The sequence below is a fragment of the Oncorhynchus tshawytscha genome, linkage group LG19, assembly GCF_018296145.1.
Source record: "Oncorhynchus tshawytscha isolate Ot180627B linkage group LG19, Otsh_v2.0, whole genome shotgun sequence".
NCBI classification, from domain to species: Eukaryota; Metazoa; Chordata; class Actinopteri; order Salmoniformes; family Salmonidae; genus Oncorhynchus; species Oncorhynchus tshawytscha.
This window is the reverse complement of record NC_056447.1, coordinates 45,659,700-45,803,878: the sequence shown is the minus strand read 5'-3', so window position 1 is coordinate 45,803,878 and position 144,179 is coordinate 45,659,700. Positions and strand designations below refer to the sequence as shown.

The following is a 144,179-nucleotide window of genomic DNA, read 5'->3' as shown; positions in this document are numbered from 1 at the left end:
GAGCCGTCTTTGCATCTGCAGGGATTGTGATGGAAGAACGCCTCAGAGAGTTCTCTACGCTCCTCTAGCTTTAATACCCCAACACCCCTGCAAAGCTGCACTGAACCCTCTCGACCACATATAATTCAATAAGGGCCACGGTAACTCAGAGCTCAGATAAGGGGAGATATAGCCTCCCACTGCTATGGCTACAACTGCAGGGTGCTGTATGAATGGCCCTCCAGTAAAGGGTTATAGAAGTCACCTAGGCTTCAACCAGTGGTGGGAAAAGTGCACAACTGTCATACTTATCATACACAATTGCAAGTAAAGTACTACTTGAGTAAAAGTCGAAAAGTATTTGTTTTTAAATATACTTGAGTATCAAAAGTAAAAGTATAAATCATGTAAAATTCCAGACGGCACAATTCTTTTGCTTTTCTAATTTACAGATGGCCAGGGGCACACTCCAACTCAAACATCATTTACAGATGGCCAGGTGCACACTCCAACTCAAACATCATTTACAGATGGCCAGGGGCACACTCCAACTCAAACATCATTTACAGATGGCCAGGGGCACACTCCAACTCAAACATCATTTACAGATGGCCAGGGGCACACTCCAACTCAAACATCATTTACAGATGGCCAGGGGCACACTCCAACTCAAACATCATTTACAGATGGCCAGGGGCACACTCCAACTCAAACATCATTTACAGATGGCCAGGGGACACTCCAACTCAAACATCATTTACAGATGGCCAGGGGCACACTCCAACTCAAACATCATTTACAGATGGCCAGGGGCACACTCCAACTCAAACATCATTTACAGATGGCCAGGGGCACACTCCAACTCAAACATCATTTACAGATGGCCAGGGGCACACTCCAACTCAAACATAATTTACAGACGGCCAGGGCACACTCCAACTCAAACATCATTTACAGATGGCCAGGGGCACACTCCAACTCAAACATCATTTACAGATGGCCAGGGGCACACTCCAACTCAAACATCATTTACAGACGGCCAGGGGCACACTCCAACTCAAACATAATTTACAGACGGCCAGGGGCACACTCCAATTCAAACATAATTTACAGACGGCCAGGGGCACACTCCAATTCAAACATAATTTACAGACGGCCAGGGGCACACTCCAACTCAAACATCATTTACAGATGGCCAGGGCACACTCCAACTCAAACATAATTTACAGACGGCCAGGGGCACACTCCAACTCAAACATAATTTACAGACGGCCAGGGGCACACTCCAACTCAAACATAATTTACAGACGGCCAGGGGCACACTCCAACTCAAACATAATTTACAGACGGCCAGGGGCACACTCCAACTCAAACATCATTTACAGATGGCCAGGGGCACACTCCAACTCAAACATCATTTACAGACGGCCAGGGGCACACTCCAACTCAAACATAATTTACAGACGGCCAGGGGCGCACACTCCAACTCAAACATCATTTACAGACGGCCAGGGGCACACTCCAACTCAAACATAATTTACAGATGGCCAGGGGCACACTCCAACTCAAACATCATTTACAGATGGCCAGAGGCACACTCCAACTCAAACATAATTTACAGACGGCCAGGGGCACACTCCAACTCAAACATCATTTACAGATGGCTGTAAATGATTTGGTTGTTGCTTATTTGACATCATATTTATTCTTCTTCATACAGGACACTTTGGCTGTGTGTTCCACGGTACCTTGTTGGAGGCTGACGGACAGAAGCAGCACTGTGCCATCAAGTCTCTCAACCGTGAGTACTGCATGACCACAAAGGCACAGTTCACCCCGTCAGTGTTCATTCAAATCTCATTGCTCTGATATGTCACCACACAACGCAACGCCGCAACAACGTTAGAGGGCTTATCTCATCTCTTGAATGTGCTACGGCAGTGTGTCCTGTGGAAGGATGATTGAGATGGATTGGCTCCTGGTGGTGAGGATGACATTAGGGTCCCCCACTCTCTAATTGTGTAACCTGTCACTTTATCCTGAGAGATGAATGTCCTAGATAATTCTTCCACAAGGCTTCTGGAAGCTCTGCCGCTGGGCTGGTGGTAACCCATAGCGATAGAGGGTTACCACTGCCTTGTTCTCTAAGCCTTGGCCTTCTCATTGTGTTTACAGTGACCTAAAGTTCCCCAGGGAGCTTTAAAGAAAATAAAGAAGTTCCCCCGGGAGCTTTAAAGAAAATAAAGAAGTTCCCCCGGGAGCTTTAAAGAAAATAAAGAAGTTCCCCAGGGAGCTTTAAAGAAAATAAAGAAGTTCCCCAGGGAGCTTTAAAGCAAATAAAGAAGTTCCCCAGGGAGCTTTAAAGAAAATAAAGAAGTTCCCCAGGGAGCTTTGTCACTGCCATGGAAAAGGCACATGGTTTGGAGGATATTGTAGATGATGTCAACATGTTGTTTCTGCAGTAGGCAGATAGTTCTAAACATCGAGCTTCACAGCCTCGTTTTCTTAGATATTCTGTGATCTTTCTTTTACTCAACTCTAAATGGCGAGTCGTCTTTCTTTGCTTGTGTGTGTGTCGTCATCTGGTAGTTACAGTGAAAGGGCAGTTTTATCAGACGTTTTATCTTAGCTAAATGAGATTCTGTTTCAAACGAGATTAGAAGAGAAGGGGAGAAAGAGAAAGAGCAGTGACACCAGGAGCACTGATTCGATTGGATAATGGGAGTGTTGTGTAGCGGTAACCTATAGGTTTGGGGTAGGGTCACAGTCCCTATGCTCAGACAGCCTGGAGACTGGCTCCTCTTCTAACAGTGGTATATAACTAAGGTTTAGATGACACAACGGTAAAGAGATAGAGGTTTATGGCTTGATGGCCTGTTTTTGTTAGCGTTTTTGTTGGTGGTCCATCTAACAGCACATGATTAAGCTTTAATGTCAGGTTGCTGTAAAACAGAATGTGTTCTCTTCTCAACAACTTGGTTAAATAAAGGTAATAAATAAATAAACAATCCTGTAATATCTTGCTGTGTTTCAGGGATTACTGACCTGGAGGAGGTGTCTCAGTTCCTGAAGGAGGGGATCATCATGAAGGACTTCAGCCACCCCAACGTGTTGTCTCTCCTGGGGATCTGTCTGCCCCCTGAGGGCTCTCCTCTGGTGGTGCTGCCATACATGAAGCACGGAGACCTCAGGAACTTTATCAGGGACGAGACACACGTAAGATTTTTATTTGGATTTATTTCACCTTTATTTAACCAGGTAGGCAAGTTGAGAAAAAGTTCTCATTTACAATTGCGACCTGGCCAAGATAAAGCAAAGCAGTTCGACACATAAAACAACACAGAGTTACACATGAAGTAAAGCAAACATACAGTCAATTATACAGTAGAAAAATAAGTCTATATACGATGTGAGCAAATGAGGTGAGATAAGGGAGGTAAGGCAAAAAAAGGCCATGGTGGTGAAGTAAATACAATATAGCAAGTTAAACACTGGAATGGTAGATTTGCAGTGGAAGAATGTGCAAAGTAGAAATAAAAATAATGGGGTGCAAAGGAGCAAGATAAATAAATAAATAAATACTGTAGGGGAAGCGGTAGTTGTTTGGGCTAAATTATAGATGGGCTATGTACAGGTGCAGTAATCTGTGAGCTGCTCTGACAGCTGGTGCTTAAAGCTAGTGAGGGATATAAGTGTTTCCAGTTTCAGAGATTTTTGTAGTTCGTTCCAGTCATTGGCAGCAGAGAACTGTAAGGAGAGGCGGCCAAAGGAAGAATTGGTTTTGGGGGTGACCAGAGAGATATACCTGCTGGAGCACGTGCAACAGGTGGGTGCTGCTATGGTGACCAGCGAGCTGAGATAAGGGGGACTTTACCTAGCAGGGTCTTGTAGATGATAGATGACCTGAAACCAGTGGGCTTGGCAACGAGTATGAAGCGAGGCCCAGCCAACGAGAACGTACAGGTTGCAGTGGTGGGTAGTAATATGGAACTTTGGTGACAAAACGGATGGCACTGTGATAGACTGCATCCAATTTGCTGAGTAGGGTATTGGAGGCTATTTTGTAAATGACATCGCCGAAGTCGAGGATCGGTCGGATGGTCAGTTTTACGAGTATGATTGGCAGCATGAGTGAGGGATGCTTTGTTGCGAAATAGGAAGCCAATTCTAGATTTAACTTTGGATTGGAGATGTTTGATGTGAGCCTGGAAGGAGCGTTTACAGTCTAACCAGACACCTAGTTATTTGTAGTTGTCCATAAGTCAGAACCGTCCAGAGTAGTGATGCTGGACGGGCGGGCAGGTGCAGGCAGTGATCGGTTGAAGAGCATGAATTTAGTTTTACTTGCATTTAAGAGCAGCTGGAGGCCACGGAAGGAGATGTATGGCATTGAAGCTAGTCTGGAGGGTTGTTAAGACAGTGTCCAAAGAAGGGCCAGAAATATACAGAATGGTGTCGTCTGCGTAGAGATGGATCAGAGACTCACCAGCAGCAAGAGCGAAATCATTGATGTATACAGAGAAGAGAGTCGGCCCAAGAATTGAACCCTGTGGCACCCACATAGAGACTGCCAGAGGTCCGGACAACAGGCCCTCCGATTTGACACACTGAACTCTATCAGATAAGTAGTTGGTGAACCAGGCGAGGCAATCATTTGAGAAACCAAGGCTATCGAGTCTGCCGATGAGGATGTGCTGATTGACTGGGTCGAAAGCCTTGGCCAGGTCAATGAATACGGCTGCACAGTATTGTTTCTTATAGATGGCGGTTAAGATATTGTTTAGTACCTTGAGCGTGGTTGAGGTGCACCCATGACCATCTCTGAAACCAGATTGCATAGCGGAGAAGGTGCGGTGGGATTCGAAATGGTCGGTAATCTGTTTGTTGACTTGGCTTTCGAAGACCTTAGAAAGGCAGGGTAGGATAGATATAGGACTGTAGCAGTTTGGGTCTAGAGTGTCCCCACCTTTGAAGAGCGGGATGACCGCAGCTGCTTTCCAATCTTTGGGAATCTCAGACGACACGAAAGAGAGGTTGAACAGGCTAGTAATAGGGGTTGCAACAATTTTGGCAGATAATTTTAGAAAGAGAGGGTTCAGATTGTCTAGCCTGGCTGATTTGTAGAGGTACAGATTTTGCAGCTCTTTCAGAACATAAGCTGACTGGATTTGGGAGAAGGAGAAATGGGGAAGGCTTGGGCGAGTTGCTGTGGGGGGTGCAGTGCTGTTGACCGGGGTAGGGGTAGCCAGGTGGAAAGCATGGCCAGCCGTAGAAAAATGCTTATTGAAATTTTCAATTTATCGGTGGTGACAGAGTTTTCTATCCTCAGTGCAGTGGGCAGCTGGGAGGTGTTCTTATTCTCCATGGACTTTGCAGTGTCCCAGAACCTTTTGGAGTTTGTGTTGCAATAAACTGCCAGTGTATATTGGTTTCTAACTTCCCTGAAAAGTTGTTTTTGTGTTGGTTAAGGGCAGTCAGGTCTGGAGAGAACCAAGGGCTATATCTATTCCTGGTTCTACATTTCTTGAATGGGGCATGCTTATTTAAGATGGTGAGGAAGGCATTTAAAAAAAAAAACAGGCATCCTCTACTGACAGGATGAGGTCAATATCCTTCCAGGATACCTGGGCCAGGTTGATTAGAAAGGCCTGCTCGCTGAAGTGTTTCAGGGAGCATTTGACAGTGATGAGTGGAGGTTGCTTGACCGCTGACCCATTACGGATGCAGGCAATGAGGAAGTGATCGCTGAGATATTGGTTGAAAACAGCAGAGGTTTATTTAGAGGGCAAGTTGGTTAGGATGATATCTATGAGGGTGCCTGTGTTAACGGCTTTGGGGTGGTACCTGGTAGGTTCATTGATAATTTGTGCGAGATTGAGAGCATCAAGCCTATATTGTAGGATGGCTGGGGTGTTAAGCATGTTCCAGTTTAGGTCACCTAGCAGCACGAGCTCTGAAGATAGATGGGGGGCACACACACACACACAAACTCTAGTCATACAATCACCTTTATAAGTCATAGTGTTTTGGCTGGAATAATGACTGATTTAGGCCATTGCAGCTGAAACATTGTATATTTAAGTACAGGAATAAAGCATGGGAGCAGCATATACTGTAGAGATGTAGGGTCTTCATTTGATCACCCTGTTGTTGCAGGAAATGTCATGCACAGCAGACATGCAAACTTGTAGTGTATTCAAGGTTTAAATGGCTTGTAAAGTTTAATTTCCACTTAAAATGTTCAGACTTAATTTGCCCTACCAAAAATGTATCAACCCCTACAAAAATTACATTTAGTTATAATCCACACAATACTTCACACTTACTGTTGCTGTAGGATTATTTTCCTGCTGTGAGAAACTGGTCAAATTAAAGTCCTACATCTGTATCGCATGCAGGCCATTCAGTCTTTTATGGCCTAGCACCAGTGGATACATTTGGGATGTGCATATCACCTAAACACATCCTTCCTTGTTTTCCCAGAACCCAACAGTGAAGGACCTGATGGGCTTTGGTGTGCAGGTGGCCAGGGGCATGGAGTATCTGGCCAGCAAGAAGTTTGTCCACAGAGACCTAGCTGCCAGGAACTGCATGTAAGATCTGGAACCAACTGTCAAATGCAATCTCAGACAGTCAGTGTGTGGAAGTGTAGTCACCATTGTAGGAGAGCTAACGCATTGAGAGCTAATGCATTGTCATGCCATACAATCATGCATACTTTGAGATGTTTTGTTTTAATGGGTGCCATTTTGCTCCAACCATTACAGGTTAATAACACTCTAGTAAGAATGTGTGAATCCAACATGGCTGCCAGTTTCCCCTAGCTCTGTAAATCTCCAGTAAGGCTGTGGTTGAAGCCGTCTCTCTCTCCTCTGCTAGGCTGGATGAGAGCTACACAGTGAAGGTGGCAGACTTTGGCCTGGCCAGGGATGTGTATGAAAAGGAGTACTACAGCATCCACAGCAAGAGTGGAGTCAAACTACCGGTCAAGTGGATGGCCCTGGAGAGCCTGCAGACACACAAGTTCACCCCCAAGTCAGATGTGGTGAGAGCCTACACACACACACACACACACACACACACACACACACACACACACACACACACACACACACACACACACACACAGACATGCATGTACACACACCATTATCCACTCATTAATTCACTTACAGTTAAGTGATAATGCCCGAGAAGCCCGTGTTTGGAGGATATATTGTCTTGGACCGGCAAATCGTGCCAACATATCCTCAAACACCGGCTTAGAGGGCATTATTGTCACGATCGTCGTAGTGAGGAGACCAAAGTGCAGCGTGGTGTGAATACTGTACATTCTTTTAATGTAGATGAAAGAACATGACGAACACTAAACAAACAAAATAATAAGACGAACGTGACTGCTATCAATACTGTGTGCAAACATGCAACATCACATAGACAATAACCCACAAACCACAATACAAAACAGGCTATCTAAATATGGTTCCGAATCAGAGACAACGACAAACACCTGCCACTGATTGAGAACCATATCAGGCCAAACACATAGAATCAGACTAACTAGACATGCAACATAGAATACCCACTCATATCACACCCTGACCAAACAAAACATAGAAACAAACAACTCAAATAATGGTCAGAGTGTGACAATTATCACTTTTATACAACGCGTTACCAACATATTCAAATAATGACTGACATATTTTCATATTTTCATTCATTTTCATGAATGTATATATACCATTTCATCCTTCCATGTGATATAGTCCTGACACAAATCAAGGGTGGCTACCCAAGCCAGTTGGTCGTTCATTCTATAGGTTGCCAGAGACACAAACCGGTTGTGAAGTCCTTTGGTTCTATACCAATGGCCGCGACCCAGTCGTTCGTTCTAAATGTTCCCCCTTGCTTGCTAGCTAGCCAACTACGGATAACACAGTCACTTCAAACAATGAAGAAAAAATAACAGAAAAGTAGCTGCATTTGCATTTGTTTAAGATGTTTGCTAGTGACATTTATTTGGATACATCCACAACAATGAGCTGATGATGCACGATTTTGCCTGGCATAGAAAATGTGCTCTCTCATCAGGACATTGTTCAGAGGAGTTAGCCAACGACATGGCTAACACAATCACTTCAAACAAACTGGAAAGACAGCAAACTAGCTCCATTTAGTTTCGTTTGACCTGTTTTTCTAGTCTAACCAAATGCTAGTCTAAAAGAAATGAGACATTATATCTCAATGCCTTTTTCCAGTGTAGATCAAGTTTATAAATTGCCTGGTTGGGCTGATGAGACAGTGGAACAGTGAATAGGCATTTCAACGTCATAGCCTTAGCCGGTGGTTACTTGTGGAATTGACACCGGCTGGAATGCGGTTTTAACCAATCAGCATCCAAGATTAGACCATTCTCTTATCTATTCAAACTCACACACACTATTACTCTACTACCTATACACACACGGACACAACAACACACACACACACACAGAAACGCACACAGTATCGATGAGAACCTATGATAATCAGCATCAACCTTAATCTTGCCTGCTACCCTCTCAGCCCCACTCCTTCTTAACAAACCACCACGCTTACTGTTTAATCTCTGGTTAATGTACAGTTTCTGTTTATAAGGTTAGCCTGTATATGCTACAGTTTCTGTTTATAGGGTTAACCTGTCTATACTACAGTTTCTGTTTATAGGGTTAGCCTGTCTATGCTACAGTTTCTGTTTATAGGGTTAGCCTGTCTATGCTACAGTTTCTGTTTATAGGGTTAGCTTGTTTCTGCTACAGTTTCTGTTTATAGGGTTAGCTTGTCTATGCTACAGTTTCTAGGACTCATAGGGCTCATAGGACTCATAGGACTCATAGGACTCATAGGACTCATAGGGATCATAGGACTCATAGGACTCATAGGACTCATAGGACTCATAGGGATCATAGGACTCATAGGGATCATAGGACTCATAGGACTCATAGGGATCATAGGACTCATAGGACTCATAGGGATCATAGGACTCATAGGACTCATAGGGCTCACAGGACTCAGGGATCATAGGACTCATAGGACTCATAGGGCTCACAGGACTCATAGGGATCATAGGACTCATAGGACTCATAGGTATCATAGGACTCATAGGGCTCATAGGTATCATAGGACTCATAGGTATCATAGGACTCATAGGGCTCATAGGTATCATAGGACTCATAGGTATCATAGGTATCATAGGACTCATAGGACTCATAGGGATCATAGGACTCACAGGTATCATAGGGCTCTGGTCAAAAGTAGGTCATATTATAGGAAATAGGGTGCCATTTCAGACACAGCCTGTAAAGTACTGTGATGTGATCTGATGTGTTATTGGTCCATTTGGTGTTCCGTGTTTCAGTGGTCGTTTGGCGTGTTGCTATGGGAACTGATGACCCGGGGAGCCCCGCCCTACTCGGACGTCAACTCTTTCGACATCACAGTGTTCCTACTGCAGGGGAGACGCCTGCTGCAGCCAGAGTTCTGCCCCGACGCACTGTGAGTAGTGCAAACACATGACACACACACAGACACACAGACAGACAGGACACACACAATCTTGCACACACACAAACACACATACATGTACACTCTTCAAGCTTATACCCCACCACTCCCAGACATAAGACTATTTTATTTTATTAAGAAAAGTGCACACACACACACACACACACACACACACTCCCCTGTCTTTCACCTTGACCAATGTACATAGAGGCATGGCTCAGTGCTTCTCATTGGCAGAGACATTGAGATGAACAGAGGCCCATTGTTAACTTAGGTACTGCATGGAGAGAAAGAAAGATATGCAGACAGGGAGAGAGAGAGAGAGAGAGAGACAGACAGACAGACAGACAGACAGACAGACAGACAGACAGGAAGAGGGAGGGAGGGAGGGAGGGAGGGAGGGAGGGAGGGAGGGAGGGAGGGAGGGAGGGAGGGAGGGAGGGAGGGAGGGGGAGGGAGGGAGGGAGGGAGGGAGGGAGGGAGGGAGGGAGGGAGGGAGGGAGGGAGGGAGGGGCAGGTAGTGGACAGGGGAGAGACCAACAGAGAGGGAATAGAGAGAGACAGAGAGAGACACCGACAGGGAGAGGTGGGCAGATATGCAGACAGAGGAAGGGGGAGAGACAGACATAGAGGAAAAAAAATATATATATATATATATATATATATAGAGAGAGAGAGAGAGAGAGGGAGAGAGAGAGGCTATAAAGCATGTACAACTACTGAAGTTGAATGTTTAGAAAGGGCACTATAGAGTGAAATCCTCCCTATCTTACCTAGTCTTTGGACAACATTAGGTTTTTAATGGAGGACGTAGATCATAATACAGATTCAACCAAGCGGAGCACGAAACAGAACAATCCATAACAATTCATCTATTCATGAACATTGACTGACAGAGAGTATTTCCAGAATTAATGGGGCCTTGTAACATAACTGTCAAACTTAATATGGCTAGTGGCTACTAGACACCTAAGTAAGCCAAATATAAATACCTAAAAACTATATTTCATGTGCATTTAATCTTAACCCCCTCCTCTAAATCCCACCCCTCAGGTATAACGTGATGGTTGAGTGCTGGCACCCTAGACCGGAGCGAAGGCCTACCTTCTCAGAGCTGGTGTCTCGTATCAAGTCCATCTTCTCCAGCTTCAGTGGAGAGCACTACATACTTCTCAACACCACCTATGTCAACATCGACAAGATGACCCCCTATCCCTCACTCATTTCCTACTCCTCATCCTCGTCCTCTTCCTCCACCCGTCAGGGCCACCCCCTGGAGCGAGACTGTTGCACCTGATGGGGGATGGGGGTGGAGAGAGAGAGAGAGAGAGAAGAAAAGAAAAGAGTGATGGAAGAAAGGAGAGGAAATGAGATGAAAGGAGGAGAGGAAAAATAATGAGCTTGACAGAGAGAAAGAAAGAGGGAGTAAATAGTGGGCTTGAGGTGGTGAAGACTTTGAGTCACTGGAGAACGAGTGTATGTGACTAACAGACAGACACTGGACAAACTCGCTGACTGAGAAAAGACAGTTTGAGGATACTGACCTGTGCAGTGCGTTCAGTACGTATGTAATGTGTATATATACTGACCGATGAGTGTACGCTTGAGGCCTTTATGAACTGTGAGGATGACCTTGGTCTGCCTAGAACATAGAACATGCTCTAGAATATCTAATGACCTTTGACCCTGGTATGACCCTGGAGCCTGAGTTCAGGAGGTCAGGCCTCTTGTCTCTATCGCAGACAATTTGGAGACATGAGAGAACCTTTTCAAAGAACAAAGCCTCAAGAAGCACATTGTGTGTATGAAGTACAAGTGAAGCACCCATGATTTGAACAATTCCCTTCCCCAACGAGGGGACCAGTGGATTTTGGAGACATTTCTGCTTGTTACTGGGTGGCATGTGCTTAGAGATATGGCAAAGTGCCAGGCTCCAGCTCTTCTTTTTCTCTATGTCAATGAAAGGTGGTGTATTGTAAAGAAACATGTTACACCTTCCTACTGTCACTGAATGCCCCTCTCCTCCCACTTCTCCTCGCATTCCTCCCTCCAAGCTCCCTGCGCACCGGGACTGAAGGAAGACAAATGATGCCTGCTTTGCCATTACAATGTGTGCTCCAGCCTCCAGGTGATGTTCTCAATAACTGAGGTGGTGAAGAGTAGCTGGCAAGAGGACCAATCTGCCACCCGGCCCGTGCGGTGTGTAGCAGCTACACTGGATACTTCTTATAGTGTAATAATCTTTGATGATTCCCTTTTGATGTGCTTCGTTTTAAATGTCTCGCTGCTTTGTTGCCGTGAGTGACTCACCTATTAGTAATCTGCAGATGTTTCCCAGTTGAAAAGTGTTTATTTTTTTGTATTTTGGTAGGTAACACTGACTTGAAACGGCCTGTCATAATGTCTACATAGCATGTGTCATAACGGTTTGTGAAAGCTCAGCCTGAAAACGGACATCATCTTTTTGACTTCAGACAGTCAAATGGGGGAAATTGGAGACACGTTTGAACGTTTGATGCGTTTGGGCATCATAATAATAGTGTTATGTCAGTTGAGAAAAGTACTTTTACTGTCAATCATGATAGTATTCGTACAATAGCTATGTCAGCATTTTGAAAGACCACTTCAATGTTAAAATGTTACCATTTTGTCTTTCCTTTGTGAAGCGTTTGGCTTTTTACTATGACTGCTGTGATGTAATTAATGATAAGGCCAGCAATGGACAGATATGAATGTTTGTTCAAATAAATGTTTAAAATGCTGTACTATATTTTTTAGAATGCCTTTATGATGAAAATGAGCCTCAATCAATATTGGTCCAATGGAATGCAATAACTGAGCAGTGGTGCCACAACAATGAACAAGTCCACTAAACTAACTAGAACAACCACTGCCTTTTGTACAAAATGATATTAAAAGGATAGCACCTTTGTGGAGGTGTCTTCTATATGTAGGATTTAACTGGTAAACGTGTGTGTATATACTTTATGACAGGTGACCGTTGTAGGTACAGCACAGTACAAACAAACTAAAGATACTGTACAGTCATTGAACAACTGGAGCTAGCAGGTTCACTTCCTTCACTATAGACTTCTATGTTTTCTATTGGTAACTAAATGGCTTGTAAATTCATAAATTGGTCCATGTTTCTCACTGTCTGTGCAGTGTGAGTGTCTGTATGAGCACTGTTACGGGTTCGTCTATGAAAATAATGATGGTACATATGTTGTTAAGTCGTTATGCCGTCTGACGGTCTCAGTGTAATAAAGCTATATTATCAGTGTGAAATATCTTATCATTGTCTGTATGTACATCCTTTAGTTTACCAGGAAAAGTACATCTCTATTTACAAGGGTGACCTGACGGTGAAATAGTAATAGAATGGTGTCATTATAATGACTACTTTACATCATCTACCTATAGGGTGCATTTCGTAATATCTGTCAACTAAGGAGTCAATGGGTTTCAGTTTCATTTATGCAACAACAAAAAATACCATTATTTAAGCAGGGAGTCATGCTGAGACCAGGGTCTCTTTTGCAGATGAGCCCTGCATGAACACATCAAAACCAGGGCATCTCTTGAGGTTGAGAACTGAGATAGAGAACAACCTGGAGGTTCTTGCTAAGAGCTGGAGAAAAATAATGTTTTATACGTGCCCAGAATACTGAACATTTTGTTGGGGTGAATGACCCTGTCAGTGGACTGGGCATTGGACTGGGCATTGAGGTTGATTGGAAGTCCTGTTTGGATAACATACAGAAAGTACAACAGCCTTATAGGCTGTACATTTTGTGTCTACCCTATTTTTGTGAAGTGGTGAGGTGACCCAGGAGCATAGAAGAGAACCAGACGAGGAACCAGTGGTTTAGAATAAACTGAAATACTTTCCTGGGAAAAAGTTCAACAGTAGGTACAAAGTAAAACTTGGGAAAACAACAAACAGTATGACCTGATAACTCCGTGAGGAGACAGATGCACACAGCAAACAAATCTAGCTTCTGCAAAGGGTCAAGAAAATCATAATTAGTAACTGAAAACACCTGTGTCATTATCATCTCTAGGGCGGTCTCTGCCGCCCTCTGGTGACAGGTGGAAACATGACAATTTTAGCTTTGTCTTCACTCCTTCAGCCTTCTCTGCTGTCATTGGCTTGTTGTAATCTCTGACCTCTCACCTTTCTTTACCCTCTCCTCTTTGTATTGTTGTCTAGGCGAGCCTGACATCTTCCTCTGTCTAGCCTGGCCCAGTGATCGAAGCATTCATTGCAAGGCTTCCTCTCAGTTACTTGGAGACCTCGGGTCGTGTTCATTAAACCCTGAGCAATATATCTTTACTCTCTATCTGTCTATACAGTAGTGACCCACTTGTCTTAGCTAAAATGTCATCATATGAAGATAAATAGAGGAGGGAGCCTCTCAGTGCTAAAGCTCTTCAACTATGTACTTATCAGTTACTCTGGAATGACTGGAGCCTGCACAATGTTTCCCTCACCCTCTCACCCCTCCCTCTCTCTCTCTCTCTCTCTCTCTCTCTCTCCCCCTCTCTCTCTCTCTCTCTCTCTCTCCCCTCTCTCTCTCTCTCTCTCTCTCTCTCTCCCCTCTCTCTATATCTCTCTCTCTCTCTCTCTCTCTCTCCTCTCTCTCTCTCTCTCTCTCTCTCTCTCTCTCTCTCTCTCTCTCTCTCCCCTCTCTCTCTCTCTCTCTCTCTCTCTCCCTCTCTCTCTCTCTCTCTCTCTCTCTCTCTCTCTCTCTCTATCTTTCTCTCTCTCTCTCTCTCTATCTTTCTCTCTCTCTCTCACCTCTCTCTCTCTCTCTCTCTCTCTCCTCTCTCTCTCTCTCTCTCTCTCTCCTCCCCTCTCTCTCTCTCTCTCTCTCTCTCTCTCTCCCCTCTCTCTCTATCTCTCTCTCTCTCTCTCCCCCTCTCTCTCTCTCTCTCTCTCTCTCTCTCTATCTTTCTCTCTATCTCTCTCTCTCTCTCTCTCTCTCTGTCTCTGTGTTTCTTCCTCCTTCTCATTTCCCCTCTATTTGACACACACGCCAAAAGAAAGAACAGGTGGGCAAAGCTCAGGTATGTGACTGTGTGTCATGGGATTAGTCAGCCCGTTTGGAATGCAAGTCGACTTGACTGCTGCTAGACACACTACACCTTTCTTCCCCTCTTCTGCCCCATGCCAACTGATAATGAACCTATTCCACACTCTCAGCACACATTCTGACCTGAGTCAACACACACACACTCATTAATCCACTAATGAGCTTTGGAAATATGCATTGGCAAGAGAGTGAGTTGGGACAACTCCTCATTCCTATTCTTTATCAAACAAACTCTCATAGTTTGAATATGCTGTTTTTCTTTTAGAGGAATATACATTATTCTGATCATTGAATCTGTTAAGTCAGTAGAGAACTGTATCCTCAAGCTGTGTTTTTTGAGGGATGTGTATGCCCCCTATTGGTACTCTGCAGCTCTTGCAGCTAAGTACAATCTAATGTTTTCGTCTGATTTGCCAACTTAGTATACATTACAGTAAACAACACATAAGACCATTTCACACAGAGAGAAAGGCCTCCTCTAGTCTATATAACAATTACAATTCTGCCCAAATATTTCACAATTCCTAGGTTCTACATTTGGATGAGATTAGGTACTTCAGAACCTTTATCTATCCATAATTCAGAATTTGGCCGTAGACCTTTGGATGCACACATCTCACATACCTACAAGCGGTTGGATCTTGGCCTGAATCACACATTCCTCCCTACCCACACTCTGCTCTAAGCCAAGGTCATCCAACACAACCACAGACATGAGCTGAATATTATGTCATTGTTGTCTGCCATGGCTACAGGATTCTGGCTGCCATTTTAGATAATCAGTTAGGATGCGTCCCAAATGGCACCCCATTCTCTTTATAGTGCACTACTTTTGACCAAGACCCATAGGGCTTGGGGAAAAGGGTGCCATTTGGGGCGTAACTTTAGACTGCCCCTGGTGGAAAGTGAAGAAGACTGCCGGGTTGGGGTTGCAGTTCATCTGGATATATCACTCTTGGTACCCATGTTAGATGGAATATTCCAGGCTTTGATCTGCCAGACTTATGGATGTCAACCATTTTAATTATATGATATATTGCCACTACTCCTAAAAAAATACAGATTTTGTCATGTAAAATAATTTTATTTTAAACAAATGAAAAAGAAACATGTAAAATGAAAAGGAATGCCCAGGGAGTATTGGCACAAGGCACATCCAGACTGTTCCACTGCCTCCTCCCTCTACCAGCTTTCAACACAAAGGCTATCATCTGGGCCGGCAAGAATAGAGGTCTAGAGGTGTGGACACATAATCTCAGTTCCCTGATGGCACTGTCTCTGACTACACTTTGATGCCGGGCCAAAAACAGTTCTCACAGTGATACTCAGAAAGGAGGAGCAACAAAAAAGCACACAATTGTTAAGAATTGTAATATTGCAATGATACTGTATCCAAAAGTTCAGCAAATCCTGTCAACTCATCCCGATACTGCCTACCTCTTTAATATCTTCTCTGATTAACCATCTGTTGAGTTTCTCCACTGATGATTATCTAAAGCGGGGTGGTTGTAATGGGTATCTGGAGTGACTAATGAGTGACTTGAGGGTGAGTCACAGAGGCAAGGAAGAAACACATGGTACTGTAGAAAGACTACAACAATGTACTGCAGAAAGACTACAACATGGTACTGTAGAAAGACTACAACATGGTACTGTAGAAAGACTACAACATGTTACTGTAGAAAGACTACAACATGGTACTATAGAAAGACTACAACATGTTACTGTAGAAAGAATACAACATGGTACTGTAGAAAGACTACAACATGGTACTGTAGAAAGAATACAACATGGTACTGTAGAAAGACTACAACATGGTACTGCAGAAAGACTACAACATGGTACTGTAGAAAGACTACAACATGGTACTGTAGAAAGACTACAACATGGTACTGCAGAAAGACTACAACATGGTACTGCAGAAAGAATACAACATGGTACTGTAGAAAGACTACAACATGGTACTGTAGAAAGACTACAACATGTTACTGTAGAAAGACTACAACATGGTACTGCAGAAAGAATACAACATGGTACGGTAGAAAGACTATAACATGGTACTGCAGAAAGAATACAACATGGTATGGTAGAAAGACTATAACATGGTACGGTAGAAAGACTATAACATGGTATGTTAGAAAGACTAGAGAATCATAAGACTAGTATCATTATCGCCCCTTTCACTGTCAGCAGCTCAGTAATCAGAGATTAGTAGTAACACTGCCTCTCAAAGTGCACATTAACAAATATACAGGAGTTTTAGTGTCGGCTCCTTCCTTCACACGAGCTGGCTGCACTCTGAGTCACTTTAAAGAAATAAAGAAATGACGATCTATGAGAGAGACTGAAAGGGTTAGGGTTAGGCTACTGTCGGTCTTTACTATCATTAAATGAAGACTTTTAGTTTTTATCAAAGATTCTCTGTAATTAGTATTACGCATTAAACTGATTAATCATGTAACTGTAATTAACTAGGAAGTCGCGGCACCAAGGAAAATATTCAGATTACAAAGTTATCATTTCCTAAAATAACTTTTCAGATATTTTCATATCTGATCCATAGTCTTCTGATTAATGAATTATTTACTTTACCTCACGTTAGTCTCATTCCAAACATCGTAAATTGTTGGTTATCTGCACGAACCCAGTCTTCACTATGAGTCATCCATACATCAATTGTCTTAAATAATTTATTTATTACTAACTAAGTAATTCACAGAAATGCATAAACAAACAGATAGGGGAATGTGCCCTAGTGGGCTAAACCGGCATGGCGGCTTGTTAGACAAAAGGGAAGTGGGGGTCGACTGAGAAGTCACGACAGAGTAAATAATTATAACAAATTAAATGCTAATCCTTTGCACATGAACGCTCACTCATTCGGGAACAATTGCAATCGATATATATATTTACGCTCAGTGTGTCATCTTGATCGCTGTTGAAAAGTTTGTTTCTTTTGTAGAATTGTCCGTCTCTCTCTCTCTCTCTCTCTCTCTCTCTCTCTCTCTGTTGTGGTTATAGTGGATAGTTCAGAGTGACATTCATTCATGTTATTGTAGAATGGATGTTTTGGCGGTTGTCGTTCTTCGCGTTTAATGATACCGAATTCCTAGCTGCAGACTAGTAATTAATATCAAAGACTTGTTCTTATTCTGTCGGTATCTATAGTCTAAGAGTTTAACCACGTGGTATGGTTAAAAGATTCAGCAATGGTCTGCAACCTTTGTACGCCCGTGATTGAGAGAAACATGGTCTGGTGATGATTTCTCAAAGTTGGGTTTCGGGAATTGCAGAAAAGGGCTGTCCCAGGATGCCTGACTAACTGGGCTCAGGGGCGGTCCTCTGATTTAGTTAAACTCAAAAGGGAATTGGAGTTTCCTTCATTAAACAGTCCAAAATCACATCACACAATTTTACAAACAGTATCATACTCACTCATTCATATTATACAACAATTAGATGTAAACCTCATTTCTGAGGCTATTATATAAACAGCGTTATGGCAATGTGGCCATACCGTGTCCCATGAGCTTCCCCAAAATGTAACAAATGGACCAGTTCGTAGCTGGATTCTTCACCGATACCTTGTCCGGACATGAAATTTGTTCGGACCTCAAGTTCTGTGAGGTGGAAGAAATTCCTTTGTTCTCTATGAAAATTCACTCTGTCTCTTATACTGTGTGGACATGAGGCAGGGTCTTCTCAGGAATTTACAACCTCTCTCTGACCACAGCAGCTAGTTGAAGGAGGCAGGGGGAGGCAGGGAGAGGGGGATGGGCTTGCTGTACCCAAAGAGGGCAACGTCATGACACTACTGTAAGTCTTTTTCTTTTTTTTACAAAAAAAACTTAAGTTAGGAGTGTTCTCCTTGCATGGTATTAATTCTAAAACCTGTAAACAGGTGTGTGTGTGTGTGTGTGCACGTGTGTGTTCTAGACAATCTGATAATTCCATGTTCCCAAACTTTAACAGCACATGACCGCATATTGACACTAGAAAATGCAGAAGTTCCCACATGGAAAAAGTATATTCCCTAGTTAACGCTGGGTGTTCATATTCATTTTTCAGTCGCAACACATAACGACATGCAAGTGCATTCTAATAGTCTAAGGTTTTTAGTTGACACTAAAAGGTTGTCTTCTGTAACCATTTCAATAGAGAAAAATCGTACTTTGTTTGATAAGATTACAGATTTTGTCAAGAGACCCCATTTCAGCTGACCCCACATGGGGTCCCTACCCCAAATTTGGGAACTGCATATTCACTATTGGTGCATACTGTATACCCTACTCAATAAATGTCAAATCTATAATTTTACCCATTTGGCCCTTTGGTCTAGCACTGTGTGAAGCATTAATATGGGTCTTGTGTGAAGATACTGTATCAGTGGAGGCACATTATGGAGTCCTATGTACTGGCCAGGGTTGGGTAGGTTACTTTCTAAATGTAATCCGTTAGTTACTAATTACCCGTCCAAAATTGTAATCACTTAACGTAACTTTTGGATTACCCAAACGTAGTATTGTATTGGATGACAACTTGTTTTTCACCAGTACAGAATCAATTATAACTGTCACGTTCTGACCTTAGTTCCTTTATTATGTCTTTGTGTTAGTTTGGTCAGGGCGTGAGTTGGGGTGGGTAGTCTATGTTCTTTTTTTCTATGTAGTATTTATGTGTTTGGCCTGGTATGGTTCTCAATCAGATGCAGGTGTCGTTCGTTGTCTCTGATTGAGAATCATACTTAGGTCGCCTGTTTCCCCCATTTTATTTGTGGGTGATTGTTTTCTGTGTCTGTGTTTCCTCCATACAGAACTGTTTTGTTTTTGTTTCTGTCTTTCACTTTGTTTTTTTGTTTTTTCGTGATCAGTGACTTTTCATTAAAAATGACGAACACTTACCACGCTGCACATTGGTCCGATCTCTCATACTCCTCGTCAGAGGAGGACGAATTGTGTTACAATAACTGACTTTTTCCAACGTGATATAGGCAGAGCAGATCCCCTTATTGTATGGGACACGTTTAAATGTGCCCCTAGAGGCTATGCAATTCAATACTCTTCCTTAAAACAAAAGAAATGTAGGACAAAATAATTAATATTAACAAAGGAAATAGAGGGACTAACTGTACAGACAGATAGCAACAAAAACTGTACTATAGAGGCGCACAATACGTTAGAGGAAAAACAAAAAGTAATGGACTAACTTATTCAAGAAAGATCAAGTGTAAAATATTATAAAAACAAAGCAAACTGGATGGAATATGGGGGAAAATGCACCAAATCATTTTTTAATCTTCAACATACAAATGCTACCAAAATGAATTTACTGAAACTTGTTACAAATGGAGTCAGCCATGATTCACCAAACAATCTTTTGAAAGAGGAAGCAAAGCACTTTAAGCATATGTCTTAGTTTCAGTCTCCTCCATCTCCATTAACCAAAGTTAATTCGAATCCCACCGTACCTTCTCTGCTGTGCAATCCGGTTTCCAAGCTGTTCATGGGTGCACCTCAGCCACGCTCAAGGTAGTAAACGATATCATAACCACTATTGATAAAAGACAGTACTGTGCAGCCATCTTCATCGACCTGGCCAAGGCTTTCGACTCTGTCAATCACCGTATTCTTATCGGCAGACTCAATAGCCTTGGTTTCTCAAATGACTGCCTCACCTGTTTCACCGACTACTTTGCAGACAGAGTTCAGTGTCAAATCGGAGGGCCTGTTGTCCGGACCTCTGGCAGTCTCTATGGGGGTACCACAGGGTTCAATTCTCAGGCCGACTCTCTTCTCTGTATATATCAACGATGTCGCTCTTGCTGCGGGTGATTCCCTGATCCACCTCTACGCAGACGACACCATTCTGTATACATCTGGCCCTTCTTTGGACACTGTGTTTACTAACCTCCAAATGAGCTTCAATGCCATACAACACTCCTTCCATGGCCTCCAACTGCTCTTAAATGCTAGTAAAACCATATGCATGGTTTTCAGCCATTCCCTGCCCGCACCCGCCCGCCCGACCAGGACGGTTCTGACCTAGAATATGTGGACAACTACAAATACCTAGGTGTCTGACTAGACTGTAAACTCTCCTTCCAGACTCATATCAAACATCTCCAATCCAAAATCAAATCTAGAATTGGCTTTCTATTTCGCAACAAAGCCTCCTTCACTCACGCCGCAAAACTTACCCATGTAAAACGGACTATCCTACCAATCCTCGACTTCGGCGATGTCTTCTACAAAATAGCTTCCAATATTCTACTCAGCAAACTGGATGGAGTCTATCACAGTGCCATCCGTTTTGTTACCAAAGCCCCTTATACCACCCACCACTACAACCTATATGCTCTAGTCGGCTGGCCCTCGCTACATATTCGTCGCCAGACCCACTGGCTCCAGGTCATCTATAAGTCTATGCTAGGTAAAGCTCCGCCTTACCTCAGCTCACTGGTCACAATAACAACACCCACCCGTACCACGCACTCCAGCAGGTATATCTCATTGGTCATCCCCAAAGCCAGCACCTGTTTTGGCCGCATTTCCTTCCAGTTCTCTGATGCCAGTGACTGGAACGAATTGCAAAAATCGCTGAAGCAGGAGACTTACATTTCCCTCACCAGCTTTAAACATCAGCTATCTGAGCAGCTAACCAATCGCTGCAGCTGTACATAGTCCATCTGTAATTAGCCCACCCAATCTACCTACTTCATCCCCATATTGTTTTTATTTACTTTTCTGCTCTTTTGCACTCCAGTATCACTACTTGCACATCACCATCTGCTGCATTATCACTCCAGTGTTAATCTGCTGAATTGTAATTACTTCGCTACTATGGCCTATTTATTGCCTTACCTCCTCACGCCATTTATAGACACTGTATATAGACTTTCTTTTTTTTCTATTGTGTTATTAACTGTACACTTGTTATTTCCATGTGTAACTTTGTGTTGTTGTTTGTCGCACTGCTTTGCTTTATCTTGGCAGGTCGCAGTTGTAAATGAGAACTTGTTCTTCAACTAGCTTACCTGGTTAAATAAAGGTGAAAAATAAATAAATACAGTGCCTTGCGAAAGTATTCGGCCCCCTTGAACTTTGCGACCTTTTGCCACATTTCAGGCTTCAAACATAAAGATATAAAACTGTATTTTTTTGTGAAGAATCAACAACAAGTGGGACACAATCATGAAGTGGAACGATATTTATTGGATATTTCAAACTTTTTTAACAAATCAAAAACTGAAAAATTGGGCGTGCAAAATTATTCAGCCCCTTTACTTTCAGTGCAGCAAACTCTCTCCAGAAGTTCAGTGAGGATCTCTGAATGATCCAATGTTGACCTAAATGACTAATGATGATAAATACAATCCACCTGTGTGTAATCAAGTCTCCGTATAAATGCACCTGCACTGTGATAGTCTCAGAGTCTCAGAAGCGCAGAGAGCATCATGAAGAACAAGGAACACTATGAAAAATCTGGGAAACCAGGCCTGTTATTGTCACGTTCTGACCTTTATTTCCTTTGTTTTGTCATTATTTAGTATGGTCAGGGCGTGAGTTGGGTGGGCAGTCTGTTTGTTTTTCTATGATTTGGGTATTTCTATGTTTCGGCCTAGTATGGTTCTCAATCAGAGGCAGGTGTCATTAGTTGTCTCTGATTGAGAATCATACTTAGGTAGCCTGGGTGTCACTGTGTGTGTAACGGCGTTCGTCTGTTGAAGGAGAGTCGGACCAAAATGCAGCGTGGAGGTTACTCATGTTCTTTAATGAAAAAATAGCGATACATGAAATAACTAAATAAATACAAAAACAACAAACGAAACGTGAAAACCTAATTACAGCCTATCTGGTGAACACTACACAGAGACAGGAACAATCACCCACAAAATACACAGTAAAACCCAGGCTACCTAAATATGGTTCCCAATCAGAGACAACGAGAATCACCTGACTCTGATTGAGAACCGCCTCAGGCAGCCAAGCCTATGCTAGACACACCCCTAATCAGCCACAATCCCAATGCCTACAAAAACCCCAATACGACAACACAATAAACCCATGTCACACCCTGGCCTGAACAAATAATTAAAGAAAACACAAAATACTAAGACCAAGGCGTGACAGAACCCCCCCCAAGGTGCGGACTCCCGGATGCACCTCAAAACCATAGGGAGGGTCCGGGTGGGCGTCGGTCCATGGTGGCGGCTCCGGCTCGGGACGTGGACCCCACTCCATAAATGTCTTAGTTCCTCCCCCTTGCGTCCTGGGATAGTCCACCCTCGCCGCCGACCATGACCTCGTAGTCCTCACCCAGAACCCCACTGGACTGAGGGGCAGCTCGTGACTGAGGCAGCTCGGGACTGAGGGGAAGCTCGGGACTGAGGGGAAGCTCGGGACTGAGGGGAGGCTCGGGACTGAGGGGAAGCTCGGGACTGAGGGGCAGCTCGGGACTGAGGGGCAGCTCGGGACTGAGGGGCAGCTTGGGACTGAGGGGCAGCTCGGGACTGAGGGGCAGCCCGGGACTGAGGGGAAGCCCGGGACTGAGGGGCAGCCCGGGACTGAGGGGAAGCCCGGGACTGAGAGGAAGCCCAGTACTGAGAGGAATCCCAGTACTGAGAGGAAGCCCAGTACTGAGATGAAGCTCAGGCAGGTAGTTGGCTCCGGCAGATCCTGGCTCGCTGGCGGATCTGGAAGGGTGTCTGGTTGACTGGCAGATCTGGAAGAGTCTGGTTGACTGGCAGATCTGGAAGAGTCTGGTTGACTGGCAGATCTGGAAGATCATGGCTGACTGGCGGATCTAGCTGCTCTGGCTGCTCCATGCAGACTGACAGCTCTGGCTGCTCCATGCAGACTGGTAGCTTTGTGCAGACTGACATCTCTGGCTGCTCCATGCAAACTGGCAGCTCAGGCTGCTCCATGCAGACTGACAGCTCAGGCTGCTCCATGCAGACTGGCAGCTCTGGCTGCTCCATGTAGACTGGCAGCTCTGGCTGCTCCATGCAGACTGACAGCTCAGGCTGCTCCATGCAGACTGACAGCTCAGGCTGCTCTATGCGGACTGGCAGCTCTGGCTGCGTTGAACAGGCAGGAGGCCCCGACAGCGCTGTAGAGGAGGAAGGCTCTGGAAGCGCTGAACAGGCGGGAGACTCCGACAGCGCAGGAGAGGAGGAAAACACTGGCTGCGCTGAACAGGCGGGAGGCTCCGACAGCGCTAGAGAGAAGGATGGCTCTGGCTGTGCTGAACAGGCGGGAGGCTCCGGCAGCGCTAGAGGAAAGGAAGGCTCTGGCTGTGCTGAACAGGCGAGGCGCACTGAAGGCCTGGTGCGTGGTGCTGGAACTGGTGGTACTGGATCGAGAACACGCACAGGAAGCCTGGTGCGGGGAGCTGCTACCGGAGGACTGGTGTGTGGAGGTGGCTCTGGATAGACCGGACCGTGCAGGCGCACTGGAGCTCTTGAGCACCGAGCCTGCCCAACCTTACTTGGCTCGATGCCCACTCTAGCCCGGCTAATACGAAGAGCTGGTATGTACCATACCGGGCTATGCACCTGCACTGGAGACACCGTGCGCTCACTAGCATAACACGGTATCTGCCCGGTCTCTTTAGCCCCCCGGTAAGCACAGAGAGTTTGCGCAGGTCTCCTACCTGGTATCGCTATACTCCCTGTGAGCCCCCCCCCAATACATTTTTGGGGGTGACTCTCAGGCTTCCATCCGCGTCGCCGTGCTGCCTCTTCATACCAGCGCCTCTCCGCTCTCGCCGCCTCCAGTTCTTCTTTGGGGCGTCGATATTCACCAGGCTGTGCCCAGGGTCCTTTTCCGTCCAATATCTCTTCCCAAGTCCAGAAGCCCTTTGATCTCTGCTCCTCACGATTAACAGGGAGAGTTGGCTCAGGTCTGACTCCTGACTCTGCCACTCTCTCCCTGAGCCCCCCCCAATAAATTTTTGGGGCTGCTTTTCGGGTTTCTTTCTGCGCCGCCGTGTCTTTCTCTTCGACTCCATTCTCCTATAGCCCTCTTCGCACTGCTCCAGCGAATCCCAGGCGGGCTCCGGCACTCTCTCTGGGTCGACCGCCCACCTGTCTATTTCCTCCCAAGTCGTATACTCCATACTCCTGCTGTCCATAACGTCCTCCCATGTCCATTCCTCCTTTCACTGCTCCTGCTGTCGCTGCCTGTTACCACGCCGCTCGGTCCGGGTGTGGTGGGTGATTCTGTAACGGCGTTCGTCTGTTGAAGGAGAGTCGGACCAAAATGCAGCGTGGTGGTTACTCATGTTCTTTAATGAAAAAATAGCGATACATTAAATAACTAAATAAATACAAAAACAACAAACGAAACGTGAAAACCTAATTACAGCCTATCTGGTGAACACTACACAGAGACAGGAACAATCACCCACAAAATACACAGTAAAACCCAGGCTACCTAAATATGGTTCCCAATCAGAGACAACGAGAATCACCTGACTCTGATTGAGAACCGCCTCAGGCAGCCAAGCCTATGCTAGACACACCCCTAATCAGCCACAATCCCAATGCCTACAAAACCCCCAATACGACAACACAATAAACCCATGTCACACCCTGGCCTGAACAAATAATTAAAGAAAACACAAAATACTAAGACCAAGGTGTGACAGTGTGTTTGTGGGTGATTGTTCCTGTCTCTGTGTTTTGCACCAGATAGGGCTGTTTTGGGTTTTCACGGTTCTTGTTTTTTGTTAGTTTGTTCATGTGAAGTGATTTATTAAAACATGAATCAAAATAACCACGCAGCGCTTTGGTCCGCCTCTCCGTCAATGGAAGAAATCCCTTACAGGTATTCATAGCTGACTTTGAAAAGACTTTTGATAAAGTATGACTGGAATTTATTTATAAATGCATAGAATATTTATATTTTGGAGAATATCTTATGCAATGGGTTAAAGATATGTAAAGTAACCCTAGGTGTAAACTAGTAAATACTGGCTACTTCTCAGAAAGTATTAAACTGTCAAGAAGAGTAAAACAAGGTTGTCCACTATCGGCATACATGTCACGTTCTGACCTTAGTTCTTTTGTGTTTTCTTTGTTTTAGTGTTGGTCAGGACGTGAGCTGAGTGGGCATTCTATGTTTTGTGTTTCTATGTTGGGTTTGTTGTTTGACCTGATATGGTTCTCAGAGGCAGGTGTTTATCATTATCTCTGATTGGGAACCATATTTAGGTAGCCTGTTTTGTGGGTGGTTGTCTTCTGTCTATGCACCAGATAGGACTGTTTCGGTTTTTCACATTTGAATTTTGTAGTGTTCACGTTTATCGTCTTTATTAAACATGTTGAACACTAACCACGCTGCGCTTTGGTCCGATCCTTGGCCCATTCCTCCTTACAGAGCAGGTGTAACTGAGTCAGGTTTGTAGGTCTCCCTGCTCGCACACGCTTTTTCAGTTCTGCCCACAAATTTTCTATAGGATTGAGGTCAGGGCTTTATGATGGCCACTCCAATACCTTGACTTTGTTGTCCTTAAGCCATTTTTCCACAACTTTGGAAGTATGCTTGGGGTCATTGTCCATTTGGAAGACCCATTTGCGACCAAGCTTTAACTTCCTGACTGATGTCTTGAGATGTTGCTTCAATTTATCCACACAATTTTCCTCCCTCATGATGCCATCTATTTTGCGAAGTGCACCAGTCCTTCCTGCAGCAAAGCACCCCTACAACATGATGCTGCCACACCCGTGCTTCACGGTTAGGATGGTGTTCTTCGGCTTCCAAGCCTCCTTTTTCCTTAAAAAATAATGATGGTCACTATGGCCAAACAGTTCTATTTTTGTTTCATCAGACCAGAGGACTTTTCTCAAAAAAGTATGATCTTTGTCCCCATGTGCAGTTGCAAACCGTAGTCTGGCTTTTTTAGGTCCTTTGCTGTTCTGGGATTGATTCTTACTTTTTGCACCAAAGTACGTTTATCTCTAGGAGACAGAAAGCGTCTCCTCCTTGAGCAGTATGACGGCTGCGTGGTCCCATGGTGTTTATACTTGCGTACTATTGTTTGTACAGACAACCGTGGTACCTTCAGGCATTTGGAAATTGCTGTCACGGTTGTCGTAAGAACGGGACCAAGGCGCAGTGGATGTTGAGTTCCACATATTTAATTCTAAGTGAAACTTTAATCAAAAACAATAAACAAACAACGAAACGTGACTACGTGGTGCTACATGCACAATACTATATCCCACAAACACAGGTGGGAAAAATAGCTACTTAAATATGATCCCCAATTAGAGGCAACGATTACCAGCTACCCCTAATTGGGAACCATACAAAACACCAACATAGAAAATTTAAACGAGAACACCTCCTAGTCACGCCCTGACCTACTACACCATAGAGAAACCAGGGCTCTCTATGGTCAGGGCGTGACAGTACCCCCCCACCTTAAGGTGCGGACTCCGGCCGCAAAACCTGAAACCAAATGGGGAGGGGTTGAGGGGGTGACTAGTGTCGGTGGCGGCTCCAGTGCAGGTCATAGCCCCCCCCAGACCCCGGATCCGACCATGGCATCGGGCTGAACGCTGTGCCTGGACTGGGCACCGGCGCAGAAGAAGGCTTTGGCCATGGAGCTGGGCTGACCGCTGTGCTTGGACTGGGCATCAGCGCAGAGGAAGGCTCCGGCCTTGGATCGGGACTGGACGCCATGTCTGGACTGGACACCGGCACAGAGGAGGGCTCCTGCCATGGAGTGGGACTGGACGCCGTGCCTGGATTGGGCACCGGCGCAGAGGAAGGCTCCTGCCAGGGAGCGGGACTGGACACCGGCGCAGAGGGAGGCTCCTGCCAAGGAGCGGGACTGGACACCGTGCCTGGAATGGGCACCGGCGCAGAGAGAGGCTCCTGCCATGGAGTGGGAATGGACGCCGTGCCTGGACTTTGGTGCAAAATGTATGCAGAGGAACTTAACTTTCCACCTTCTCCACTACTATCCCTTTGATGTGGATAGAGGGGTGCTCCCTCTGTTGTTTCCTGAAGTCCACGATCATCTCCTTTGTTTTGTTGACTTCAACTCATTCCAACGGAGTGGTCTCACATCAGGGTGTCATCGGGCCAGGGTGTCCTCAAGCCAGGCACATCAGGTAAAGCTTGTGGTGGTGGGCCAAAATCCAAGCAGTAATGTCTGCCAGACACAGAAATAACAATAAGCATAACAGTGATGACAGACCAGGTGAGGATGTGACAGAATCAAGTGATTTTGTGTACAGAGAGAACCAAAGGGGACCTGGCACTTAGGCCTCTTAACTTGGACACCAGCAGTGAGGAGGTAAGGTGCAGATACTGACCCGTTCCATGTCACATGGTAGGAGCCAGCTACATGTCAGGTGCAGACCCTGAGTATACATTAATATAAAATGCAGGTAGAATGTCTGTAAATCAGCATGAGTTGCAGCAGGAGTAGTCCTTGCATTGTAACACCATCAGTAAGGCTCTGAACTTCACATAAACTTGACAAACCGCCATGCAACATGGCAAACGTTGAGGCCAACTGAACACACCACTAATGTACATCATTGGCATCAGCTGATGGAGGCTGGAGCCTGGTGCCAAAAAAGTGCATTCATTTTGATCAACTAGTTGGACAAAATACTAAATCAGCAATTTGAGTGTGTATTGTCAGAGTAGACTAATAGTTTGTCTATCAGGGATTTCAGTTCTTGCCACTGTGTGCCTTTCTCACGTAAGATTCACACGTAAAATGAGCATGGGTGATGGAGATTTATGCTTTTTACAGCTAATACACAATGCTGGATTACAGTACCATCTAGTGGGAAGAATTAAAGCATGCATGGTTCTGTAGGAAATATACCACATACTGCACATGTGGTCAAATATAGGATTCATATGCTCAGTGGCGATTTTAGCATGTTAAATGTTGTTGGGGCAAAAAAAAAAAAAATTGTTGATGCATGCCAGCAAAGCCACTATACAAAACACTAAACATTACATTAATTCCACTATAACAGTGACAAACACTGCCAAGAAACTGTTAGTGCCTACATAAAGCTGTCATAATAGCAGAGCTTTCTTTTCAGCACCATGGAGTGAATCCTTACCACCGCTACACCTGCCTATCAGCAGAGCCTTGTCTGGCAGCGAAACAGTTAATTCAGCCTCATTTACTGCCTTAAAAAAAACATAGCTGATATGGCTGACTTGCTTAAACAAATGTGGTTTGTACTGACAATTGAAATGTACAAACTATGGCATAAGGGAACGATGAGCGGATAATTAATCTGTAATTTCGATAATGACATTAATGAGTGAGCTAGAACGGATGTAGTCAATATTACTATTTGTTCAGAACTTTTGAAATGTACAGCGATAGAATTCAGAACATTGGCCGTTCTTACAATATTTTCCCTGTACACCAAGTTAGAACCGTAGGATAAATAAAGGGGGCATATAAGCAGACAATGAAAGCTCTTACAATATTAGATGATGACATTTCTCTAAAACAGGCTATGTACACCACCAAGTCAGAACAGTAGGCTAAGTTATGAGGGGAAAGGGACCAATTATTAGGGTGAGGCACATGGGCTTCTAACGACTTGCTACACAACATACACTTAGTATTACTTTCTTAGCTACAGTATACATGTCTCCATGGCATATTACATATTACATCATTTATGGACTCACTTGAAAAGGAAGGTGACACAGCAGTCCTTCTTGTGGGCATACAAGTTTTACATTCTCTGGATTTATGGTGCTTTCAAGACAACTGGAAAATCAGAAAAAAACAAGATTGAATCATGATGTCAGTGATCTTCAGGTCGGAGATCTAGAAAGACGCCTTCCCGACATGGAATTCCGAGTTGGATGACCGTTCAAAACATATTTTCCCAGTCGGAGCTAGTTTTTTTCTGAGTTCCCAGTTGTCTTGAACTCACTGAAGTCTGAGATTTCCCAGTTCTGAGATTCCAGGTGTTTTGAACGTGGCAGAAGTCATGCTGGATTGACAGCATTGCCAATGTATTCAACCTTTTCTGGCCCATGGTGTTGCATTTGAATGTTTATTTTTTAAGCTTGGAAAAGAGACCCTTAAACCCGGACCACACACCCTCTCCACTGAAAATCAGGCTATTGATTGCTTTGTAACTCTTGCAGATAGCCACTGATTCCTTCCAAATCACTCATGGTTGAATTTGCGATTTCCAAATTGTTATGTCCAATTTCTTATGTCCAATGAGCCCTGATACGTTTGATCAATATTTTCTCTTCATATGACAAGGATTGAAAAAATTTGCTGGTAGATTGTCAACTTGATTCATGATGACTACTAGCTAAGATTTAGAAAGTACTGTAATTTCTCTTCATTATTTCTCTTCACATATGACAAGGATTAAAAAGGATTTGCCAGTAGATTGTCGACTTGATTCATGATGACTGCTAGCTAAGATTTTGAAAGTATCTAGTCAAAGCTACTGTAGATATAACGTGACTTGACGTAATTTGATCTGTGGCCAATGACCTTGATCCTTCTTGGATTGTCACTTCTATTGTAAATCTATCGCAGCACCCAAGGGGCTTGCATTTTCAAGCTCTCCCTGTAGATTTTGTGGTGATGTAGTGTCCCCATGAGTGACAGAACACTGAGCCAATCACAGCGCTCTGTATTTTCCGCTTGCTGCCCCAGCACCACAGAAAGCGCTGATCTAGGCTGATACACCTGCATTTTTGGAGGCTTCTTACTCAAGAAGGCAAAAAATAAACAATGTTTGTATGTGGCTTTATTAACTAAAATTTTATAAAATTACATTGTTTGTAAACTGATATGTGACATGTATTAATGCCAAAATATCTAGATGTTTTTATTATATATATTTTTTGCTAAACTGGTGGGGCTCAAAATAAAGGGTCGCCACTGAATATACTGTACAAAAATATAAACGCAAAATGTAGTGTTGGTCCCATGTTTCATGAGCTGAAATAAAAGATCCCAGAAATGTTCCATATGCACAAAAAGCATATTTCTCTCATATTTTGTGCACAAATTTGTTTACATCCCTGTTAGTGAGCATTTCTCCTTTGCTAAGATAATCCACCCACCTGACAGGTGTGGCATATCAAGAAGCAGATTAAACAGCACGATCATTACACAAATGCACCCTGTGTTGGGGACAATAAAAGGCCACTAAAATAACCCGACTTCAGTGGGCAAATGCTCACGTTCGATGGCCACCGGCACACTGGAGAAGTGTGCTCTTGGGATGCGCTGGATGAATGTGTAAAACAGCTCTTCCCGTTCCCGCCAATATCCAGCAACATCGCACAGCCATTGAAGAGGAGTGGGACAACATTCCACAGGTCACAATCAACAGCCTGATCAACTCCATGCGAAGGAGCTGTGTCGTGATGCATGAGGTTTTCTGATCCACTCCTCTACTTAAAAAAAAAAAAGTTTTTAAAGGTGTCTGTGACCAACAGATGCATATCTGTATTACCAATCATGTGAAATCCATAATTTATGGCCTAATGCGTTTATTTAAATTGACAGATTTTCTTATAAGAACTGTATCTCAGTATAATCGTGGCAATTGTTTGCATTCATATTTTTGTTCAGTGTCCATAGCTAAATATATAGCAATACACAACAACAACACTTCTAAAAGTACAACACAATTTACAGCTGTTATTTGAATGCCATTTAGGTTCTCCAAACCTTTCAAAGCCATGGGCTGTGTGTTCAAAACACTTAACAAAGGAGGACCACACTGCTTATGAATAACAATTCATCCCTGATTGGTGAAGCAACATACAGTTTTTAATTGGCCTGCACACCAATCAAAAGCAACTAATATTGTCGCGTTCATTTACTAGTCGGAATTAAGAAACTCTGATATTTCCGAATTGCAAACTGGTTGTAGATATACCCGTGCCGCGTTCAAAAATCGATCAGTCGGAAATGTCCGAGTTTCCTAGTTCTGACTAGGATATGAATGGGGCATTTGTTGCCGAATCCTCCCATTTGATGACGTCAGATGTGGCTTCTACAAGCTGGTGGTGCCGGAAGAAAAGATGGCGGATCATGAAGAGCAGTTATCTGATGAGGAGAAGGTAAGATGTCATTTTTAGCATCTCTTGATTGGATGACATATGATATCGTGTAGGTATGTGTGCGTTTATTAAAAATATTAATCTACTGTGCATAAACAGACCGCGATTTCTCACTCTGCTAGTCTATATTTTTAGCTCGACAGCCTCTGCCCAACTTCCGCTCCTTTGCGAATCTCAAATGGAGACTCCTTGTACGGTCCTATCTCTGAAATAGGAACCATGCAGTGTATAACAAATAAACTAACGCTAACATCTCACCCCCCCCCCTAATCGTGAATCCTGTAACCAACGCCGTGCTGTAATTTGTGTTTCTTTATCGCTTTGTGTGATCATGTCTCAACTTCTCACGAATGAGCAGATAACGTTTAAGCAAGTCACCACCTCGAGCTCTACACGCCCTGTTCGTGTTCTGTATTTGTTGCACAATATACTGATCATGTGCAATTTACTGCTGTTTGTCTGTGACGGATATGACTAGTGTTGAATCTCGGATTTAAATATTGCTAAGCCAAGCTGGCTAGCATGATATCATTGTCACTAGAAAGCTAGCTAAACTGAGAAGACAACAGTATCGCGGGTTGGCTGTACATTCTCATTTCCTTAAAAGGAATAGCAGTAAATTAACCACTGCACAAGAAATGACTTCAGATCAATGTTCAACATTATTCATCTTCAACTAGTTTGTCCACAACATCTTAACGTCAGAAGTTTATTAGGATTTTGACAGGGCATCGTCCAATGGGTGTGGCTCCCTCTTCCCCATCAGTCACCGACATTCGCTAATCATGCTAGCACGTTAACTATTGTGGGTTGAGTGTAAGGACTGAGCCACCATATGTCGCCGAGATGTAACATAACATTCCCCCACCCCCACCCGGCCCAGTAAACCACAACTTCAAGTCTAGCTGGCTTCACTCATGATATCCCCACACATATTTTAGCTAGCTAACGTTAGCTACAGTGCATCACTGTTGTCAGGTAGTACGAATACAACACAAGTAATGCTATTTAGGCCATGTATTTTGCATTCAAGTCTTCTCATGCTAGGGAAACTCTTTCAGCAGCCTACAGCTGTTCTAGTGTCTCAATTGAATTTATCTAAAGACCGTGCCTTCAGAAAGTATTCATACCGCTTGACATATTCCACATTTTGTTGTTACAGCCTGAATTCAAAATGGGTTAAATAGATGTTCTTTCACCCTTCTACACACAATACCCCATAATGACAAAGTTGAGACATGTAGTTAATTTTCCATACATTTCAAAAAAACATAAATATCTAATTTATGTATTCACACCCCTGAGTCAATTTTTGTAGAAGGACCTTTTGCAGCGATTACAGCTGTGAGTCTTTCTTTAAACACTGTCAAATTGGTTGTTGATCATTGCTTGATTGCTTTTCAGGTCTTGCCATATATTTTCAAGTAGGTTTATGTCAAAACTGTAACTCGGCCACTCAGAAACATTCACTGTCTTGATAAGCGACTCCAGTGTAGACTTCCAGTGTAGGGCGGCAAGTAGCCTAGTGGTTAGAGCGTTGGGCCATTAACCGAAAGGTTGCTGGATCGAATCCCCGAGCTGACAAGGTAAAAATCTGTTACTCTACAAGGCAGTGTTCCCCGGTAGGCCTTCATTGTAAATAAGAATTTGTTCTTAACTGACTTGCCTATTAAAATAAAGGTTACTTAAAGAATGTGGCCTTAGGTTATTTTCCTGCTGAAAGGTGAATTAATCTCAGTGTCTGGTGGAAAGACTGAACCAGGGTTTCCTCTAAGATACCTTTAGCTCAATTCTGTTTGTTTTTTTAAATCCTGAAAACTCCCCAGTCCTTAATGATTTATAAGCATACCTATAACAGGATGCCACCACTATGCTTGAAGATATGGCGAGTGATACTTAGTGGTGTATCGGATTTTCCCCAAACATAACACTTTGTATTTAGAACAAGAATACCACTTTTTTTTGCAGTATTTAGAGCCTTGTTCCTAACATGATGCATGTTTTGGAATATTTGTATTCTGTACAGGCATTCTGTCAATTATGTTAGTATTGTGGAGTAATTACAATGTTGTAGATCCATCCTCAGTTTTCTCCTATCACAGCCATTGAACTCTGTAACTGTTTTAAAGTCACCCTTGCCTCATGGTGAAATCCCTGAGCGGTTTTCATACTCTTCCGGCAACTGAGTTAGGAAGGACGCCTGCATCTTTGTAATGACTGGGTGTATTGATACACCATCCAAACTGTAATTAATAACTTCAGCATGCTCAAATGGATATTCAATATCTCCATTACTTTTTACCTCTCTACCAATAGGTGTCCTTCTTTGGGAGGCATTGTAAAACCTCCCTGGTATTTGTGGTTGAATCTGTGTTTTAATTTTGCTGCTCTACTGAGGGACCTTACAGATAATTGGGTGTTTGGAGTACAGAGATGAGGTAGTCATTCATGTTAAACACTATTGCACACAGGGTCCATGCAACGTATGTGATTTGTAAAGCACTTTTTAATTTTTTTTAGGCTTGCCATAAAAGGGGATGAATACTTATTGTCTCAAGACAATTCAGTCTTAAATTTTTTTTTTTTAAACAACTTTAAAAAAAATCTAGTTCTACTTTGACATTATGTGGTATTGTGTATAGACCAGTGAAAAATGTAAATGAATCCATTTAAATTCAGGCTGTAATGCAACAAAATGTGTAAATAGTGAAGGTGTGTGAATACTTTCTAAAGGTACTGTGTCTGTGGAGCTAATGATGCATTAATGTGATGCAGCCAGCTAGCTGTCAGGAAACAGCTGCCATGGGTGTAGATGATAAACGAGTCCCTTTTTTAAATAACCAAATGGACCAACAAGTTATTTGTGAGACCTTATATTTGCTGCTAGGGACTGATCTTTATCTCTTGGGGTGGATTACTTTCCTAACCATTAACTGTGATATTTAGGGAAGACAGAGTTGCCCCTCTGGGTTTTAGTGAACATTTGAAAAAACAAAGTCTACATTTTTAAATGATTTAGGAAGGAAGAGTCAACACCACATGCCCTTACGGTGCAGGCCTGCCAGCCTCCTTGTTACGCAGGGCTGCGCATCAGGAGATTGGCATTAATCTGTTTGCGCTCCACTTAAGAGATGCTGCTGAACGTATCGTATCCTACCGCTGTTTCTTAGCACTGCCAGATGTGAAGTTGAGTACATGTCATCTTTTAAAATGCCAGTCTGTGTTGATATACCCAAGTGAGGGTTGAACTTGCTCAAAGTGCCAGAGCGTACCATGGAAAAGTCTTAGCTAGAGACAATGCAGTGGTTTGTCTTTCAGAGCCCAGCAATTGTAACAATGTGGCCTAGCCTAATGGCATAGAAGGCTTTCCAGAGTAGCCTACTGAATGTAGTAGACCTATGTACGCCTAGCTCATTGAGTTGGCTCGAAGATTGCTTATAGATGGGTTCATATGGGAAGGTTAAGTGCAGTCTCGGAGCCAGTAGCAATCGAGCTTGCAAACTACAGATATAACTGCCCAGCCCCAGCGCTGTCTCTCTGGTGTCGCCCTCAAACACCTACTTGACCACTGTATCACTGTCTGCAAGTGTCTGCTCTACTCTGACTTTTAGTGACTATTTTAAACCTCAGCCATTTTAACATGGCTTACTTTGAAACTGAGAACAATGTTTGGGTGTTAGGCTAAATGACAAAGTAATCTGAGACTTTTTACAGGAGATTGTTGTCAAGTAGCCTACTCTAATAAACAAACCATGGGTTATCATGGCTGGACTTACAGCCTCACAGTAAACATCATGATTTCTGTAGTATTGGTCTGCTTCTCCTGTGTGTGTTTGTGAAGAATGTCTAAGGAACACTTCTCTTGTCTGTACGTGTCTTCCCTGCTATGATAGATTTGGATGTGCAGGAGAAACAACCCTGGTGGTGCTATTCAGTGTGCAAACAGCTCCAACTATAGCCTGGGCCTGCTACAGTATGACTCTGGAATAAACAGATCTTCTGTATTCCACCCCAAAGTGTTAACAATCTATTTGCTGTGTTCTCATCTTGGCAGCAGGGTGCTTTATCCCCCCCAGCCCAAAGCAACATTCAGGCCTGCAGTACAAACAGTAGGGCCCTATAACATCTGCATTGCGGAGAACGCGGTTGGAATCACGGAATCCAGACATTAAAACCGAATTCAACAAATATTCAAAAATGTGAACTTTGTATGAAATCAACTAAATATATTGAACTTTTTGAAAATCCATTAATTTGCCCAAGTTAATCATAAGACATGAACAAAATGAACCAGTGATATTTTGCTGCAACTTTCTGAAAGAGCACAGGAATGCCCCTGTCTTGTGTAGCCGTTAACGACAATGCTAATGATAACTCTCTGCTGGTAGATGGAAAGGCTTCCCAAAAACCTTCCAAATTTAAATGTTAAACCTTTTACGGCTAGGGGTCGATTCGACAACATCCGTTGAAATTGCAGAGCGCGAAATTCAAAATAAATTATTAGAAATATTTAACTTTCATACAATCACAAGTGCAATACACCAAAATACAGCTTAACTTCTTGTTAATCCAGCCACTGTCAGATTTCAAAAAGGCTTTACGGCGAAAGCAAACCATGCTATTATCTGAGGACAGCACCCCATCAAACAAACACATGACAATCATAATTCAACCTGCCAGGCGTGACACAAAACTCAGAAATAACTATATAATTAATGCCTTACCTTTGAAGATCTTCTTCTGTTGGCACTCCAATATGTCCCATTAACATCACAAATGGTCCTTTTTGTTAGATTAATTCCATCGTTATATCCCCAAAATGTCCATTTATTTGGCACGTTTGATTCAGAAAAACACCGGTTCCAACTCGCCCAACATGCCTACCATTTATCTAATAAGTTACCTGTAATCTTGGTCCAAACATTTCAAACAACTTTCCTAATCCATCTTTAGGTATTTTAAAACGTAAATAATCAATCAAATTTAAGACGGAATACACTGGGTTCAATTGCGGCTAAAATGAAAGTGGAGCGAGTTTCAGGTAACGCACCCCAAACGAGTACACTAGGCTGGACCCTCGTTCTGAATAGCCGTACTTCTTCATTTCTCTAAAGAGAAACATCAACCAATTTCTAAAGACTGTTGACATTTAGTGGAAGCCTTAGGAACTGCAACCAAGTGCCACAGAAATCTAGGCTCCCGTAGAAAACCAATTGAAAATACAGTGAACTCAAAAAAACAAAAAAAATCTTGGATGGTTTGTCCTCGGGGTTTCGCCTGCCAAATAAGTTCTGTTATACTCACAGACATTATTTTAACAGTTTTAGAAACTTTAAAGTGTTTTCTATCCAAATCTACCCATTATATGCATATCCTAGCAGGCAGTTTACTTTGGGCACACTTTTCATCCGGACGTGAAAATACTGCCCCTATCCCAAACAGGTTATTAACTATAATGAAGCCTAGACCTACCTGGCAGAATATCATTTGCCTCAATCCAGTGGTCTTTTATTTAGGAAACTCTGCAATCACATGAGTGCTATAGAAACACCACCAACCAAACAATACAAACTCATTTTAAAATGTCTTAGATTTTTCCCAGATCTCAAGTGGTCTCCTGTTGTGGTTTAAGCATTATTGTGAACTTAGAACATGACATTTTGTTGTTTTTCTATTAAAAGTGTGATTTTTATTTTTTAATCTTTGGCCTTTAATTAAACAGAAAAACACAATGGAATCAGACAAAAATAAAACATTTTATAGGGCCCTAAAACAGCAATAACATTCAGTTGAAACAAGAATGAACTAGCCTAATTCTGAATTTGTTTAGGCGTCGGGCAGTAGTATTGGTAAGGGAAACACTATCTGCATTTGTCAAACTAACCGTAACAAGGGCTAGAATGTCACTGGTCTCAAGTTCTTCAAAGACGAAGATTTGTGGAAGAGTGACTATAAACAACTCAATGGTAGATGTGTGTTTGTGTCCTTTGCCCCATTTTATTTTAGAGGTTCTGGTCCAGTTACTTCCAGGGACATTATGGGGATGATTATCTTCTTTATTTGTGGCTATTCTTCTCATCGCCTCAATGGTTCTGACAGAACAGAAGACCCTATGCTGGCTACCCATGTACTGTTTTTCTAGTTGTACTGTGCTCAAGGTGCCAATTCATATATCACAAATATGGGGATGGATGGAGAGGTGCCAGGATGGAGGATTTAGCCCCCTGGAGTACACATCTATAGGATGCCTGCAGGCCAGATACACCCCTTCCTCCTCCCTCATGGTTTAGAGTTCTGGAGTGTTCTGATAAGAAGTGTGATTCTGGGATTAGGGATGGTGTTCTAGAGCTGTGTGTTTTGGACTAACAGATGCTCCTGAGAGTGTTGATGTGTTTCGGTTTCCAAAACATTATCACTGGAGGACAGAGAACACAGAGAGAGCATCTGGTGACTGTCTGCCCAGGAGCTTTACAAACACTAGGCTCCTGCAGGGGGTCTCTCTGTGTGTGTACGCATGCATGGCTTTGTGAATGTGTTAGGCTATCGTCTAGGCCAAAGTGTGTTTTATAAGATTATAGCGAGTAGGGTGGGTGACTAATTCCATGGCCAAATTTGAAAAAGATTTAAGTCCTTTGTTTGGTGTAAAAAAACAAATCCTCCTTGGAGCCGGTCTGTTATCAGTGTTCCTTTGAAATGACCTCATTGTGTGTGGGTGTGATCCAAACCTAGCGTCACAAGTATTTAATTCTGTGGACACTCCAGCTCTCTCACACCAAACAGCCAGTTAGTCAGAGACACAGCAGCATCTCTAATAAAGGACGTGGCAAAAATCTTTTAAGTTTGCCACCATCAGTGTTTGTCTAAATACAATCTGTTGTGATGAATTATTTTTGTCTCTGACGCCAAGTGATTTCAGTTTAAATGTCGACTACTAGATTGTCATGCTGCAGATTGTCATGAGGCAGTAGGCCTTTACTAAACATACTAAGTATCCAAGTAATGGTTGTTCCTTTCCTCACTTCTCGCTTCTACTGATGTTACTGCAGGTTAGACAGTAGCACTCGATGAAACACGACCACTTCACTTACCCTTGGTATTATCATTAGCTGTCAGATTTAAAGTGAGTGTCACAAGTCTGTCAATTTCCTTCAGAGGCTTTCTCAGGCTAGCCCTACTGAGGTGACACCAGTGCCCTTGTCCCAGGCTACATCTGTCACTGTCAGGTCAGCTGGCTAACTTCTAGCCTTCCTCTCTTCAGTCTCACCTAGTCTGACTCCTTGATCTTCACTATGGTGGGGTGCAAAAAGACCCTCAAAGCAACCTGGTGATGATCACAGCATGCCTCTTACCACTTTTCACTTCAGTAAATCACTTTCAATTCAATAAAGTTGTGATTGAATGTGGAGGTTAATGTGGAGGTACAGTTTGTTTGCTCTGTCTGAACAATACCTGCATTGTCTCCTGTTATGACACACACTCTGTTAAAGAATAAAGATGGCCAAGTGATTATGATATTATTATGGGCCAGTGATTACACTGAATTGATAGTCATTTATTGAGCCCTTTTTTAACCAGGAAGTCAGCTGGTGAAACAGATGCATCATGGACCATGGTTTAGTAACTAACTACTGACATGGTTTAAATTGGTTTCTTGAGAATCACCCCAATAGTCCTAATTTAAGTGCATCATGCCTTTTTATTCACGCCAACAGACGTCTTGTGTTAGTGTCACTACATCAATTTTAACACAGTGCATTGGTAGGGTAACGCAATAATGGGGTCGAATAAGGGTAGGCCTAACGTTTTTTTAAAGACTCAATTCTCTTACAATATAAACTTGACTAAGATTAGCAGTGAAATAAAAAGGCACAGCATCTCACAATGCTAGGCTATAAGAGCAGAGTTGAGTGTACATGTAGCTGAGGAACGCTCAACTCTGTTACATCGAGGTAGAGTTGAGTATTGATAATTGGTCGCGTGAATTACTAACAACAACTTATTATTTTATTTATTTTTAGATCCTTTTTGACTAGCCAAGACAGTTAAGAACATTCTTATTTACAATGATGGCCTAGGAACAGTGGGTTAACTTCCTTGTTCAGGGGCATAAGAACAGATTTTTAAATGTTAAAATGCTTACATTTACCTATGTTTGTCCTGTACAACCACGGTTCTTTCGCAGGGTGCTGAAATTCATACTATTTAATAAACTTTTGAATACAACTGAATATTTCCTAATTTGTGCCAATTGAATCTGTTTACGTAGTACATCAAGGCATCTAAGTTACGTCTCCAGGTGAGCAACACCAATTAGGAAAAAGTCAGTTGTATTCTAAGTTTCATTAAAATAATGAATTTCAGCACCCTGCGGAAGAACCGCGGTGGTAAAGGTAAATATTTTCAGAATGTAACATTTGACCAGTATTGACTGATGGTGACTCCATGTTGTTGCTCACAAATCGCGTGACCAGTTATCAGTACGGCCAGTTATCAACTCTGCCTCGATGTAAGAGTATGGAGTCGAGTGGTCCTCAGCTAGTTTAAACTGAGCATAGCAGATAACACTGCAGCGCCACTACGGGGCGTGTGTTTACGTTGCTCTGAAGCATAATAAGGGAGGCCTGATCCAAATGGCTCCATTTTTAGCAATGAACACTTTATTTTATTTTTCCCCAGAGCAAGGCCAGCAGCAACGAAGACACACAAGAATCCCAGAGCACCTCTCATGCTTTCACCCTATCATCACTCATTAGTGAGAATCAATCTGCAGCCGCACTGGGAACCAAAGCTCTCATGCAGACCACTAATAAGGGCCCCAGGGAGAGGCACACTTTCCCAGCCTGTCAGTCCAGGGGAGGTGGGGAACAGGGATGATAGACTAGCCAAGCCCTACCCCTAGCAGAGAGAGGGAGGGGTGCACTTCACTACTAGGCTCCTCAGCACATTTTCATGCCCTTATATGGTCATGAGCCACCAGGGTAGGGAGGGGCTGCCTGCCCCACGCTGTCAGTTTCACATGTGACCTCCAAAGAGGAAATGTGGTGCAGCAGGGGACAGACAGTTATGTTATGAAGAGAGGACAACTCTGGGTGCATGATGGCTGAGAAGTGAGAATTGTGGTTGTAAACCCACTATTTGTCCATGCTTTGGGCTTAGCAACAGAAAATACAGTCCTTATTAGATGGGGTTAGAGGGGTTGCTTGTGTGTTTCGCACTTCCCCTTATTGACAAGGTTTTTAATAACTGATTAACGTAGTCATGATAAGAGGGGATCCTCTGACTGAAACCAACGCCAAATTACAATAAATGGATAAACACATCTACCTGATATGTCTATCGTTGTGACATCACAAAGAAATGACTTTAAACAACAAACAGATTTGATTTAATTTACCTTGGAAGTCATTGCAAATGCAATAGAACAGCAGAGTATGCATAACATTTTAGTATGTTTATTTGATAGATGAGTGTGCTGAAATAGCAGTGGGCCGGATTCTAACTAGGCACTTTTTCTCTCTTTATTTATTTTCACCATGATGCTCCTCTGTTTCATAAACAACAATAACAAATAAGCCGGTGATGCGGATGTCAGCTTTTAAAGTGTCTGTCTTGCTGTTTTGTAGGTACGCATAGCAGCAAACTTTGTCATCCACGCCCCACCGGGAGAGTTCAACGAAGTTTTCAATGGTGAGAGTTTGTCTTTGTGTGTGTGTTATATATGTGTGTGTGTTATATATGTGTGTGTGTGTGTGTGTGTGTGTCTATCGCCCAAAGTCAGGATACTGGTCTGAGCGCCACAACTCCCAATTTACCTGCTGTAACGCCACAGTTATAACTGGAAGAGTATCCAGTCACAGCATCCTGATGAGCGTGTCACTTGACACCGATAACCCTTCGCATCTCGAAACCACACACTGCAGAACAGACTTCTCTCTCTGTATTTCAATATTTCTGTCTCACACCCACATGCACTGTCTAGTTTTCTACTAGCCTGTTGCGGAGTATTTCTGAGAGGGAGAGACTGAGTCGCTGGCCCATAATCCCCATCAGACCATGCACTATGCTCCTAACATAATGAATGAATGACAGAGTCATCACAAAGGCCAGACTTAGGATGTTTCTCAATATGCATACTACCGTACTCCACACTCATGCCCCGAGTGCATTCTCCCAGGACGTTCTCTGGAGTACGTTCTTGTGAATACGAGAGTGTGGAACGCATAAAACGTTACATTTGAGAAAGCACTTCCCCTACTGTAGTACCTCACGCTGCACCTCCCCCTACTGTAGTACCTCACGCTGCACCTCCCCTACTGTAGTACCTCACGCTGCACCTCCCCTACTGTAGTACCTCACGCTGCACCTCCCCTACTGTAGTACCTCACGCTGCACCTCCCCTACTGTAGTACCTCACGCTGCACCTTCCCCTACTGTAGTACCTCACGCTGCACCTTCCCCTACTGTAGTACCTCACGCTGCACCTCCCCTACTGTAGTACCTCACGCTGCACCTCCCCTACTGTAGTACCTCACGCTGCACCTTCCCCTACTGTAGTACCTCACGCTGCACCTTCCCCTACTGTAGTACCTCACGCTGCACCTTCCCTACTGTAGTACCTCACGCTGCACCTTCCCCTACTGTAGTACCTCACGCTGCACCTCCCCCTACTGTAGTACCTCACGCTGCACCTCCCCTATTGTAGTACCTCACGCTGCACCTCCCCCACTGTAGTACCTCACGCTGCACCTCCCCTACTGTAGTACCTCACGCTGCACCTCTCCCTACTGTAGTACCTCACGCTGCACCTCTCCCTACTGTAGTACCTCACGCTGCACCTCTCCCTACTGTAGTACCTCACGCTGCACCTTCCCCTACTGTAGTACCTCACGCTGCACCTCCCCCTACTGTAGTACCTCACGCTGCACCTCCCCTACTGTAGTACCTCACGCTGCACCTCCCCTACTGTAGTACCTCACGCTGCACCTCCCCTACTGTAGTACCTCACGCTGCACCTCTCCCTACTGTAGTACCTCACGCTGCACCTCTCCCTACTGTAGTACCTCACGCTGCACCTCCCCTACTGTAGTACCTCACGCTGCACCTCCCCTACTGTAGTACCTCACGCTGCACCTCTCCCTACTGTAGTACCTCACGCTGCACCTCTCCCTACTGTAGTACCTCACGCTGCACCTTCCCCTACTGTAGTACCTCACGCTGCACCTTCCCCTACTGTGGTACCTCACGCTGCACCTCCCCATTCACTGATCCTTCTTCCAGCCAGGACAATGGCAACAATTGACGAAACCAGATATACTCAATGCAAACGTTTTACATAATTATTAGTTAGATATATGTGTATCGTAATACTCTAGCTAGCCAGCGATTTATACAGGCAAAAATGACCTAAAACTAATGTTATGTAAGGTAGATGTACATTTTTCGTTTGTAGTTACCAATTCTTCGTGGCGATCTGGCTACCTAACAGTAGTATCTAGCCAGTAAGCCCCATTGACTTATGGGTTTGCGATCAGGTAAACATGACAAAATTAACACCGTATATTTATTAACCTACCAAGATAAAATATTGTAGTCTTGCAACATATGAGATGTGAATAGGCAACATTTCATTCTGAAGTCGGAGGGTATTTTCACTTCGCTTCAGTTCAAATTTCAATACATTTAGCGTAATATTTCTTAGCATACTTTCAGATGTATGCTTCAATATGTACAAACGGGAGTACGCATTCAAAGTGCTTTGTATACTTTGATATGGACAATTTGCATGCTTGGAGCATGGTAATATGCATTTTGAGAAACATCCTGACTCTCTGGGTCAGTAGGGCAGCCCTGCTTTGAGGTCTCAGCCCAGTGCGTATGATCACAAACGGGCCGACCGGAGAGGAACAAAACCAGAAAATATTTAGCACATTGGTTGTGAGTGTGTACTCCTGCCCACGTCCATGATTAGCTTTGTCACCTCGGACTGCCTCCATTTCACAGCCCAACACACACAGTGTCAACACTTCCCCTTTCATCTCTTTGAGTTCACAGCCCTTTACAGTGTGTGAACTTGCCATGGCTGGTTTAGCTTCATCCTAGGGCTCTCAATTTAAATTGAACCTTTATGGGATCGGTGTCCCTAAACCAGGACAGTTTTTGCTCAATATGCAATAATGTGACTAGGAAACATCGTATACAACAGCCAACTTTTCAGGACATAGACATGTCTTTACATGGGCCGAAAGCTTAGATTAACAAGAATTTAACTGTAGTGTCCAACTTACAGTAGCTATGACAGAAAAAAAAGACCATGCTATTGTTTGAGGATCGTGCACAACAACAAAATGCATCACGGCAATGCTATTACCGTAGCATTTTTGTATATACTCTATAGTTATGTACTTGAATGTATAAATTGAACTATTTAGCACATTTGGGCAAACTCCTGGCAGACTTGATGCAAAATATTGTGTAGTGAGGTAATTCTTACTGGATCAGTCTGAAACTTTGCACACATGCTGCCATCTTGTGGACAAAATCAAAGTTACACCTAGGCTCCTATCTTAATGTGTAAGGCCTTTCTCTTGCATTTCAAAGATGATGGTGGAAAAATATATATAGCAAAGAAAAAAACATTTTCTTTTACCAGATCTAGTGTGTGTTATTCTCCGACATTCACATTTCCACAAACTTCAAAGTGTTTCCTTTCAAATGGTATCAAGAATATTTACATTTATAGTTACAGGTCCTGAGCTACAGGCAGTTAGATTTGGGTATGTCATTTCAGGCGACAATTGAAAAAAAGGGTCCGATTCTTAATGGGCTTTATTGGCATGGGGAAACATGTTTACATTGCCAAAGCAAGTGAAATGGATAATCAACAAAAGTGAAATAAAAAACATAACAGGAAACATTACTCACGAATTATCAAAACAATGAAGACATTTCAAATGTCATATTGTGTGTGTGCAGTGTTGTAACGATGTACAAAAGGGAAAATAAATCACAAAAATATGGATTGTATTTACAATGGTGTTTATTCTTCACTGGTTGCACTTGTCTTGCTGCTGTGATGGCACACTGTGGTATTTCACCTAATAGATATGGGAGTTTATCAAAATTGGATTTGTTTTCAAATTCTTTGTGCGTCTGTGTAATCTGAGGGAAATATGTGTCTCTCTGGTTATACATTTGGCAGAAGGTTAGGAAGTGCAGCTCATTTTGTGGGCAGTGTGCACATAAATCAAATCAAATGTATTTATATAGCCCTTCGTACATCAGCTGATATCTCAAAGTGCTGTACAGAAACCCAGCCTAAAACCCCAAACAGTAAGCAATGCAGGTGTTGAAGCACGGTGGCTAGGAAAAACTCCCTAGAAAGGCCAAAACCTAGGAAGAAACCTAGAGAGGAACCAGGCTATGTGGGGTGGCCAGTCCTCTTCTGGCTGTGCCGGGTGGAGATTATAACAGAACATGGCCAAGATGTTCAAATGTTCATAAATGACCAGCATGGTCCAATAAATAATAAGGCAGAACAGTTGAAACTGGAGCAGCAGCACGGCTTGGTGGACTGGGGACAGCAAGGAGTCATCATGTCAGGTAGTCCTGAGGCATGGTCCTAGGGCTCAGGTCCTCCGAGAGAGGGAAAAAAATTTAAAAAAGAAAGAAAGAAAGAGAGAATTAGAGAGCATACTTAAATTCACACGGGACACCGGGTAAGACAGGAGAAGTACTCCAGATATAACAAACTGACCCTAGCCCCCCCGACACAAACTACTGCAGCATAAATACTGGAGGCTGAGACATAGCGAGACCTGGCTCTTGAGAAGACAGGCTGTCAGTCTCTCGCTCTTTTGGTCTCTCTATTCAATATAAAGGGCCTTATTGGCATGGGAAACGTATGTTTACAGTGCCAAAGCAAATGGAATATACAATTAACAAAAGGGAAACATTAGTAAACATTACTCGTTCTCTCTCAGGGGCTTTATTGTCATGGGAACATGTATACATTGCCAAAGCAAGTGAAATAAACAGTCAAAGTGAACAGTAAACATTTCACTCAACATTTAAAAAAATAAAAAATTCAAATGGTATTATTGGCTATGTACAGTGTTGTGCTAATAGTTGATGTATGAAAGGGAAAATAGATTGTATTTACAATGGTGTTTGTGCTCCACTGGTTGCCCTTCTCTGTCTGAGTTTTGTCCCCATGATAGCCCTGTGACTGGAATGTTTATGTATGATGTAGAGGGATGTGATTTGATGTGAATCCTCCTGTGTGTTTGTGTGCTGTAGGTTTCTGAACTCTGACGTGTGGTTCTGTACTTCCCACAGATGTACGATTGCTGCTCAACAATGACAATCTGCTTAGGGAAGGGGCAGCACAGTAAGTGATGAAATATAGACCCGTGGTCTGCTCACGTCAAACTATCAACAGAATGAGTACATTATTAACCAACTAGAAAGATGAGGTCTTTGTTTCTCCAGGAAGTCATTCATTATTGGCACTGATTAAACCTTGTACCTGTTTGTCTGTTTCTTTAGTGCTTTTGCACAGTACAACGTGGACCAGTTTACCCCGGTGAAAATCGAGAGATATGACGAACAGGTAGGACTACAGTGAAACAAGACATGCATGTTTTTCATCAGCTTTCACAATTCACAGCCTTTATCCAGTCAAAGCCTATAGATGCTAGTGACTCCAAACCTGGTATCATTAGAAACAAACCACAATAGGGATTAACAGCTCTAGTCATGGATTCTGAGAATAACTACATACAGGAATGAAGCCTAGTGCCTTCAGACTTACCTTAGGGGTCATGTTTTATTCAATGGACTGAATATTAGCCTTGTTGCATGTCGATTGTATTATGTTTTTATACACAAACAATAATTCCTCTTCTAGTACTATGGTGGTACTATTCCAGATCAGTGTGGTTGTGGTGTTGCCTAGGTAACACAATGATACACCAATAGATGTTCTGGTTAGCACACACTAGAATGCATATCAGGAATACAGTGCATTCAGATAGTATTCAGACCCCTTTTTCAACATTTTGATACGTTAGCCTTATTCTAAAATTAATGAGTTTTTATTTCACTTTTACAAATAAAACAAATCATATTTACCTAAGTATTCAGACCCTTTACTCAGTACTTTGCCACAGCGATTACAGCTTTGAGTCTTGGGTATGACGCTACAAGCTTGGCACACCGGCAGTTTCTCCCATTCTTCTCTGCAGATCCTCTCAAGCTCTGTCAGGTTGGATGGGGAGCGTTGCTGCACAGCTATTTTCAGGTCTCTCCAGAGATGTTCGATCGGGCTCTGGCTGGCCTGTTCAACCTCTCTTTCATATCGTCTGAGATCCCCAAGGATTGGAAAGCTGCCGCAGTCATCCCCCTCTTCAAAGGGGGAGACACCCTGGACCCAAACTGTTAGACTTATATCCATCCTGCCCTGCTTATCTAAGGTCTTCAAAAGCCAAGTCAACAAACAGGTCACTGACCATCTCGAATCCCACCGTACCTTCTCCGCTGTGCAATCTGGTTTCCGAGCCGGTCACGGGTGCACGTCAGCCACGCTCAAGGTACTAAATGATATCATAACCGCCATCGATAAAAGACAGTACTGTGCAGCCATCTTCATCGGCCTGGCCAAGGCTTTCGACTCTGTCAATCACCATATACTTATCGGCAGACTCAGTAGCCTCGGTTTTTCTAATGACTGCCTTGCCTGGTTCACCAACTACTTTGCAGACAGAGTTCAGTGTGTCAAATCTTAGGGTATGTTGTCCGGTCCTCTGGCAGTCTCTATGGGGGTGCCACAGGGTTCAATTCTCGGGCCGACTCTTTTCTCTGTATATATCAATGATGTCGCTCTTGCTGCAGGCGATTCCCTGATCCACCTCTACGCAGACGACACCATTCTGTATACTTCCGGCCCGTCCTTGGACACTGCTATCTAACCTCCAAACGAGCTTCAATACCATACAACACTCCTTCCATGGCCTCCAACTGCTCTTAAACGCTAGTAAAACCAAATGCATGCTTTTCAACCGTTCGCTGCCTACGCCCGACTAGCATCACCACCCTGGATGGTTCCGACCTAGAATATGTGGACATCTATAAGTACCTAGGTGTCTGGCTAGACCGTAAACTCTCCTTCCAGACTCATATCAAACATCTCCAATCTAAAATCAAATCTAGAGTCTGCTTTCTATTCCGCAACAAAGCCTCCTTCACTCATGCCGCCAAACTTACCCTAGTAAAACTGACTATCCTACCGATCCTCGACTTCGGCAATGTCATCTACAAAATAGCTTCCAATACTCTACTCAGTAAACTGGATGCAGTTTATCACAGTGCCATCCATTTTGTTACTAAAGCACCTTATACCACCCACCACTGCGACCTGTATGCTCTAGTCGGCTGGCCCTCTACATATTCGTCGCCAGACCCACTGGCTCCAGGTCATCTACAAGTCCATGCTTGGTAAAGCTCCGCCTTATCTCAGTTCACTGGTCACGATGGCAACACCCACCCGTAGCACGCGCTCCAGCAGGTGTATCTCACTGATCATCCCTAAACCGATCGCTGCAGCTGTACATAGTCTATCGGTAAATAGCCCACCCAATTTACCTACTACATCCCCATACTGTTTATTTATTTACTTTTCTGCTCTTTTGCACACCAGTATCTCTACCTGTACATGACCATCTGATCATTTATCACTCCAGTGTTAATCTGCAAAATTGTAATTATTCGCCTACCTCCTCATGCCTTTTGCACACTGTGTATATAGATGCTTTAAAAACAAAAGAATTCTACTGTGTTATTGACTTGTTAATTGTTTACTCCATGTGTAACTCTGTTGTCTGTTCACACTGCTATGCTTTATCTTGGCAGGTCGCAGTTGTAAATGAGAACTTGTTCTCAACTTGCCTACCTGGTTAAATAAAGGTGAAATAAATTTTTTAAAAAGGACATTCAGAGACTTGTCCCAAAGCCACTACTATGTTGTCTTGGCTGTGTGCTGTCTTAACTCTCCTGTGGAGATCTGAAGGATCAGGTTACTGTGGATCCGCTCTACAGCGTGCTCTCTCCCGTAGAGGGGGAGAGCGGAAAGTCGGCTGTTTTATGGCGGTCGTAAAATACTGCCTCTATGCTCTGTAGTGTTCGAGATTGGAATGTAAACTGTGGGACACGGAAACACTTGGACATCAAAAGTTTGGATAATTAAACAGCATTTATATTTTCAAGAATGTGCGAGTGGTCCGTGGACATTTAAGGGACAGGAATGACGAGTGTTTGTTGGTGATCTCATGAAGGACAGGAAACACTCATCACTGTGTCTTTGGTTGTGTACACCTAATTATGGGGTATGTGATTAAACAAACTATTTGTGAAAAGATGTCATGTGATGTTAACCCATATTTTCTCATTTCGGTTTTCATATAGTTAACCAAATCAGTGGCCACGCCCACGTGAGCATTGACATTACATCGGCGTCATGGAACGCCCCTTTTCCCAGAAGTGCATAAAACCCACTTCTGACGAAATTTACATTAGACCAGAAAGCATGGAGCTGTGGCTACATGTTGAAATGGTTAAGAACTACAACTTTTTAGGCCACGGAGACCATACAGTGTGTAGCGTTGGCTACTCGGCTGGAAATGGTTAAACTCAGACTATCAATCACTACAGAATAAGAGCAAATCCTAGACGTAGAATTACTGGTCTGCAGCTGGAAATTACATAAGTCTAGTACGAGAATACAGACAACCGCGGACGCATATATTCTATGTAACGACCATCTGTACGCCTGACGAATCCATTACAACAGACACTATCCAGAGCCGCTGAGAAAGCGACAACTACGAAAGACAATGTGATTTCTGGGGAAGTTAACCAGAGACTCTATGATGAACTGACTCTCCATCAGACAGACCGGCGATTCCAACAGAGAAGACGACAACGACATACGGGCATAAATATATACATTGCAATTGCGTTCAAATGAGTGGCCGTTCATGTGCAAAGGATTAGCATTTCAATGAATATAATTCTCAACTCTGTTTAGTGAATCCATTTAGCCTTTCCTGCTTTTTATCTGTCCCCACCCCCTTTCCATTGTCTACCAAGACGTCATTACGGTTTAGCGCAGTAGGGCCTTATCAATACATTGTTAGTAGCCAATAACTATATTGTTTTATTTCTGTGATTTGTTTTATTTATTTACTAAGCCAATTTGTGTATCGCTGATTCATTATGGACACTAGGATTCATGCAGATATCCAAGGGTTTGCGACGTTCAGTAATGACAACTGATGAGGTAATAATATATTGATACAAGACTGTACTCTATAAGATATGAAAATATGTGGAGAGTCGATTCGGGAAATAGACTCAACATTTTCCCATGGTGCCCCGACTTCCTAGTTAAAGTTTACATGATTAATTTAATCGCGTAATAATGAATACACATTGTTATTTTGTCATTCTGTCTTCACATTTAATGATAGTCAGACACAACAGTGCTTAGGATCATTGTCCTATTTTGAAGGTGAACCTTTGCCCCAGTCTGAGGTCCCGAGCACTCTGGACTAGGTTTTCATCAAGGATCTCTGTGCTTTGATCCGTTCATCTTTCCCTCGATCCTGACTAGTCTCCCAGTCCCTGCCGCTGAAAAACATCCCCATAGCATAATGCTGCCACCACCATGCTTCACCGTAGAGATGGTGCCAGGTTTCCTCCTGAACTAGCGCTTGGCATTCAGTCCAAAGAGTTCAATCTTGGTTTCTTCAGACCAGAGAATCTTGTTTCTTATGGTCTGAGAGTCCTTTAGGTGCCTTTTGGCAAACTCCAAGTGGGCTGTCATGTGCCTTTACTGAGGAGTGACTTCTGTTTGGCCACTCTACCATAAAGGCCTGATTTAGTGGAGTGCCGCAGAGATGGTTGGCCTTCTGGAAGGTTCTCCCATCTCCACAGAGAACCAGAGCTCTGCCAGAATGATCATTGTGTTCTTGGTCACCTCCCTGACCAAGGCCCTTCTCCCCTGATTGCTCAGTTTGGATTGGCAGCCAGCTCTAGGAAGAGTATTGGTGGTTCCAAACTTCTTCTGTTTAAGAATGATGGATGCCACTGTGTTCTTGGGGACCTTCAATGCTGCAGACATGTTTTGGTACCCTTTCCCAGATCTGTGCCTCGACACAATCCTATCTTGGAGCTCTACGGACAATTCCTTCGACCTCATGAGCCTGGATTTTGCTCTGACATGCACTGTCAACTGTGGGACCTTATATAGATAGGTGTGTGCCTTTCCAAATCATGTCCAATTAATTGAATTTACCATAGGTAGAAACATCTCAAGGATGATCAATGGTAACAGGATACACCCGAGCTAAATACATAGGTATTTATAGAAGGTGTGTGTGATTTATTTTACGACCACCATTCAAAAGTTTGGGGTCACGTAGAAATGTCCTTGTTTTTGAAAGAATCCCTTTTTCCATTAAATAACATTAAATTGATCAGAAATACAGTGTAGACATGGTTCATGTTGTAGCCATCACTCCTGTGTTCCAATGGCATGTTAGCTAATCCAAGTTGATCATTTTAAAAGGCTAATTGATAATTAGAAACCCCTTTTTTTTCAATTATGTTAACACAGCTGAAAACTGTTGTCTTAATTTTAAAGAAGAAATAAAACTGGCATTCTTTAGACTAGTTGAGTATCAGCACTTGTGGGTTTGATTACAGGCTCAAAATGGCCAGAAACAAAGACCTTTCTTCTGAAACTCATCAGTCTATTCTTGTTCTGAGAAATGAAGGCTATTCCACGTGAGAAATTACCAAGAAACTGAAGATCTCATACAGCGCTGTGTACTACTCCCTTCACAGAACAGCGCAAACTGGCTTGAACCAGAATAGAAAGAGTGGGAGGCCCCGGTGCACAAATGAGCAAAGGGAAAAGTAGATTAGTGTCTAGTTTGAGAAACTGATGCCTCGCAAGTCCTCAACTGGCAGCTTCTTTAAATGGTACATGCAAAACACCAGTCTCAACGTCAACAGTGAAGTGGTGACTCTGGGATGCTGGCCTTCTAGGCAGAGTTGCAATTAAAAATCCATATCTCAGACTGGCCAATAAAAATAAAGATTAAGATGGGCAAAAGAACACACACTGGACAGAGGAACTCTGCCTAGAAGGCCAACATCCCAGAGTCGTCTCTTCACTGTTGACGTTGAGCCTGGTGTTTTGCATGTACTATTTAATGAAGCTGCCAGTTGACAATTTTGAGCCTGTAATCGAACCCACAAGTGCTGATACTCAACTAGTCTAAAGAATGCCAGTTTTATTGCTTCTTTAATCAGGACAACAGTTTTCAGCTGTGCTAACATAATTGAAAAAGTGTTTAATTATCAATTATCCTTTTAAAATGATTAGCTCACACAACATGTCATTGGAACACAGGAGTGATGGTTACTGATAATGGGCCTTTGTACGCCTATGTAGATATTCCATACAAAATCTGCCGTTTCCAGCTACAATAGTAATTTATAACCATGTCTAAACTGTATTTCTGATCAATTTGAGATATTAATGGACAAAAAAATGTGCTTTTCTTTCAAAAACATGGACATTTCTAATTGACCCCAAACATTTGAACAGTAGTGTGTATGTATATTTTTATTGAGACCTGCTTTGTCATAATGTGGTATTGTGTGTAAATTGAGGGATGAAAAAAATGATTGAATCTATTTTAGAATAAGGCTGTAACGTAACAATGTGGAAAAAGTCGAGGGGTCTGAATAATTTACGAATGCACTGTAGATCAGGAAAAAAGAGGCAGCGAGAGAAAGGAGCACAACTCTTTCCCTTCCTCCCCTTTTACCTCCCTCTTCTTACCTTCCTACGGATCTCCCCTCTCAATCTCTCTCCAGGTCTTAATCACAGAGCATGGAGACCTGGGCAATGGGCGGGTCCTTGACCCTAAAAACAAGATCTCCTTTAAGTTTGACCACCTGAGGAAGGAGGCCAGTGACCCGCGGCCCCACGATGTGGATGGCGCCATGGAGGGCTGGAGGAGTGCTGTGGATGGTGCTGTCCGGGCCTACGTCAAGGAGCACTACCCCAGCGGAGTCTGCACCGTACGTCTGGGCTGCATAACACCCATCTTCTTGATCCTTCGCTGTTAAATTCGTCATTTTATCATATAATGTGAATTAACTGAGTACACTGAGTGTCAAATCTCCCCTTAGATTTACGGCAAAACCATAGACGGACATCAAACCATCATCGTGTGTATCGAGTGCCATCAGTTTCAACCCAAAAACTTCTGGTATGTATGGACTTTATCATTTAAAGATGCGAGATGAATGAAGTATTTTAGATTTCTAGTCATGTAAATGGCTTCAAACTCCCTTCAGGCAGAATCTAAAAATGTTTAGCCTGCAAACCTTCTATTGTCTGGTTTACACACTAAGCACTGTTCAAACACAATCTTAGCTTGCTTTTTTCGCTACTTGGCTAACCAGTGCCTGTTGGTTTAGAGATTGTTGGCATCCCGTTACCTTGTTGAGCCAGCCCCGATCAGGTTAATATAATTGAAATGGTGCCGTGCCAATCCTCTTTGCGGTGAGTTTTACTAAGCCTAAGGCTCCCTGAGTATAATGATCTTATAGCTTCTGTACAAGATCTGATACCTCTTAGGAAAGACTGTGTAGTGGATAGAGGGGGAGTGGGAGAACACTCAACACACACTTAGAGAGCTTGTAGACATACTAAATACTTAATTTCTTCTCTTTGTAAAGGAACGGACGTTGGAGGTCAGAGTGGAAATTCACAATTGGCTCCTCCACCACTCAAGTGGCCGGCATCATGAAAATCCAGGTGTGTGTGTGTGTGGGCGCATGGTTTTCGTGTAAGGTAATTGAGTTCCAGACCATTGCACACTAATAACACACCACTCTCGGTCTGGTTGTAGGTTCATTACTATGAAGACGGCAACGTTCAGCTGGTCAGCCACAAAGAGGTCCAGGAGTCGATGTCCATTTCTGTGAGTACATCACTACATGGAATACGTGATGAAAAACACACGTCAAAACATGTACATGCACATTAGTATGTATGTTTGACAATCTATTTGAACCTCTTGATTCACTTCCTGATTTCCACTTGGTTCCTCTTCACTAGAACGAAACTGCAACTGCAAAGGAGTTCATTAAGATCATTGAGGCTGCAGAGAATGACTACCAGGTGTGTGAGATTGGGAAAGCTTTGATATGGACACGTGTGCCTAATAAAGTAGTTGTTATATTTATAACACAAGATACTGAAGCATCATATTTTGTGACGTGTAATGTTGATGGCAAACTAGTAGCAAGTGTCTCTGGAAACCATCACAGAGTGACAATTCCTGTCAATTGTGGTTCTTATTGTGACACGCAAAAGCCCAGATGAATTTCCCTCTCTTCTCTTACCCCGTCAGACTGCCATCAACGAGAATTACCAAACCATGTCGGACACCACTTTCAAAGCCTTGCGCCGCCAGCTTCCCGTGACACGCACCAAGATTGACTGGAACAAGATCCTGAGCTACAAGATCGGCAAGGAGATGCAGAACGCTTAAAACAAACAAAACGGAAAACCCCAACATTGCATGACTGGATTGTTGTATCGTCTTTGTACAAATTAGATTAATGGGGGGCAGAAAAGGTTTGGTCTCACAGAAAAAGTCTACTTTTATGAATGCTTTTATACAGACACTGTTAAAAACATAATCTGTATAATACCTAGATGATAATCATGATATTATTGTTGGCAAAATAGGATGTGGAGGATGACGTGGAGCATAATACGTCTCAATGTATGTGTGCAATATTTATTAATATGGTGGTGAGCCCAAACCTTTTCTTTGACCTAAAGAAAAACAATTCCAATTGTAATGATGAAACGATTATTTTTTGAGGAGTATCACTGTAAAATATATTTAGAGTAGGACTTTATTGGCAAATACAGGATAAGCGAATCCTCTACTGTACAACACGGTTACTGTCTCATACTGTAAAGAGTCCCTCAGTCGTGTTCAATTGCTCGTACTTTTATGACATCATAATGACATCTTTTGCACAAGCGGTTAGTCACCTTTGCCAATGTCTACCACTCAAGGTTCTTGTTACACTTCATATTGGTACTCTCCCCACAGTTTGCCTCATACGTGAACATCTCAAGCTTGCGACCCTCCTGGCTAAAACTGCAGTTAACTCCCTGACTTCTGAACTGAATGTTCATTTAGCAAAAAAGGAGAAACTGATAACTTGACACGCTTAATTAACAAGTCTTTAATTGCTACTAAATGTGGATAATGTTGAATTTACAATAAAAGGTAAAAGTTGAATTTACAATAAAAGGTAAAAGTATCACTTTCTCCCCCAGTGCTTATTTTTTTATTACAACAGATCTGACTTATAACATGGCACATTGTAATATATACCTGTATTAAACATCCTTGTCTGAAGGTTTGGTAATTTATTTCCTTGATTAATTGTAATTCGGTCATGACTATGTTGCATTAAATTACACATTTTCTATTTACTTACTAACTCCTACTTTGTACCAGTTTTTCTTTCTCTTTAATGGAGTTTGAGAATGGACACGTTCCAGGCTACCTACAATGCAGACGTGTTGCATAGATTATCAGATTCCTGCAATGGACATTGCTCGTCTGCCTGCCACGAGCAGACTTGTAATTGTGCGTGCAGGGCTAGTTGAACTCTTCATTAAGACAATGTTAAACATCAATCCATGGGTGAGTCAGTGCCACATTTTAATTTGTGCCGAAATCACAAACGCAGAAAAAAATATTACAAATTCAACAGGCCATGGTGTGAAATAGGCTTTTAGAAGTACCCCATTGGCAAATGGAAGTCGTAAAATTATTGCCTCCACGTTTCTATGGTCTGTGCTTTAATGAACTCCAAAAATGGTTATTTCTGCCTGTTTATCAAAGTCAGCTGGCTAACTCATTGAACCTACTTTGTAGTATACCCCTCTATAGATTTATTTAGTTCCACAAATGTGGAAGAAGTGTTTACCATTGTACTGTAAGATCCCTATCAATATGACTTGATAATCTGCTCAATGTGACCCTAAAGTATTCTGAACAAAAATATAAATGCAACAATTTTCACAGATTTTACTGAGTTAAAGTTCATATGAGGAAATCAGTCAATTGAAATAAATTAATTAGGCCCTAAACAATGTATTTTACATGACTGGGAATACAGATATGCATCTGTTGGTCCACAGATACCTTAAAGAAAATGGGCCTCACAATGGACCTCAGGATCTTGTCACAGTATTTCTGTGCATTCAAATTGCTATAGATAAAATGCAATTGTGTTCGTTGTCCGTAGCTTATGCATACCCATACCGTAACCCCAACGCCACCATGGAGCACTCTTCACAACGTTGACATCAGTAGATTGCTCACCATACACGTACGTGGTCTGCAGTTGTGAGGCCGGTTGAAAGTACTGCCTAATTCTCTAAAATGACAGAGGCGGTTTATGATAGAGAAATTAACATTACATTCTCTGGCAACAGTTCTTGTGGATATTCCTGCAGTCAGCATGCCAGTTGCATGCTCCCTCAAAACTTGAGACATTTGTGGCGTTGTGTGACAAAACTGCACATTTTAGAGTGGCCTTTTATTGTCCACAGCACAAGATGCACCTTTGTAATGATGTTAAATCAGCTTCTTGATGTGCCACTCAGGAGTATGGATTATCTTGACAATGGAGAAATGCTCACAATAACATGGATGTAAAAAAAATTGAGAGAAATAAGCTTTTTGTGCATATGGAACATTCAAGGGATATTTTATTTCAGCTCATGAAACATGGGACTAACACTTTACATATTGCTTTTATATTTGTGCTCAGTGTAGGTAGCCTGGAATGTGGCCTCTGTGTAGGTTTTTCACTTTACACTTTAATTCAAATCCCTCGTTACATAAATGTGCACATGTTGACCACATGACAGAGTAGATCAAAAACACTTTAGTAAATCAGTTTATGTGATGCTAAAAATGACAACAGATGAATTTATACATAGAGGCTTTAGGGCAAACATACAATGTAGTATATGACTACCTTTTTGAGGACAGTATTGAACATAAAACGGGGAATCCTCAAAGCAGCTGGATTCAAGATACACTACACCTGAAAGATAATTTGGCTGACTGGAACGTATTCCCCATATTGATGAGGGGGAGGAGCCCTAACATCATTATAAAAGTGTATTTACTCTGAATGCAGTCTGATTTAATTTTCATTGCAAAGGTGAAAGATTGTCAGGTAATCAGCCAGTGGTGTGCATAAAATATGCATTAACACTGTATGGTTTGTTGACTAATTTTAATACAATTTAAAAAATATATATGTTTTTGTGTTATCAAATAAATCATGTTTTAATATTTTCAAAGTATTGAACAATAGCTATACACATGATCATGCAGTAAAAACAGGGCATGGTATTGTAGTCCCAGAAACACTGAGAATTGTACAGGTACTAGTACACAAAAAGTGATAGCCCAGAGTATCATGGTTGAAGATGGGACAGGTTTAGTGTAGCAACTCAAGTCCACCATCGCCTGGTCTTGGACTTACTTCTGGACAGTCTGGTTCTTTGTGATGCTTATTTGGTTGATATTTTAAGAGTGCCATTGAGATACAGCGACAATCTGACCAAGGTGAGATTATTCTTGCATGACGTGCTATTTTAATGACTTTAAAGTTGTATGTAACGTTACTTGCTTGCTCATTTGCTAAACTAGCTCATTTGTGTATGCTAGCAGACTGGCAGACACGTCTACAGTCTCGCTAGACAGACATGGCTATATCACAGATAGAACAAGGAGAAAATTAAATATATTTGGCTATATATGTAAATTTCTTCTCTAGTTTGTTAGGCTAGTTAATTTGAGTAATTTAGTAAGAAAATGCAACTGATAGTGTTTTATTTGGCTTTCAAATAACTAATTTCAAGGTAAGGCAATTCAACCTGTTCGTTTTTTTGTATTGACTGAGTGTGTGGACACTAACCACACTTTCAAAGTCTCCATTATTGTGGTCCTAACTTTGCTAGCAAGTCAGCTAGTTTAGCTAACTAGCAAAGCCATGTTCCAAATGCAATGGTCTTTCTTTACTAAGTTAGCTAACTAGCTTCTACATGCATGGTGCCAGATTGTATGGTAATTCATTGTTGCTTTGTAATTATCCTAAACCCAGTTAGTAAAGCCACTAGTACAGAACTAAACAGAGGAGAAGTAATATCTCATATTTGAAACAGTAACTGTGTATTTATAAAGTGTTTGTAGCTAGCTGTTCTAAAGTAATAAAATAAGGGCATACAATTGAAAGATGTCTGAATGTGGGTAGCTGGCTCGTTATATGATTATGAAATGCTTAGTGTTTACTCACATATGTAACTGGTGACATGGCTAATGTATTTTTTTGGATGCCATTTATGATTTCAGTAAAGACTCATCAACCACTTGGTAGAAGGTCAGAAAAAGTCATTGTTGGTTTGAATGATAGCCATCTTAGTCATGATTTCAATAGCTAATGTCAAAGTTGACTACCCTGCTTTAAAGGGACTAGGGCCGAGCTGAGAATGTGTTAACGTAGGAGTGGCAGCAGTGCCTCAATACGTAGGCCAACTTGTATGCATTGCAACCCATCCAAAGCAATGTTAATGACCCAGTTGTCGAGTGACCTATTACACGAAAACAGATAAGATGTACAGTGTACTAGCACTCAGTACATTAGCCTATTTTCTTTTTCTTCCCTGTAAATCCAATACGTGGGCCAAACATTAGCTTATGTTAATAACGTGACCTTTCTATCTTGGATAGCAGTGGAGGCTGCTGATGGGAGGATGGCTCATAATAATGTCTGGAACAGAGCAAATGGAATGACATCAAACACACAGAAACCATGTGTTTGATACCATTCCACTCATTCCGCTCCAGCCACTACCACAAGCCCGTCCTCCCCAATTAAGATACCACCAACCTCCTGTGTTGGATAGAAGGCATATGTAGGACTACCTGTCTTTTTGAGCTGTGGCTCAACAACATCCTCTCTTGTTCTTATATCACTCCTTTTTAGTTCCTCTTCCCCATCAACCTTGTCTATGGTATGTTCCTCATATTATATATGGCAGGGGTATTCAACTCTTACCCTACGAGGTCCAGTACCTGTTTTTTTTCTTCTTCTACCTGATAATCAATTACACCCAGTGTCCCAGGTCTAAAAGATTGTTCGCCTCTAATCAGGTAATGAAAGAAAAGCAGTGGAACTGGCTTCGAGGTACAGAGTTGAGTTTGAGAGATCTATGGTATTACATAACAGGTCTCACCTTTTTGAGTTCTCCTTTCCTCCCCTCGATATGCAAAACATGTCTCTGGGCATTTCCCTGGGAGCAAGATGTCAGTGATGGGTGGCAGTGGACCATAGAAGACTAGCGCAATTGAGTGGATATGAAGGGAGTTCAGTTCAAGCCATGAGTGGATGAGAAAATAATGCTTGACTCAATGCATGATGTGGTGTGAATGACTTGCTGTGTAGAAAAATCACTGTCCTCTTCAATGGGGCAATCTGCAGTTCCAACAATGGCAAAGGTCAACCCGCCACTGATTTGGTAAACAGCTGAGGGATGGGGCTGGAGATGACCATCCATGATATCCCATATGTGTGTATATATAAAAGTTGATTTACATTCAAAATATATCAGCCTGAAAAGAAAAAAAAGACCTGTTAAAATTATCATTTGGATATCATGGATGGTCAGTCCTTGTATCTGACACAGAGACGACCAAGACACTATGTGGTCTCGAGACCAGACCTGAGAGGGGTCTCGAGTACTACAACACTGCAATCAGGGTTTAGTCCTGGACAGAGCACTATTACAGCAACCACTTTAGTTGTTAATGATCTTGCCAATTCTTTAGACATTCAAATGAATGTGTTGCTTTGTTTGTGGACCTGTCAAAAGCTTTTGATACTGTTGTTCATGTTGTTTTATTGAATAACTTGTCCTCAGTAGGCCTGAGCTCTGATGCTTGTTCTTGGTTTCATGATTATCTTAGTGACAGAACTCAGGCCATCGTGATGGATGGGGTTAAGTCTGAATGTCTTGAAGTCCATAAAGGTGTACCACAGGTAGGGCTGTTGCGGTGACACCGGCTGTCACAAGTCATGAAGGCAGTCAAATTCCACGTGACCGTTTAGTCATGGTAATTAGGCTTCTCCAAGCTCTGATGCTGCTGATGGTCATTAGTAGCCTACCAAACTTGCTAACTGCCTGGTACTCAGCACTCTATTCTCCCTCTAATCCAGGCCTAGGTATTTTCATTATTAAACATGCAATGAACTACACTGAGGGAAAAGTTCACTGCATTCAGCACCACGGACAGAACTCTTGTTAAGGGGAATGCACAAAATCACAAAAGAGAGCTCAACATTACATTTTAAATGACTCAATCAGTGTGAGGAGTGAAGCCTCTGATGGACATTGACTAGAGCAGTAAAGTCTGGTATAGTTTCTGATGTTGCTATGTGCAGGATTGCTGAGAGGTGAGAGCCATGTTAACCAACAGCATGTCATTTTCCAACACTTTGAATCCTCAAAATGACGAGAAAACTCACCGTTCAAAGCACGCAGCAGCGATGTATACTTCTCCTGCTGGTCATCTGATAAGGAGTGTCTGAAGGTGGGCGAGATTGTTGTCTTCTACTTGGCGACTCAGGAGGAGTATTTTTCCCTTGAAGACTTTGACAAGGCTCAACATCATTTTATACTTTACTTTGAAAAACTCATTTTTGCGCAATTTCTAGCTAGCTACTATTTGTAACTGTGACGTGTGTCAGTCTGTCAATAAACTGTCTGTCCTCGTGCAGTTATTTATACGTGCCTTCAAAATAAATGTCTTTCAAAACTTTAATAATTCCGCGGGCCGTATTGAATCAGCTCGCGGCCGAATACGGCACCTGGGCCGGCCTTTGCCCAGGCCTGCTCTAATTACTCTGACATTAATGCAAATGTATTTGAAAATCTAATCAAACACTTCACGAGCCCATGAGCTCATGTTGCTCAACATTTCGATAGGCTATGCAATTGTGCTAGAAAACAGATTGATGGCCTCTTAGAAAGAGGAAGATCATCTTTCTATAGGCTAGGAGTACTATATTTCTCAACTTTCCTAATATTAAGCACATTGCTTATATTTACAATGGGAGCGTAGCCTACCTGGCTGGCATGAAAATAAACCATGGGGAAAAGCGGCCCCTATTCGCTATTTAATTAAGTGCATAGTTGACATGTATTTTTTTCATGCTGCCCCTGTTTTGATACAGGTGTATGATAATGCTCTATTAAAAAATGTCACACAAATTGGCTGCTTTTCCTTCACTCTGCAGTCCAGCTCACCCCAAACCATCTCAATTGGACTGAGGTGATTGTCAGGTGATTGTGGAGGCCCGGTCATCTGATGCAGCACTCATCACTCCCCTTGGTCAAATTTTTTATATACCTTTATTTAACTAGGCAAGTCAGTTAAGAACACATTCTTATTTTCAATGACGGCCTAGGAACGGTGGGTTAACTCTGCCTTGTTCAGGGGCAGAACGACAGATTTTCACCTTGTCAGCTCGGGGGACCCAATCTTGCAACCTTACAGTTAACTAGTCCAACGCAATAACGACCTGCCTCTCTCTCGTTGCACTCTGACTGCCTGTTACGCGAATGCAGTAAGCCAAGGTAAGTTGCTAGCTAGCATTAAACTTATAAAAAACAATCAATCATAATCACTAGTTAACTACACATGGTTGATGATATTACTAGATATTATCTAGCGTGTCCTACGTTGCATATAATCTGACTGAGCATACAAGCATACAAGTATCTAAGTATCTGACTGAGCGGTGGTAGGCAGAAGCAGGCGCGTAAACATTAATTCAAACAGCACTTTAGTGCGTTTTGCCAGCAGCTCTTCGTTGTGCGTCAAGCATTGCGCTGTTTATGACTTCAAGCCTATCAACTCCCGAGATGAGGCTGGTGTAACTGAAGTGAAATGGCTAGCTAGTTAGCGCGCGCTAATAGCGTTTCAAACGTCACTCGCTCTGAGCCTTGGAGTGGTTGTTCCCCTTGCTCCCCAGGGAGGAGCGAGGAGAGGGACGGAAGCTATACTGTTACACTGGCAATACTAAAGTGCCTATAAGAAAATCCAATAGTCAAAGGTTGATGAAATACAAATGGTATAGAGGGAAATAGTCCTATAATTCCTATAATAACTACAACCTAAAACTTCTTACCTGGGAATATTGAAGACTCATGTTAAAAGAAACCACCAGCTTTCATATGTTCTCACGTTCTGAGCAAGGAACTGAAACGTTAGCTTTCTTACATAGCACATATTGCACTTTTACTTTCTTCTCCAACACTTTGTTTTTGCATTATATAAACCAAATCGAACGTTTCATTATTTACTTGAGGCTAAATTGATTTTATTGATGTATTATATTAAGTTAAAATAAGTGTTATGGTTAGGTACAGTCGTGCAACGATTGTGCTTTTGTTAAATCATCCCCCATTTTGCGAAGTTGGCTGTCTATGTTAGGAAGAAATAGTCTTCACACAGTTCGAAACGAGCCAGGCGGCCCAAACTGCTGCATTTTCCTTGACTCTGTTGCAAGAGAAGTGACACAATTTACCAAGTTAAAAGAAATTCATGTTAAGCAGGCAATATTAACTAAATATGTAGGTTTAAAAATATGGTTTATGGTTAGGTACACGTTGGAGCAACGACAGTCCTTTTTCCACGAATACGCACCGCATCGATTATATGCAACGCAGGACACTAGATAAACTAGTAATATCATCAACCATGTGTAGTTAACTAGTGATTATGATTGATTGATTGATTTTATAAGATAAGTTTAATGCTAGCTAGCAACTTACCTTGGCTTCTTACTGCATTCGTGTAACAGGCAGGCTCCTCGTGGAGTGCAATGAGAGGCAGGTGGTTAGAGCGTTGGACTAGTTAACTGTAAGGTTGCAAGATTGAATCCCCGAGCTGACAAGGTAAAAATCTGTCGTTCTGCCCCTGAACAAGGCAGTTAACCCACCGTTCCTAGGCCATCATTGAAAATAAGAATGTGTTCTTAACTGACTTTCCTAGTTAAATAAAGGTGTAAATTATTTTATATTTTTTGAACAGCCAAATCGGTGTCCAAAAATACTGATTTCAGATTGTTATGAAAACTTGAAATTGGCCCAAATTAATTGGCCATTACGATTAATCGGTCGACCTCTAGTTTGCACCCTGTTTTTTTTGTGTTGCTGCCATGCTATGTTGTTGTCTTAGGGCTCTCTTTATGTAGTGTTGTGTTGTCTCTCTTCTCGTGATTGTGTGTTTTGTCCTATGTTTTTTATCCCAGTCCCCATCCCAGCAGGAGACCTTTTGGTAAGTCGTCATTGTAAATAAGAATTTGTTCTTAACTGACTTGCCTAGTTAAATAAACTAAACACATGTTTGTGTTTTAATGTATTTTACAGGGTGCATTTGGAAGAGACCTAGGTCTCAATGTCTTCCCTGTCAAAAGTAAAGGTAAAAAAATATAAATCAAGTCTAAAAAAAGTTCCTCCTCCTCTCTCCCTTACCGTGACTCATGGCAGAGGAGAAAGAAGCTCTGTCGAGAGCACAGAGGTGAGAGAACAGACCTAATGGTTGTTAACAGGGAACCCTGACATGCATATAGCTTGTCATGCCTCTAGCTTGGACTACTTTTGACCTGTGCACAAAGGCCTTTATAGAAAATAGGGTGCAATTTGGAGCAGAGCCCTAGACTACTGCTCTCTGCTGATGTAAGTCAAGTAAACCTGGCTTCAAAACCTTAAAAATTGAAGAATGTAAACCTCAAAGTGTTGGAAAGCAGAATAGAGAAGGGTTTAAGAAGTTTTATCCCTAGCGAGCAGGAGGATTTGAAGAACATTTGGAGCAGTGGGGAAATGGAAAGCCCTTCATGGCAATGGCACTCAAACAAATGAGTCACACTCTTCCACAGGACATCACACAGCAGAGTCAGAAGAGCAACTGTAGATCTCCTGTCGTTGAAGCATAAAGGGATTTATACTTGGGCCCTTATTTTGTGGCAAGATTGTAGAACTCTGCTTGCCATGGTTCGCAACAACTGGTAGAACTCTGCTCATATGTCTACCTACACTCATCAGGTTTTTTTCCCAGTTTTTTTTTTTACAAGGTGGTGTAAGTACGATCCCCCTTTAGACTCAGATTGTGTTTTTTCACACTTGAAACCACAATTTCCTGTAATTTAGAGCCTTAAGTGATAACAAATAGGGTAAAAAATGTACTTTATTTATTGTATATACTTTTTTATTCATAGTGGCACAGCCAGTCTACAAGGTGGCGCAGGGCCACTCTTACAATCTCTGGGGAAAACACTTCTCATGTTTTCAAACATTTTATAGCTCAAAGTATTGGCTCCATCTAGGCCTACCCTGAGATTCCATGTTATCTCTGCTTGGCAAATCCAGTAGCAGTGTCATCCTGGTGTAAATACGTGTGTGTGTTGTGTGTGTGTGTGTGTGTGTGTGTGTGTGTGTGTGTGTGTGTGAGCACTGTGCTATAGGTCCTCCATACTGTCCCTACGATGGCTGCACACACATTTTAAATACTTTATTTGAATCCACCAATCAAATTTACATGGAAAAAAAGATCCAAACATTTGAAAGGTCCCTGTATGAATGGCACTCAAGTGTACAGAAATCACCTCGTTCTCCAAACAGCTAGGCTGCCCATGACAGCTGAAACTGAGCAATACCTAGCCTACTGCTTTGACCTAGTTTTTGGCAGGCTCACAATCTGGAGGCCATGCCCTGCAAGCATGTGTATGTGGCCAAGACTGCCAAATATCAGCGCCACCAACTTGCACCTACACCCAAGGCTGTCCAAGCGTGCTACGATAGGCTGGGATTTAAGAAGCTTGTAAGCAAAGGCCTGCTCCATGTAAGCGTCAAATGAACAGCCCACTTCCAAAAGGAGCACCTCCCTCTGGCCTCCCCCACAACAACAACATCTGGTGTATTTGGCACACAGAAAAGCACATCGTCATCGACATCAAACCAGGTTCCTCTTACACAAGAATGTTTATGGATGTGTGGTGTTGGTGAGACTACCTCGCTGGCTATCAGGTTGACAAGGCGGTCATGTCTAGTAGAGGTCGACTGATTATGATTTGTCAACGCCGATACCGATACCAATTTATTAGAGGAACAAAAAAAGCAGATACCGATTTAATCGGCCAATTTTTAAAATGTTTTAATTGAATTTATTTGTAATAATGACAATTACAACAATACTGAATGAACACTTATTTTAATTAGCCTCAAATAAATAATGAAACATGTTCAATTTGGTTTAAATAATGCAAAAACACAGTGTTGGAGAAGAAAGTAAAAGTGCAATATGTGCCATGTAAGAAAGCTAACATTTAAGTTTCTTGCTCAGAACATGAGAACATATGAAAGCTGGTGGTTCCTTTTAACTTGACTCTTCAATATTCCCAGGTAAGAAGTTTTAGGTTGTAGTTATTATAGGAATTATAGGACTATTTCTCTCTATACCATTTGTATTTCATTAACCTTGGATGTTCTTATAGGCACTTTAGTATTGCCAGTGTAACAGTATAGCTTCCGTCCCTCTCCTCGCTCCTCCCTGGGCTCAAACCAGGAACACAATGACAACAGCCACCCTCAAAGCAGCGTTACCCATGCAGAGCAAGGGGAACAACCACTCCAAGTCTCAGAGCGAGTGACGTTTGAAATGCTATTAGCGCGCACCCCGCTAACTAACTAGCCATTTCACATCGGTTACACCAGCCCCATCTCGGGAGTTGATAGGCTTGAAGTCATAAACCGCTGCTGGCAAATGCACGAAAGTGCTGTTTGAATGAATGCTTACGAGCCTGCTGCTGCCTACCATTGCTTAGTCAGACTGCTCTATCAAACCATAGACTTAATTATAACATAATAACACACAGAACTATGAGCATTAGGTCAATAATATGGCCAAATCCGGAAACTATCATCTCGAAAACAAGACGTTTGTTCTTTCAGTGAAATACGGAACCGTTCTGTATTTTATCTAATGGGTGACATCCATAAGTCTAAATATTCCTGTTACATTGTACAACCTTCAATGTTATGTCATAATTACGTAAAATTCTGGCAAGTTAGGCGGCCCAAACTGTTGCATATACACTGACTCTGCGTGCAATGAACTCAAGAGAAGTGACACAATTTCACCTGGATAATATTGCCTGCTAACCTGGATTTCTTTTTAGCTAAATATGCAGGTTTAAAAATATATACTTCTGTGTATTGATTTTAAGAAAGGCATTGATGTTTATGGTTAGGTACACATTGGAGCAACGATACGCACCGCATCGATTATATGCAACGCAGGACACGCTAGATAAACTAGTAATATCATCAACCATGTGTAGTTAACTAATGATTATGATTGATTGTTTTTTATAAGATACGTTTAATACTAGCTAGCAACTTACCTTGGCTTACTGCATTCGCATAACAGGCCGTCTCCTCGTGGAGTGCAATGTAATCAGGTGGTTAGAGTGTTGGACTAGTTAACTGTAAGGTTGCAAGATTGATTCCCCCGAGCTGACAAGGTAAAAATCTGTCGTTCTGCCCCTGAATGAGGCAGTTAACCCACTGTTCCTAGGCCATAATTAAAAAATAAGAATGTGTTCTTAACTGACTTGCCTAGTTAAATAAAGGTGTAAAAAAAAAAAAAATTTAAATTTAAATGGCCAAATCGGTGTCCAAAAATACCGATTTCCGATTGTTCTGAAAACTTGAAATCGGCCCTAATTAATCTGCCATTCTGATTAATCGGTCGACCTCAATGTCAATGTACAATCCTTGTATGAGCAGTAACCATTTCCAACATGACAACAGACTCTGTTTACATTTGACTCATGTAGAATACAAAATGGTTCATGGTTTGCAGGGTGCCAGAGTGCTAGGTTACACACACACACACAGCATAGCTAAGTCCAACTGGAATGGGGGCCTAAAAACAGAACTTGTGTGCAGTCTCAGTAACATGAGCACAGAAAGTAATGTTTTCCCTGCAGGCTGCCTTGCCTAACCCTTCGCTCTAGTTCGCCTTTCTGCTTTCAATAGGCACCAATCTGAAAATGTCAAGTCAGCAACTTTGGATGTTGTTTTGGGGACTCATGCCTTGGGAGAACGTCTAGGCCTTGGGAGAACGTCTAGGCACTACAGAACCGTTCCAAGCAGTTTTCCCTCAGTGCTCCTAAAACTGACCTGTTCTCGAGTTGCCAGAGCTGCTTGGACAGGAGGGATCTGATCAAGTAAGCTAAGGGTCAAGAGAGTGCTAGCATTAGGACAAGTACACTCAATACAGGTGCTACTGCTAGCCAGTATAACAGGATGGGGTACTAGGGGTAGGAATCGAGTCCCAGTGAAGTAAGACTGTTAGTGTTGCATAGGCCTATATCATGATCAGGGGCAGAGGTCATGGCATGTTAGATTAGAAAAGACCTTCGGGAGGAAGGACAACTCAGTATAGGTCTTCTCGGATCCCAAAATTGAGACCCGAACTGTATCCATTAAATTCCTACCGATGGGGGGAAAATCAATATTCGGTTCGGATCTGAAGTGGAGTTGAGAGGAAATCAGACCCAAAATGGATCTGAAATTTGCAGCGCATTTTTTATTTACAGTGGCAAGATAAAGTATTTGACCCCTTTGGAAATACCTGGATTTCTGCATAAATTGGTCATATTATTTGATCTGATCTTCATCTAGGTCACAACAATAGACAAACTGCTTAAACTAAATACACACAAACAATTATACATTTTCATGTCTTTATTCAACACACCATGTAAACATTCACAGTGCAGGGTGGAAAAGGTATGTGAACCCTTGGAATTAATAACTGGTTGACCCTTCTTTGGCAGCAATAACCTCAACCAAACATTTTCTGTAGTTGCGGATCAGACCTGCACAACGGTCAGGAGGAATTTTGGATCATTCCTCTTTACAAAACTGTTTCAGTTCAGCAATATTCTTGGGATGTTTGGTGTGAACTGCTCTCTTCAGGTCATGCCACAGCATCTCAATCGGATTGAGGTTAGGGCGGCAGGGTAGCCTAGTGGTTAGAGCTTTGGACTAGTAACCTCAAGGTTGCAAGTTCAAATCCCCGAGCTGTTGTTCTGCCCATGTGGGCAGTTAACCCACTGTTCCTAGGCCATCGTTGAAAATAATTTGTTCTTAACTGACTTGCCTAGTTAAATAAAGGTTAAAAAAAAACTGGGCCACTCCAGGGGTGTACGTTCTTCTGTTGAAGCCATTCTTTTGTTGATTTACTTTTGTGTTTTGGGTCACCCAACTTCTGTTGAGCTTCAATTGGCGGACAGATAGCCTAACATTCTCCTGCAAAAGCTCTTGATAAACTTGGGAATTCATTTTTCCGTTGATGATAGCAAGCTGTCCAGGCCCTGAGGTAGCAAAGCAGCCCAAACCATGATGCTCCCTCCACCATACTTTACAGTTGGGATGAGGTTTAGATGTTGGTGTGCTGTGGCTTTTTGTTAGGCTAATTGACATCGTTTGAGTCAATTGGAGGCATACCTGTGTACCTTCCAAACGCCTGAAGGAAAGGTACCACATTCATCTGTACAAACAATAGTACGCAAGTATAAACACCATGGGACCACACAGCCGTCATATCGCTCAGGAAGGAGACGCGTTCTGTCTCCTAGAGATGAACGTGCTTTTGTGTGAAAAGTGCACATCAATCCCATAACAACAGCAAAGGACCTTGTGAAGATGCTGGAGGAAACCGGTCCAAAAGTATCTATATCCACAGTAAAACGAGTCCTATATTGACATAACCTGAAAGGCCACTCAGCAAGGAAGAAGCCACTTCTCCAACAGCCATAAAAAAGCCAGACTACAGTTTGCAACTGCACATAGGGACAAAGATGGTACTTTTTTGGAGAAATGTCCTCTGGTCTGATGAAACAAAAATAGAACTGTTTGGCCATAATGACCATTGTTATGTTTGGAGGAAAAAGGGGGAGGCTTGTAAGCGAAGAACACCAACCCAACCGTGAAGCACGGGTGTGGAAGCATCATGTTGTGGGGGTGCTTTGCTGAAGGAGGGACTGGTGCACTTCACAAAATAGATGTCATCATAAGGATGGAAATTTATGTGGATATATTGAAGCAACATCTCAAGACATCGTTCAGGAAGTTAAAGCTTGGCCGCAAATGGGTCTTCCAAATGGATAATGACCCCAAGCATACTTCCAAAGTTGTGCCAAAATGGCTTAATGACAACAAAGTCAAGGTATTGGAGTGGCCATCACAAAGCACTGACCTCAATCCTATAGAAGATTTGTGGGCAGAACTGAAAAAACGTGTGCGAGCAAGGAGGCCTACAAACCAGTTACACCATCTCTGTCAGGAGGAATGGGCCAAAATTCACCCAACTTATTGTGGGAAGCTTGTGGAAGGCCACCTGAAACGTATGAGCCAAGTTAAACCATTTTAACAGATCTTAATTCTGGTGTGCATTTGGTCATGTGCATTCAGGTGCATGTTCCGTGGCAAATTTTCTTCACAATAGACAAACAGGCTCATTCTGTTCAGAACAACACCGTCCGTGTATGACGCAATGTTGTAACTGTACAAACATAGTGATCATAAACGTTCACAGTTGTAGGCTACATGACATGAGTTTTATGATATGGAAATGTGAAGTACACATTTGAACTCGACAGGTGTTTTTGGCTTGTTTTTATGATATCAGTGGTATTTATTATAATCCTCAACGTATCATCTTTCAAAATACTTTAAGTCCTCTTCAGTTACAGAATTTCCTTCACTCAGACAACAAACAAAAAAATGCAAAAGTTGTGAAGTGGAGAGCCTGAGGTCTGACGTCATTTTATAGCGTGTTACAGCCAATGTGTTTCAATTTAGGCGAATGGTCAAAATCCGCGAGGTGAGTAATTGTGGATGGAAATCTGCTTGCTTGAAATGATGATCCTGCTCACTTCTTCTGAGGTTTAACGGCGGTTGGCATCCCAATTTGTTGCATTACTGCCACCTACTAGACTGGAGTACAACTCCCTTATACTTGAAAGAGAAAAATGTACTAAATAAATACCCTACCATCTAACACTATACTCATTCATTTCAAATGATTAAACAAAAAATGAACACCCCCCCCATACACCAATAATTAAATATATATATATTTCTACCTCATGCCATTTATTATTATTATTATTATTATTATTATTATTATTATTATAATACCTTTATTTCAACAAGGAACACAGACTGAATCCAAGGTCTCTTTTACAGCTGGGTCCTGCGTATACATGTTTACACATACAGTTTAGGTACAATGATTAAGAAACTACACAAGACAAACAAAACCATCACAGATTGCACAAAAATACAGCAACAGATTACATTTACAGACAGGTTATTCCCCTAACAGCACAAGAACTTGCATTACCCGAAACAGTTACAAGCAATACAAAAATAAAAATCCTCCAATAAATGTTTAAAATGGGCAACAGGGAGACACCCTGAAAGGATGGGACATCACCACTTAACACGTCCTGTAACTCTTCTGCTGTCAAGTCTCACACACCCCAATGGTGCAGCTGCCACCACAAACTCAATTTTCTGAGACTTCCGATCCATCCCTGCAGTACAATTGATAACCTTTGATATAAATGCTAAAAATCCAATCTTACTGAAACTTATTTCACTGTTTGGCCTATCCCTCTGTACTGGTACATCTCTACTACTCTCCCCACTCCTCCCTCTGTACTGGTATATCTCTACTACTCTCCCCACTCCTCCCTCTGTACTGGTATATCTCTACTACTCTCCCCACTCCTCCCTCTGTACTGGTATATCTCTACTACTCTCCCCACTCCTCCCTCTGTACTGGTATATCTCTACTACTCTCCCCACTCCTCCCTCTGTACTGGTATATCTCTACTACTCTCCCCACTCCTCCCTCTGTACTGGTATATCTCTACTACTCTCCCCACTCCTCCCTCTGTACTGGTATATCTCTACTACTCTCCCCACTCCTCCCCCTTAACCCATATTCCTCTACTTTCTAAACTGCCTCAACATATGACAACATCTGCTCTACTCTACCCCTGGAAACCCCCCTGCCTCTCTTGCATGGGACATTTCCGATCCCCAGCTCTAAGGGAACCCCATACAATTAACACATTCCACTACTTTCCCCAATACTACACATTCCTTTGTCTCATGCCCTTCTGCACATTTCTCACACCTTGGACCCTACCGCCTACACACTGCTGCCACATGCCCATAAGCTTAGCACCTATAGCGTCTTAATGTATTCGGCACACGCTCGTACAGGATAACTTATATATCCTAACTTCACTTTGTCAGGCAAAGACTCTACTTCAAAACTCAAAAGAACAGACAATGACTCTTCTGTTTCCATCTTCCATCTACCATCTTGTCTGCGTCGCATCAAACGACGAGCATCACATACACCGGGAATCTTTGCCCTTAGCTGTTCAACATTTACAGTGGGGGAAAAAAGTATTTAGTCAGTCACCAATTGTGCAAGTTCTCCCACTTAAAAAGATGAGAGAGGCCTGTAATTTTATCATAGGTACACTTCAACTATGACAGAGTGGACAGACAAAATGAGAAAAAAAAATCCAGAAAATCATATTGTCTGTTTTTTTAAGAGGCAATAAATAGGCCATAGTGGTGAAATTATTACACTATGACAAATTAACCACTGGGGTAACAGATGTGCAGAAGTTGAGTGTGCAAGTAGCGGTACTGGTGTGCAAAGGAGCAAAATAAATAAATAACAATATGGTGATGAGGTAGTTGGATGGGCTATTTACAGATTGGCTATGTGCAGTGATTTGTGAGCTGCTCTGACAGCTGGTGCTTAAAGCTAGTGAGGGAGATATGGGTCTCCAGCTTCAGTGATTTTTGCAGTTTGTTCCAGTCATTGGCAGCAGAGAACTGGAAGGAAAGGCGGCCGAAGGAGGAATTGACTTTGGGGGTGACCAGTGAAATATACCTGCTGGAGCGCATGCTGTGATGGTGACCAGTGAGCTAAGATAAGGCAGGGCTTTACTTAGCAAAGACTTATAGATGACCTGGAGCCAGTGGGTTTGGTGACGGATATGAAGCGAGGGCCACCCAACGAGAGCATACAGGTCGCAGTGGTGGGTAGTATATGGGTTTTTGGTGACAAAACGGATGGCACTGTGATAGCCTCCAACACTCAACTCAGCAAATTGGATGCAGTCTATTTTGTAAATGACATCGCCGAAGTCAAGGATCGGTAGGATAGTCCGTTTTACTAGGGTATGTTAGGCAGCATGAGTGAAGGATACTTTGTTTGCGAAATAGGAAGCCGATTTCTAGATTTAATTTTGGATTGGAGATGCTTAATGTGAGTCTGGAAGGAGAGTTTACAGTCTAACCAGACACCTAGGTATTTGTAGTTGTCCACATATTCTAAGTCAGAACTGGCCAGAGTAGTGATGCTGGACGGGTGGGTAGGTGTGGGCAGCGATCGGTTGAAGAGCATGCATTTAGTTTTGCTTGCATTTAAGAGCAGTTGGAGGCCCTGGAAGGAGAGTTGTATGGCATTGAAGCTCATCTGGAGGTTGGTTAACACAGTGTCCACAGAAGGGCCAGATGTATACAGAATGGTGTTGTCTGCGTAGAGGTGGATCAGAGAATAAGCAGCAGCAAGTGCGACATCATTGATGTAAACAGAGAAGAAAGTCGGCCCGAGGATTGAACCCTGTGGCACCCCCATAGAGACTGCCAGAGGTCTGGACAACAGGCCCTCCGATTTGACACACTGAACTCTATCTGAGAAGTAGTTGAACCAGGTGAACCAGGCGAGGCAGTCATTTGACAAACCAAGGCTGTTGAGTCTGCCAATAAGTATGTGGTGATTGACAGAGTCGAAAGCCTTAGCCGGGTTGATGAATACAGCTGCACAGTATTGTCTTTTATCGATGGCGGTTATGATATTGTTTAGGACCTTGAGCGTGGCTGAGGTGCACTCGTGACCAGCTCGGAAACCAGATTGCATAGCGGAGAAGGTACGGTGCGATTCGAAATGGTCGGATCTGTTTGTTAACTTGGCTTTCGAAGACCTTAGAAAGGCAGGGCAGGATAGATATAGGTCTGTATCAGTTTGGGTCTAGAGTGTATCCCCCTTTGAAGAGGGGGATGATCGCGGCAGCTTTCCGATCTTTGGGGATCTCAGACGATACGGAAGAGAGGTTGAACAAGCTATTAATAGGGGTTGCAACAATTTCGGCCAATATAATTTTAGGGAGAGCGGGTCCAGATTGTCTAGCCCAGTTGATTTGTATGGGTCCAGATTTTGCAGCTCTTCTAGTTACCCTCACCAATTCCACATGACACAACTCTTTTTTTCACCCACCGTGAAACCACAAATGGATCAGCCAAAAGGCAAGAGTCCACTTTTCCCATAATCTTCACTCCTACTGTCACAGCCTCTTCTTCATCCTGATCCTCGGTGCATACCTCAGTCTACGATAACTTTACTGCACCTACCACCTCCGATACATCAGCCTCATTCACTTCCATTTCTCCTCCTGTGTTCTGCTCCCGCTGCTTCCACTTTCTACCATTCTTATTTGACAAACCATCTCCCTTTTTCCCACCATTTTTATCCAACTCAAGTTCACCCTCTTCTCCCTCCATTTTCACCTCCATTCCTCCTCCGTTTTCCAAGTACACGTCTCCTTATGATAATACTGCCTCTCCTTCCCTGACACGCATCTTGTACTTGCTTTCTCTAGAGACTCCATTTACCCCTTCTGTCAGTCGACATGATCTGCCCTGGTCCTTCTCACTCGGGCGTCATTAGCAAATGACGTGTACAGTGGTGGTTCCCAAGATAAACGTATAAAGTGCTCAAAATGAAGTTGTGCAAAACATTTTATAGATCAAAAGATAAGTAGCATATTGTTTTTAAATGTGTGCATTTTCTCCTCCGACAATACAACAGCTGATTCAAAGGGGGTGTGGCACATATCAAAACTCTGTGGTAGGATACACTTGTGCTTCCTTGCCAAAAGGAGACTATCTAGGATGGGAGGACTGTCTTCCGTTTGCCTTCGCACTCCTCGACCACTTTATCGGTTTCGGGGTCACCCAGGAGGGACGACCAACATTTTCCCAAACGAGAGAACCCCAGGGCCTCAGAGTGGAAAAGGTCTGCTAAATACCTGCGACGAGTCCGATAAGACTTTAAACCACTAACACTGAGAAGACTTCCCTTCTGAAGAAAATAAGCTGCCATTTTCCCCGTGGCCACTAGGTGTCAGTAGCATCAGATCCTCAGTAGCACTGACTCAGTTATCTGAACGCTGCATTTGAATGGTGACCCCATGTAGGTAATCAAAGCATTGCTGACCTTCCTTTGTGGGCGCCTCGTTCTTCTGCTCGAGCCTGAAAGGAAAACGAAAGCAAGAAAAAATAAATGCTGTCATACGTTGTTGTCTAGTCTGCATACTGGATGGGAAACATCCAATTATGTCTCACACACACACACACACAGGCACGCTAACATTTGCACTCATTCAAGCGCTTATGAATAGAGACTCGTCTACACGTATCTAACCTACACAACACATTGTTCCTTTCTATAGGGTACCTAGGCCTATTAGTTATTGTCCAACTGCTCTAAATGCTTTGTTCGCCTCCTGTAAAATGAAAGTGAATGCTCAAGTAAAAGTAAGACACTTACTAATGAAGCTTACATTTAAAAAAATAAATAAAGGGCACTTGTTTTGCACAATTGAACATCCACGGCAAGTGAAGTGGGAATCTTTGCTCTTGCAATAATACAGTTCAATTGACCACTTTCTTTGCACATTTTTCATCCTCTCTTGCTTCTCCTATGTAGCTGCTTCTGGAAAGTTCAGCCCATAGAATTATGGGGGCAGCAGGGTAGACTAGTGGTTAGAGCGTTGGACTAGTAACCGGAAGGTTGCAAGGTACAAATCTGTCGTTCTGCCCCTGAACAGGCAGTTAACCCATTGTTCCTAGGCTGTCATTGAAAATAAGAATTTGTTCTTAACTGACTTGCCTAGTAAAATAAATGGATTTTCTTTATCCCGCTCCTTCTTTCTCTTGTTCTTTCTCTCTCGCTCAAGGATGGCCACACTCCTCTCACACTTATTTTCAGTTGCCTAGCAACCCAGAGGAGAGGCCTTGCTTACTTGGGTGGTACTTGTTCCCATTCGGGTGGGGGTAGGGTAGGGGGGGGGGAGGGTGTAGATGAGTTGGGGGGCATTGTTTTGAGTTAAGTCCCTCCATGAATGTCATTATTATATATGATTGGTTCCTCTGCTAGAACGATTCTGCGAAAGAGGGAGAGCAAAATTCAGAAATAGCCCATTTGAGTACTGCGAAGTACAGTTGATGCCTTGCTGCCATTATAACTAGTCCCTCATCCACCTCACCTGACCCTTGTGGTCAGCATGACAACGGGCCGGCGTCGTGGTGTGTGGCAATTGGCCATTTTCGAAAAATTATCTCCTGTTCTTAACCGATAAGGATTGAAGACTTGTAAGGGGTCTACTCTTCCGAAAACAACAACTTCTCTCATAACTCTTCAGTTGAACCATAGAAAGAACAAGGCCTCAGCACTTTCACTTCCGCTGAATGCTTTTGTGTCTAATGGTTTCGTCTTGAATCAGGTCTTACTGGACTGGCCTGTTCTTCCTCTAGATTCACCTTGCTGAAAATTGACTGCATTTATTGTCTCCTAGCACAGGCTTTGGATCAGTTAAGTATTTTAGATGATGATAGTTATGGTTCAATATTGTTTACCCTAGCACTGATTAGGATCCCACTCCTAGATAAACTGATCCTAGATCAGATTGTTGGTTGTTCTAGTCAGATGAGCTATTAGGGAAAAGCTGACATTATAGCAGATGTAGATGCCCGTGATTACAGCTGGGAATTGTTTCTATCAGAGCTGATCCTGTGCAGTCAGTCCTCTTCTGCCCTATTCCTCCTCTCTCCTCCTCTCCCCCGGCGCAGTGTTTCAGACCCCAGGAGATGTCTTTAGTAGATGGGGAGGGATGGAAAAGGAAGGAGAGGGGGGGTGGCTGGGTAGAGGGTGGGGGGTGATGCTGCCTCCGCCTGAAGGACAAAGACGTTGGGTTCTGGCGAGGGAAGAGAGGGAGCCACCATGTGTGAGGGACAAAGGAGACAAGGCCAAAACTCTTCTTTCTCTCCCCTCTCTTGTTCTCCCTTTATCTCTCTCTCTCACAGAGCTACGCCTAATCCTAATGCTGCTAGCTCACTCCAGTCCTATATTCAAATGACAGTTAGGACTGTCTGTCTGGCATGACAGCAAATAGGCATGTTACATGTAGACCCACTACTAATACACACACACATCATGAACACCCTTGACTATTACATAAATACCCAGTATAGCCCCCTAAATACACACATACTCATTGTCTCATATTCACACCAACGTTATTATAGTTTTGTTTTTATTTATATGCGTTTTAAGATGTTGTTTTAGTTTCAGTTAGTTTTCAGATCCATTTAGTTAAAGCTTTATAAAACCATTCCTATTTTGTTTTTATATTATTTAGTGTTAGGGCCAGAAAGTAGCCTATGCATGGCAGGCTAGGAGCCATGTATGTGTTGAATAGTTTGTGTTTTGGGGATGTCACTTCTTGCCACTGTGGGGCTATAATGCAAAAAGGTGATGGGAAAGGTCATACTGTATGTTAGGTTTAAACGTAGACTAAGCAAGATGGCATTGATGTACAAAGTAAACCGTTGTAGTGTGTCAATTTCCGCAACAACCAGGAGTGTTGGAAGTGCAACGCTAAACTTCAACATGGTTTTGGTCCAGTAGCTACCATGTTGTGGCAGCGTGAAGAACCCGTGCACTAGTGATGCGCGGGTTGACTCATAACCCGCAGTCCCACAGTTATATCCGCAGTGCGTGCAGGTTTAGGGTCATTAAATATTGTGTGGTTGAAGGTCGGGTGGGTTGAATAAAAGAGAACAATTCCTTAAATACATCATTTTGAGTTTGAGTTTATTTTTACAGGGACAGTGCATTAATCAACGTTTCAGTAAAAGTGCCGGTTTTAGCCAGCCGGCTAATTTTGAACCTCAGTCCCTGGGCAGGTCCCCCGCCAATCACCATTCTCAGTTTGGCGCCGACAGAGATGGACGCCTCGCTTCGCATTCTTAGGAAAGGAATATGACTTTCCCGAAGCGGTTTGGACCACCACCCAGGACAATGGATCAGATCCCAGTAGGCGACCCAAAACAACGGTCCTGCAGATGGAGCGGTCTTCTGGTCAGGCTCCGTAGACGGGCACATCGCCCACCGCTCCCGATTTATACTTGTCACGACTTCCGCCGAAGTAGGTTTCTCTCCTTGTTCGGGCGGCGGTCGGCGTAGCCGGTCTTCTAGCCATCATCGATCCACTTTTCATTTTCCATTTGTTTTGTTTTGTTTTGTCTTGTCTTCTGAGAAGTGCCTGTTCTTCAAGCAGTCCGTCTCCTTCCTAGGGTACCGCATTTCCACCTCTGGGGTGGAGATGGAGAGTGACCGCATTGTAGCCGTGCGTAATTGGCCGACTCCCACCATGGTAAAGGAGGTGCAGCGGTTTCTTGGGTTCGCCAAATCCTACCGGAGGTTTTGGTCAGGTAGCGGCTCCCATTACGTCACTGCTGAAGGTGGGCCTGGTGAGTTTGCAGTCGTCGGCTGAGGAAGACAGGGCTTTTGGTCACCTGAGGACTCCGTTTGCCTCGGCTCCCGTGCTGGCCCATCCGGATCCCTCTTTGGCGTTCATAGTGGAGGTGGATGCGTCCGAGGCTGGGATAGGAGCCGTGCTCTCTCAGCGCTCGGGTACACCACCGAAGCTCCACCCCTGTACCTTCTTCTCGAAGAAGCTCAGCCCGGTGGAGCGTAACTATGATTTTGAGCACCGGGAGCTGTTGGCTGTCGTAAAGGCTCTGAAGGCGTGGAGACTGGCTTGAGGGGGCTAAACACCTTTTTCTCATCTGGACTGACCACCGCAATCTGGAGTACATCCGGGCAGCGAGGAGACTGAACCCTCGCCAGGCAAGGTGGGCCATGTTTTTCACCCGTTTTGTGTTCACCCTTTCCTACAGACCAGGCTCCCAGAACGTGAAGGCAGACGCATTGTCCCGGCTGAATGACACAGAGCGGCCCATGGATCCCACTCCCATACTCCCAGCCTCCTGCCTGGTGGCGCCGGTAGTGTGGGAGCTGGACGCAGACATTGAGCAGGCGTTACGTGCAGAGCCCGCCTCCGTTCAGTGTCCTGCTGGGCGTCTGTACGTCCCGTCTGCTGTTCGTGACCGGTTGATCTATTGGGCCCACACGTCACCCTCCTCTGGTCATCCTGGGATCGGTCGGACAGTGCGCTGTTTGAGCGGGAGGTACTGGTGGCCTACCTTGGCTAAGGACGTGAGGGTTTATGTTTCCTCCTGCTCGGTGTGCGCCCAGTGTAAGGCTCCTAGGCACCTGGCCAGACGGAAGCTACACCCCAAACCCATTCCACAACGGCCTTGGTCGCACCTGTCGGTAGATTTTCTTACAGATCTCCCCCCTCACAGGGTAACACCACAATCCTGGTCGTTGTGGATCGATTCTCTAAGTCCTGTTGTCTCCTCCCTCTGCCCGGTCTCCCTACAGTCTGTGGAGGCCTTGTTTACGCACGTCTTCTGGCACTACAGGGTGCCTGAGAATATAGTGTCTGATTGAGGTCCCCAGTTCACGTCTAGGGTCTGGAAGGCGTTCATGGAACGTCTGGGGTTCTCGATTAGCCTTACTTTGGGGTTTCACCCCGAGAGTAATGGGCAGGTGGAGAGAGTAAACCAGGATGCGGGCAGGTTTCTGCGGTCTTATTGCCAGGACCGGCCGGGGGAGATTGCACAGAACTCGCTTCGCCACTCCTCCACTAACCTCTCTCCCTTCCAGTGCATACTGGGGTACCAGCCGGTTCTGGCTCCTTGGAATCAGAGCCAGACCGAGGCTCCTGCGGTGGATGACTGGTTCAGGCGCGCGGAGGAGTCATGGGAAGTTGCCTCTGTCCACCTTCAGCGAGCCGTGCTGCGGCAAAAAAAGAACACAGAAGGTCACCGCAGTGAGACCGTGGTGCTCGCAACGGGGGACCGGGTCTGGCTCTCTACCCGAAACCTGCCCCTCCGCCTGCCCTGCCAGAAGCTGGGTCAGCGGTATGTGGGGCCATTTACGGTATGCGAGTAAATGCCAACCGCATTATCTATCAAGAGAATTCTCTTAGATTATACTCACAGCTGTGTATACCCCCCACCCCCCAAGCAGACACCTCGATGTCCCTGAAAGAAACTGGAAATCACATATCCTGAGGCTGCATTTATTGTAGCTGGGGATTTTAACAAGGCTAATTGGAAAACAAGGCTCCCTAAATTTTATCAGCATATCAAATTCGCGACCCGGGCTGGTAAAACTCTAGATCATTGCTACTCTAAATTCCACGACGCATACAAAGCCCTCCCTCGCCCTACTCTTGGCAAATCTGACCACGACTCCATTTTGTTGCTCCCAGCCTATAGACAGAAACTAAAACAGGAAACACCCGTGCTCAGGTCTGTTCAACGCTAGTCTGACCAATCTGATTGCACGTTTCAAGGTTTTTTAGAACACGTGGACTGGGATGTGTTCCGGATAGCATCGGACAATAACATTGATACACTGATTCGGTGAGCGAGTTTATTAGCAAGTGCATCAGTGATGTGGTACCCACGGTGAATATTAAAACCTTCCCCAACCAGAAACTGTGGATTGATGGCAGCATTCGTGCAAAACTGAACGCGCAAACCACTGCGAACCACTGCGAACCACAGCGAATACAAACAGTGTAGCTATGCCCTCCGCAAGGCAATCAAAAGACAAAGTAGAGTCGCAATTCAACGGCTCAGACACGAGAGGTATGTGGAAGGGTCTATAGTCGATCACGGACTACAAAAAGAAAACCAGCCCCGTCGCGAACCCCAATGTCTTGCTCCCAGACAAATTAAACGACTTCTTTGCTCGCTTTGAGGACAATACAGTGCCACCGACACGGCCCGCTACCAAAACCTGCGGGCTCTCCATCACTTCAGCCAAAGTGAGTAAAACATTTAAACGTGTTAACCCTCGCAAGGCTGCCGGCCCAGACGGCATCCCTAGCAGCGTCATCAGAGCATGCGCAGACCAGCTGGCTGGTGTGTTTACGGACATATTCAATCAATCCCTATCCCAGTCTGCGGATTCCCACATGCTTCAAGAGGGCCACCATTGTTCCTGTTCCCAAGAAAGCTAAGGTAACTGCGCTAAATGACTATCGCCCCGTAGCACTCACTTCCGTCATCATGAAAGTGCTTTGAGAGACTAGTCAAGGATCATATTACCTCCACCCTAGAGCCACTCCAATTTGCTTACTACCCCAATAGGTCCACAAACGACGCAATCACACTGCACACTGCCCTAACCCATCTGGACAAGAGGAATACCTATGTGAGAATGCTGTTCATCGATTACAGCTCAGCATTCAATACTATAGTACCCTCCGACCCTGGGTCTCGACCCCGCTCTGTGCAACTGGTTCCTGGACTTTCTGACGGGCCGCCCCCAGGAGGTGAGGGTTGGAAACAACATCTCCACCCCGCTGATCCTCAACACTGGGGCCCCACAAGGGTGTGTTCTCAGCCTTCTCCTGTACTCCCTGTTCACCCATGACTGCGTGGCCATGCACACCTCCAAATCAATCATCAAGTTTGCAGACGACACTACAGTGGTAGGCTTGATTACCAACAATGACAAGATGGCCTCCAGGGAGGAGGTGAGGGCCCTCGGAGAGTGGTGTCAGGAAAATAACCTCACACTCAACGTCAACAAAACAAAGGAGATGATCGTGGACTTCAGGAACCAGCAGAGGGAGCACCCCCCTATCCACATCGATGGGACAGTAGTGGAGAGGGTTGAAAGATTTTAAGTTCCTCAGCGTACACATCACGGACAAACTGAAATGGTCCACCCACACAGACAGCGTGGTGAAGAAGGCGTAACAGCGCCTCTTCAACCTCAGGAGGCTGAAGAAATTCGGCTTGTCACAAAAAGCACTCACAAACTTCTACAGATGCATAATCGAGAGCATCCTGTCGGGCTGTATCACCGCCTGGTACGGCAACTGCTCCGCCCACAACCGTAAGGCTCTCCAGAGGGTAGTGAGGTCTGCACAACGCATCATCAGGGGCAAACTACCTGCCCTCCAGGACACCTACACCACCCGATGTCACAGGAAGGCCATAAAGATCATCAAGGACAACAACCACCCGAGCCACTGCTTGTTCACCCCGCTATCATCCAGAAGGCGAGGTACAGTACAGGTGCATCAAAGCTGGGACCGAGAGACTGAAAAACAGCTTCTATCTCAAGGCCATCAGACTGTTAGACAGCCATCACTAACATTGAGTGGTTGCTGCCAACATGCATACTCAATCCCTATCCACTTTAATAATTAATAATTGGATGTAATAAATGTTTTACTAGTCACTTTAAACAATGCCATTTTATATAATGTTTACATACCCTATATTACTCATCTCATATGTATATACTGTACTCTATACCATCTACTGCATCTTGCCTATGCCGTTCGGCCAGCGCTCATTCATATATTTATACGTACATATTCTTATTCATTCCTTTACACTTGTGTGTATAAGGTAGTTGTTGTGAAATTGTTAGGTTACTTGTTAGATATTACTACACAGTCAGAACTAGAAGCACAAGCATTTCGCTACACTCGCATTAACATCTGCTAACCATGTGTATGTGACCAATAACATTTGATTTGATTTGAAATGCTTTTGGGAACGGGCAGAAAAAGTTCAGGTCAATCCACAGAGGTAAAAAAGACAATGTCAGAGTTTAATTCAATAAGAGAAACTGTGAAATGGAAAGTTCGAAAGAAAAGGGAGGGCCAGAAAAGTAATGTTTGGAAACAATTTAGTGAAGTGGTAGAAGAGGATGATAGCTATGCTGGCTATGTTGTGTGATGATTGTGAGGCGCTGTACAAATTCTACAGTCACAAGAAGCGGACTTCAAATAGGGAAGTTCAAGGGAAGTGTAACCTACTGATCAGATACTGGAAACTGAAATCTGGACACTCACTGCAGGTTTATAACTGCTCACATATCCTTAATATTTATTAACTACTGCAGAATGAATCATTTCTTGCAGTAGCCTAAAATGATACACCAAATGTGGGCAACATTTTGACATGGAAGTAAGAGTGGAGAAAATATGTTTTTTTTCTTTCAGCAACTTGAGAGAATCCGAACGCTCAGTTAGATACAGTCTGTAGAAGCGCTATCTTTATTAGCATCATAAAAGATGATAGTATTTCAACCACAGAAAATATGCATCCAAGGCGAACTGAAATCTTATCAGAAACATGTTGGGTCGTTTTTACAGCTTTTTATTTCCTTACAACCAGTCAAAACAAAAACTGAACATAACTCATGAGTGGTGGTGGAGTAGTTCCAGGAAAACGACCCTCAACGTCAACAATACGAAGGAGCTGATCGTGGACTTCAGGAAACAGCAGAGGGAGCATGCCCCTATCCACATCGACGGGACCGCAGTGGAGAAGGTGGAAAGCCTCTGCGTTCCTCTGCGTACATATCACTGACAATATGAAATGGTCCACCCACACAGACAGGGTGGTGAAGAAGGCGCAACAGCGCCTCCTCAACCTCAGGAGTCTGAATAAATTCTGCTTGGCCCCTAAAACCCTCACAAACTATTACAGATGCACAATTGAGAGCATCCTGTTGTTCTGCCCAATGCATCACTGCCTGCCCTCCAGGACACCTAACAGCGCCCGATGTCACAGGAAAGCCAAAAAGTTAAACAAGGACATGAGCCATTGCCTTTTTTAACTTCCTACAGCTCTCCGGGGGGCATAATAGACAACCTCCATTTTGAATGTGTCCAATCAGAGACATATCCACTCCCCCGCCCCCAAAATAAAGAATAATTGTCAAGCACTGACTTTGCTGCTAACTACTTTATTGAAAGAACATTGCTTGCTACAACTGTGATGTGGTTGTCTTACCTCATTAAGATGAATGAGCTAATTGTAAGTCACTCTGGATAAGAGCGTCTGCTAAAAGTGTAAATGATTGGCCTGTTCCCAGTCCCGCTTGCAAACTCCAGCGCCCCCCTTTCCTCCTCTCTCCCTCCGTCCATATCTCCCTCCCCTTCTCCCTCTCTCCAGCAGCAGTCTGTCAGTGTTTCGCAGGGCTCCTGACGTCACTCTCTGTTTGCATAGCTATTGTCTTACCCATCGGGCTGCCTTGCATGGCTCCAGGGTTGCAGTATCTGCTTTCAGCTTTTTTTCCCAGGGGCAGTCCAGAGAGATAAATTAACAGAGGAGGAGAGGACAAGAGAAGGAAGGAAAGCAAGAGCTAACATAGCTACAGCAGGCAGGCTGCTACTTCTGAGTCTGGATTTTAAAATACACCTTTTCAGTGGAGAAGAAGAGTTTCTCTTCCCTCTCGTGAGGCCCCTGTTCGGCAGCTGAACCGTGTGTGTGTTTTGTGAGCAGTGTGTGTATGTGGAGGAAGCCCGTTTAGCGGCAACGGGAGCGCCGACTGAGTGAGCAGAGCATCTGGGCGTCTGAGAGCGAGGGCCGGCTGGCTGGCTGCACTGTGTGCTTTGATGACCCCCTCTGTGTAGCTGCCTGCTCACCCCCCCCCCCTCTCTCTCTCTCTGTCCCCCTTTTCCCCTCTCCTCTATCTCCATCGCAGCTACCGGCCCAGCCATGTTTGGCACAGAGTCCTCATGTAAGTACCGTACCGCCATCCTCCAGCCTCGTCTGTCTTTCTCTCTATGTGGCGTGTTGTTGTCTGGTGTAACAGTGTCTGCTCCCGTCCTTCTGGGCTCTCGCTCTCCTCTCTACATCCCTCTCTTTTTCCCCTCTCTCTGACCTTTCTGTTGTTCTCCATGTTTCCTGGTGGCAAGAAAGCTGGGATCTACCATTTTGCATAAAGGACCAATGATAGCTGGTCATTATACAAATATCCATCTCTCCTCTGTCAATCCCTTCCTCTGCCTTCCCTCCCCTTTATTCCTCCTTTTCCTCACCATTCCTCGGTATTCCTGCACGTCGCCATGTTTATCCCAGACTTATCCTGTTATGCCGTGTATATTCTCTTTTCACCTTTCCGAATGGCTTTGCTAGCTAGACTGAAATATACACCATTACTGTCTCCTTCTCGCTCTCTCGCTGTGCATGTTGTGTGTGCGTGCATTCCACGTGACATTTTTTTTTGTTATAGATAGATAGATCATAATTTTCTACAGTTTGCTTTCAGCAACCTCCTGCCATTGCAGGCAGTTCTATCTGAATCTCTCTCCTGCTCAGTCAGAAGACTTTGAGAGGGGTGGGTGTAGCATGTAGCATGTACACATGCTGAGCTAAGGCATAAAGATGCTACTGCTAGTGAGGCTCTGTGATGGCACCAATGTTTGGGTGGGTTTTGAGAGGGGTGAATGTAGCGTTCCCACATGCAAAAACATAGCATGTAGGCTATGCTATGATCTCTATCTTAGGCTAGCTAGACCAGTGTCTGGATGGGTGTTGTGTGGGTGGGCTCCTCACTGTAGACCGTACCCCCCCTCCTCCTCACCCCCATTTTGAGGAGCTGTCACCATGATCTTCAGGTGGTCCGCTGTTCAATCTAGTCTCCTTCCCCGTCTGTCACGAGGAATATCCACTCTGATCTAATAGAAACTGTTGTGGCCGCACAGAGACAACGTTAGGATACTTAATTTTTCTCTCTTGAAATTTAGATTATAGATTGCATGCAACAGTCCAGCAACGAGTCATTTTCTGTTACCAGCTTCCCTGGCTTCTAAACAGAGGAGTGGAGTACTCAGTTGTGCATCAAAATGCTGCTGCTTCATATCAAATGAATTTAATATTTTAATTTGACAGAATATATGACTGACTGTTAAGTGGATAAGGATGTTCTGTTATCTATGTGGAAATTTGATTTCAACTGTTAGTCTCCTGCGGAACAGGACCCAAAAGATCGTCCTGACCTGACCTGCTGTTTTACAGAAGAACTTAGTGTAGGTCTGTAGCCAAAAGGTGCATAACCGTAGGACCATTACCTGCCCCTATTAATCAACTGCTACTACAATGCTTAGTCTACCTGGGTAGTGTGTCACAAAGCAGAGTAGAGCTGGGACGATAAACCGAAAATGATCAACACAGACCATACCGATCACTTAACGCAGGCATGCTGCTGATATCGTCCATTGCGTTAAGTAGCCTATACTAGAGAAATGTGAAGTTTGAAATTAAATCAGGTTTCTAATATGGGTGATTTGTTCATGGGACAATTGATTGCTACAACCATCAAACTTGTAGTTTTAAAGGATAATAAAATAAACTGTGGTTGCACATTATTATAAATCTTATCGTTCTATCGTTATTGTATCAATTCAGGCAATTTATTGCGATATGGATTTTTGTCCATGTTGCCCAGCTCTAAAGCTGGGCTCTCCGACCCTGTTCCTGGAGAACTACCATCCTGTAGGTTTTCACTCCAACCCTGTTCCTGGAGAACTACCATCCTGTAGGTTTTCACTCCAACCCTGTTCCTGGAGAACTACCATCCTGTAGGTTTTCACTCCAACCCTGTTCCTGGAGAACTACCATCCTGTAGGTTTTCACTCCAACCCTGTTCCTGGAGAACTACCATCCTGTAGGTTTTCACTCCAACCCTGTTCCTGGAGAACTACCATCCTGTAGGTTTTCACTCCAACCCTGTTCCTGGAGAACTACCATCCTGTAGGTTTTCTCTCCAACCCTGTTCCTGGAAAGCTACCGTCCTGTAGGTTTTCACTCCAACCCTGTTCCTGGAGAGCTACCGTCCTGTAGGTTTTCACTCCAACCCTGTTCCTGGAGAGCTACCATCCTGTAAGGTTTCTCTCCAACCCTGATCTAGCGCACCTGATTCTTATAATTAGCTGGTTGATAAGCTTGAATCAGGTTAGTTGCAACTGAGGTTGGAGTGAACCTACAGGAGGGTAGCTCTCCAGGAAAAGGGTTGGAGAGCCTTGGTCGACATACACTGAAATATACTTAACTTTGTGGTTTTTATTTTTTAGGTTCTAGTTCCAGATAAAGATTGTTTTATGGGTGAGTGTTACTGCTGAGGAGAGATGGCTCCTGTAGGTCTACTGTATATTGATCGTGTTTCAGGAGTCTTTTGTCCACCTGCTGCTGGTGGACTGTGGGTCAACCTCTCCCTCATTTGCATTCCTATGGTGATTGCTTTGTGGTGGTGAGCATGGTTTCTTCCATTGTCGCACAGCTAACAACAGCAGGGGACCTGGTTAGGTTTGTGCTTGGACTTTTCAGTGACCTGAGGGGAGAACGGCTCATAATAATGGCCGGAACTGCGCATATGGACTGTATTTGATACCATTCCACTAATTCTGCTCCAGCCATTACCACAAGCTTGTTCTCCTCAATTAAGGCACCACCAACCTCCAGTGCAGTGTCAAACTATGACTGAACCTACATTCAGACCAATGTCATAACACTTACCAAACATCAGACACAAATCAAATCAAATCTAATTTATTTATATAGCCCTTCGTACATCAGCTGATATCTCAAAGTGCTGTACAGAAACCCAGCCTAAAACCCCAAACAGCAAGCAATGCAGGTGTAGAAGCACGATGGCTAGGAAAAACTCCCTAGAAAGGCCAAAACCTAGGAAGAAACCTAGAGAGGAACCAGGCTATGTGGGGTGGCCAGTCCTCTTCTGGCTGTGCCGGGTGGAGATTATAACAGAACATGGCCAAGATGTTCAAATGTTCATAAATGACCAGCATGGTCGTATAATAATAAGGAAGAACAGTTGAAACTGGAGCAGCAGCACGGTCAGATGGACTGGGGACAGCAAGGAGTCATCATGTCAGGTAGTCCTGGGGCATGGTCCTAGGGCTCAGGTCCTCAGAGAGAAAGAAAGAGAGAATTAGAGAGAGCATATGTGGGGTGGCCAGTCCTCTTCTGGCTGTGCCGGGTGGAGATTTTAACAGAACATGGCCAAGATGTTCAAATGTTCATAAATGACCAGCATGGTCGTATAATAATAAGGCAGAACAGTTGAAACTGGAGCAGCAGCACGGCCAGGTGTACTGGGGACAGCAAGGAGTCATCATGTCAGGTAGTCCTGGGGCATGGTCCTAGGGCTCAGGTCCTCTGAGAGAGAGAAAGAAAGAGAAGGAGAGAATTAGAGAACGCACACTTAGATTCACACAGGACACCGAATAGGACAGGAGAAGTACTCCAGATATAACAAACTGACCATAGCCCCCCGACACATAAACTACTGCAGCATAAATACTGGAGGCTGAGACAAGAGGGGTCAGGAGACACTGTGGCCCCATCCGAGGACACCCCCGGACAGGGCCAAACAGGAAGGATATAACCCCACCCACTTTGCCAAAGCACAGCCCCCACACCACTAGAGGGATATCTTCAACCACCAACTTACCATCCTGAGATTCAACATTCTTAGAGCACATACTTCATGTGTTGTGAATGTTTAACATTTTATAAACGTCCTTAATTAAACTGGACCCCAGGAACAGTAGGTGCTGCCTTGGCAAGAACCAATGGGGATCCATAATAAATAAATAACTCTGACTAGCATGAACTACAAACAGACTGCAATAACTCCGTACAGACTTGAAAAACTAGCTCCAACAGACTACATGCACAGCATTGCAGACACAAACGACTAGACTTACACAGCAGACACAACTTACCACACACTCAGTCACAACAAAATACAGTGCTTAGCCTGTAAACAGGTGTATTCGACCCCAGTCAGTGTAACCAGAAACAATGTATCCCCTTCAGACATTTAAGTCCACGTTACCTCCACACTTACAGAGCTCATGTTAGGACAGGTATCCCAAAGATGGACCACAGCCCGTCGTTTCAAATGGGAACAAATGAGTCATAGTGGGCAGAACCAAGCATGAGCTAGCGTGATCCTATTGGCCTGTTCTGGCAAAACATTTGCATATTTCTGTTATGGAAAGCCTACTCTGAAATGCGCGTATGCAATAAATCAATTCGCTTTTGCACTCCTAAATAATGCAATTTTTAAAAACTTTGGCAAAGGGTAAAATCTACAAAACTTTATCCACTCTGTTTGTAACATATTCTAGTTTTGGGAACAGAAAACTGTGTTGAGATTAAATGTTTCATCGGTGAGAACATTTGCAGAATGTCGGCCAAAATCCGTCTCTTTCCATCTTCTCCCACTGCCGGCCACTGGGCTTGGAAACGCCAAGCGGATGCTTCACATTTATACATCTGGTGAAATATCTGTCTCATTGTTCTATTTGTGGCTAACCCCTCCCTTCCCCTGCATCACCCATCTCTCACCAATATACACACACACACACAAAAGGGTCAGGGAGGAGGTCATTGACCTGACAGTTGGGTAGCTAACAGAATGGCTACATGGACTATCTGAGCTGACTCTTAAATTGTATTTATATTTCTGCACTCTCTATGCATACTCACAGGACTCTACATACTTAATCACACTGACACTCCAACACACGTTTAACATGCACACACATTTACACTGACTCTACACGTGCGCACACACTCGCATACAATCATCATTATGCTGCTGCTCTGTTTATCATATATCCTGATGCCTAGTCACCTTACCCCTCTACATATCTACCTCCAGTATACCTGCACATTGTAAATATGGTATTGGAACTGACCCTGTATATAGCTTCTTACTTTTTCCTATTTTTATTTCTCATGTTTTTGTTCTACTTTATGTTATTTTACTACATTGATATTGATTACTGCATTGTTGGGTTTAGAGCTTGTAAGAAAGGCATTTCACTGTATTTGAGCATGTGACATTAAAACTAGAAATGTATTAGGTTTGGGTTTTGACCTCCCATCCTCTTACCTGGTATCATTCCGATGGCCTTTTGCCCTGCACTGTATGTAGAGGTTACTAGGAGAAAAACTCTTAGAACTGGTGGATGTACATAGCAGAGCAGCAAAGAAGGCTGAAGGTGCTTTGTGTTGGTTCTGACAGGATGTAGTGTGAGTCTGACACCGAGTTCATGCCACCATTTTACTGTGCTAGGTCAAATTGAGTCTTTTGCCATCATATAAGACTGAACCACTCAACTGAGATACTTTATAGACCAAGAAAACTAATCTTATTGTTGACATTTGTGATGGCTGATATTTTCTTGCGGTTAGTACTCTGTTCGCAAGTACTCTCTGCTGCGAGCGCTATTCGTGTGTTCCAGCCTTTAGTGGTGGATGTGACCTGTAGATAAAGACAGAATGTGTAATTGGTTGATTCATCTCTGCTTCAGTATCCAGCTTTGGCCTGAAAACTGCTAACCATATGATATTCAAATCTAATTATATTTGTCATATGCGCCGAATACAACCGGTGTAGACCTAACAGTGAAATACTTATTTGCAAGCCCTTAACCAACAATGCAGTTCAAGAAAGAGATATGAAAATATTTACTAAAGTTAAAAATAAATTAAGTCACACAATACAATAACGGGGCTATATATTAGAATGCTAACATGACTACGGGTATTGTTTGTTTATTTTTTTTATTTAACCAGGTAGGCCAGTTGAGAACAAGTTCTCATTTACAACTGCGACCTGGTCGAGATAAAGCAAAGCAGTGCGAGAAAAACAACAACACAGAGTTAAACATGGGATTAACAAACGTACAGTCAATAACACAATAGAAATATCTACAGTGGGGCAAAAAAGTATTTAGTCAGCCACCAATTGTGCAAGTTCTCCGACTTAAAAAGATGAGAGAGGCCTGTAATTTTCATCATAGGTACACTTCAACTATGACAGACAAAATGAGGGAAAAAAATCCAGAAAATCACATTGTAGGATTTTTAATGAATTTATTTGCAAATTATGGTGGAAAATAAGTATTTGGTCAATAACAAAAGTTTATCTCAATACTTTGTTATATAACCTTTGTTGGCAATGACAGAGGTCAAACGTTTTCTGTAAGTCTTCACAAGGTTTTCACACACTGTTGCTGGTATTTTACCACATTCCTCCATGCAGATCTCCTCTAGAACAGTGATGTTTTGGGGCTGTTGCTGGGCAACACAGACTTTCAAGTCCCTCCAAAGATTTTCTATGGGGTTGAGATCTGGAGACTGGCTAGGCCACTCCAGGACCTTGAAATGCTTCTGATGAAGCCACTCCTTCGTTGACCGGTCGGTGTGTTTGGGATCATTGTAATGCTGGAAGAACCAGCCACGTTTCATCTTCAATGCCCTTGCTGATGGAAGGAGGTTTTCACTCAAAATCTCACGATACATGGCCCCATTCATTCTTTCCTTTACACGGATCTGTCGTCCTCGTCCCTTTGCAGAAAAACATCCCCAAAGCATGATGTTTCCACCCCCATGCTTCACAGTAGGTATGGTGTTCTTTGGATGCAACTCAGCATTCTTTGTCCTCCAAACACGACAAGTTGAGTTTTTACCATAAAGTTATATTTTGGTTTCATCTGACCATATGACATTCTCCCAATCTTCTTCTGGATCATCCAAATGCTCTCTAGCAAACTTCAGACGGTCCTGGACATGTACTGGCATAAGCAGGGGGACACATCTGGCACTGCAGGATTTGAGTCCCTGGTGGTGTAGTGTGTTACTGATGGTAGGCTTTGTTACTTTGGTCCCAGCTCTCTGCAGGTCATTCACTAGGTCCCCCCGTGTGGTTCTGGGTGAGATCTTGCGTGGAGCCCCAGATCGAGGGAGATTATCAGTGGTCTTGTATGTCTTCCATTTCCTAATAATTGCTCCCACAGTTCATTTCTTCAAACCAAGCTGCTTACCTATTGCAGATGCAGTCTTCCCAGCCTGGTGCAGGTCTACAATTTTGTTTCTGGTGTCCTTTGACAGCTCTTTGGTATTGGCCATAGTGGAGTTTGGAGTGTGTTCCTGAAGTGCACGATCATCTCCTTTGTTTTGTTGACGTTGAGTGTGAGGTTATTTTCCTGACACCACACTCCGAGGGCCCTCACCTCCTCCCTGTAGGCCGTCTCATCGTTGTTGGTAATCAAACCTACCACTGTAGTGTCGTCTGCAAACTTGATGATTGAGTTGGAGGCGTGCATGGCCATGCAGTCGTGGGTGAACAGGGCGTACAGGAGAGGGCTGAGAACGCACCCTTGTGGGGCCCCAGTGTTGAGGATCAGCGGGGTGGAGATGTTGTTACCTACCCTCACCACCTGGGGGCAGCCCGTCAGGAAGTCCAGGACCCAGTTGCACAAAACGTGGTGGGTCTCGAGCTTGATGACGAGTTTGGAGGGTACTATGTTGTTGAATGCTGAGCTGTAGTTGATGAACAGCATTCTCACACAGGTATTCCTCTTGTCCAGATGGGTTAGGGCAGTGTGCAGTGTGATTGCGTCGTCTGTGGACCTATTGGAGTGGGTCTAGGGTGTCAGGTAGGGTGGAGGTGATATGGTCCTTGACTAGTCTCTCAAAGCACTTCATGATGACGGAAGTGCGTGCTCTGGGGCAGTAGTCATTTAGCTCAGTACCTTAGCTTTCTTGGGCACAGGAACAATGGTGGCCCTCTTGAAGCATGTGGGAACAGCTGATTGGGATAGGGATTGATTGAATATGTCCGTAAATACACCAGCCAGCTTTTCTGCGCATGCTCTGAGGACGCGGCTGGGGATGCCGGCAGCCTTGGGAGGGTTGACACGTTTAAATGTTTTGCTCACGTCGGCTGCAGTGAAGGAGAGCCCGCAAGTTTTGGTAGCGGGCGGTGTCAGTGGCCCTTTGTTGTCCTCAAAGCGAGCAAAGAAGTTGTTTAGTCTGTCTGGGAGCAAGACATCTGGTCCGCGACGGGACTGGTTGTCCTTTTATAGTCCGTGATTGACTGTAGACCCTGCCACATACTTATCGTGTCTGAGCCGTTGAATTGTCAGTTTTACAAGGATATGTTTAGCAGCATGAGTGAATGAGGCTTTGTTGCGAAATAGGAGGCCTATTCTAGATTTTATTTTGGATTGGAGATGCTTAATGTGAGGCTGGAAGGAGAGTTTACAGTTTAACCAGACACCTAGGTATTTGTAGTTGTCCACATATTCTAAGTAGTGATGCTAGCCATTACAGTATCCATTGACTTAGGACTCAAATTGCAGTTCCTATAGTTCCTATGCCTTCCACTAGATGTCAACAGTCTTTAGAAATTGTTTCAGGCTTGTATTCTGAAAAATGAGGGAATAAGAACAGTCTGAATGAGTGGACCCTGCAGTGTCACAGAACTTTTTCATGCGCATGACTGAGAGAGTGCCTTTCTTGTTTACCTTTTATATTGACGACGTTATTGTCCGGTTGAAATATCATAGATTACTTAGGCTTAAAACAACCTGAGGATTGAATATAAACATCGTTTGACATGTTTCTATGAAGTTTACGGATACAATTTGGATTTTTTTGTCTGCCTTTTGTGACTGCGTTTGGGCCTGTGGATTACTGAAGAAAACGCGCAAACAAAACGGAGGTTTTCAGATATAAAGAGAGACTTTATCGAACAAAAGGAACTTTTACTGACTAAATTAATGTCTTCTGAGTGTAACCATATGAAGATCATCAAAGGTAAGTGATTAATTTTATCTCTTTCTGACTTGTGTAACTCTTCTACTTGGCTGATTACTGTTTGTAATGATTTGTCTGCTGGGCTATGTTCTCACATACCCTAGCGTCCCACATACCCTAGAGAGGTTAAGTGTCCAAAGAAGGGCCAGAAGTATACAGAATGATGTCGTCTGTGTAGAGGTGGATCAGAGAATCACCAGCAGCAAGAGCGACATCATTGATATATACAGAGAAAAGAGTTGGCCCGAGAATTGAACCCTGTGGCACCCCATAGAGACTGCCAGAATTCCGGATAACAGGCCCTCCGATTTGACACACTGAACTCTATCTGAGAAGTAGTTGGTGAACCAGGCGAGGGAGTAATTTGAGAAACCAAGGCTATTGAGCCGATAAGAATGCGGTGATTGACAGAGTCGAAAGCCTTGGCCAGGTCGATGAAGACTGCTCCACAGTACTGTCTTTTATCAATGGCGGTTATGATATTGTTTAGGACCTTGAGTGTGGCTGAGGTGCACCCATGACCAGCTCGGAAACCAAATTGCATAGTGGAGAAGGTACGGTGGGATTCAAAATGGTTGGTGATCTATTTGTTAACTTGGCTTTCGAAGACTTTAGAAAGGCATGGCAGGATAGATATGGGTCTGGAGCAGTTTGGGTCTAGATTGTCTCCCCCTTTGAAGAGGGGGATGACCGCTGCAGCTTTCCAATCTTTGATCTCAGAAGATACAAAAGATAGGTTGAACAGGCTAGTAATAGGTGTTTCAACAATTTTGGCGGATAATTTTAGGGAGAGAAGGTCCAGATTGTCTAGCCCAGCTGATTTGTAGGGGTCCAGAGCCGTTGGCCTGGGTATGGGTAGCCAGGTGGAAAGCATGGCAAGCCGTAGAAAATACTTATTGAAATTCTCGATTATTGTAGATTTATCGGTGGTGACAATGTTTCCTAGCCTCAGTGCAGTGGGCAGCTGGGAGGAGATTCTCCATGGACTTTAGTGTCCCAAAAAAGCAAAGGCTAGCTTTTTCAAATTGACTGTGTATATTGGTTCCTAACTTCCCTGAAAAGTTGCATATCGCAGGGGCTATTCGATGCTAATGCAGTACGCCACAGGATGTTTTTGTGCTGGTCAAGGGCAGTTAAGTCTATAGTGAACCAAGGGCTATATCTGTTCTTAGTTCTACATTTTTTGAATGGGGCATGCTTATTTAAGATGGTGAGGAAAGCACTTTTCAAAGAATAACCAGGCATCCTCTACTGACGGGATGAGGTCAATATCCTTCCTTCCAGGATACCTGGGCCAGGTCGATTTAGAAAGGCCTGTTCCCCTGAAGTGTTTTAGGGAGCGTTTGGTAGTGATGAGGGGTGGTCATTTGACCGTGGATACATTATGGACGCAGGCAATGAGGCAGTTATCGCTGAGATCCTGGTTGACAGCAGAGGTGTATTTAGAGGGCAAGTTGGTCAGGATGATATCTATGAGGGTGCCCGTGTTTACATATTTAGGGTTTGTACCTGGTAGGTTCCTTGATAATTTGTGTGAGATTGAGGGCATCTAGCTTAGATTGTAGGATGGCGGGGGTGTTAACCTCTCGCTTGCGTCCCACCTCGACAACAGCCAAGTAAATTGCAGGGTGCCAAATTCAAAACAACAGAAATCCCATAATAAAAATTCCTCAAACATACAAGTATTATCCCCCATTTTAAACATAAACTTATTGTAAATCCAACCCCAGTGTCCGATTTCAAAAAGGCTTCACTGCGAAAGCACACCATGCGATTATGTTAGGTCAGCACCTAGTCACAGAAAACCATACAGCCATTTTTCCAGCAACAGAGAGTAGTCACAAAAAGCAGAAAGAGAGAGAAAATGAATCACTAACCTTTGATGATCTTCATCAGATGGCACTCATAGGACTTCATGTTACACAATAAATGGATGTTTTGTTCGATAAAGTTCATATTTATTTCCAAAAATCTCAGTTTACATTGGCACGTTATGGTCAGCATTGTCTCAAACAAACATCCGGTGAAAGTGCAGAGAGCCACATCAAATTACAGAAATACTCATAAACATTGATAAACAATTCAAGTGTTAAACATACGAATACAGATCAACTTCTCCTTAATGCAACCGCTGTGTCAGATTTCAAAAAGGCTTTACAGAGAAAGCACACTTTGCGATTATGTTAGGTCTGCACCTAGCCACAGAAACCCATACAGCCATTTTCCAGCCAAGGAGAGTGTCAGAAAAGCCAGCCAAGGACAGTGTCACAAACATTTTGTTTGATAATTTCCCTCTTTATGACCAAATACCTCCTTTTTGTTCGCGCGTTTTGTTCAGTAATCCGGATACCTAAGGCGCGTGCGCTAATAAGTCCAGACTAAACGTTTTTTTAAGTACAATAAAAGTTAGTAGAAACATGCCAAACGATGTTTAAAATCAATCAATCGGACAAAAGCTTCGTCAATAGGAAAGGAGAAACAAGGAAGGCGCGTTCCCGATCAGACGCATTGCTGATGAATGGAAATTTCCACTGGCCACTGATTGAAAGTGCTGTAATTTGTGCTGTCATTTTTCAAAGTAAAAGCCTGAAACAATGCCTAAAGACTGGCCACATGTAGAGGAAGCCATACAGACTGTGAACGGGGTCCTAAGTCTTTATATGGTGGATAGGCTTTCAATGGAAACACAGCCTTTCAAAATAATAGTATTTCCTAGTTGGATTTTCCTCGGGTTTTCGCCTGCCATATCAGTTATCTTATACTCACAGACATTATTTTAACAGTTTTGGAAACTTTAGAGTGTTTTCTATCCATATCCTATCTTCTGGGCCTGAGTAGCAGGCAGTTTAATTTGGGCATGCTTTTCATCCAAAATTCCGAATGCTGCCCCCTACCCTAGTGAAGTTAAGCATATCCCAGTTTAGGTCACCTAACTGTACGAACTTTGAAGATATATGGGGGACAATCAATTCACATATGGTGTCCAGGACACAGCTGGGGGCTGAGCGGGTCTATAACAGGCGGCAACAGTGAGAGACTTATTTCTGGAAAGGTGGCTTTTTAAAAGTAGAAGCTCGAACTGTTTGGGCACAGACCTGGATAGAATGACACAACTCTGCAGGCTATCTCTGCAGTAGATTGCAACTACGCCCCCTTTGGCAGTTCAATCTAGACCTAAAATGTTGTAGTTGGGGTGGAAATTTCTGAATTTTTGGTGGCCTTCCTAAGCCAGGATTCAGACACGGCTAGGACGTCAGGGTTAGCAGAGTGTGATAAAGCAATGAATAAAACAAACTTAGGGAGGAGGCTTCTGATGTTAAAATGCATGAAACCAAGGCCTTTACGGTTCCCCAGGCGCTCTCAACAAATGAGAGCACCTGGGGAATAGGTGTGGTAGTGGGGGCTACAGGGCCTGGATTTACCTCTACATCACCAGAGGAACAGAGGAGGAGTAGGATAAGGATACGGCCAAAGGCTATAAGAACTGGTCGTCTAGTGCGTTGGGAATAGAGAATAAAAGGAGCAGAATTCTGGCCGTGGTAGAATAGTTTCAGGGCATAATGTACAGACAAGGGTATGATTAGATGTGTGTATAGTGGAGGTAAACCTAGGCGTTGAGTGACGATGAGAGAAATTGCATCTCTGGAGGCACCAGTTAAGCCAGGTGAGGTCTCCGCATGTGTGGGGGGGTGGGACAAAAGAGCTCTCTAAGGCATGTTGTGTGGGACCGGGGGCTCTTCAGTGAAATAAAACAAAGTACTAACTGAGGCAGCAGTAGACAAGGCATATTGACATTAGAGAGAGGCATAAAGCAATCACGGGTGTTGATCGGGAGAGCTAAGACAACAATGGGTAAATGGCGATGAATGGGCAGAAAGGGTTATTTAAGTATGCACAGGACCTGAGTTCAAGGCTGGGGCCGACAGATAAACAAAAAGAGGTACCACGTTACTGAATAGTCCAGCAGGCATCAGCTGTGTGGCCGAGTGATCATAAGGTCCAATGAGCAGCAATAGGTGTGTCAGGGAGCCGTTCGGTAGTCAGTACTACGCTAGGCGAGCGGGAGACAATGGCGTTCAGAAAGCTAGGGGGCCAGGGCAAGCGGTCTTTGGCGACCTCGCAACGGAAAAGCCTTTGCATATTTGCACAGTACAATATACTCCCATTATAAGATTGATGCTCATATGTAGGCCTAGCCTATACAATGTACCTGGCTGGAGTGCACAGTGAGATGACCACATATGAACAATACTTATTGAACTGAGAATATAATACGCCTATCACTGACAACATACAGTTGAATTCGGAAGTTTTCATACACTTAGGTTGGAGTCATTGAAACTTGTTTTTCAACCACTCCACAAATTTCTTGCTAACAAACTATAGTTTTGGCAAGTCGGTCAGGACATCTACTTTGTGCATGACACAAGTCATTTTTCAAACAATTGTTTACAGACAGATTATTTCACTTATAATTCACTGTATCACAATTCCAGTGGGTCAGAAGTTTACATACACTAAGTTGACTGTGCTTGGAAAATGTCATGGCTTTAGAAGCTTCTGATAGGTTAATTGACATCGTTTGAGTCAATTGGAGGTGTACTTGTGGATGTATTTCAAGGCCTACCTTCAAACTCAGTGCCTCTTTGCTTGACATCATGGGAAAATCAAAAGAAATCAGCCAAGACTTCAGAAAAAACAATTGTAGACTTCCACAAGGTACCACGCCTGACGGTACCACGTTCATCTGTACAAGCAATAGTACGCAAGTATAAACACCATGGGACCACGCAGCCGTCATACCGCTCAGGAAGGAGACGTGTTCTGTCTCTTAGAGATGAACATACTTTGGTGTGAAAAGTGCAAATCATTCCCAAAACAACAGCAAAGGACCTTGTGAAGATGCTGGAGGAAACGGGTACAAAAGTATCTATATCCACAGTAAAACGAGTCCTATATCGACATAACCTGAAAGGCCGCTCAGCAAGGAAGAAGCCACTGCTCCAAACCCGCCATAAAAAAGCCAGACTATGGTTTGCAACTGCACATTGGGACAAAGATGGTACTTTTTGGAGAAATGTCCTCTGGTCTGATGAAACAAAAATACAACTGTTTGGCATAATGACCATCGTTATGTTTGGAGGAAAAAGTGTAGTGTGTCAATCTCTTCTCGCAGTGTAGTGTGTCAATCTCTTCTCGCAGTGTAGTGTGACAATCTCCTCTAGCAGTGTAGTGTGTCAATCTCCTCTAGCAGTGTAGTGTGTCAATCTCCTCTAGCAGTGTAGTGTGTCAATCTCCTCTAGCAGTGTAGTGTGTCAAATCTCCTCTAGCAGTGTAGTGTGTCAAATCTCCTCTAGCAGTGTAGTGTGTCAAATCTCCTCTAGCAGTGTAGTGTGTCAAATCTCCTCTAGCAGTGTAGTGTGTCAATCTGTTCTAGCAGTGTAGTGTGTCAATCTGTTCTAGCATTGTAGTGTGTCAATCTGTTCTAGCAGTGTAGTGTGTCAATCTCCTCTAGCAGTGTAGTGTGTCAATCTCTTCTAGCAGTGTAGTGTGTCAATCTCCTCTAGCAGTGTAGTGTGTCAATCTCCTCTAGCAGTGTAGTGTGTCAATCTGTTCTAGCATTGTAGTGTGTCAATCTGTTCTAGCAGTGTAGTGTGTCAATCTCCTCTAGCAGTGTAGTGTGTCAATCTCTTCTAGCAGTGTAGTGTGTCAATCTCCTCTAGCAGTGTAGTGTGTCAATCTCCTCTAGCAGTGTAGTGTGTCAATCTCCTCTAGCAGTGTAGTGTGTCAATCTCCTCTAGCAGTGTAGTGTGTCAATCTCCTCTAGCAGTGTAGTGTGTCAATCTCCTCTAGCAGTGTAGTGTGTCAATCTCTTCTAGCAGTGTAGTGTGTCAATCTCTTCTAGCAGTGTAGTGTGTCAATCTCTTCTAGCAGTGTAGTGTGTCAATCTCCTCTAGCAGTGTAGTGTGTCAATCTCTTCTAGCAGTGTAGTGTGTCAATCTCTTCTAGCAGTGTAGTGTGTCAATCTCCTCTAGCAGTGTAGTGTGTCAATCTCTTCTAGCAGTGTAGTGTGTCAATCTGTTCTAGCAGTGTAGTGTGTCAATCTGTTCTAGCAGTGTAGTGTGTCAATCTCCTCTAGCAGTGTAGTGTGTCAATCTGTTCTAGCAGTGTAGTGTGTCAATCTGTTCTAGCAGTGTAGTGTGTCAATCTCCTCTAGCAGTGTAGTGTGTCAATCTCTTCTAGCAGTGTAGTGTGTCAATCTGTTCTAGCAGTGTAGTGTGTCAATCTCCTCTAGCAGTGTAGTGTGCAGTGTAGTGTGTCAATCTCCTCTAGCAGTGTAGCAGTGTAGTGTGTCAATCTCCTCTAGCAGTGTAGTGTGTCAATCTCCTCTAGCAGTGTAGTGTGTCAATCTCCTCTAGCAGTGTAGTGTGTCAATCTCCTCTAGCAGTGTAGTGTGTCAATCTCCTCTAGCAGTGTAGTGTGTCAATCTCCTCTAGCAGTGTAGTGTGTCAATCTCCTCTAGCAGTGTAGTGTGTCAATCTGTTCTAGCAGTGTAGTGTGTCAATCTGTTCTAGCAGTGTAGTGTGTCAATCTCCTCTAGCAGTGTAGTGTCAATTCCATTCTTCTGTTGACATGTTTCACATTTAGCCTGTAGATGCTTCACTTACCAATAAGAAGTGCAAGTCAGAACTGAAGTGGGGGACTTCCACCACTTGTGGACATTTGATGACGCCTGTTGTCCAAACAGCTGTAGCCCACGCATGGGTCTATTCTATGTCTTTGAGCCTCGGCAGCGTAGCTTTAGGAGTAGTATTTACAGCATCAAATCAAATGTTTGTCACAAACACATTGTTAGCAGATGTTAGTGCGAGTGTAGCGAAATGCTTGTGCTTCTAGTTCCGACAGTGCAGTAGTATCTAACAAGTAATCTAACAATTCCCTATCAACTACCTAATACACACAAATCTAAAGGGGTGAATGAGAATATGTACATCTAAGTATATGGATGAGCGATGGCCGAGTGGTATAGCCAAGTTGCAATAGATGGTTTAAAATACAGTATATACATATGATATGAGTAATGTAAGATATGTAAACATTATTAAAGTGGTATTGTATAAAGTGACTAGTGATCCATTTATTAAAGTGGCCAGTGATTGGGTCTCAATGTAGGCAGCACCCTCTCTAAGTTAGTGATTGTTGTTTAGCAGTCTGATGGCCTTGAGATAGAAGCTGTTTTTCATTCTTTCGGTCCCAGCTTTGATGCACCTGCACTGACCTAGCGGAGTGAACAGGCAGTGGCTTGGGTGGTTGATGTCCTTGATGATCTTTTTGGCCTTCCTGTGACATCGGGTGGTGTAGGTGTCCTGGAGGGCAGGTAGTTTGCCCCTGATGATGCGTTGTGCAGACCTCGCTACCTTCTGGAGAGCCTTGCGGTTGAGGGCAGGCTGTGATACAGCCCGACAGAATGCTCTCGGTTGTGCAGCTGTAAAAGTTTCTCAGGGTTTTGGGTGACAGGCCAAATTTCTTCAGCCTCCTGAGGTTGAAGAGGTGCTATTGCGCCTTCACCACACTGTATGTGTGGGTGGACCGTTTCAGTTTGTCTGTGATGTGTACGCCAAGGAACTTAACTTTCCACCTTCTCCACTGCTGTCCTTTCGATGTGGATAGGGGGGTGCTCCCTCTGCTGTTTCCTGAAGTCCACGATCAGTTCTTTTTGTTTTGGAAGTTTGATAACGGCGTATATAACTTTGACGGCAACCAGCTGTCACTTTCTGTTACCGTGGTTACCCGGCCTGCCCTATGAGCAGTAGAAATGGATGGCTCAGGGTCGGGTTTCTGTGGTATCTGCCCACCTACTGCTATTTTTGTTTTAGTGAGAAGCTTACTTGGTAACTAGAACCTGAGGGAAGTAAAAAAAAATATAAAAAAAATTACATTAAGGTGTTTGTTATTTATTCACAAATGGCCTAGATGGTTTTTCAAGGGACTGCTGAGATTTTTTTTTAAAAACATTTTTTAACCTTTATTTAACTAGGCAAGTCAGTTAAGAACAAATTCTTATTTTCAATGACGGCCTAGGAACAGTGGGTTAACTGCCTGTTCAGATAGAGCTTTGTTGGACGGTGTTTACTGTTGTAATAAACAATCCAGATCAAGTTTACCTGTCACTGACCAGTGTCTTTTCAATAACCTTTTACAGTAAAGCACGTTGCTGCTTAATTGAGGCACACTTTGATCATGTTTGCACTCACACTGGTACAATTGCTAATGATCCAAAGCCAGTTTGCCAGAACAGGTGGATTTACCAGTTGCGCTCTTATTCAGTGGAAATGACTTCTCCAGTAAGCTCCAGTAAGCTCTGGTCCCTCAGGCTTCAGTAAGCTGTGGTCCCTCAGGCTTCAGCTGATGGTGTGATTCTATCAAAGCCACCCTCAGAGCTATAGCAGTTCCCCTTATCCTCAGGAGCCTCAGTCAGTAAGTCAGTCTGACTAAGTGTGGCCTCCATGATATGTGGATGAAGTATGGAACGAGAACCACTGTTTGAAGAGTCAAACAACTTGAGCCCTCTTCATGTTGACTGCTAGGTTGGTGATAGTGAGCGAGCTTTCAAGGACACCGATGTATTAGATGTTCCGCTTTGTGTTTTGAAATGCAAATGCATTCAACTCATTGATGTTGTTCAAGCATCTCTCTTCAAGGCATGTTGATTTTGTTGAGAAGAAGTCAAGACAAGCTCAGAGCAGAGAGCCCTTATTGTTGGTTCAGAGGGATCTTCTTTACAAAAGCATAACATTCCTCGTCATGTTCCTTCACAACTCTACCACTGTATGATTTAGACCAATCACATCAGACATTTAATTACATTGGGCTCTCTGGCAGTTGTCAGGTTCTTATTAGGCTCTATTGGAAGAAAGGCAACAGAAAAATATTACAGAGCAGGTGCTGGATTTGTTTATTCATTAAATAAATGAAGAGTGAAACCACACCCACTGCATTTTATTCTCCTACGTGGTTCATTGACAATGTTTCAACCACTCAGGTCTTTTATTAGGTCCGGAAAGACAACATCCCATCTCCGAGCTGGTTGAGACATGGCATTAATGGAGTAGACTATTTCAATTCACACTCTTTTTCTCTCTCTCTCTCTAGCTACGTCTTCTAACGTCTTCTAGTCTCGTGTAGGGTCGTTGAGAGGGGTTGTCATGGTTACCTTTTCATGTGAAGGTGAAAGAGCAGCCCACCCCTACATTAAAATGGGAGCTTTTGATTGGTTGAGCCGCTGGTTACAGACCCCCTCCTGATTCTACGGTGTCACTAGAGAGGGCAGACTAGTCATGCATTATGATTGGCCTGGCCAGCTGTCACTCAAAAGCAGCTGCCTATCACGTACACAGAAGCTGGACTGAGGGCATTGAGTGGCCCCCCCAACACATTGTGTGTGTGTGCTCTTAGACTGGGTTTTATTGCCTTGACTCACTGTGTGCTCTTTGTGTGTGGTTGTATTTTCCTGTGGTGGGTTTCTCTGGCGATCATCACAGCGGATGTCACAGAGAAATGGAAGGTGAGTTATAGTCTATACTAGAGTCTGTGTTGTAGCCTACGTAATGTGCATCAGCTTCTCTTTACACAGCTTGAGTGGGGTGAGATGGTGAGCTCTATTCTGTTGGGTTATCTATTGGGCTAGGCTAGGTTAATGACATTTTTGATAGTGTAGTGTACAGTTGCTACATAGAGTGAAACTACTGTTCGTCTCTATTCCTGAACTCAAGAGTTTGCTCGTGTGTGGGTGAGCCGAGGGGCTGTTCATATAAACATTAACCTGTACTGTGTGTTTGTTTACACTTGTGTGTTTGTTTTGTCTCTGTGTGTGTGTGTGTGTGTGTGTGTGTGTGTGTGTGTGTGTGTGTGTGTGTGTGTGTGTGTGTGTGTGTGTGTGTGTGTGTTCATACATTGAAGTTATCTGCTAACTTGTGTGTACATAAGGATCCATAGAGCTAGTTTAGAATACCAGTGTCCCTGGCAGATAGGCCTGTCCTGTGTCCCCAATGGCACTATATTCCCTATATAATGCAGTGTTTTGGACCAAGGCCTGTAGGGAATAGAGAGTTGTTTCTGTTCTTGGTCATTGTTGCTGAGAAACACCAGGCTACTCCATTGTCTTATCAATAAACCTGAATGTGTGTCAGTAGGTAAATGAAGAAGACGCAAAGGGCTCCCTATCTGGTATAAGGTTGAGCCATATTAAACATACAGTATGTGTGTGGGTGGGGATCTCAGTGACGGATCTCAATGCAGGGTTATATTCGTTAGGGAACACTCTAGCAAAACGTTTTGCAACAGAATACAAAAATGAGTGTTTATTGGCCAGGTAATCCCTCCCTGTTTCAATCGGTTTTATTCCATTTTTGTGCCTAATGAATACAACCACCAGCTTTTGGATAGTAATTTTATCCAGACCATTTCATTTAAATTGGGCCATAACCCTTCATCACCCATGCGAGTGTCTCACCTTCCCCTGGCTGCCATAACAGGTGAGATGATACCCAGCCCACTTCCTGTGTTCCCAAAAGCTCACATAGGTAGTTAAAACACAAAATGGGCCGTGCTGCGGCGGCCGTGGAGCATCCATACGAGCCGAGACAGATGTGGATGCTAATCGCCTCTGCAACCCCAAACATTTGGGCATTACTAGCCAAACCACAGTGACACAGAGGGGGACATTCTAAGCGGAGAATATAGCAAATGGACTCCACACAGAGCTCTAGTAGTTTCTGACTGTGTGTGTGATTTATCATTCTGAACAGTTTCTATTATCATTATCAGCAGTCACCTGGGTGTCATTACTGAAGGGCACATACTGTATCTATTGGTCTGCAATGACATTTAGTTTTTTCCCTGCTAGAATCGCTGTCTTGATTATCAAGCCAGTTTACATTTTCTGTAGACATGGTATCACCGATGGTGGGTCAGCTGAGCCTTAATGAATTACCAATTTATGCTACCTCATATTTACACTGATTTTACAATGTTCTCAATCTCTTACAACAGTTAAACTAGTACGAGTGAAGCCCTTATAGTATTGATATTGCAGTGTCATAATGCAACTCAACAGAGCATCCAGGTTCAGGTTTATTTATCACACCTTTTCATTTCCTCTGTGCTATTATGATGTTTAAAGGTGCCAGACAGACTTGACTCTGCATCCGGTTCTGCAACATTGACATTCTAGCAACGTAGAGTAAACACCACATTTTACATAGGCCAATACGCCACACTACAGGCCTCTCCCAGAGTGTGGTCTATGTCAGGTCTGTGGGGCTGTGGTTCCTCCATAATGCCCCCCTTTCAGTAGGAGAGGAGACCCACTCCAGAAGGGTGAATAGGCATAGGGGCCCAGCTGCTACTGTGGTAGAGGATGGGCGTGTGTATCTGGTTGAGTGGAGGGCTGTCTGAGTGGGGTCTTTGTCCCAGCCGATCGCTCTATAACTGGCGTCTCCCTAAGAAGGAACACCCGGCTTCCTTCTGGAGCAGCATCCAATAGCATCCTGTTATCCCCACTATAACTGTACAAGTATTTCTCCTACAAATAGCCTAATGAGCCGCCGGCCCTAGTGCTGTTTGCACCCCCCACTCTGAAACTAGGCCGAATTGAAACCAACGGAAGGGAAATTGAACATTTAGGTGGTGTTAACATGATTGAATGTTAACAGGTTTTTCTGCCCAGGAGAAGGGCTTAAAACTGTTACAGCTACACCACACTACCAGGGATGCAGTTGAGCGGGGTTTGTCCTCCTTTACCACCACATCCTTGTATACTACATTACCCACAATCCCATATTGAGGCCGAACCTACGAACAGATAACAGCAGCCCTGTCCACCTCGTTATGAGATGATCTAGTTGTAGTGTTGTGGGTGTTCTGCAAAGGGCTTTAGCTGAGAAGAGGATAGCTGCAGCTCAATGTGTAGACCCGGAGTGTAGACCCGGAGTGTAGACAAGTGGGTGTCAAAGGGAAAGTGATGGGCATGTGGAATGAAGTGGGTGAGTCAAGTGCTCTGCTATAGGTTAGACATTTTGGATTGAGCTGTGTTTCGTTTTCTTATTTTATCTTCTGTTTCTTACCACGTAACTACTGTGAGCTTCCGTATTGCCAGAGTTTGGACTTCTGTTTTTAAGATGGAGAAGTTAGTCGTATTTCACTGTTAGTTTTACCCAAATAATTGTACATTTTCAGTTTTAAAGTACTGATGATGGGTGTACTCTTGTGTCATGCGTCGTATGCGTGTGCTTACTGTGACTGTCACTCTGATACTATGCAGCTACTTCCCATGCCTTTGCCAGACAGCATTGCTTGTCAAGCGAGAACGAAGGGCACTGTGTCCCGGTGTTGTTGCCGTTCATGCCCTACCTTTTGACTAAAATGTATGTGCATGTATAATGGTGACATCTAGATGGTTACCAGTATTAGTTAGGGTAAGTGTATCCTATGTTTTTTTTTGTGGGGGTTTTTGTATTTTATTTTTGCATTTTCAAATTAAGAACATTCAAAACAAAAGTGAAAAGATATTAGACAACGATAGGACAAAGTGACAGTAACAGATGAGTCTAACAAAAAAATAAAAATAATTATATATACAAACATACAATAAAAAATAATAATAATGAGACATTGGATCATATGGTCACCTGTTGTATCATACACTTGGCCCTAATCGAGTGTATGATAGCTACAGATGCGGTCAAATATATTGGCACCCTTACAGAGGTCATGCTTCCTTCTAAATATAAATTGAAAAAGCATTTGGTGTTCACCCGTGTAGGCCTATTTGTTTGATTTACAACTGCGCAGGACCCCATTTTTATTTTTTGTAAGTGCAATGGTGTCATAAATGGCGCCGGAGGGGATGGCTGCTGTTTTACGGCCCCTAACCAACTGCAATATTTTGTTTTTGTTTGTAACTTATTTTGTACATAATGTTGCTGCTACCATCTCTTATGACCGAAAAACAGCTTCTAGATAGCAGAACATTGATTACTCACCTCCAACTGGACAAAGATTTTTTTCTTTAATGATTCCGAAGCGAAGGATATGCTGCTTCTCCGAGACCCTGTCATTCACATGAAGAAAAGACTGAATACAGGGGGCGGAGATCGGGGTGCCTTGGGAGAATTCGTCTGCGAGTGGGTAACCCGCCTCCCTCATCTGTTCTATTGGCCAATGTGCAATTGCTGGAGAATAAACTGGATGATCTCCGTTCAAGACTATCCTACCAACGGGACATTAAAACTGTAATATCTTATGTTTCCAGAGTCGTGGCTAAACGACAACACGGATAATATACAGTTGGCTGGGTTTTCCTTGCATCGGCAGGACAGAACAGCTACGTCTGGTAAGACGAAGGGTGGGGGTGTGTATCTATTTGTCAATAACAGCTGGTGCACGATGTCTAATATTAAAGAAGTCTCGAGGTATTGCTCAGCTGAGGTAGAGTACCTCATGATAAGCTGTAGACCACACTATCAAGACATCTATATTTTCCGTATCCGTCTATTTACCACCACAAACTGATGCTGGCACCTAAGACTCCACTCAACGAGCTGTTTAAGGCCATAAGCAAACAAGAAAATGCTCATCCAGAAAAAATGCTCATCCGGCACTCCTAGTGGCTAGGGACTTTAATGCAGGCAAGCTTAAATCTGTTTTACCTCATTTCTACCAGTAACCAGAGAGGAAAAAACTCTAGACCACCTTTACGCCACACACAGAGACGCATGCAAAGCTTACCCTCCATTTGGCAAATCTGTCCATAATTATATCCTCCCAATTATTGCTTACAAGCAAAAACTAAAGCCGGAAGTGCCAGTGACTCGCTCAATACGGAAGTGGTCTGATGATGTGGATGCTACGCTACAGGACTGTTTTGCTAGTAAAGACTGGAAAATGTTCCTGGAATCATCCAATAGCATTGAGAAGTGTACCACCTCAGTCACCGGCTTCATCAATAAGTACATCGACAACGTCATCCCAACAGTGACAGTACGTACATATCCAGACCAGAAGCCATGGATTACAGGCAACAGTCGCACCGAGCTAAAGGCTAGAACTGCCGCTTTCAAGGAGCGGAACACCAATCCAGAAGCTTATAAGAAATCCCTTTATGTTCCGGACAACTGTGTGATCACATTCTCCATAGCCGATGTGAGCAAGACCTTTAAACAGGTCAACATTCACAAGGCTGCGAAGCCATACAGATTACCAGGATGGCACTCAACCCTCTGCAACTGGATATTGGACTTCCTGACGGACTGCCCCTGGTGGTAAGGCTAGGCAACAACACATCTGCCACGATGATCCTCAACATGGGGGCCCCTTAGGGGTGCGTGCTTAGTTCCCTCCTGTACTCCCTGTTCACCCACGACTGCATGGCTGACCACGACTCCAACACCATCATTAAGTTTGCTGACGACATAAGTGGTCACCAACAGCCTGATTACCAACAACGATGAGACAGCCTATAGGGAGGAGGTCAGAGACCTGGCAGAGACCAACAACATCTCCCTCAACATGATCAAGACAAAGGAGCTGATCGTGGATTACAGGAAAAGGAGGGCCGATCACGCCCCTATTTACATCGATGGGGCTGTAGTGGAGCAGGTTGAGAGCTTCAAGTTCCTTGGTGTCCACATCACCAACAAACTATCATGGTCCAAACACACTAAGACCATTGTGAAGAGGGCACAACACCTTTTCTGCCTCAGGAGACTGAAAATATTTGACATGGGTCCCCAGATCCTCAAAGTTCTACAGCTGGATCATCGAGAGCATCCTGACCGGTTGCATCCCCACCTGATATGGCAACTGCTCGGCATCTGACCGTAAGGCACTACAGAGGGTAGTGTGTACGGCCCAGTACATCACTGGGGCCAAGATTCCTGCCATCCAGGACCTATATACTAGGCAGTGTCAGAGGAAGGCCCAAAACTTTTCCAAGACTCCAGCTACCCAGTCATAGACTGACTGTTCTCTTTGCTACCACACGACAAGCAGTACCAGAGCACCAAGTCTAGGTCCATAAAGCTCCTGAACAGCTTCTATCCCCAAGCTATAAATCTGCTGAACAATTAATCAAATGGCCACCTGGACTATTTACATTAAACTCCCCCCCTCGTTATTTTATTTTAAAAATTACTTTCGTTTATTTAGCAAATATTTTCTTAACTCTATTTCTTGAATTACATTGTTGGTTAAGGGCTTGTAAGTAAGCATTTCACGGTAAGGTGAATTGACTATACCTGTTGTATTCGGCACGTGACAAATAACTATTTTATTTGACCGGATCTGTAGGAGTAAGCATTGTGACGGCGCAACACACAGATGTTTCTTTAAGTACCTAATGTTTATGCAGAACCAGGAAAGATGCTTATAATTTTTGTATATAACTGAGCTTTTGGTCAGGCGACCTTCATCAGAGCTGACTAAAAGTCCACTGACAGAAAGCTCCACTATAGTAAAATACATTTGCCTCTCACTGGAAGTGTGTAGAGACTTTTTCCTGTTTCTCCATTTTGCCTTTTGCCTCCTTCATAAATCAGCTTTGGGTGTGCGGTTGATTCAGACGATTATCTATACATTGTTTATGCATACTTGTGTATAGATCAGTGGTTCCCAACCTTTTCCGGTACCAACAACTGAATTTTACTCTGCCCGGAGGTCCCCTGAAGTACCCCCTCGTGTGCATTTAACCAGTATGCCTGAGGTTTAATGAGTTCTCAAGTACCGCCTGTGGATAGGCCAAGTACCCCCAGGGGTCCTCGTACCCCTTGTTGGGAACCACTGGTTTAGATTATATAATTGATTATAAAATATGCCTGTACCATGTTTGACTATGATGGTTTTTAGTGTCTCAAAACTCATTTTGAGTGGTCCACAATGTGGTTTGTAAATAATCTATAATTTGTATCATTGTGGAGTGACACACGAACTTTAACCAACTCAAACCACTGTTCTGATATCCGCTGTTCCGTGTTGCAGGACTTTGATTGTTCTTGGAGAAACATTAGAATTGTGTATAAAAGCCTTTGAATTCCTGTAATATGGGCTAATGTGGTTGATGCCACTGGGGGTAATCATTGTAGCTCTATTGTTTCTAATGCCATGGTGGTGTGTGTAACACTAACAATGCTGTGTGTTTCTGTCTCCTCTACAGTAAGCATGTTTCTGAACACCCTGACCCCCAAATTCTACGTGGCTCTGACAGGGACATCCTCCTTGATATCAGGACTCATACTGGTAAGTTGATGATATTATATTCATATTATGACATTTAGCACATTTATCCAAAGCGACTCAGATCAAATGATTCTATTATATTGATAAGATATTTGAGTGACCGCTCTAACAATGTAAATGCATGTCCTCAAAGATGGAAGGCAGGTGGGAGGAGGCGAGATCAGGTGGGACCATTCTAGCCAATGAGAGGGCAGATGTACATGTCAACAACGGGCACAACTGCGATATAAAATCGTCGACTCGTCGTTGCCAAAATGCCACGTGTCCACTTTTATATAAGTGCTTTCATAACAACCTAACAATTACAGAAATTCTATTCAATCAAATATACCGCACTTCGCCATTACATTTTTGTTGGCCAAATTCAACACGCTCTCATTGACCTCCATACAAAAAAATTTGGGTGGAGTAAACCCTCTTGCTTGTGCCTCTTCCTCTCCGCTTACAGTCCAGTGAGTGCATACATTTTAGTATATGATGATCTATGCCATTTAGCAGAAGATTTGTATCCAAAGCAAGATATTTGCAGTACAGGGAGTGCATAGCCTACACTACACTTAAGTATTGTGTGATGCCAGTGGGAATTGATCCCCCAACACTGGTCTTACCCACTGAGCCACACAGGACCACCAAGTTGAGCCTCGTGTGTCTGTTGTATGGTGAGAGTGAACTGTGCTACAAGGGTCTTTCTTCCAAAGAAAATGAGAACTAAAAAATAAGAGAGCTACGGTAGCTTTAACTAGCGAACCTCATTCCTCTCTGTGGGTTGGCCAGTTTGTTTAGTTGCCTGGTAACGACGATGAGTCTCATAGGGCTCTTAAGCCTTCATTGTGTCCTATGAATAATTACAGTAGAGATGAGATTATATGTGCCTGGACTGTGATGTGTTAAAATACAGATGGATTCTTGTTATATTAATTACAGTCAGTTGAGACTAAGACGGTTAGGTAATAGGGCATTACTGTATCACCAGGACTAGAAGTAATGTAGACAAGGCAATACCAGTTGTGGATGACTTTCCACATACAAACAGTCAAGGATTTTGTATGTGTGTCAGCCAGTGTTGAAATAGAGTTGCGTATTGGGCCCTGTCTTGATTGGGCAATGCTAAAAGGGAACATGTAAGAAAGTGTGCACATTTTTGTGCAGATGGTTTTACTTTCATATTTTAAGAGCATTAGGCCTCTTCAGAAATGAGAAATCCTGTGCTAGCCTGTGTTACATTGCACTTAGTGGCATAATACCAAAAATCAAAGACCCTTTAAGTCGAAGACAGTCCTATCAAACCTATCAGTGTTATGAGTGATGTAACCCAAAGGACATTCAACTAATTCGACACGGCCCTAAAGACCGTTTTTGGAATAGATCAGTCATTCCAATTATACAGTCACATATTGTTTCTCTATGGCCCTGACCCTACTGAATCCTCCCTGAATCAACTGCCTGGTGTTGGTCTCCTGTCAGATATTTGAGTGGTGGTACTTCAGGAAGTACGGTACTTCCTTCATCGAGCAGGTGTCAGTGAGCCACCTGCGCCCTCTGCTGGGCGGCGTGGACAACAGCTCCCCAATCAACTCCAACAGCAGTAACGGAGACGCAGACTCCAACCGACAGAATGTGTCTGGTAAGACTCAGAGATTTACTATATGGGTAGAGCATTCACTACATATATAGAGCATGCACTAGGTATAGAGTGTTAACTAGATGGAGCATTTACAAACTAGGTAAAGCCTTCAGTGAGCGTTCACCAGAGTGTTTACTGTTAGTGACCCAGCTCCTCAGTGAAGTGGCCTGAGACCCTGTGGTTTACTAAAGCCAGATGGAGTATATTGTTGTCCCCCAAGATGATGTCGGGGAGGGGACTGTGGATCTGTCTCCGTCCGTACATCAGTCCCACGCGATATCTCAGACAGCACTGGGACGATTTTGAGGGAACTTGGGTGAATGATGCGTCTTGCCATAGAGATCCAGCATTTGCATAATGACACTGATTGGCCCAAGGCGGAAACTATAGTAATTAACTTAAATTTCTTAGTCACATCTGATATCCCAAGGGGTGGCGCTGCATCATTTGTGGGGGACAACATGTTTATTGTTGCCTTGTTGGTAGAAGAAAAGACAGCCCAGCTCATTAATAGAGATAACAGATAGAGAATCTGCCTACACATTAGAGCATTTAGGCCTACTTCAGACAAATAGAGCATTTAGTACCTTATTGCCTTATCGTTCGCTCCAACATCACTGACATATCCTGTGTGTTGTGTGTTGTGTTGTTTTCGTTGAGTGAAATGGGATTATCTGAGCTGTGTTGAATCAACACTGCATGATTGGTGAAATTGCTTTAGAATGATTTGCTGTTGTAATCCCCATGTCTGGGGAAAGGAGGGGGATTTTAAGATGGACTGGCTAGTGATGAAGACCTGTGGATTTGGGATGCAGTCTGGTAGTACTGACCTGAAGATTACAGAAGCTATGAAGTTGCCTTACTGTAGTGTAATTTAGTGTAGGAATTTCATGATGTACACTTGATCCCTAACTTGCTCAGGAGTACATTTAAGAGTCTACTTTGTCGGATCTGCCTACAAACCATCCCGAACACTGTCTTTCTCCTCTTGTTCCCTCAGAATGTAAAGTATGGCGAAATCCACTGAATTTATTTCGAGGGGCGGAATATAACCGGTGAGTCACATGATCCCTTCCTCAAGTACCCCTGTTTCTCTCCACATCTCCTCTGTGTTCTTCACTCTTTTCCATACTCTGTCCTGTTCTTCCCTCCTTCCCTCTCTCTGTTTCTCTGCTCTGCTATGTCTGCTCGCTCTCGCTCTCTCACCTCGAGAGAGTTGGTAGTAATGGCTGGGTCTGACATGGTGTCAACAGGCTGAGAGAAGCCCTGTCTCACCAGGAGCCCATGTTATTAGATCAGTGCTGCCTAGTGCAGCCCTCCCCTTTTCTCTATTGCTTTTCTCTCTCTCCACCTCTCTTTCATTCTAGATCTCTCCACCTCTCTTTCATTCTAGATCTCTCCACCTCTCTTTCATTCTAGATCTCTCTTTCATTCTAGATCTTTCCACCTCTCTTTCTTTCTAGATCTCTCCACCTCTCTTTCTTTCTAGATCTCTCCACCTCTCTCTTTCTTTCTAGATCTCTCCACCTCTCTCTTTCTTTCTAGATCTCTCCACCTCTCTCTTTCTTTCTAGATCTCTCCACCTCTCTCTTTCTTTCTAGATCTCTCCACCTCTCTCTTTCTTTCTAGATCTCTCCACCTCTCTCTTTCTTTCTAGATCTCTCCACCTCTCTCTTTCTTTCTAGATCTCTCCACCTCTCTCTTTCATTCTAGATCTCTCCACCTCTCTTTCATTCTAGATCTCTCCACCTCTCTCTTTCATTCTAGATCTCTCCACCTCTCTCACTCCCCCCAGACCTTTAGTAGGACCATGAACATTATTTTGACCGTGTGTGTGTGTGTGTCTACCAGGTATACGTGGGTGACGGGCCGAGAGCCACTCACGTATTACGATATGAATCTCTCGGCACAAGACCACCAGACCTTTTTCACATGCGACTCTGACCACCTCCGGCCAGCTGACGCCAGTAAGGAACATGCACACATCGCCCAGAGACGCACACATCGCCCAGAGACACACACATCGCCCAGAGACATCGCCCAGAGACACACACACATCACCCAGAGACACACAGCACCCAGACACACACACATAGCACCTAGAGAAACACCCAGACACACACACACACACACACACACACAGCAACCAGAGACACACACAGACACACACACAGCACCCAGAGACACACACACCCACATCAACCCAGAGACACACACACACACCCACAACACCCAGAGACACACACACACAGCACCCAGAGACACACACACATCACCCAGAGACACACACAGAGCACCGAACCACACATACGTCACCCAGAGACACACACAGAGACACACACATCACCCAGAGACACACAGCACCCAGACACACACACATAGCACCTAGAGAAACACCCAGACACACACGCACACACACAGCACCCAGACACACACACACACACAGCACCCAGAGAGACACACACACACACACACACACACACACACACACACACACACACACACACACACACAGCACCCAGAGACACACACACCCACATCAACCCAGAGACACACACACGCACACATCTCCCAGAGACGCACACCCACACACAACACCCAGAGAGACACACACACACACACACACAGCACCCAGAGACACACACACACACACAGCACCCAGAGACACACACACACAGCACCCAGACACACACCCAGAGAGACACACACACACACACAGCACCCAGAGAGACACACACAGCACCGAGACGCGCACACACAGCACCCAGAGACGCACACACACAGCACCCAGACACACACAGACACAGCACCCAGACACACAGCACCCAGAGACACACACAAACACACAGCGCCAAGAGACACACACACACTAGCACCCAGAGACGCACCCAGAGACACACACACACGCACCCAGAGAGACACACACCACACCCTGTCACTCACCCCATCTCCAGGGAGGTGTGATTCATGTTCACAGGTAGTATCGTACCTCTCTGACCTCAATAACACTTACTAATGTACGTGTGTGTTTTTAGTAATGCAGAAAGCGTGGAGAGAGAGGAACCCACAGGCACGAATCTCTGCTGCACACGAATCCCTGGAACTAGAGGAGTGAGTAGTTCCTTCTTTCACCTACACAGATTCTGTGGAACATGGTTGGCCTCAGTTCACTCATGCATTACTTGAAAATAACCTATTATTTTTCTGAGGAATCGTCAATGAGGTCTCTTCAACTCTTCCTCAATTGAGGTTGTATCAACCCCACCTGTATACTGTTGTATATACAGCCTGACTATAAAGTCACACACATAACATTTTCACAGCCTTTCAGGATACTTTTTTTAGGGGTCTTCCCCTGTTTCTCCCTCCAGCTACACTACATGACCAAAAGTATGTGGACACCTGCTCGTCAAACAAAGTCATGGGCATTAATATGGAGTTGGTCCCCCCTTTGTTGCTATAACAGCCTCCACTCTTCTGGGAAGGCTTTCCACTAGATATTGGAACATTACTGCAGGGACTTGCTTTCATTCAGCCACAAGAGCATTAGTGAGGCCTGGCTCGCAGTCGGCTTTCCAATTCATCCCAAGGGTGTTCGATGGGGTTGAGGTCAGGGCTCTGTGCAGGCCAGTCAAGTTGTTCCACACCGATCTCGACAAACCATGTCTGCATGGGCCTCGGTTTTTGCACGGGGGCATTGTCATGCTGAAACAGGAAATGGCCCTTCCCCAAACTATTGCCACACAGTTGGAAGCAGAGACTCCACTAGAATGTTATTGTATGCTGTAGCGTTAAGATTTCCCGTCACTGGAACTAAGGGGCCTAGCCCGAACCATTATTCCTCATCCAACTGTAAAGTTGGCACTATGCAGTTAGGCAGGCAACCTACTCCACCAAACCCAGATTCATCCTTTGGACTGCCAGAGGGTGAAGCGTGATTCATCACTCCAGAGAACACGTTTCCACTGCTCCAGAGTCCAATGGCGGCGGCTTTACACCACTCCAGCCATCACTTTGGGGCGGCAGGTAGCCTAGTGGTTAGAGCGTTGGGCCAGTAACTGAAAGGTTGCAAGATCAAATCCCAGAGCTGACGAGGTAAAATCTGTCGTTCTGCCCCTGAACAAGGCAGTTAACCCACTGTTCCTAGACCGTCATTGTAAATAAGAATTTGTTCTTAACAGACATGCCTAGTTAAATAATGGTTACATTTTAAAAAATGTTAAAAAAACAACTTGGCATTCAACAAGCTTACCACTTTACAACTGAGCCGTTGTTGCTCCTAGACGTTTCCACTTCAAAATAACAGCACTTACAGTTTACCGGAGCAGCTGACTTGACGACCTGACTTGTTGGAAAGGTGGCATCCTGTCCAACAACATATGGAGATTGCATGGCTGTGTGCTCGATTTTATTCATCCGAATCCACTCATTTGAAGGGGTGTCCACATACTTTTGTATATACACTCTATGTGTTCTTCCTCTCCTGTGTTGTCTTCCCCAAAAATTATTTTCACTCTTTTCCAACTGGTCTGTCTTGTCCTGTTAGCTGTGCAACAGCGTCCATCCTGCTGGCAGAGGAGGAGGCCACCACCATCGTGGAGGCAGAGAAGCTCTTCAAACAGGCCTTGAAGACAGGAGAGGGCTGCTACAGACGTAGCCAACAGCTTCAACACCATGGTGCACAGTACGAGGCACAGCACAGTGAGTAGAGTACAAACGAACACAGCCAAACATACAGTCAAACATACACACAGTTGAACCTACAAACACAGCCAAACATACAGTTGGACCCACACACACACACAGACAGACAGACACAGACAGTCAAACATACACACAGTTGAACCTACACACACAGTCGAAAAGTTTACGCATGCACCTGGAAACACAGACGCACACTCTCAAACACTTACATATATACGCAAATAAATCTATTAGTGTGTGTGCTCGGATGTGTGTGTGTGTGTCCATGTGTGTTATACCAGCTGAAATAACTTTGCTGCGGTGTTTCTCTCAGGAAGGGACACCAATGTTCTGGTTTACATTAAGAGGAGACTTGCTATGTGCTCTAGAAAGCTGGGCCGAACCAGAGAAGCTGTCAAAATGTTGAGAGATGTAAGTACATTATACACCAAGCCACCAGGAGGTTACGGACCAATCCCCAATCCTACTGTAGTTCCCACTGAACTTGAATTGTCTGTTAGATCAGCATTGATGTCGGGGGGAACTACGGAGAGGGGGGGACTAGGTGAAAATGTGACTTTGGTAAAAGTTAGGATTTGCCAAATTTTTTACATGCCAATGTTTTCAATCACTATACATTTGTATGATAAATGTAACAAAAACATGTAAAGAAACGACAGTGGCGGCAGGTAGCCTAGCAGTTAAGAGCATTGGGCCAGTAACTGAAAGGTCGCTGGTTTGAATCCTCGAGCCGACTTTGTAAAGAATCTGTCTGTGCCCTTGAGCAAGGCACCTTAATTTGTTCTGCATGTCGCTCTGGTTAAGAGTGTCTGCTATATGACTGAAATGGAAATGTACAGTATGTTCTGCAGCCTCAGAACATAGAGGTCTGGGGAAGTGGTTGGAGGTAGCCTGGTCCCAGATCTGCTGCTGTCGCGTCATCTCTTATTGCCATGACAATTTTGCAAGACAGAGCAAATAGGTCTGGCACCAGGCTAGGTTTGAGGCTGTGTGGGACTGGGCAGGGTTACTAAAGTCTGTTGTTTCACTGCCTGTCTGGTATTACATGTAACAACAGTTGTATGTTTTCCAGTTAATGAAGGAGTTCCCTCTCCTCAGTATGTTCAATATCCATGAGAACCTGCTGGAGTCGCTGCTAGAGCTGCAGAACTACGCAGACGTACAGGCGGTACTAGCCAAGTACGACGGTAAGACACACACACCTCTTAAAGTGAAAAAAGTTCAACGTTAACTGTTGCTCATTGGTCCATGACCAGACATTCAAGAGACACCTCTGCAGTGCTAACAGTGTCACTGTGATTTTATTTCTGGAGATTTCTGGAGTTTGAATGACAGACATTACATAACAAAAGTCATAAAATACAAATCATTAGAAAATAAAGTCTACATCCAACCATTACCATATGACTTAAAGTAAAATGACACTGTATTCTAGTGAAATCCTGTAAACCCTCCAATACCTTCAGTAAAAACCCTTAGGGGCCCTATTCCTTCCCTGTCTAGTGTAAATGTCTTCTAGTTAAGTGGAGGAAAAAAACACTGTTGATATGTGCTTTGTCTCCCCACAGATATTAGTTTACCCAAATCAGCAACAATATGCTACACAGCAGCCTTGCTCAAAGCCAGGGCGGTATCAGACAAGTGAGTATCCTTTTACTACTGTTACAATGGCACCAAGTGGTTCACATACCTGAAGTAGTATTTAGAAGTTAGCCTGGGGATATTCGTGTGACAGAGAGAATGATATTGAGTGATTCTGTTTTGAAATGGGTTAGGGCATTTTAAAACACCTCCTAGATATCCTAGTTCTGCGTATAAGACTGAGAGGATTCCATTTATCTTAGCATAGTAGCCCCTATGACTGCAGGTACACACACACTACATTTTCACATACACTCAATGACCCACATTCGTACACACACACACACACACACACTGGTGTCCCGTGTTCCCCATACAGGTTCTCTCCAGAGGCAGCGTCAAGGCGAGGGTTGAGTACAGCAGAGATGAATGCTGTAGAAGCCATACACAGAGCTGTGGAGTTCAACCCACACGTTCCCAAAGTAAGACACAACAATGGAGCTACATACGTAACACTGTGTCGTGTCTTTACTATCATTAACTGAAGACTTATAGTTTTTATCAAAGATTCTCTGTAATTAGTTTTTACGCGATTAGACTGATTAATCATGTAACTGTAATTACTAGGAAGTCAGGGCACCAAGGAAAAATATTCAGATTAAAGTTATCATTTCCTAAAATAACTTTTTAGATATTTTATCTGATCAATTAGTCTTCGAACTAATGAATTATTTACTTTACCTCACGTTAGTCTCATTCCAAATGTCGTAAATTGTTGGTTATCTGCACGAACCCAGTCTTCACTATGAGTCCATACATCAATTGTCTTAAAGTAATTCACATCAATTGTCTTAAATCATTTATTCATTACTAAGTAATTCACAGAAATGCATAAACAAACAAACAAACAAGGTAAATGTGGTTACATGAAATGATAGGAGAATGTGCCCTAGTGGGCTGAACTGGCATGGCGGCTTGTTAGACAAAAGGGGAAGTGGGGGTCGACTAAGAAGTCACTACAGAGTGATAATTATAACAATTGAAATGCTAATCCTTTGCACATGAACGCTCACTCATTCGGGAACAATTGCAATCAATATATATATTTACGCTCAGTCTGTCGCCTTGATCACTGGTGAAAAGTTCATTTCTTTTGTAGAATCGTCCATCTCTCTCCCTCGGGTTGTGGTTAGAGGGGATTGTTCAGAGTGACATTCGTTATAGAATGGATGTTTCGGCGGTTGTCGTTCTTCGCGTTCAATGATACCGAATTCCTAGTTGCAGACTAGTAATTAATATCAAAGACTTGTTCTTATTCTGTCGGTATCGATAGTCTAAGAGTTTAACTACGTGGTATGGTTAAAATATTCAGCAATGGTCTACAACCTTTGCCCTCCTAATGGAGAAAAACATGGTCTGAAACCTTTAGCCATCTCGTAATTGAGGTAAGCTCGGTCTGCTGATCGAAAACCCGAGTGGGGGTTTTATTCGGAAGGGCCGAAGAGGGCTGTCCCAGAATGTCTGACCCTAACTGGGCTCAGGGGCGGTCCTCTGATTTTGTTCAAATCAAAAGGGAATTGTATTTTTCTTCATTAAACAGTCCAAAGTCATATTACACAATTATACAAACAGTATCATACTCACTCATTCATCTTATACAACAATTAGATGTAAACCTCATATCTGAGGCTATTATATAAACAGCGTTATGGTAATGTGGCCGCACCGTCTCCCATGAGCTTCCCCAAGTTGTGACAAACGGACCAGTTCGTAGCTGGATTCTTCACCGATCTTTTATACTCTCCGGAACATGAAATTTGTTCGTACCTCGAGTTCTGTGAGGTGGAAGAAATTCCTCTGTGCTCCATGAAAATCTAATTCTCTCTGTATACTGTGTGTCCATGAGGAGGTCTTCTCAGGAATTTACGACCTCTGGCCACAGCAGCCTAGTTGAAGGAGGCAAGGGGGAGGCAGGGTTTTGCGATTATGCTGTGGGATTTAGAGATAATTTGTGGTTTAGTACGGTACCCTGCGTCACCACTTAATTTCTCCAGACCAGCGCAAGGACAGTTAAAGCACTGATTATGCTTTTGGGTCCTACTGTGTCTCTGACAATGAATGGGCGACATAAACCTAAATAGAAAATGATAATTGTGTACGACTTCAATATTACTTACTAAAACTGTTGTTACACTAAGGTTTTTAATCATTTTATTTTGGTCTTACTGTAGGCCACTCCCAACTGGGCATGCTGTACAGTACCTGAGTGGTGCAACAGTCTAAGACAGATGCTGGTCCAATACCCGTGCCGGCCTTGACTAGGAGACCCATGAGGTTTCTCTCCCTCTAAAAACAGAAATAAATCATTCTAAAAAAAACAAATTAGCTTTATTTACAAATTAGTAACAATGTGTCACACCATGTTCAAGAATGGACTTTTTCTTGCTCATTTTACGTTATTTTTGTTGCGGTTTTCTAGGTGTGAAGGAGAGTCAGACCAAAATGGAGCGTGGCTATTGCAATCCATGTTTATTTAAAAATAAACAAACACGAACCTTACAAAAACAATAAACGTAATGTGAAAACCGAAACAGCCTAAACTGGTGCAAACTAACGCAGAGGACACTAAGGACAATCACCCACGACAAACTCAAAGAATATGGCTGCCTAAATATGGTTCCCAATCAGAGACAACGATAAACACCTGCCTCTGATTGAGAACCACTCCAGACAGCCATAGACTTTGCTAGATAACCCCACTAGCTACAATCCCAATACATACACACCAAAACCCCAAGACAAAACACACCACAATACAAAAACCCCATGCCACACCCTGGCCTGACCCAATACATGAAGAAAAACACAAAATACTTAGACCAGGGCGTGACAATTTTACAACTAAATCATCTCCAAAATATTGTTATTTTTTAAACAAAGCGATTATTATTGTTATTATATTATTATTAATTTAGAATGATATAAAAGCTTGTTGGATATTCTCACAGATATATTATTAACCCTGTAATTAGCAGGACAATATACATTGGTCATATTGTTCATGGCTCCTGAGTGGCACACAATGGGATTGCCTTGCAGTTCTCCAGCTTTATCCACTGAAAGCGTTCAAGGCACGAGGGCAGGGGGCACGGGATGGGCCGCAGAGCCACGCACAGAAGACGGACCTAGCCCATGGGGAAGGGAAGAGGAGGGAGGGGGTGGACCCCCACTTTGTCACACTGGGTAGGACAGAGCAACACTTTAAGGGGCATTGCACTAATAATGGAGCTGACTAGGGAAACGTTCCCGCTGTTCTTAATGCCAGTCTGCATGTTCAAACTAAAACAATGTAACTAATCATGGCATCTTTATGCTTTCGTTAATAAAATAATGATACAAATACTCTTTCAAAATGCCGATGTTTGTTTATTTAGTCATAACGAATTACTATGGGAAGAAATATCACTGAATACAGAAATATTGGAACAAAGTTGTTTAATGAATGTAAACAACTTGTTGCTTACTAGAAAATACTCCTTCAAACACATATGGTCACGTTGTACAGCACCATTATGGCTATTAGCAGGTAGCTGGACAATAGACTTGCCTTGAAGGAGGGTAGGGGGAGAATTCTATCATCAAATGTATTTCTTAGGTTGGCTGTATCACAACTGGTCGTGATTGGTTGCAATTTCAGTTGTTTAAAAGCACATTCAACTTAGTGTATGTAAACTTCTGACCCACTGGAATTGTGATACAGTGAATTATAAGTGAAGTAATCTTTGTCTGTAAACAATTTTTGGAAAAATTACCTGTCATGCACAAGGTAGATGTCCTAAATGAATTGCCAAAACTATAGTTTGTTAACAACAAATTTGTGGAGTGGTTGAAAAACGAGTTTTAATGACTCCAAGTGTATGTAAACTTCTGACTTCAACTGTACTACTACTACTACTGTAGCACCACTATGACGACGACTCCTACTGTAGAATCCATTACTACTACTACTACTACTGTAGCACCACCACGATGACTCCTACTGTAGAACCCATTACTACTACTACTACTACTGTAGCACCACTACGACGACTCCTACTGTAGAATCCATTACTACTACTACTACTGTAGCACCACTACGACGACTCCTACTGTAGAATCCATTACTACTACTACTACTGTAGCACCACTACGACGACTCCTACTGTAGAACCCATTACTACTACTACTACTACTGTAGCACCACTACGACAATGACGACTCCTACTGTAGAACCCGTTACTAATACTACTACTACTGTAGAACCCATTACTACTACTACTACTACTACTACTACTACTACTACTGTAGAACCCATTACTACTACTACTACTACTACTACTACTACTAATACTATTACTACAGAACCCATTACTACTCCTACTACTACTACTGTAGAACCCACTACTACTACTACTACTACTACTAATACTATTACTACAGAACCCATTACTACTCCTACTACTACTACTACTACTGTAGAACCCATAACTACTACTACTACTACTACTCTAGAACCCATTACTACTACTACTACTACTACTCCTACTACTACTGTAGAACCCGTTACTACTATTACTACTACTACAGAACCCATAACTAGTACTACTGTAGAACCCGTTACTACTACTACTACTACTACTACTACAGAACCCATAACTACTACTACTACTACTGTAGAACCTGTTACTACTACTACTACTACTACTACTACTACTACTACAGAACCCATAACTACTACTACTGTAGAACCTGTTACTACTACTACTACTACTACTACTACTACTACTACAGAACCCATAACTACTACTACTACTTCCATAGCACTACTACTATTACTATAGTCGACCTCTACTACAAATACTACTGTAGCACTACTACTGTAGCACTGCTGCTACTACTACTACTACTGTAGCACTGCTGCTACTACTACTACTACTGTAGAACCCGTTACTACTACTACTACTACTACTACAGAACCCATAACTACTACTACTACTTCCATAGCACTACTACTATTACTATAGTCAACCTCTACTACAAATACTACTGTAGCACTACTACTGTAGCACTGCTGCTACTACTACTACTACTACTACTGTAGCACTGCTGCTACTACTACTACTACTGCAGCACTGCTGCTACTACTACTACTACTGTAGCACTGCTGCTACTACTACTACTACTGTAGCACCACTAACAACTACTACTGCAGCCAGTGGTGGAAAAAGTACCCAATTGTCATACTTAAGTAAAAGTAAAGATGCCTTAATAGAACATTTCTCAAGTAAAAGTGAAAGTCACCCAGTAAAATCCTATTTGAGTAAAAGTCTAAAAGTATAAGTCACTTATAATTCCGTACATTAAGCAAACCAGACAGAACCATAAAATACTACTACCACAAACCACTACTACTACTACTACTACTACTACTACTACTGCAGCACCACTAACCACTACTACTACTACTACTACTACTACTACTACTGCAGCACCACTAACCACTACTACTACTACTACTACTACTACTACTACTACTGCAGCACCACTAACCACTACTACTACTACTACTACTACTACTACTACTACTACTACTACTACTACTACTACTACTGCAGCACCACTAACCACTACTACTACTACTACTACTACTACTACTGCAGCACCACTAACTACTACTACTACTACTACTACTGCAGCACCACAAACCACTACTACTACTGTAGCACTGCTGCTACTACTACTACTACTGTAGCACCACTAACAACTACTACTGCAGCCAGTGGTGGAAAAAGTACCCAATTGTCATACTTAAGTAAAAGTAAAGATGCCTTAATAGAACATTTCTCAAGTGAAAGTGAAAGTCACCCAGTAAAATCCTATTTGAGTAAAAGTCTAAAAGTATAAGCTCACTTATAATTCCGTACATTAAGCAAACCAGACAGAACCATAAAATACTACTACCACAAACCACTACTACTACTACTACTACTACTACTGCAGCACCACTAACCACTACTACTACTACTACTACTACTACTACTACTACTGCAGCACCACTAACCACTACTACTACTACTACTACTACTACTACTACTACTACTGCAGCACCACTAACCACTACTACTACTACTACTACTACTACTACTACTACTACTACTACTGCAGCACCACTAACCACTACTACTACTACTACTACTACTACTACTACTGCAGCACCACTAACCACTACTACTACTACTACTACTACTACTACTACTACTACTGCAGCACCACTAACCACTACTACTACTACTACTACTACTACTACTGCAGCACCACTAACTACTACTACTACTACTACTGCAGCACCACAAACCACTACTACTACTACTACTACTACTACTACTACTACTACTACTACTACTACTACTGCAGCACCACAAACCACTACTACTACTACTACTACTACTACTACTACTACTACTACTACTGCAGCACCACTAACTACTACTACTGCTACTACTACTACTACTACTGCAGCACCACTAACCACTACTACTACTACTACTACTACTACTACTACTGCTGCTACTACTGCTGCTGCAGCACCACTAACTACTACTACTGCTACTACTACTACTACTGCAGCACCACTAACTACTACTACTGCTACTGCTACTGCTACTACTACTACTGCAGCACCACTAACCACTACTACTACTACTACTGTAGCACTACTACTACTACCACTAACCACTATTACTACTACTACTACTGCTGCTGCACCACTAACCACTACTACTACTACTACTACTACTACTACTACTACTACTACTGCTGCAGCACCACTAACCACTACTACTACTACTACTACTACAGCACCACTAACCACTACTACTACTACTACTACTACTACTACAGCACCACTAACCACTACTACTACTACTACTACTACAGCACCACTAACCACTACTACTACTACTACTACTGCAGTAGCACTACTACTGTAGCACTACTACCACTAACCACTACTACTACTACTACTACTACTGCAGCACCACTAACCACTACTACTACTACTGCAGCACCTCTAACCACTACTACTACTACTACTACTACTACTACTGTAGCACTACTACTAATACTACTACCACTGTAGCACTACTACTACTACTACTACCACTGTAGCACTACTACTGCTACCACTAACCACTACTACTACTACTACTGCAGCCCCACTAACAACTACTACTACTACTACTACTGCTGCAGCACCACTAACCACTACTACTACTACTACTACTACTACTGCAGCACCACTAACCACTACAACTACTGCAGCACCACTAACCACTACTACTACTACTACTACTACTACTACTACTACTACTACTACTACTACTACTACTACGACGACGCTTATAATGGTGCTACTTGAATGCTGATCGACGTTCTCCTGGTTGTAAGAACTGGTATAAAGTTGCATTAAAAAGTATGTTTCTGTTGTGCATTTTATATTGTACTTACTGACTCTCTCTGTCTTCCACAGTACCTGTTAGAAATGAAAAGTTTAATACTGCCTCCAGAGCACATTCTGAAGCGAGGGGACAGTGAGGCCATAGCATACGCCTTCTTTCACCTGCAGCACTGGAAGAGGGTGGAGGGGGCCCTTAACCTGCTCCACTGTACCTGGGAGGGCAGTGCGTAACACACACACACACAACATCCGCTTTACCTCATACGCCATAACTTCATTGTGTTACACATTGCCTTTACTCTGTAACACACACTTGCACACATTTTGAGGGCAGTGAGTACAATACACATTTTGAGGGCAGTGAGTACAATACACATTTTGAGAGCAGTGAATACAACACACATTTTGAGGGCAGTGAGTACAATACACATTTTGAGGGCAGTGAGTACAATACACATTTTGAGAGCAGTGAATACAACACACATTTTGAGGGCAGTGAGTACAACACACATTTTGAGGGCAGTGAGTACAACACACATTTTGAGGGCAGTGAGTACAGCACACATTTTCAGGGCAGTGAGTACAACACACATTTTCAGGGCAGTGAGTACAGCACACATTTTCAGGGCAATGAGTACAACACACATTTTCAGGGCAGTGAGTACAACACACATTTTGAGAGCAGTGAATACAACACACATTTTGAGGGCAGTGAGTACAACACACATTTTGAGGGCAGTGAGTACAGCACACATTTTGAGGGCAGTGAGTACAGCACACATTTTCAGGGCAGTGAGTACAGCACACATTTTCAGGGCAATGAGTACAACACACATTTTCAGGGCAGTGAGTACAACACATTTTCAGGGCAGTGAGTACAACACATTTTCAGGGCAGTGAGTACAGCACACATTTTCAGAGTTTTCTAATGGTGCACTACACTTCTGAGCTGAACATGAAACCTTTGTACCTGACTGAACCTATTCTGACTGCTGTGTCCTGTTTCCTCCCCAGCTTTTAGAATGATCCCCTACCCTCTGGAGAAAGGACACCTCTTCTACCCATATCCCATCTGCACCGAGACCGCAGACAGAGAGCTGCTACCAAGTAAGAGACGCTCTGGATTCAACTGTGTGTGCGGTGTGTTGACTTTCTGTATTTCTCATGTGGAAGCAGTGTTTTGTGAGGTGTCTGTGTACAAATCAAATATTATTTGTTACATGCTTGGTAAACATCAGGTGTAGACTATCAGTGAAATGCTTACTGACGGCCCTTCCCAACAATGCAGAGAGAAACAAATGAATAGGAATGCATAAATAAATAATAACACAAGGAATTGAATACACAATGATGAATGATAACTTGTCCACAGTGCATTGGGAAAGTATTCAGACCCTTCACTTTTTCCACATTTTGTTACATTACAGCATTATTCTAAAATGTTCCCTCATTAATCTACACATAATACCCCATAATGACAAAGAAAAAACAGGGTTTTAGAAATGTTTGTAAAGTTATTAAAAATTAAAAATAAACTCACATTTACATAAGTATTCACACCCTTTATTCAGTACTTTGTTGAAGCACCGTTGGCATTGATTACAGCCTTGAGTTTTCTTAGTTTTCTTATCCCCTCAAGCTCTGTCAGGTTGGATGGGGAGCGTCGCTGCACAGCTATTTTCAGGTCTTTTCAGAGCTGTTCGATCGGGTTCAAGTCTGGGCTCTGGCTGGGCCACTCAAGGACATTCAGAGACTTGTCCCAAAGCCGCTCCTGTGTTGTCTTGGCTGTGGGCTTGGGGTCGTTGTCCTGTTGGAAGGTGAATCTTCACCCCAGTCTGAGGTTCTGAGCTCTCTGAAGCAGGTTTTCATCAAAGATCTCTCTGTACTTTGCTCTGTTCATCTTTCCCTCCATCCTGTCTAGTCTCCCAGTCCCTGCCACTGAAAAACATCCCCACAGCATGATTCTGCCACCGCCGTGCTTCACCGTAGGGGTGGTGCCAGGTTTCCTCCAGACATGATGCTTGGCATTCAGGCCAAAGAGTTCAATCTGGTTTCATCAGACCAGAGAGTCCTTTGCCTTTTGGCAAACTTTCTGGCCACTCTACCATAAAGGCCTGGAGTGCTGCAGAGATTTTTGTCCTTCTGGAAGGTTCTCCCATCTCCACAGGGGATCCTGCCAGAGTGACCATCAGGTTCTTGGTCACCTCCCTGACCAATGCCCTTCTCCCCCAATTGCTCAGTTTGACTAGGCGGCCAGTTCCAAGAAGAGTCTTGGTGGTTCCAAGCTCCTTCCATTTAAGAATGATGGAGGCCACTGTTCTTTTTTACCTTTATTTAACTAAGTCAGTTCAGAACAAATTCTTATTTTCAATGACGGCCTAGAACAGTGGGTTAACTGCCTGTTCAGGGGCAGAACGACAGATTTGTACCTTGTCAGCTCGGGGGTTTGAACTTGCAACCTTCCGGTTATTAGTCCAACACTCTAACCACTAGGCTACCCTGCCGTCTGGGGATCTTCAATACCCCAGACATTTTTTTGGTACCCTTCCCCAGATCTGTGCCTCGACACAATCCTGTCTCGGAGCTCACCGGACAATTCCTTCAACCTCATGGCTTGGTTTTTACTCTGATATGCACTGTCAACTGTGGGACCTTATATAGACAGATGTGTGCCTTTCCAAATCATGTCTAATCAAGTTGTAGAAACATCTCAAGGATGATCAATGGAAACGGGATGCACCTGAGCTCAATTTGGAGTCTCATAGCAAAGGGTCTGAGTACTTATGTAAATGAGGTTAAAAAAATATATATATATATATTATTTATTGATACATTTGCAAAAATGTCATTATGCGATATTGTGTGTAGATTGAGAATAATTTTATTTTTTAAATCTATTATAGAATAAGGCTGTAACGTAACAAAATGTGGAAAAAGTCAAGGGGGTCTGAATTCTTTCTGAATGCACTGTACACGGGGTACCAGTACCGAGTCAATGTTCAGGGGTATGAGATAATACTGTGTGTGTGAATAAAGTATGTACAGTGTGTTGATGCGCTCTCTCTCATGTGGAAGCAGTGTTTCATGAGGTGTCGGTGTATCCTAAGAAGGAGCTGCCGTTCTTCATCCTTTTCACGGCTGGTCTCTGCTCCTTCACCGCCATGCTGGCCCTGCTAACACACCAGTTCCCCGAGCTCATGGGAGTCTTCGCTAAAGCGGTGAGTCTCCTGCACCGGTCGCTTTCACACTCGCGCACACATACCAGTTCCCTTTCTAAGCCAAGTCCCCATCCCCAATAAGGTTATTTGCATTCAGATTCCTCATAAATAAGGTGGCCATTCATTTTGTTGCGTTCTTCTGAACTGTACAGAGGTTGTCATTGAGCCATTTTTGTTTTGACTGTAACAACCATAGATTTGCTTTTATCTGAAGTCTGGATAACAGAAGACTAGGCAAGCTCTATACAAGTTGATGCAAGGTCCTATATCAATACAAGTCTTGTGGATCAGTGGTGATGCAGGGAAGGAAATGTGTAAAGGAAGCAGCTTAGAACTATTGAATCCAACCCCTAGAACCTACACAGGCCCTCTCCTATCTACCAGTGGAGGGCATTATCCACGGCGTGATGTACTTCCTCAGCAGGCCTGTGCTGTCTGTGCTGCCACTCCCCTGGAATGTGTGTGAGCTCATCGCTCTGCTCCTGGTGTGACTCTATCAGCAGCTACCATCTCCTCTGCAGGGGCTTGCTCTGCTCTGCTCTGTTCTGGCCCTGCACTTGCTCTGTTCTGGCCCTCTTAGTTGGGTGCTGATGACACACACACTTTACATACTTTATTTGAATCCACAAATCACATTACAGTCGAGAATGATTCAAACATATCAAAGGTCACGGATATCTGGACATAGAAAGCACCTTCACCATGAAGCTAGGCTGCCCATGAGCTCTACAACAGCTCAGTACCTCGCGAGCTGCTTTGCCTTTGTCCTATGTAGCCCTGCTATCTGAAGGCTACGTACAGTCAGCCTATGTTTCCACTTGACAAGGGGCTTAGCAGCAAAGGTATGCTTCATGTAGGTGTCAAAGCAACCTACTTCCAAAGTAGCACCCCCTTCTGGCCTCCCTCCACAACAACAATATCTGACATATTTGGTATACAAGAAAACACAACACATCTTCATCAGCCTCCTCTGACGAGAATGTTTGAATATGCACTGATGGTGGTACTGTCTGTTTCATCTCACTAGCTATATGGTCAACGAGGCGGTCATGTCTAGATATGTGAGGTGGCAGGTTGCCTAGTGGTTAGAGCGTTTGGCCAGTAACCGAAAGGTTGCTAGATCGAATCCCTGAGCTGACAAGATAAAAATCTGTTGTTCTGCCCCTGAACAAGGCAGTTAACCCACTGTTCCTAGGCTGTCATTGTAAATAAGAATTTGTTTTTAACTGACTTGCCTAGTTAAATAAAGGTTACATATGTACTGGTCCTTATATGAATAGAAACCATTAACAATATCTGCAATATACTCTATTACATCATGTGAGATACAAAACAGATCATGGTTTGCAGGGTACCAGAGTGCTAGGTTGTATTTAGTTGGTAGAACCTGCATTCTCGCCTTAATGGTAAAGGTGAGTATGTTCTTGCCAATAGAAACATTCTGGTATACGTAATAAGAGACAGAATGATCAGACACACTCTGATCCACATCCAATACTTCAAAGACAAACTAATCAGCATCTGGTTTACATGCAAGGGTAGAGGCACAGTTCCTCCCTTTCTTAAAGTAAGCACTGATCTAATATGATTGAATGGATGAAAACATGACTTGGCTTTCACCTATCGAATCATGTCAGATCAGTGGGTTCTCCCAAAGAAAGACGGAAGGAAGTAAAGGTGCATCTTCAAAGCATTGGAACAGGGCCTCTCTCCCTCTTAGCGTGTAAACAAGGTGCTTGTTCCACCTCTCTCCATCGCTCCCTGACAGCCTTTTATCTGCCATCAGACAAAGCCAAACCTCCATCACCCTCAATCCCTCTGAGGGAGCCCCTATCCCCCACACTGCATGTTGCCAAAACACATCAGAGAGGAGAGAGAGGGATGAGAGCGAGGGTGGTGTGAATAGAAAGAGAGGGAGCAAAATAACATCAGAGGGGAGGAGGATGAATGGGGAGCTGACAGAGAGTCCACTACCACTCTTAGGGGTTAGAGCACAGTCAGTAGTCAACATACCTGGTAGACAAGTTCTGGTTCTGCCCCATTGAGCACAGTACCTAAACTGGCATGCTAAGGTGCTCCTATCATGGTCCTCTAGCTATCATTTGAGGCCGACAACCCACAGTAGCTACCTTGAAATGCGCAGAGCTTCAGTAAAGATGGGTACATTCTCAACTGGAATGTTATGGTGCACCTATCTACATACAGTACCTTGACATGTTCAGGAAGAAATCTGGTTGCAATGGTTCCACTAGGAATTGGCGTGTGTGTTCTAACATCATGTCTCTCTGTATGTAGTTTCTTAGCACCCTGTTTGCTCCTCTGAACTTCATCATGGAGAAAGTGGAGAGCATCCTGCCATCCAGTCTGTGGCACCAACTCACACGCATCTGACTGGACTAGACTGAACCAGACTGACTGACACACCCTTTGTGCCAAGATCATGGATTAGACGGACAGAGAGGATGGAAGAGAAGAGGGAAACATTCTGAATCGGTTTTGACTTTATTTGATATGTTCAATTTTGTTTTCAAATCATGTAAAAAAAAAAACGTTTTTTTGTTGTACAAAAAAAAGGTGCTCAATTGCCATCATTAAAAAAGTGAAAAAAAATACCAAAATAAAGAACTATGTGTATTGCTGCAACTTCAACTACACAATTTTGATTGTCAAGCATATATCACAACTGTAATAAATATTCCTGTGGACCATGGAACATAAATGGCGGTCAGGTGACTAAAGCATGTCCTGGAACTGGCTGGTTGAGGACAGGGGTGTATGGTCAGGTCTGCTATCAACCAGTTTCCATAAACTATACACTCAACTTTCTTTTAAATTACATAAAGTTTGTATTTACATATACAAATTTGAATACATTTCAGAAATGTTTTTTTGGTTATTGAGAGAGCAAATAAATATAATGGAATGTGAGGGAAGAACAAAATTAGATTGTAAGGTGTTCTTGGTGCAATAGCCTACAGGTGCAAGTCAGACTGATTTGGCGTTATGTCCAAAATCCACCCTATTCACTAGTTAGTGCACTACTCAAAAGTAGCGCACCATAGGAAATAGGTTGCCATTTCAGACCAAATCTGGATAAGAGGTTGGTTGGTGGTATAGTCATGTTTGGGCCTTGCAGGTGTGCACGTCCATCTCCTGGTTGCAGTCCCGGCAGTGCACAGCGCAGCACCAGTGAAACTTGCACTCACACTTGGTGGTGCGGCTGACGCGTGTTGTATCGTAGCCCCGGCCGCAGCACATAACCTCGCAGCTGTCTACGGCGCGAGACGTCCGGTTGCACACCCGCCCTCCCGTCCCCACCGAACCTGGCGAGGGAGAGAATAAATGAATCAAATCAGAAGAGACACAATCAGGTATATACTGGTATATGGTATATATTCTGCCTGTATATTGAACCAGTAAGATTTTTTTACCTTGTGATCCACATACAATCCTTATCAAATGTGCTTATTACATGCCAAATAGACTAAATCTAATCTTTAGCTGCAATGGAGTGATTGTTGGCAAACAGCGTTCTAAGCCCCACTACCGTACAGGTATTGACATCATTCCAATAGAATGCAGTGTACTCAATCTTAACTAGATGAGACGGTGAGTGATAGAGTGAGCAAGGCGTGGAGGAGCGGGGAGATGAGGAGGGAGTGAGGGATAAGAGGATGAAGGGAGACAGGATGAGCGATCGATGATAGGAGCCATCAGCTGGTAGTCAGGTTCTTCATCAGGTGTTAATTTTACCCTGGCTGGCACTCACTGTCACACACACACTCCTGCACCTCTTCTCAGAGTGACCATGCAAGGGAGTCTGGCAGGCTTATTGGACTCTCAGAAATCATCCCATAATACAATTAAATTAGATCAATATTTACTATTTATTTGAGGCCTCAACTCAAACCTCAATGGGGTGCATCTCAATAGTCTAAAGTAGCTTCCTTACCTCCTTCACTAAGGTGAAAACCCTGTACACGTGACGATGAATGTCCTGACTTAAAGGGGCTAGCTAGGAGTCGATTTGGGATTGGGAACAGATCATGTCTATTCTAGGCAGCTTATTTCTATAGCCCTCTATGCTCTCCTCTTCCTCATCCCTCCTTCCCACTCTGTCCATCTGTTCCTCACTGCTGAGAGATAGAGGGAGGAAGAAAAAGAGAGAGAGCAGTCAGGTATTGTGTCTGGGCACGATGAGACTCCACCCCCACCCGACAACGTGTCCGCCTCTCCGTCAGTCATGGTATGCTGCACAGCTAGGGTTGACATCAAGGACAGACTCCACCCCCCTTCCCTCTCTCTCTCTTCTCTCCTGGCGTCTGCTTATTGAATTAAGATGAGGGGGCGCCGAGAGATGAGTTTAGCACCTGAGCCTCCATGGGGCCGAGGGAAATTGATTTCACACTTTGGAGAGGCACAGGGGGGTGCAGTCCCTACAGTATCTGTCTCCCGTGTGTGTGTGTGTGTGTGTGTGTGTGTGTGTGTGTGTGTGTGTGTGTGTGTGTGTGTGTGTGTGTGTGTGTGTGTGTGTGTGTGTGTGTGTGTGTGTGTGTGTGTGTGTGTGTGTGTGTGTGTGTGTGTGTGAGAGATCCAAGATGACTGGAGCCAATGTCTGTGGAGAGAGGTTCTCATGAGAGGGGCCATGATCAGTGAGCTCACCATGCTTACATGTATACAGGCCATAAAGACCCTTCATATAAAGCAGGCAGACTGGAGTCGAGACGTTCATTTACTGTTCTGTGGAACGTTATAATGGGCAAAACAAGTGACCTAAGAGACTTTGAGCGTGGTATGATCGTTGGTGCCAGGCACGCCGGTTCCAGAATCTCAGAAATGGTCGCCTCCTAGGCTTTTCACGCACTACATTGTCTAGTAAACAAATAACATCCAGTCAGTGGCAGTCGTGTGGGTGAAAAACAGTTAATTGATGAGAGGTTGAAGGAGAATTGTGCAAAATAACAGAATTGTGCAAAATAACAAACTGACAAATAACGGTGCAGTAAAACAGTGGTGTGCAGAAATGCATCTCGGAATGTGCAACTCGTCAATCCTTGTCACGGATGGGCTGTTGCAGCAGACGACAATTGCAGCAGACGTTCTACCCCAATCAGCTAAAAACAAGAAGAAATGGCTCCAGTGGGCACACGTTCTCCAACACTGGACAATTGAGGAGTGGAAAAACAATGCCTGGTCCGAGAATCCCGGTTCCTCTTGCATCATGCTGATGGCAGTCAGGATTTGGCGTAAGCAGTCCATGAAGGTGGTGTACTGGTGTGAGGAATGTTTTTCTGGCACACGTTAGGTCACTTGATGCCAATTGAACAATGATTGAACGGCACAACGTATCTTAACATTTTTGCTGACCAGGTGTATCCATTCAGGAGGCAAAGGGGGTCAAAACCGGTAATAGATGAGTGTACCAAATAAACTGTCCGAGGAGTGTATACAGTGCATTCGGAAAGTATTCAGACCCCTTGACATGTTCCACATTTTGTTACATTACAGCTTTATTCTAAAATGGATTAAATCATTTTCCCCCTCATCAATCTACACACAATACCCCATGACGTAGCAAAAACAGGTTTTTAGAACATTCTACAAATGTATTCATAAGAAAAGGATATCACATTTACATAATAGACTTGTCCCAAAGCCACTCCTGCGTTGTCTTGGCTGTGTGCTTAGTGTCATTGTCCTGTTAGAAGGTGAACCTTCGCCCCAGTCTGAGGTTCTGAGCGCTCTGGAGCTTTCATCAAGGATATCTCTGTACTTTGCTCCGTTCATCTCTCCCTCAATCCTAACTAGTGTCCCTGCCACTGAAAAACATCCCCACAGCATGATTCTGCCACCGCCATGCTTCACCGTAGTGATGGTTCCAGGTTTCCTCCAGACATGACGTTTGGCATTCAGGCCAAGAATTAAATCTTGGTTTCATCAGACCAGAGAATCTTGTTTCTCATGGTCTGAGAGTCCTGTAGGTGCCTTTTGGCAAACCCCAAGCGGGCTGTCATGTCCCTTTCACTGAGGAGTGGCTTCCGACTGTCCACTCTACCATAAAGGCCTGGTTGGTGGAGTGCTGCAGAGATATTTGTCCTTCTGGAAGGTTCTACCACCTCCACAGAGGAACTCTGGAGCTCTGTCAGAGTGACAATCGGGTTCTTGGTCACCTCCCTGACCAAGAGCCTTCTCCCCCAATTGCTTAGTTTGGCCAGGCGGCCAGCTCTAGGAAGAGTCTTGGTGGTTCCAAACTTCTTCCATTTAAGAATGATGGAGGCCACTGTGTTCTTGGGGGCCTTCAATGCTGCAGACATTTTTTTGGTTGCGTTCCCCAGATCTGTTCCTCGACAATCCTGTTTCGGAGCTCTACGGACAATTCCTTTGACCTCATGGCTTGGTTTTTACTCTGACATGCACTGTCAACTGTGGGACCTTATATAGACAGGTGTGTGCCTTTCCAAATCATGTCCAATCAATTGAATTTATCACAGGTGGACTCCAATCAAGTTGTAGAAACATCTCAAGGATGATCAATGGAAACAGGAAGCACCTGAGCTTAATTTCAAGTCTCATAGCAAAGGGTCTGAATACTTATGTAAATAAGGTATCTGTTTTTCATTTTTTATAAATTTGCAAACATTTCTAAAAAACTGTTTTCTCTTTGTCATTATGGGGTATTGTGTGTAGATTGATTATACATTTTCAAATAAGGAAGTAACATAACAAAATGTGAAAAAAGTCCTCTCCTTGTTTCCTTTTCTTCAATTGTGCTGACGTTAAATACCTCAGTACTGGGTGTTCACCATACTGCCTTCACCTATCCTCAGTGGTGGGTGTTCACCATACTGCCTTCACCTATCCTCAGTACTGGGTGTTCACCATACTGCCTTCACCTATCCTCAGTGGTGGGTGTTCACCATACTGCCTTCACCTATCCTCAGTACTGGGTGTTCACCATACTGCCTTCACCTATCCTCAGTGGTGGGTATTCACCATACTGCCTTCACCTATCCTCAGTGGTGGGTGTTCACCATACTGCCTTCACCTATCCTCAGTGGTGGGTATTCACCATACTGCCTTCACCTATCCTCAGTGGTGGGTGTTCACCATACTGTCTTCACCTATCCTCAGTGGTGGGTATTCACCATACTGCCTTCACCTATCCTCAGTGGTGGGTATTCAACATACTGCCTTCACCTATCCTCAGTGGTGGGTGTTCACCATACTGCCTTCACCTATCCTCAGTGGTGGGTGTTCACCATACTGCCTTCACCTATCCTCAGTGGTGGGTGTTCACCATACTGCCTTCACCTATCCTCAGTGGTGGGTGTTCACCATACTGCCTTCACCTATCCTCAGTGGTGGGTATTCACCATACTGCCTTCACCTATCCTCAGTGGTGGGTGTTCACCATACTGCCTTCACCTATCCTCAGTGGTGGGTATTCACCATACTGCCTTCACCTATCCTCAGTGGTGGGTATTCACCATACTGCCTTCACCTATCCTCAGTGGTGGGTGTTCACCATACTGCCTTCACCTATCCTCAGTGGTGGGTGTTCACCATACTGCCTTCACCTATCCTCAGTGGTGGGTATTCACCATACTGCCTTCACCTATCCTCAGTGGTGGGTATTCACCATACTGCCTTCACCTATCCTCAGTGGTGGGTATTCACCATACTGCCTTCACCTATCCTCAGTGGTGGGTGTTCACCATACTGCCTTCACCTATCCTCAGTGGTGGGTATTCACCATACTGCCTTCACCTATCCTCAGTGGTGGGTGTTCACCATACTGCCTTCACCTATCCTCAGTACTGGGTGTTCACCATACTGCCTTCACCTATCCTCAGTGGTGGGTGTTCACCATACTGCCTTCACCTATCCTGTGACTTTAGGTCAGCGTAATGAAGAAGATGAGAAAAAGAGGGGAGGGAACTTCAGAGAGGCCCCTCCAGGTCTACATTAGGAGTGGTTAGCTTTGATGTCGGTCAGAGGGGTTTGAGAGATATGACGTACCCTACAAATATTCCTCCATTTTGGGGTTCCAAGCATGCAGAGGTGTAGGGGCCATCACTGTGCCCAAGGGTATGTGTGTGTGCTCCAGCAGGGGTAATTTATAGTGGTGCGCAGCAGGTCGGGTTTCAGCCCACAGAAGTGTGTAATGGCCCTTAAACTGGCCGACACCTGATCACCTCGGATCATCTGCTGCCTGACGGGCACCCAGGTCCTTCAGATCACACACACATTGTTTTCACTCACACACAAACGCTATTTTCTTGCCGTCTCAGAAACGCACCCACACATACACTTTTCTCCCTCTCGCTCACAGGCACACCAACACATTCTCTCTGGTGTTATCCGGCGCAGCATTAAGAGAATAACCCTACTGTACAAGAGGCTGAGCGGTTACCCTGTGAAAATATTACCACATACTGAAGATATTATGGTCAAGTATTACGGTGTTCTACTCTACAGCGAGAAAGTCATGTCAGATGTCAGACAGACAGAGCGTACATCATCTACGTCAGTATCTCTGTCTGGACTGTGGACTAAATCTGAACACTACAAACCAGACTCACCAGACTCTTGGTCTCTTATGCAGTAGTCTGGCGAGTCCTCGAAGTAGACCAGGTCGTTCTTGCTGGGCCGTTTGAAGTGTCGCTGTGCGGTGGTGAAGCCTGTGCCATACTGGTTCATGGCCACCTGCACCGCCCCGTTGTAGCGCCGCCGCAGGTGGTCGCCCGTGCGGCGGAAGTCGGCCAAGGCCAGCCAGCAGGTCCGGACGCTGCAGGAGCCGCTCACGCCATGACACTTACACTCCAGGGACATAAACCGCTTCACCGCCTGTGTGGTGATGAGGAAGAGGATGGAGAGCGAAAGAAGTGTCGTTAGGGAGGCTAGGTGTGTATCTGGTTGGTTGGTGGTTGTGTGTCAGGTAGGGTTTGTATGTGCACGTGTATGTGCACGTGTGTTTATGGAAGTTTATGGAATCTACACAGGGTAATAGTCTATCAAATTCCTCTAAGCAAGTGTATCCCAACCCTCTACTCTTGGATCACTAGCCCTTGATTGGCAAGTCTGATTCCACTAGTCAACTAAACATCAAGCCCTTGATTATTTGAATCTGGTGTGCCAGTTCAGGAATACAAATATGCAAACCAACTGTTTGGAAAACACTGATCTAGATCAAATTGGTTCAGTTGGAGTCATTACTCCCCCATGTGTTTGAACTTTGAACCCACCTTTCTCCCAGCACGGTTGTTGTGGAGGTTCATTAGAGCCCTGGCGTCTCTCTCCTTTCTCTCTTTGGCGTCTATGAAGGACTGGCTGAACCTCATGGCGTGTTCCACATGGTCGCTGCAGCCGCCCCAGTCGAATGTCCCCTTGGCGTCCCGGGATGAGCCCTTCTTGGTGGGGTCACAGGAGCACGACTGCAGCTCTCCCTGGCTGCAAGCCCGGGACAGCGTGTGGACCACCCCGGCCGAGGAGATGGCGTGCACAAAGGCCGCTTCACGACTGCCTGGTAGGCATAGAGAGGAAGAGGAAGACATTGTGTGAGTGCTGAACACACACGCGTAAGCAAGCTCACACTCCACATGTACACACACTGCACGCACGCACGCAGACACACCCACCACACTACATTACGCACGCACGCACGCACAAACACACACACACACACACACAGGGAACAGTATACACACCAGAAGTTATAAGTTACATGGACACACAGTAAAGTTTACATTCACTTAAGTTGGAGTCATTAAAACTTGTTTTTTAACCACTCCATAAATTTCTTGTTAACAAACTATAGTTTTGACAATTTGAGTCAATTGGAGGTGTACCTGTGGATGTATTTCAAGGTCTACCTTCAAACTCAGTGCTTCTTTGTTTGACATCATGGGAAAATCAAAAGAAATCAGCCAAGACTTCAGAAAAAAAAATTGTAGACCTCCACAAGTCTGGTTCATCCTGAGAGCAATTTCCAAACGCCTGAAGGTACCACGTACTTTGGTGCGAAAAGTGCAAATCAATCCCAGAACAACAGCAAAGGACCTTGTGAAGATGCTGGAGAAAACAGGTACAAAAGTATCTATACCCACAGTAAAACGAGTCCTATATAACCTGAAAGACCGCTCAGCAAGGAAGAAGAAACTGCTCCAAAACCCCTATAAAAAAGCCAGACGGTTTGCAACTGCACATGGGGTCAAAGATCGTACTTTTTGGAGAAATGTCCTCTGGTCTGATGAAACAAAAATAGAACTGTTTGGCCATAATGACCATCGTTATGTTTGGAGGAAAAAGGAGGAGACTTGCAAACCGAAGAACACCATCCCAACCGTGAAGCATGGGGGTGGCAGCATCATGTTGTGGGGGTGCTTTGCTGTAGGAGGGACTGGTGCACTTCACAAAATAAATGGCATCATGAGGGAGGAAAATGATGTGGATATATTGAAGCAACATCTCAAGACATCAGTTAAAGCTTGGTCGCAAATGGGTCTTCCAAATGAACAATGACCCCAAGCATACTTCCAAAGTTGTGGCAAAATGGCTTAAGGACAACAAAGTCAAGGTACTGGAGTGGCCATCACAAAGCCCTGATCTCAATCCTATAGAAGATTTGTGGGCAGAACTGAAAAAGCATGTGCGAGTGGGAATGACCCACTGGGAATGTGATGAAATAAATAAAAGGTTAAATAAATAATTGTCTATTCTGACATTTCACATTCTTAAAATAAAGTGGTGATCCTAACTGACCTAAGGCAGGGAATTTTTACTCTGATTAAATGTCAGGAATTCTGAAAAACTGAGTTTAAATATATTTGGCTAAGGTGTATGTAAACTTCCGACTTCAACTGTATGAATAGGCTTACCTAAAGGCCATGAATAATGCACACAAACTCATTGCACAAACATACACCGAGTGTACAAATCATTAGGAACACCTTCCTAATATTATGTCAAATTGGCTGGATGTCCTTTGGGTGGTGGACCATTCTTGCTACACACAGGAAACTGTTGAGCGTGAAAATCCCAGCAGCGTTGTAGTTCTTGACACAACCCGGTGCGCCTGGCACCTACTACCATACCCCGTTCAAGGCACTTCCATCTTTTGTCTGGCCCATTCACACTCTGAATGGCACACATACACAATCCATGTCTCAATTGTCTCAAGGCTTTAAAAAAAATCCTCCTTTAACCCGTCTCCTCCCCTTCATCTACACTTATTTGAAGTGGATTTAACAAGTGACATGAATAAGGGATCATAGTTTTCACCTGGATTCACCTGGTCAGTCTATGTCATGGAAAGAGAAGTTCTTAGTGTTTTGTATACTCACCGTATAAGTTACACAAACCGAGAGATAAACTGTAAATTGTATCCAGCCAGTATCCCATAAAGATGCATAACCACTACAGTGTGTGTGTGTGTGTGTACTGTACACAGTAAACATTATGTAAAAATGTCTTGCTCGGGGGGTTCACAGTTTAAATAGGATCCTGTAAAAACAAAGAGCTAGCTATTGGTTGAGGTTGGGGTACCTGCATGGATACTGTTTGTTACTCTTTCAAGTCTTTTATTTAAGGCATGGTAGTGTTTTGCTTTATCTAACTCCAATATGGTGAAATTGACCAGCAATGCTCTGTGATTAAATACCCCTGACTTCTCTTCTAACTGATGAGAGATCTGTGGGATCAAAGACTATGGATAGTGAAGGGGGGGGGGGTGTGCGTGTCTGAGATCAGGAAACGCTAAACTTCAGTTCACAATGCTGTTTTTATGTCAAGATGTTCTCTCACTCACACACACACACTCACTGTGTGTGCGCCTGTGAATGACTGTGAATGTTTAATCTGGTTAATGAGGAGATAAACCAACGGATGAGAACATGAAACCATCCAAAAAAATAAGAAAACTCAGTAATTGTTTTAAATTAGCGTCCTGACATTGACAATAAGTAGCTTCTCACGGTGCCACAGCAATAATGCTGCCAATCAGAGCAGCTTCCTAATGTTGTGTGACACAACCAGAGCTGAGTCTGGGAGGTCTGAATACCAAAGGGACGATTAAAGAACCAAATTACACGTAATTCTCAGGGTCGGTTTCCTGGGCACAGATTAAGCCTAGTCCAGGAGTAAAAAATAAATACGTTCAAAAGTGAATCGCCATTGAACATGATTTTTAGTCCAGGACTAGTCTTTCTGGGAAACTGGCCATTAAAGTTCCACCTTGGAATAACTTAGGGCCTATAGGAGCCGGAGGACTGGGACATGATGCCCAATAGAATTACCCATTTTATTTCTATGATCACCCCCAAGGTGGAGTGGATCCTCACATTTATACCAATTAAAAAGAGATTCCAACGTGGAGAGAAGTAAGTCTAATACGAGATGGGAGTTGACACACTTATCCTTGACTCCCCACATTTGTCAGCTGTGGCAGTTTTATAAGCATGTAGAGCACTGGACCTGATACCGATCAGAGCCAATAGTGTGTGATTGCGGCCCGCAATTCAGGGTGTTCCTGCATGTGGACACTCCCCCCCCTCGAGCATCCAATTGGTTCCTGAGTGAACGTCCCCCCTCGAGCATTCCATTGGTTCCTGCATGATTGTCTATACAATTAAAATGTGGAGAAAAATAAATAAAGGGAAATAAAAGTATTATCCAAGTTTTTAGGGGTGAAGAACACTGTCTACCGGTGTACTAGCTAGCTACCGATGTCGCCCCCGCCTCCCACCTGCTGTGTACCGGAGTTCTAACTACCTAGCTAGACAAACACCTACCAATGCCGTTGTTAACAGAACTGCAGGAAAGCAGTACCCAACAGGCGGGGGCGAAGGACACGGTCTACCGGTGTTTTAGCTGGCTACCTACCCCACCTGCTGTGTACCGGAGTCCTAGCTAGCTACCTATCCCGCCTGCTATGTACTGGTGTCGCGTTCTAGCTAGCTACCTATCCCGCCTGCTATGTACTGGTGTCGTGTTCCAGCTAGCTACCTACCCCACCTGCTGTGTATCGGAGTCCTAGCTAGCTAGCACATAGTGTCGTTCGCGCCCGCCTGCCAAACACCTGCCCTCACTAACAGAACGGAGGACACTGTCTACTGGTGTCCTAACTAGCTACAGTTGTCACCCCTGTGGGGTTTATTGGCGGTTGGCGCCATCTACTGTATAGGAGAGCTGTCGCCTCCTGCCTGTTTACTGGAATCCTAGCTTATAAAAATGGATCAACCAATAGAAGTGTAAAGAGGGGTTCCTGCAGATACAGGAATGGCCACATGCAGGAACACCCCGAATTGCATGCCGCAATTACACCCTTCTCATCAGAGTAGCAGCAAGCAGGCACGTCATATTGATACATCTAGAGCTGTAAAGTGAGAAAATGTATGGAATGCAATGCAAGCACACAGGGAAAACATCTGTCAAAGAAGAACATGAATTTCACACAAATTCCTTCACTTTGATAAAGGCTAGAACTTTATAGGTTCACCATTGTTAATAATTGGTTGGGGAAAAACACATACCATATTTGCTATATATCTAGGAGCCTAGAGTCTATAGCAGATAGCATGTTGGAATTACTAGTCTATTGTTCAGAAGTGCTTGTCTTGTACATGAGGATGAAGATGAGTAGACTATATTACTGTCCCAGCACACAGTTAAAAAAATAATTCCAGAATATCAGCTATTGTTTACGTATGGTAATTTAATAGCTGCACTTTTTTACCTGAGCAATTTAGCTAATAACATGTTCATGCTCATATTTGAGAATGAAAGATATGATATTTAGTTCATATATAGGCCTATATCTTTGATTTGATCAATAACACTGAACCAAAATATAAACGCATAATGTAAAGTGTTGGTCCCATGTTTCATGAGCTGAAATAAAACATCCCAGAAATGTTCCATACACACAAACATCTTATTTCTCAAAAATGTGTTAACATCCCTGTTAGTGAGCATTTCTCCTGTGCCAAGATAAACCTCCACCTGACAGGTGTGGCATATCAAGAAGCTGAGGCACAATAAAAAGCAGCTCTAAAATGTGTAGTTTTGTCACACAACACAATGCCACATGATGTCTCAAGTTTTGAGGGAGCGTGCAATTGGCATGATGACTGCAGGAATGTCCACCAGAGCTGTTGACAGATAATTGAATGTTAATGTCTCTACCATAAGCAGAGGCAGCTTTTTAGAGAATTTGGCAGAGCGTCCAACCGTCCAACAACCGCAGACCATGTATATGGCGTCGTGTGGGCGAGCAGTTTGCTGATGTCAACGTTGTGAACAGAGAGCCCCATGGGGGCGGAGGGGTTATGGTATGGGCAGGCATAAACTATGGACAACGAACACCATTGCATTTTATCGATGGAAATTTGAATGCATAAACATACTGTGAGGAGATCCTGAGGCCCATTGTGAGGCCCATTGTGAGGCCCATTTCTTTTAAGGTATCTGTGACTAATAGATTTATATCTGTAACCCCAGTTGTGTAATCCATAGGGCCTAATTAATTTATTTCAATTGATTGATTTCCTCATATGAACTGTATGTTGTGTTTATATTTTTGTTCAGTATAATTTAAAATGTATTTAACTAAATATGAAATTACATATTTTTACAGTAGGCATATGCATGAGTATTTTACTCTCTCAATACTTACTACGCAGCAGTAGGCGTCCGAACAAGTTGTGTTCTCGCGCCATGGTATTGCAGTTCCAGCGGTGGTTCTGAAACTGATGTTGGCACTCCCCGATCCAGTCTTTAATCCCGGCTCCAATCGCCTGCATAACTTTGGGATGCTGGCGGCACAGCTGCCGCTGTTTGTTGATTAACCCGGGGATGTTGTCGCACATCACTTGCGACCCGAGGGTACCCATGTACCTGCATAGAAAGATGAAAGAGGTTTTGGCTTTGACCATGCAACTTTAATCTGTTTGAATGTCCTTGTCGGCTATGGTGTTTATTTATTTATATAATAAAAAAATAGGCTCCTAGAACACGAATAAAGGGAGAAAAAAATGATCTGCCCCATAATGTGTCCAAATGAAAGAAACATACATGTCTAGTGTTCTGGGAAAAACATTCGATTATTTTACACATTTACATATTTTATTGGAAATTATTATAGTTTAATTCAAATTAAACCAACGTTTACACAGATCATAGCCTATGTGTCCAAAGTCATGCATTGTCTCACGCAGTCCTTGCCAATAGCGTATACTATAAAGTTTAGACTCCACTGAGTATATATATTGTTCCTAAAGCCGATAATATTTTCTACTAACTTTACATTTTCATTAGTCGTAAGTGCTATTTTCACATTCTTGAGAGCCTACTCACCACCAAGATCCGTCGACCCTTGACGTTAGCCAGCAGATTGCTACAGATAAATAAAAACATATTCCACTTGGCAATAAGTTCATATTATTAAAATGTTGTCGTTGTGCACATTCAGGCACCTGTACTGACCATTTCCATGGGTAGAAAAGAACACAGGCGCGCGTCAGACAGGAGTCTACAGCCTCTCGATTGCACCAATCAAAGTTCTGCTCTGTCTTGCATTAAAAATCGATAATCAGAAGAGGTTTACCGCCCGGGTGGAGTTTTGCGCGTAAAAAAAATGACAATGATTATGGTAAAGAAGCGCATGAGACATTGGGTCGATCTGAAGTGAACAAAGATTTGCAGTGTAAAGATAGACAAATGATCGTCTGCTATCAAGTTTAAATTGCTTACACAAGGGGTGGGCGCAGTTCTGTCTCAGGAATGAGGTGAAGAAATTAGATGTCTGAAAGTATCTGTTCAGGCTAGCTTGACACCAGACACAAGCTTGGCCGATTTCCAAGCGGCAAGTTGTAGAATGTGGTACAACGTGATGCGTTAAACCCTGAGTGTTTTAACAAAAACATTTGACGTGTTTGGGAGGAACTGGTGCGCGCAAACGCGCTTAGTTATGGTTATGCATATAACGCCCAAATGCCAAATATTCCAGAAACTCACAGCCATGACGCCATATTATGCACACAGATTAAATATTAGATGTGGAGATAGGCCCTTGATTAACCATCCTGTTGTGTTCGTTTCATGTTAATTAATTGTGTGTTCCTGGTCCAAAATGACCACCCCATTATAGCTGATTATAAATCCATAATATTACATATATTATCATCTAATGTTGTGTTAGATCTTTTTATCAACTTCAGTTCTTGTGAACATTACACGTTTTGAACTTCTATTTGATATTGATGGCCTGTAGGCCTCATTGACCTGAACTCATACAACTCATTTTTGAGTAATAAAAGCATAATGTATGGATTATTTTGACTATAACAAATACTCAGATGAAACATATTGTGCTATTTATCACAGACTACTTTGTGTCAAAGTTTAACAAGGACTCTCTCCTCACGAGTGTCATGATCAAAGATTTGATCAAGAGCCTCACATACAGTATATCATTTGGTTATTGTGCTTTATATACCAGAGCTGCAGGAAAAGTTCTATATACTATTGAAACAATGTTGCGATTGTTT

The 144,179-nt window shown here is 43.5% G+C and overlaps 4 protein-coding genes across 12 annotated transcripts in view; 3 read left to right on the top strand and 1 right to left on the bottom strand.

The window, feature by feature from the left end:
* Positions 1 to 12,808, top strand: part of met (MET proto-oncogene, receptor tyrosine kinase) — a 90,564-nt gene extending 77,756 nt beyond the window's left edge. For both annotated transcript variants that reach the window (XM_042301757.1, XM_042301756.1), the window contains 6 exons: positions 1,700 to 1,780; positions 3,014 to 3,195; positions 6,463 to 6,572; positions 6,859 to 7,024; positions 9,380 to 9,516; positions 10,579 to 12,808. In XM_042301757.1, the coding sequence (XP_042157691.1) occupies positions 1,700 to 1,780; positions 3,014 to 3,195; positions 6,463 to 6,572; positions 6,859 to 7,024; positions 9,380 to 9,516; positions 10,579 to 10,822 (920 nt within the window). In that variant the 3' untranslated portion in view covers positions 10,823 to 12,808. The remainder of the gene's footprint in view (positions 1 to 1,699; positions 1,781 to 3,013; positions 3,196 to 6,462; positions 6,573 to 6,858; positions 7,025 to 9,379; positions 9,517 to 10,578) is intronic.
* Positions 12,809 to 31,617: 18,809 nt separating this feature from the next.
* LOC112218850 (F-actin-capping protein subunit alpha-2) lies at positions 31,618 to 55,236 on the top strand. The gene is made up of 10 exons (XM_024380067.1): positions 31,618 to 31,720; positions 41,344 to 41,407; positions 46,055 to 46,106; positions 46,265 to 46,328; positions 52,661 to 52,867; positions 52,979 to 53,058; positions 53,531 to 53,609; positions 53,704 to 53,775; positions 53,913 to 53,975; positions 54,208 to 55,236. The coding sequence occupies exons 1-10, from the start codon at positions 31,682 to 31,684 to the stop codon at positions 54,346 to 54,348; spliced, it is 861 nt and encodes a 286-aa protein (XP_024235835.1). The 5' UTR covers positions 31,618 to 31,681; the 3' UTR covers positions 54,349 to 55,236.
* Positions 55,237 to 57,242: 2,006 nt separating this feature from the next.
* LOC112218848 (suppressor of tumorigenicity 7 protein homolog) lies at positions 57,243 to 130,115 on the top strand. 7 transcript variants are annotated; one of them, XM_042301752.1, is made up of 16 exons: positions 57,243 to 57,471; positions 83,788 to 83,823; positions 108,931 to 109,013; positions 110,478 to 110,637; positions 111,638 to 111,692; positions 112,489 to 112,604; positions 113,673 to 113,748; positions 115,184 to 115,338; positions 115,655 to 115,752; positions 116,414 to 116,528; positions 116,910 to 116,982; positions 117,302 to 117,404; positions 124,490 to 124,640; positions 125,432 to 125,557; positions 127,496 to 127,635; positions 129,931 to 130,115. In XM_042301752.1, exons 2-16 carry the CDS (start codon positions 83,802 to 83,804, stop codon positions 130,024 to 130,026), a joined length of 1,569 nt encoding a protein of 522 aa, XP_042157686.1. In that variant the 5' UTR covers positions 57,243 to 57,471; positions 83,788 to 83,801; the 3' UTR covers positions 130,027 to 130,115. The 7 variants fall into 7 exon arrangements, with proteins under 7 accessions (XP_042157686.1, XP_024235830.1, XP_042157687.1 ...); XM_024380062.2 differs by lacking the exon at positions 83,788 to 83,823 and having other exon boundaries at positions 57,245 to 57,471; XM_042301753.1 differs by lacking the exon at positions 57,243 to 57,471 and having other exon boundaries at positions 83,269 to 83,823; positions 125,432 to 125,524; positions 127,493 to 127,635.
* Positions 130,115 to 143,494, bottom strand: wnt2 (wingless-type MMTV integration site family member 2). 2 transcript variants are annotated; one of them, XM_042301755.1, is made up of 6 exons: positions 143,116 to 143,493; positions 142,987 to 143,026; positions 142,307 to 142,527; positions 136,881 to 137,158; positions 136,218 to 136,482; positions 130,115 to 130,958 (listed from the first exon to the last, which is right to left on the bottom strand). In XM_042301755.1, the coding sequence occupies exons 3-6, from the start codon at positions 142,521 to 142,523 to the stop codon at positions 130,753 to 130,755; spliced, it is 966 nt and encodes a 321-aa protein (XP_042157689.1). In that variant the 5' UTR covers positions 142,524 to 142,527; positions 142,987 to 143,026; positions 143,116 to 143,493; the 3' UTR covers positions 130,115 to 130,752. The 2 variants fall into 2 exon arrangements, with proteins under 2 accessions (XP_042157689.1, XP_024235834.1); XM_024380066.2 differs by having other exon boundaries at positions 142,987 to 143,494.
* Positions 143,495 to 144,179: the final 685 nt, after the last annotated feature.

What these genes read in the sequence shown, in the direction of transcription:
- LOC112218850 (XM_024380067.1), top strand. Translation starts at nt 31,682, where the DNA reads ATGGCGGATCATGAAGAGCAGTTATCTGATGAGGAGAAG. An exon ending in AGTTATCTGATGAGGAGAAG is followed by an intron (nt 31,721 to 41,343) that starts GTAAGATGTCAT and finishes GCTGTTTTGTAG; the next exon opens with GTACGCATAGCAGCAAACTT. An exon ending in TCGAGAGATATGACGAACAG is followed by an intron (nt 46,329 to 52,660) that starts GTAGGACTACAG and finishes ATCTCTCTCCAG; the next exon opens with GTCTTAATCACAGAGCATGG.
- wnt2 (XM_024380066.2), bottom strand. Translation starts at nt 143,069, where the DNA reads ATGAACTTATTGCCAAGTGGAATATGTTTTTATTTATCTGTAGCAATC. An exon ending in CGGACGCCTACTGCTGCGTA is followed by an intron (nt 137,159 to 142,306) that starts GTAAGTATTGAG and finishes TATGCCTACCAG; the next exon opens with GCAGTCGTGAAGCGGCCTTT. An exon ending in ACAACCGTGCTGGGAGAAAG is followed by an intron (nt 136,483 to 136,880) that starts GTGGGTTCAAAG and finishes ATCACCACACAG; the next exon opens with GCGGTGAAGCGGTTTATGTC.
- LOC112218848 (XM_042301752.1), top strand. Translation starts at nt 83,802, where the DNA reads ATGTTTGGCACAGAGTCCTCAT. An exon ending in GGTACTAGCCAAGTACGACG is followed by an intron (nt 116,529 to 116,909) that starts GTAAGACACACA and finishes GTCTCCCCACAG; the next exon opens with ATATTAGTTTACCCAAATCA. An exon ending in CCACTGTACCTGGGAGGGCA is followed by an intron (nt 124,641 to 125,431) that starts GTGCGTAACACA and finishes TTTCCTCCCCAG; the next exon opens with CTTTTAGAATGATCCCCTAC.